The 144,179-nt window shown below is 37.9% G+C and overlaps 1 protein-coding gene across 1 annotated transcript; it reads left to right on the top strand.

The window, feature by feature from the left end:
• Positions 1-39,271: 39,271 nt before the first annotated feature.
• On the top strand, positions 39,272-143,024 carry Megf9 (multiple EGF like domains 9). Its single transcript, XM_052176653.1, has 6 exons — positions 39,272-40,015; positions 88,035-88,236; positions 113,511-113,650; positions 123,753-123,896; positions 136,423-136,692; positions 138,325-143,024. Exons 1-6 carry the CDS (start codon positions 39,421-39,423, stop codon positions 138,774-138,776), a joined length of 1,803 nt encoding a protein of 600 aa, XP_052032613.1. The 5' UTR covers positions 39,272-39,420; the 3' UTR covers positions 138,777-143,024.
• Positions 143,025-144,179: the final 1,155 nt, after the last annotated feature.

Genomic DNA, 144,179 nt, shown 5'->3' with positions numbered 1-144,179 from the left:
AGCTTGTCAGCAGGTGCTGGCAATGCAGAAGTGCTTGTGGTCATGGTGAAAAATGGACTCAGCAGCTTCAGCCCCACTTCAGGGAGGGCCCCATTCCAGAATATTGTTACCCCTGCAACTGCAGAAACTGCATCATCTACTCTGGGGCTGACAGGCCAGGGGCCTCCTGCCTCTGCTCTGGCCAGTTCAATCCATGAGACTTTAAGACATACTGTAATGGAAACAGTTTTGTCCAAGATGAATTCAGGTATGCTAAGGCCAAAGTTGTTACCTTGGACTGTGTCTTAGTTAGGGTATATATTGTTGTGATTAAATACCATAACTGAAAATCAAGCTTGGAAAGAATGGGTTCATTTGGCTTATACTTCCATAATGCTGTTTATCATCAAACTCAAACAGGCTAGAGACCTGGAAGTCATGGAGGAATGCTGCTTGCTGCCTCGTTCTATATGCCTTGCTCAGTCTGCTTCCATATAAAAGTCCAAGATGACAAGCCCAGGGATATCACCCACCCACAATGGACTGGGCCCTCCACACCATCTCTGTTTAAGAAAATGCCTTACGATCTGATCTTATGTGGGGCAATTTCTCAGATGACTTTAGCTTGTGTCAAGCTAACACAAGATTAGACAATACAGACTGGCTGGTGGGGGCCCAATCCCTCAGTCAAGGGACTTTAACATAAAGGGCTGAACTTCTGGCATTTCCTGAGCACTTAGCTGGGAAAAGGACAAAAGCTATCACTGTTTCCATGGGCAGTTGGTATGCATTTGCCATAGCCTGTGGCCATGGCTCTCTCTTTATATAGAGAGGGGACTCCTTACTTCAGTCAGAAAGGAAATAAAAAACAGAAAAGCTATGGCCTTACTAGAGGCCATACAGCTGCCAAGAAAAGCAGCCACTGTTAACTGCAAAAGGCATCTAAAGGAGAGCCCCAAGGGAACAGGGCAAGAGTCTTGGCTACCTGGAAGGCAGCCGTAGCATCAATCAGGCCTCTTGGTTAGCCTGCCTGAACCTGGATTGCTCAAGAGCCCAACCTATACACAAGAAAACAAGTAGGTAAAAGGGGAGCTGCCAACCAGAAGACAATGGATGGTAGTTCTTACCAGATAAGACATTTGTACTCACTGCCTTTATCAGAAGATGAATGATTGCTAAACTCCATCAGGCCACCTATCTGAGAGCAGCAAAAATGGATGAGTTACTCAAACCCAGATATTCCAGATATTCCAGATGGGCTAGATTTAGGGAACAGCTTGGTGTTTAAGGCCAAAGTTTCCCTAAATCTGGCAAAGGTCCTAAATATTTATTGGAAACTACTTTGCGCCTAGAGGTCACAAAGTTCAGGACAAGTGTAGCACTTGGAATAGGTTTGGTCCCACAGATTCAAGTGTTGGACTGCTTCCCCTCCTGGGAGTGACATTGAGAAGTATGTCGTTGTTGGAATAGGTGTGGCCTTATGGGAGGAAGTATGCCACTATGGGGGTGGCCTTTAACATTCCTAAGCTCAAGCTCTGCTCAGTGAAGAAGTAGTCTTCTCTTGGCTGCCTTCAGATTGAGAAGTAAACTCTCAACCCCTCCTCCAACATGTCTGCCTGCACATTGCCATGCTTCCTGTCATGAAAATAATGATCCAAAGCTCTGAAATTGTAAACCAGTTCCAATTAAATGTTGTCCTTTATAAAAATCGCCTTGGTCATTGTCTCTTCACAACAATGTCAACACTAAGACAACTGGTAACTTAAGTGTCTCGAGGCCAGAGATAATCAAGCCAAGTTCCCAAATTTTTCTCTCTTGAGGTCCAGGTACAACCCATATCAAGACATTCATAAGGCAAAATTTACTGATCACTCCCTCTTTACTCCCACCTTACAGGTCCTGCCACAGGCTGAGAGTACTTTCATCAGACAGTTCAAGAAGCTGTGCCTTCTCCAATGTCTGGGTCTTCCCACAAGTTCCAGCCTGGCAACTTTGTATGGGTAAAGAGGATCCCAATCTTAAACACATAACCATCATAAAAAGTCCCATGACTTATGGTACTCATCACCCCTACAGCAGTGAAAGTCACAATATTACCACATTGGACCCACCACACCCAGCTAATGAAGGCACGGGATATAACGACAGATGGAATGTCACCAGGTCCTCCAATGCCCTAATTATAAGGCTGCCTAATTATACAAGATGGATAACTATGGTTGTACTTTGTCATTCCATAAGGAAAGGCTCCAAACCTCTCATAAGCCAGGATTTTTGGTATGGGAATTAAGAAAGGCTAAAACTGAAGAGCTCATATCCAATCTATCCACTGAGTCCCAACCCATCTTCCAAGTAGATTTCTATAAATTTTTTTCATTCAGAGACTACTGGGGGATGGTTCACCCACTTCTGTAAAGAGCATGCCACTGGGGCAGTAGGTCCATTTGTTAAAAGAATTGGTTCCAATCTATCCAGTACTATGCTTCCCCAGTTGATTGGCCCTTGAGTTACACTAAGCTAGAAAATGCCACTTTTATTAATGAGGTTGTGAATTCAAGTTCTTCTGAGGACCTGCTGATCCCTTCACTGCCCTAGAAAGGAAACTATCATCACCTACCCGTGATCACAGGCAATGCAATCTCATATCCATAAAGGTTTGGGCCTAATAGGAAGCTGAAGATCATCACTGGGAAACCAGTAGAACCTGGGGAGTCAGGTTTTACCTAAATGGTCTAGATCATTTTTCTAGATGCAAAGGAAACCTGTATCTAGAGTCATCTGGCACATTGGCCCCAAATGATCCATCTTGGCACCTTTGGAATATGATCCCACTAAGGTAAGAAATCCAAAAACTCCAGTTTCTCCAAGAATTCCTTTGGTAATCTCAAAGGCAAATGTCCAAAAGCCCGCAGAAGCCAATCTCTCAGTAATTAGAATGATAGAAAGATAGTAGCCTAATATCAGTGCCTTAGCTATTCTTGTAGACATAGGTCAAGATTGCTGGCTGTTCCTGGACCTCAAACCACAATATTGTGAAGTAATTAAAACTAATGGACAATAAGTTGTACTTTTTTTTATTTTTTTTAATTCGATATAATTTATTTACATTTCAAATGATTTCCCCTTTTCTAGACCCCCCACTCCCCGAAAGTCCCGTAAGCCCCCTTCTCTTCCCCTGTCCTCCCACCCACCCCTTCCCACTTCCCCGTTCTGGTTTTGCTGAATACTGTTTCACTGAGTCTTTCCAGAACCAGGGGCCACTCCTCCTTTCTTCTTGTACCTCATTTGATGTGTGGATTATGTTTTGGGTATTCCAGTTTTCTAGGTTAATAACCACTTATTAGTGAGTGCATACCACGATTCACCTTTTGAGTCTGGGTTACCTCACTTAGTATGATGTTCTCTAGCTCCATCCATTTGCCTAAGAATTTCATTAATTCATTGTTTCTAATGGATGAATAGTACTCCATTGTGTAGATATACCACATTTTTTGCATCCACTCTTCTGTTGAGGGATACCTGGGTTCTTTCCAGCATCTGGCAATTATAAATAGGGCTGCTATGAACATAGTAGAGCATGTATCCTTATTACATGGTGGGGAATCCTCTGGGTATATGCCCAGGAGTGGTATAGCAGGATCTTCTGGAAGTGAGGCGCCCAGTTTTCAAAGGAACCGCCAGACTGATTTCCAGAGTGGTTGTACCAATTTGCAACCCCACCAGCAGTGGAGGAGTGTTCCTCTTTCTCCACACCCTCTCCAACACCTGCTGTCTCCTGAATTTTTAATCTTAGCCATTCTGACTGGTGTAAGATGAAATCTTAGGGTTGTTTTGATATGCATTTCCCTAATGACTAATGAAGTTGAGCATTTTTTAAGATGCTTCTCCGCCATCCGAAGTTCTTCAGGTGAGAATTCTTTGTTTAACTCTGTACCCCATTTATTAATAGGGTTGTTCGGTTTTCTGGAGTCTAACTTCTTGAGTTCGTTATATATATTGGATATTAGCCCTCTATCTGATGTAGAATTGGTGAAGATATTTTTTTTCCCAATTTGTTGGTTGCCGATTTGTCCTCTTGATGGTGTCCTTTGCCTTACAGAAACTTTGTAGTTTTATGAGGTCCCATTTGTCAATTCTTGCTCTTAGAGAATACGCTATTGGTGTTCTGTTCAGAAACTTTCTCCCTGTACCGATGTCCTCAAGGGTCTTCCCAAGTTTCTTTTCTATTAGCTTCAGAGTGTCTGGCTTTATGTGGAGGTCCTTGATCCATTTGGAGTTGAGCTTAGTACAAGGAGACAAGGATGGATCAATTCGCATTCTTCTGCATGCTGACCTCCAGTTGAACCAGCACCATTTGTTGAAAAGCCTATCTTTTTTCCATTGGATGTTTTCAGCCTCTTTGTCGAGGATCAAGTGGCCATAGGTGTGTGGGTTCATTTCTGGATCTTCAATCCTCTTCCATTGATCCTCCTGCCTGTCACTGTACCAATACCATGCAGTTTTTAACACTATTGCTCTGTAGTATTGCTTGAGGTCAGGGATACTGATTCCCCCAGATTTTCTTTTGTTGCTGAGAATAGTTTTAGCTATCCTGGGTTTTTTGTTGTTCCAGATGAATTTGATAATTGCTCTTTCTAACTCTGTGAAGAATTGAGTTGGGATTTTGATGGGTATTGCATTGAATCTGTATATTGCTTTTGGCAAAATGGCCATTTTAACTATATTGATTCTACCGATCCATGAGCATGGGAGGTTTTCTCATTTTTTGAGGTCTTCTTCCATTTCCTTCTTCAGAGTCTTAAAGTTCTTGTCATACAGATCTTTCACATGTTTGGTAAGAATCACCCCAAGATACTTTATACTGTTTGTGGCTATTGTGAAGGGGGTCATTTCCCTAATTTCTTTCTCAGCCTGCTTATCCTTTGAGTATAGGAAGGCCACTGATTTGCTTGAGTTGACTTTATAACCTGCCACTTTGCTGAAGTTGTTTATCAGCTGTAGGAGCTCTCTAGTGGAGTTTTTTGGGTCACTTAGGTAGACGATCATGTCGTCTGCAAATAATGATAGTTTGACTTCTTCCTTTCCAATTTGTATCCCTTTGACCTCCTTATGTTGTCGAATTGCCCGAGCTAGTACCTCAAGTACAATATTGAAAAGATAAGGAGAAAGGGGGCAGCCTTGTCTGGTCCCTGATTTCAGTGGGATTGCTTCAAGTTTCTCTCCATTTAGTTTGATGCTGGCTACCGGTTTGCTGTATATTGCTTTTACTATGTTTAGGTATGGGCCTTGAATTCCTGTTCTCTCCAAGACTTTAAGCATGAAAGGATGCTGAATTTTGTCAAATGCTTTTTCAGGATCCAATGAAATGACCATGTGGTTTTGTTCTTTGAGTTTGTTTATGTAGTGGATTGTATTGATGGATTTCCGTATATTGAACCAACCCTGCATTCCCGGGATAAAGCCTACTTGATCATGGTGGATGATCATTTTGATGTTTTCTTGGATTCGGTTGGCAAGAATTTTATTGAGTATTTTTGCATCTATGTTCATAAGGGAAATTGGTCTGAAGTTCTCTTTCTTTGTTGGATCTTTGTGTGGCTTTGGTATCAGCGTAATTGTGGCTTCATAGAAGGAATTGGGTAGTGTTCCTTCTGTTTCTATCTTGTGGAATAGTTTGAGGAGTATTGGTGTTAACTCTTCTTTGAAGGTCTGATAGAATTCTGCACTGAAACCATCTGGTCCTGTGCTTTTTTTGGTTGGAAGACTTTCTATGACTCCTATTTCTTTAGGCATTATGGGACTGTTTAGATGGTCTAGTTGGTCCTGATTTAATTTTGGTATTTGGTATCTGTCAAGGAAATTGTCCATTTCCTCTAGATTCTCCAGTTGTGTTGAGTACAGGCTCTTGTAGTAGGATCTGATGATTTTTTGGATTTCCTCAGTTTCTGTTGTTATATCTGCCTTTTCATTTCTAAGTTTGTTAATTTGGATACTTTCTCTGTGCCCTTTGGTCAGTCTGGCTAAGGGTTTATCTATCTTGTTGATTTTCTCAAAGAACCAGCTCCTGGTTTTGTTGATTTTTTGTATGGTTCTCTTTGTTTCTACTTGATTGATTTCGGCCCTGAGTTTGATGATTTCCTGCCTTCTACTCCTCCTGGGTGAAATAGCTTCTTTTTGTTCCAGGGCTTTAAGGTGTGTCATTAAGCTGGTAATGTATGCTCTCTCCATTTTCTTTTTGGAGGCACTCAGGGCTATAAGTTTTCCTCTTAGCACTGCTTTCATTGTGTCCCATAGATTTGGGTATGTTGTGTTTTCATTTTCATTGTGTTCTAAAAAGTCTTTAATTTCTTTCTTTATTTCTTCCTTGACCAAGTTATCATTGAGTAGAGTATTGTTCAGTTTCCACTTGTATGTGGGTTTTCTGTTTTTTCTGTTGCTATTGAAGACCACTTTTACTCCATAGTGATCAGATAGGAGGCATGGGATTAGTTCTATCTTCTTATATTTGTTGAGGTCTGTCTTGTGACCAATTATATGGTCGATATTGGAGAAAGTACCATGATGTGAGAAAAAGGTATATTCTTTTGTTTTAGGATAGAATGTTCTATATATATCTGTTAAATCTAATTGGTCCAAAGCTTCAATTAGTTTCATTGTGTCCCTGTTTAGTTTCTGTTTTCCTGATCGGTCCATTGAGGAAAGTGCAGTGTTGAAGTCACCCACAATTATTGTGTTAGGTGCAATGTGTGCTTTGAGTTTTAATAAAGTTTCTTTTATGAATGAGGGTGCCCTTGCATTTGGAGCATAGATGTTCAGGATTGAGAGTTCTTCTTGTTGTATTTTTCCTTTGACCAGCAAGAAGTGTCCCTCAGAGTGTCTTTTGATGACTTTGGGTTGAAAGTCAATTTTATCTGATATTAAAATGGCTACTCCAGTTTGTTTCCTGAGACCATTTGCTTGTAAAATTCTCTTCCAGCCTTTTACTCTAAGGTAGTGTTTGTCTTTGACCCTGAGGTGTGTTTCCTGTAAGCAGCAAAATGTAGGGTCCTGTTTACGTATCCAGTCAGTTAGTCTGTGTCTTTTTATTGGGTCATTAAGTCCATTGATGTTAAGAGATATTAAGGAATAGTGATTGTTACTTTCTATCATTTTTGAAATTATTTTTTAAATTTGATTGCTTAACTTCTTTTGGGTTTGATGAAAGGTTACTATCTTGCTTTTTCCAGGGTGAAGTTTCCCTCCTTGTATTGGTGTTGTCCTCCTATTATCCTTTGTAGGGCTGGGTTTGTGGATAGATATTGGGTAGACTTGGTTTTGTCATGAAATATCTTAGTTTCTCCATCTATGGTGATTGAGAGTTTTGCTGGATATAGTAGTTTTGGTTGGCATTTGTGTTCTCTTAGAGTCTGCATGAGATCTTCCCAGGACCTTCTAGCCTTCATAGTCTTAGGTGAAATGTCTGCTGTGATTCTGATAGGTCTTCCTTTATATGTTACTTGGCCTTTTTCTCTTACTGCCTTTAATATTCTTTCTTTGTTTAGAATATTTGGTGTTTTGATTATTATGTGACGGGAAGTATTTCTGTTCTGGTCCAGTCGGTTTGGAGTTCTGTAGGCTTCTTGTATATTCATGGGCATCTCTCTCTTTAGGTTAGGGTAGTTTTCTTCCATAATTTTATTGCAGATATTTGCTGGCCCTTTAAGTTGTAAATCTTCACTCTCATCTATGCCTATAATCCTTAGGTTTGGTCTTCTCATTGTGTCCTGGATTTCCTGGATATTTTGGGTTACAAGCTTTTTGCATTTTGCATTTTCTTTAACTGTTGAGTCCATGTTATCTTTGGCATCTGAGATTCTTTCTTCTATCTCTTGTATTCTGTTGTTGATATTTGCATCTCTGTCCCCTGATTTCTTCCCAAGGCTTTCTATCTCCAAAGTTGTCTCCCTTTGAGTTTTCTTAGTTGTTTCTACTTCTGATTTTAGATCCTGGATGGTTTTGCTTAGCTCCTTCACTTGCTTGTTTGTGCTTTCCTGTAATTCTTTAAGAGATTTTTGTATTTCCTCTTTCATGACCTCAGCCTGTTGACCAAAGATCTCCTGAATTTCTTTAAGTGTTTTTTGCGTTTCCTCCTTGTTGGCTTTTGTATTCACCTGGATTTCTTTCAATGATTTTTGTGTTTTCCTTGCTAGGGCTTCTAACTTTTGATCCATTTTCGCATGAATTTCTTTAAGTATGTCCTTCATGTGTTCCTGTACCAGCATCATGACCAGTGATTTTAAATCCAAATCTTGTTTTACTGGTGTGATGGGGTATCCAGGACATGCTGGTAGAAGAGAATTGGGTTCAGATGTTGCCGTATTGCCTTGATTTCTGTTAGTGACGTTTCTGCATTTGCCTTTTGCCATCTAGTTCTCACTGGTGTTACTTGGTCTTGTCAGTGCTGGACTCACCAGTGCAAGCTGCCCCTTCCCAGGTGGCCTCTGGTGCACAGCTTACCCCCTGCACTACCTGTAGACAGGGTGCTGCTGCCCAGGCTGTTCAGATCCTGAAGCAGGCACCCGAAGGCTCCCGCTGGGGCCCGCTGGATTCACTGGGGCACACCTACTTCTCCCAGCTGGCCGCCCGGAAGCCCCGCTAGCCTCTTGTAGGACCTGGAGTTGTGGTGCGGCCGCCCAGGCTGATCTGGATTCGGAAGCGGAGAGAGTTGAGCTGAGGGCTTCCACCTGAGGCCTTGCCCCAGATTGTGTCTGTGGACCAGATGGAGCCCGTGTGCACCCCCAGGGAGCGCCAACAGTGTATGCTGCTGTGACCTCTCCTGTGTTCTGCTCACTCTGCTGGGCAGCCGATCCCCCAACCGGGCTGGCGCACACAAGGTTAGCCTGGCCGCCCAGGCCCTGAGTCCAGGCAAAAGCCTGGGAGGTCAAGAGCAAAGTTCCCCTAGGGCTATGATTGTTAATTGGGTCCGCCAGGTGAACCAGATGGTGGCAGCCCACGCTCCCTGAAAGCACCAGGAGAGTCTGCTGTGCTAACAACCTCCTGGGCGGGTTGACTCACAGATGGCCCACCAAGCCGCCCAGTTCTCGGGGTCAGTCCTGTGCCTTTTGGGGCCTAGACCTCGCTTTGTTAGCCACAGGCTATGCCTGTTACGGCTCTGCCCGCCAGAGCTCTCTGTCGTCCTGCAGGCAAAATGGCGGCGCGCTCGCAGGCCCGAGCAAAAAACCTCCTGGCTGGGTTGGCACCCCGATGGCCCCCCGAACAGCCCAGGGCTTGGGTGCAGGCCAATGCCCGTCGGGCTCAGACCCCCGCGGTGTTGGCCTTGGATTATGTTTATGTACCTCAGTCTGTCTGATGTCTCTGGACTCCGAAACCAAGATGGAGATGAGCCTCTCCTGGCCGGAGGCCGAGTTCTGAAGTGGCTTGGCGCCGCACAACCACAGCTGCTTGCTGCCCGGCTGGTCAGGAAGGTCAGTGGTCGTGGGCGCAGGGCCTAACTGGACCCTGTGTCGCCTTGGCTCCACTGCTGATGGCCCTTCAGCTGGACCAGCCACCACCGCCGCCGCCACCCGCTGATCATAAGTTGTACTTTTAATCCTAACTTTTGTAAATGGGACCAACCTAAGCTCACACTGGGGGACCTTCAAAGGTAGAGTGCCTGTTTAATGTCACCAAGATACTACATAGATCAGTTATTGTCAACTTTCCTAATGTTGTGGTCTTTTTAATACAGTTCCTCACATTGTGGTGGCCCCTAATCATAACATTATTTTTGTTGCTACTTCATAACTGTAATTTTTACTGTTGTGAATCAGAATGTAAATATTTGATATTCAGGATATCTGATATGTGGGCCCCTGTAAAAGAGTCATTGGACTGAAAAGGGGTCACAACCCATAGACTGACAACCCCTGCCCTAATTAGATCCCCCTAAGCAGATTTCTGTAGCCATATACAACAGATTAATTCTAGGAGTGGAGGTTGATTTTAATTAAGTTAATCCCGAGTCCCAGCAACTACCTTGTTTGCTTGCACTAATGGCTTAACCAAGTGTGCATCTTCTGAATTGTTTATACCAGGGGAGGGCCCACTCCTTTATATTCTTATGCATTTTATACTGTAAGTGTTTGTCTATAAATGAGAAAAGGGCAAGGTTCACCTGAAAATACATTCTGGACTTCCCCCATGCAAAGCAAGCTGTCCCCATTCTTATGCCCTTACAGCAGGCACCAAGGGCTACACTGTAGGTGAAAGGTCAGTCCTGCTTATGACATTTAAAGTTTAATAACGTAACAATGTTCAAGTAGACATGAACCTGCACCATCTAGAAAATTCTCTTTCCTATATGGAAGCCCAGTTAGATTCCTTAGCTGACACTGTTCTTCAGAATCAAAGAGGACTGAGAGAAACTTGTTGCTTCTATGTTAATCAGTCAGGGGTAATTAGAGAATGTTTAGCCACAATCAGAAACAACCTTCAGAAATGTGAAATATCAAGAATCTAACAACTCAGAGATTCTTTGTTCTTTGGTCCCCCTGGTTAACTACTCACAGCGATGGTAGGGTGTAAGGCTAATGTCTAAATGCATTGTGTGAAGATCTGTCTCAGTCCTTCCTTGCCTGCCTAAGGCACCTTCGGATTGGTTAAAATAAAGCCTATGGACTATAACAAAAGGCAGAATAGAAACTAGGATGACAAGCAGAGAGAAAGAAATTCTGGGAAATAGAGATGTGGCAAGATTCACCACAAAGATGCAGAGGACATTGGACTTATAAAACTGAGATGAGATACCCAATCATATGGCAGAACTTAGATTAGTATAAATGGGATAATTGAGATAGAATCTAGTGGGGGAAAAGCCTAAGCTAAGGCAAAAGCATAAATAAATAGAAATAGAGTTGTTGCATCATTATTTGGGCCAAGAAATTTGGCATAGAAAAGTCTGAATGGTAACAGCTAGGCTATTAATTAATTTGCTCCTAGCTCTCACTGTAGGACCTTGCCTATACAACTATCTACTTAACTATGCAATATAGAGAATCAAGTAAAACTACTAATGATACAGAGAAAATAAAACCCCTGACCCCAGATGAGTCCATGATTTGACTCATGCCAAGGCAACCAATGGGGAATATAGTGAGCCCCAGACCTTAGTACAACTGATGCCATGATGGCCATTGGAAACCAGCACATAAGCAGCAACACCTGCAAAAGATAGAACAAATAACTAATCCATCAAAGCCCATTGTTTTGGGAAAGGCCCTAAATGTAATAACCTTGTTTTTTGGCTTCTGTAGTTTCCCATTACGGCTAAGTATTCTTGCTACCTGAGGTGTGTCAACCCAGGGTAATACCCCACAACACAGACATGCACATGTATTATAACACATCAACATACATATATACACACATAAATATACACATATAAAGCATGTATGTATTCAAACATAAATATACACATGCACGTATACATATACATCAAGAACACATGCATAAACATTCACATTTAAACACAAAAGTAAAAATGTGCATGAACACACATAAATGTACATACACATAACTATATACATATACTTATACAAATGCAGTTATAGACATACACACAGATAAATGTACACATGTGTACATGTGAATATATATATTCACACAAAAATACACACATAGTCACACATAAGCATATACATGTATGCTTACATAAATATACATGTGTATCTACATAAACATACACATGGACTCACACAAACATAAAGATGTACACAAAATGTAAACACCAATATGCATGCCTTAAATATAAACATGAAAAAACACAGGAATATACACATATATGCCCATTTAATATTCACATACAAACATACATGTATATACTCATCTACACATTCATAAATATACACATACATGCAAAGCTACATAAATGTGAACATATAAACATGCATATGCACATTCATGTAGCTATGCAGATTTATACACACAAAATATACACATGTAAAAAACATATGACATAGATAAATATACATATAAATATACAAAGTACAATTACAAACATATACACATTTGCAACACTAATATGCACACACATAAATATACACATGTACAAACAATACTTTTCACATATTAATATACATAAATACACTCATCTACACACACCTTAACATATATACTTACACACCTGAAGATACACATGTATATACTACTCTCTCTGCCTTTCCAGAATTCCTCTGATGGCCTCAAACTGACTCTGACAATCCATATTAATCTTCTGGCTCCTTCTCAATCTCTGGGTCATTCTGTCTTCACCTGTGTCTAGCTGTTCTTTCTTCAACCTGTCTCTGTAAAACTCTTCTGGTAAAACTTCCTCCTTTCTCCATTTTTTCTTTCTGTGCTCTCTTAAATAGCTTCCCTTTCCTCCCTCTTCTTTAGAGAGTTTGGCATATTCTATTGTAGGCTTAGATTTTCCAAAACCTACTTTGGAAAACCAAAACCTTAATTTTTATCAATATACAATAATTATGCAAAAACCTTACATTTCTATTAACATGCATTAAGTCAACAAAATCCTTAAATTTTATCAATATAATAATTAAACAAAACAGCTTTAAATTATCAATCCCTGATCATAACCATTAACAATATTCTACCCTAGATGATAACAAATCAAACTACCAAACTTATCCACCATAACTTAAGAGAGAGACCAGAACAACAGTCTTCTTATAATTACTTCCTGTTGAATGTGGCAAAGAATACCTGTTTGGGGATCAAGAAGAAAAATGGTTAGTCTGAAAAAAGCAGCTATACCATTTGTTGCCCATTCTTTGAGTTTATCCAGACTCTGTATTGTCTGTCCAGTCTCTGTACTGTCTGTCAAGTCTCTGTGTGATTGATCATTATGGCTAGCCCTTTTTTCTTAACTAGGGTTTTAATACTGTGGACAGACACCATGACTAAGGCAACTCTTTTAAGGACAACATTTACTTGAGGCTGGCTTACAGGTTCAGAGGTTCAGTCCAATATCATAAAGGCGGAATCAAGACAGCTACCAAACAGGCATGGTACAGGATGAGTTAAGTTCTACATCTTCATCTGAAGGCAGTTAGGAGAAGACTGGCTCCCATGTTGTTAGTAGGAGGGGCTCATTGCTTAGCCCTACAGTGACCCATTTTCTCCAAGAAGGTGACACATTCTAATAGGACAACCATGTTCAAACCACAACACCACATTCCACTCCCTGGCCCCATAGGCTTATTCAAATACATGAATCTATGGGGGCCATACCTAGCCATAGCATAATAAAATAATACATTTAGTCCAAAGTCCCCATGGTCTATAGCAATCTCAACAATGTTAAAAGCCCAAAATTCAAAGTCTCCTCAGAGATTCATCCAATTACTTAACTGTAATACTCAAAGCAAGACAGGAAACCATCTGGGCAAACTCCAAACTCTGCATCTCCATGTCAGATGTCAAAGCACTGTCTTCAGCTCTCCAACTCCTTTTTCATCTTTGCGGACTGCAACTTATTTCTCCTGGACTGGTTCCACTCCCTATTAACAGCTTTCCTCAACATATATCTCATGGCCCTGGCAGCTCAAATATTTTGGTATCTCCATGGCAACTTCAGCACTACAGCTTCTTGTTCCAATGTCTGGGATTCACACATGATCTTCTGGGCTCCTCCAAAAGGCTTGAGTAGCATCTTCAGCTCTGCACTCTGTAGCACTCTGGGCTCTGACTGAATCCACTCCACTGCTGCAGCTGTTCTTAGTGATCATCCTATAGTACTGGTATCTCCTATACACTGTGGTCCTCCACTACAACTAGACTTTACCAATAGCCTCTCATAGGCTCTCTTCATGGTACCAAGCATTAACCCTGCATGACCCATTCAGTCCTGGGACATCAACTGCGACTGAGGATGCACCGTCACCAATGGCCTACCCTGGCTTCTCACAGTGCCAACCTTCAGCTGTTCTCCATGACCCCTTTATATTGTCAAAAACCGTACCACTTGGGTCATTATTACACATGCTCAAGTCCAGCTGCAGCATGAGGAACACCCTTAGCCATCTCTTGAACATGGTTTCTCTATACTCACAGAAAACACTTCCCAGATTTCACTTCAGTGATGCTAGTCTCTTTTTAATCACCTCTAATTTCTTAGCTCTAGCTAACCAGCATCAATTGTTCCCATAATCCATTCTATATTTTCCTCTAAAGCCAGAGCCACATGGCCAAATCTGCCAAGTTCTGCTGCTTTCTGGAAATGGAACATGGCCCCTTGTTCTATTATATTATCACCAGCTTTCTGTTTCCTAATTTGTTCACTATCTATGTTTGGCAATCCTCAAACTTGCTCTATAGATTGACATTGAACTCAAAGATCTGTGTGGCTCTGTTTCCTCAGTGCTAGGATAAAAGTGTATACTACCCCTCCTGTATTTAAGCTTTCCTCTACTTGGAACGTGCTCTATACCAACCTATCTTTGAACTCGGAGATTTGTTTGCCTCTGTATCCTAGGATTAAAGGTATGTACTACCATGCTTGGACCAAAGCTTAGTTGGGTGGAATCTTGCCCCCAAAGCACAATTCCCTTAATCTGTTTATCTCTTTGAAAATTGGACTCAGCTCCATTTCACTTCCTGGTGCCCCTTTGTTACTTGAACCATACATTTGATATTTTTCTTTTCTCAGCTTGATCCCTTTCATTAACATACTCTTCATAAGATTGAACTTAAGTAACCACACAACAGAATATACCAGGCTGTTTTGAGATTTCCTTTTGCCAATGCAATTGATCTAAATGTTTTCACCTTAGTCTCAAGCAGACTCTTCAGACAATGGTAAAAGGCAACCATGTTCTTGACCAAAATATCACAAAGACAGACTCTAAGCCACATACAGGTTTTTCTCCATTGAAACCTCTTGGGTCAGCAAGCTTACACAGTTTAAATCACCCTCAGCAACATTGTCTTCCATATTCCTACTGGGATGGCCCATTAAGCACCCCTTAATGCACTCCATGGCTTCCAGAATACAAAGTTCAAAAACCCACATTCTTCCAAACAAAAACATGGTCAGCCCTATCACAGCAATACCCGAGTCCCTGGTTCCAACTTGGTTCCAACCAACTTGGTCTTAGTTAGGGTGTGACTGTTGTGAACAGACACCATGACCAAGGCAATTCTTATAAAGATATTGTTTCATTGGGGCTAACTTACAAATTCAGTCCATTATCATCAAGGCAGGAGCATGGCAATATCCAGGCAGACATTGTGCACGAGTCGTTGAGAGTTCTACATCTAAAGGCAGTTATGAGATGACTAGCACCCACATGGTTAGGAGGAGGGGCTCATTGCCCACCCGTACAGTGATATACTTCCTCCAAGAGGCTGTACCTACTCCAACAAGGCCACACCTCCTAAAAGTGTCACTACCTGGGCAAGCATATTCAAACCACCACACCACCACACCTTTTAAACCTTTTAAGTTGATTTAACATGCTTTTTTTTTTTTTTTTTTTTTTTTTTTTTTTTTTTTGAGAAATCAGTAATGGAGACACTCGGTGAGAGTGAAAACCTGGGCTAGTAGAGACATTCATGTCTCAGCTATACGAGGTTTTCCCTAGTTAGATCTAATCTTTGTAAGTTTTGTTAGTAACCATATGTTTTCATTCCCTATAGATAGATAAACACAACCACACCTCCATCTTAAAACTCTCACAAGTTTCCATTCTAATGTCAACACATCTCTATATTATATTGGTCAGCCTAGTGCTTCAGGTTTTGTTGTTGTTGTTGTTGTTGTTGTTTTTGGATAATCCCATGTCTCTAAGCAGCTGTTCCTTTTTCACCAACATTAAGAAAATTTAGAATTAACAAAGCATGATTTAGTCTGCCCCTAGGGAGTTTTACTCTTCCTTTTTGTTTAATAAACCTCATTTAAAGTTAGATTGGCTCTTTCTATAACTGCTTGTCCTGTGGTATACATTTAACATACTTTATACTGTAATATGCAAAGACTTGTTTCATCTTATTTGATCCATATGCAGGAGCATTAGCATCTTCATTTTGTTGGGTATACCCATAGTCGCCATTATTTCCATTAAGTGTGCGATTGCACAATCATCTTTTTAGGAATTTAAAGCAGTTGCCCATTGAAACCCTAAGTACATGGCAATGGTATTGTGCATATACTTTTGTTTTCCAAATTCTGTAAAATGTAAAACATCCAACTATCAGACTTTTTTTTGGTACTCCTACAATTCTTACCAGCAGTTAACAGCATTTAGTTGTATAGAGAACACATTAGATATTTTTTATTTCTTTGACTTATTGCCAAGTTGTAGAATTTTTTTTATACTTTTCCCATTAATATGATGTTTCTCATGAAATGTTGGTGCTTCTAACCTATTTCCTATTAGTAATTGGTCAATTTCATCATCTTCTCGAGATAATGGACCTGGCAAACCTGTGTAAAACTGAAATGTGCATATGAGTAATATATAATGGATAGTTTCTACTTCTGTTGCAATTTTATAAATAACAAACCTAATTCTGAGTTATCAGGTACAGATTTAGCACTCTTTGTATACAAAACAACTCTTTCTGAATATAAAGAACCAGTAATTATGTTAAGAGGTTCACAACAGTCTAATAACATCATAAAGGTTTCATATAATACCAATTTTTGAATTGAGGTATATGGACTTTTGATCACCTTGATTATTTTATCTGACATAACCTACCATTCCCACTCAATTAGACATCACTTTTAAGCTTTGGTGCTCCTTTCTAGAAACTAACTTTAACTTCATTGTTTGGGATTAAAGGTGTGTATGAATGGTGTGTCTGTGTTCCAGCCAGAGGTATTAAAGTTATGTGCCAAAGGCTGAGCCACACCACAACTAGAAACAGGTATTTTCAGTAAATAACACAATCTAGGGGTTTCCTATTACAACCAAATAGCCTACAACATCTCAGCTTTTTTTTTTTATTTACTAGAAAAGAGAGGGACCTAGTAAATCTGGTCAGCTTTGGGAACTTCTTTCTTAAGGAGCTTTCCTGTGGGAAGGAATATTTCAACCTCAAAGGAAGTTGATATGCCACTCCCCACCATTTCCTTCAACCCTTACAGTCTTTCTGTTCTCTCTTCCACAATAATCATTGAGCCTTGAAGAGGGTGACTACAGATGTCCATTTATGACTCAGAAATAGACCATCATGCCTCAATAACAATTATCTATTCTCAGGAGCTTCCTGGAAGATATGAGTTAAAGATGATAACAACAGTAATGTGTAGGTATAAAAACACTTGTTTAGAATGCAGTGTGCTAGGCAAATCACATCCATTTAGAAAACTCATAGAAGTTGTTTCCCAATTGAAACCTATAACCTACCCAGCCACAGGTTTTTGTCCTGGTTTTGTCCAAGCTTGAATCCCCACTTGTCCAGTAAGCCTAAAATCCAATTGGCAGGCTGTTTGTGTTACCAAAAATAGCCAAGCTACTATTGTGCAAGTAGGCTGTAGAGAGACTTTCTTATGTACTATGTGGAAGCATCACCTGTCAATAGAAAAGCCTATGGCCAATTAGCTGAGGCAGGATTAGAAGGTGGGACATTGGTGCACCCGCCAACCACTTTGGAAATCAGTCTGGTGGTTCCTCAGAAAACTGGACATGACACTTCCGGAGGACCCTGCTATACCTCTCCTGGGCATATACCCAAAGGATTCCCTGGCATGCAATAAAGACACATGCTCCATTATGTTCATGGCAGCCTTATTTATAATAGCCAGAAGCTGGAAAGAACCCAGATATCCCTCAATGGAGGAATGGATACAGAAAATGTGGTATATTTACACAATGGAATACTACTCAGCAATTAAAAACAATGAATTCATGAAATTTTTAGGCAAATGGTTGGATGTTGAAAATATCATTCTACGTGAGGTAACCTAATCACAAAAGAATACTCATGGAATGCAATCACTATAAGTGGATATTAATTAGTCCAGAAACTCTGAATACCCAAGGCACAATTAGCATAACAAATGACTCCCATGAAGAAGTAAGGAGAGGGTCCTGATCCTGGAAAGGATTGATCTAGCATTGGAAGGGAGTACCAGGACAGAGAAAAAGGAGAGAGGTGATTGGAAAATGGGTGTAGAGAAAAAGGTTTATGGGACATATGGGGAGGGGGGAACTGGGAAAGGGAAAATCATTTGGAATGTAAACAAAGTATATAGAATAAAAAGATATAATAAAAAAAGAAGGTGGGACATCTGGCAGAAAGATTGGATTTCTGGGATAGAGTCAATTATAAATAGATTATTCTCCCTGGACTCTGAGGAAGATGGATGTATGAACCTGAGGATAGGTAACTAACAATGTGGCAGGACATTAAGTAGAATAAATGGAATAGTTAAATTATGAGCTAGCAGGAATGAAACAACACTTTTGGCTTAGGCTTTTATTCATCCTTAATTCAGTCTCAGAGTAGTTAAAAAGCCTGTGGTTACAGTTGACACATCACCCTGAAAGTCAATGTTTTAGTGCATAGGTTCCATAGTCAAGCAAGAATTTTGGTGACAGTTCTCTACCAGCAGCTGACAGAGCACCATCCAGCACTATGAATGCCAGTAAGCTGGGTGAATATTTCCAGTGAAGTCCAAGTTTAATTTTTCAATATCCTGCACTCAAAGTGTCTCATTTCTCCAGCAATTGGGTCTTATAGTCAAATCCTGGGATATAACCACTAGCAGCCTTTATGAATTTGTGGGACTGTAAAGGGAGGTATCATGACCCTGGGATTTTCATCAATAATTTTGTGATGTCTAGGAGTGTCCCTTTCCAACCATATATAATATAATTTGGATTTTTTTCCTTTCTTTCCATTAAACCAGCCTCTTTCAGCAGGGTTATGTTGTAGATGGAAGTACCATTTCACCCAATTGTCTCTCCAATTGATCTCAAATTTACAAAATATTAGGAGGTTCTCATTAGCTTGTCTACATACAGAACCTTTTCCAGTGTCTATCATAGTCTCAACACTGGTTTAAAGTCCAAGATTCAAAGCTCAGTCTACAGCTTTCCTCAGCAGATATCCTATGATTCCAGTATTTGCAACATCTTGGGGTCTCAAATGAAATCCAGGCTTCATCTTTACAGTTTCCTAAAATGGCCTCTTTGGGCCCCTACATAAAGGCACCCATGACACATGCCCACCCTTGGTGGCTTTCCTTAGACACAGAAGAAGGTTCCACAATCTCTTTTTTGTATCCTTGACTCTAAAGTCAGAATCATGTGGTCAAAGTGGTACATGATGGGTCTGAACTTGGCCCCTTCATTCAGGTACATTTGTATCATCTTTCTGTTGATGGTGCTTTGCTTTTCTGATTAAACTTTTCTTTATTTAATTCATTTCCACAAATTAGAAGCTTAGATGAATGGGGCCTTACACTGAAATCACCACTTTCTTTATCCCATTGAGCATCAGGCTTTTCTTTAAACTTTGTATCCCCCTGAACACCGTACTTAGTTCCAATATAGTTCATGGTGCTCCTTCTCTCCTCAAACTGAGTGTTTTGTATTTTTCCTTGCTCAGCTTGCTCTTTTTCATTGTAGATATCCATACAAGTGGCCACTAATCACCATATGACACAATCAATATTAGGGTGTCTTGAAATCTCCTCTGCTAATGCCATTGATCCAAAATGCTTCAATTTTGCCTCAGACAGATTTTTAAGACAAAGCTAAAAAACCCACCCACTTTCTTTTCTAAAATATAACAAGAATGGTTTCTAGACAACTCAGTAATATTCTTCCTATCTGAAAACTTCTTGAGATTGACCCACTCAAATAACCCTCAGAATTGTCTTCCCATGTTCCTACTATTATGATCCATTAAACCCACTTAAAGTGTCTAACCATTTATGTAGTCCAAAGTCCCCAAATCTCTAAAGTTCCTCCAACAATCAGCATGGTCAGGCTTGACACAGCAATATACCACACCCTGGTACCTACTTCTGTCTTAGTAATGGTTCTATTGATGTGAAAAGACACTATGACCATGGCAACTCTTCTAAAAGAAAACATTTAACTGAGGGATGGCTTATAGTTTCAGAGGCCTAGTTTGTAACTTCAATGTTTTTCAAGGCCTACTTTTAATGATAGTTCTGAAATGCTTTAACCTCCTTTCTAGCCCACCACTCACCAGAGGGAGTTGAAAGGAAAGAGTGCAGGGAAAGTTGAGCTGTTAGAAATGGTTCTTTGGAGCAAATCTAATCTGTGTTGCAAAGAAATCAGTATTTCAGTTCAGAGGAGTTAGCAGTGGCAGTTTGAACCACTCTCAAACACTTCACAGATACACAGATACCTGTAGTATTGGGTTAGCAGCTGCCAGCGGTGGCACAACCTAGCAGAGACAGCTGGACCTCTGCCTTGGCAAGGCATGACTCAGGAGGTACCAGCAGAAATGCCAGGAGTTCTTGCTGTGTCTCTCTCTCACCAAAGTGAAGTTAAAATAATAAAATATAGTTAAATGGTTCTCTCACAGCAAAGATGTGAGACCAAGAAGCATTTAGCTATGTAAGCAAGCCAAGCTCAGTCTCCATTAATATCTGTCCAGTCCTTTTAATACTCTCTAAACATCACATGTCCTCCACGAGTCTTGTCTTACCACCACGTTTCTTGTCTCAGCATGTGAGTCAGACTTAGCAAAATTCCACGTGAGTCTGTCTCTGCTGATAATACTCTGCTAATCAGCTCATGTCTGAGGAAGCTGCAAAAAAAGCCTTAGTACTCCACCTGAATTTCTTTTGTGCATTTCTGTCTATGGAGTTCAGGTAAATGGAGCTCCGCTATGCAATGTAAGTCAGATCAATATATGAGTGTCTTTAGGAAAGAATCCTTCATCATGTTTCCTTTCACATGTTTGTTTTAGCAGAACATCCTGTCACCTGGCTTTTCTTCACTGAAACATTCCTTCATGAGTCTGCCTTAGCCTTTCACCTGTGTCTGCTTCGGTGCAATGTTCCTTCTTGTGTTTGCCCCAGGGAAACAAACATCCAACACAACTGACTTTCCAAAGAAACCTTAAGTTTACACTTCATAGTCCATTAACATCAAGGCAGGGAATAAGAAAGTGGGCATGGCAGTTGTGGTGCTGGAGAACAACTTGAAAGCTACTTTCTGAACTGCAGGCAGAGAGGGTAGACCTAACATTCGCTTTTGAAACTTCAGAGCCCACACTGGTGAAATACTTCCTCCAACAAGTCCATACCTCCTAATCTTAATCCTATCCAAGTTCTACTTCCTGGTTACTACCTGTTCAAATCCATGTGCCTATGAGGGTCATTCTTATTCAAACCACCACAGGTACCTTTTGGATTTAAAACCATTTAGGTATTTTTTTCATTTTGCAGAATAAGAGGATACTCAGTAGCTGCAAAGGACACTGGTCCTAGGACAGTCTGCATAGCATTGGTCTCAGAGCTTGTACCTATCACATCTCACTGCTGTACATATACAAGCCAACTTGTTCAATTGATTCTGTGTCACATCAAAAAGTAATTTTACTAATAGGCCTTTAATCTGTACAGTCATTGGGGTGGAACTAGTTATGGATTGTACCTGTTGCAGTGCTTTCTATGCCTCTCACAATTGCTGGTCTAGTGCTGTATACAAAGATTCTGCCTCTTTCCAAAATCCTACTGGAATGGGTTACTTAAGGCGTAGCCCTTAGCTATAGCAGGCCAAACTGGTGACTCCTATCAGGAAGAGACACTGGGGCAGTGGGACATACAGCTGTTTGGCTGGTCCTACAAGAATCTTAGCCTGCTCAAAATCCTTTTGAGCTTTCCTGCCCCAATTCCATATACGATTTATACAGAGGATAGACAACATAAGCAAGATGTGTTTTGAAGATCTGTCAATATCCTAAGAGTTCCCAGTGTTTGTAGCTTCCTTACATTTACAAGCATTGACTGTTGTGGGTTTTGTCAAGAGCACTGCCAAGTATCATACACATATTACCAGACCGTAATACCCAAGAATTTTTATCACTGTGACTGGCCCTTGTACTTTGTGCACACTGATCTCCCATCCTTGTTGTTTTAAATACATTTGTATGGTTCTCTAAAGGCTCTCTAAATCTGCAAAACACTCAGAGGCAAACTATAAGGTAACAACCCTGTGGAAAATCACCCTGCCCCTGGTCTGCCCTGAAGCTTAGAGGCTTTAATGGCCAAACAAAGTTTCAGAGCTAACAGCTAAGCAATCCTTTCCAGCTCCACTGTACTTTCCCAGTACCTCACTGCTCATGCTTCATTAGCTCATTGCGCATGCTCCAAAGACCCTATAAAACATCACATGTCCTCCCAGTCCTCTGTTTTCCCTCTTTCCATTCAGAGGCAGCCTCCATTTCATGGTTCTCCTCAGCAAGTCTCTTATGTGATGTTTGTTGCATAGTGTGACACTGTGGAATTTTTTGGCTCCTGATGGTTATGATGCCCTTCTGGTGTTCATTGGTTCCAAAACCTGGATAGGCTCTCTTGGTGTCTGTGCTTGTACCTGTGTCCACCCCGGCTGGAGCTGAGGCATACCAGAGCTGTTTCTCTCATCTCACATCCACATGCAATACACTTAAATTCCAGCTCATTGATTGCCTAGCATCCGGTCCACCAGTTGTACTTCACTAAGTTTCTTCTTTGGTGGGTGTGAATGATTCCTTGAGTCTAATTAAGTGACTGTTGAGTATAGTAACAACCTACAAAATGGTTTTGTCTCCTTCGGTTCTCTCTGAATTCAGGGAATTCCTTCTCTTCAGGCTGCTATGACCTTTTGTTCCACCCCTTTCTCATCCTTGAAAATGTTGACATCTATATTCTCTGATAATCGCTTAGGATGCCTCTTAGAAAACCTCCAGCTTTTCCACCTGGCACACAACATGAAACGTCTCAAACTTGTTCATTTTTGCAATAAAATTTGGCCTCAATACCCCTTAGATAACCAACCCAAATGGCATCATAGATCCCAATATTAGTTGGGAATTTTATAACTGAGCAGAGAATGTGGAAAGAGATTCCCTATCCTCGACCCTGCAACTTCCTCTTCTCTCTACTTCAAGCCCCTTCTCTGTATGGGACACCAAAAACTCCTCTGTAGCTAAACACCATGCCCTTCTTGTCACCCAGTTACATACAAAACATTACCAATTACATCACACAGGCTCAATGCCCATTCTTTCCCCAAAGTCTCAGAGAACTTAAGCCTCTTATTTCTGGCTTCTTAAGAAAAGGCCTTCTGTGTCCCCACTTCTTTCCCTCTTTCACACTCCCATACATGCAGTTAAAAAGACTGGCAGAAACTACCAGTTGACTCGGGATCTCTAACTATTGACTCTGTAGTGGTTCCTCTTTACCCTGTAGTACCTCACCCTATACTCTCTTTTCTACCATCCCCTCAGGGACCTCTCATTTCTCTATCCTCAAAGATGCCTTCTTTTCCATTCTTTTTGATACCCAGTTATGAAATATATTATCTTTACTTAGCTTGACTCAAGCACCAACTCAAGTTTCCACCTGACTCACCTGTACTAACCTACTCCAGGGGTTCCAGGATAATCCACATTTGGAGAGGCTTTGGCCTGTGATTTACTCTCATTGTCTGTTTCTGAATCTAAGCCTATACAATATGTAGATGATCTTCTGCTTTGTGGTCCATCTCCACAAATTAGTCAAGCTGACAACTCTACTAAGCTTTCTATATGGCCAAATATATATGTCTGACCTTAGAGGTCTCACCCTCTAAGTTACAGCTGTCTACCTTCAGGCCATTGCCCTAGATAAAAAATTCCTAATCCAGTCACTCACAGTTTCTACCACCAAGCATAAAATTCTATGCTTCCTAGGAATGGATGCTATCTTATACCCTTGGATCCCCTTTTTCACTCTCCCTGTTCACCCCTATATGAGGTGGCCCTTGGTGCCTCATACAAGCCCTCCTGTACTAATTGTCAAGCCTTTTCACAAGGATCAACAGGACCTCCCTGCCCAAACTCCTAGTCAAAAGGCTGAATGTCTTTCAACTACCTAAGGGACTTGGCTGCTTCAAACTATGCACCTAATCTGACTCAAGTTACTGATTTGACTCTCCTAAGGTGTGTATGAACCACATGTTTCTTCTGGCTTCTGCCGCCCACCCTATTTGATTCCGAATCCTAGAGTCCACAACTTCGGCTGCTTCTTCCCTCCACCTACTTGAAAAATTCAGCTCTCTTCTCTTACCCAGTAAGTGTTCTCTCCCTGGCTCCTCAAGCCTGCTATGTCCTCCAGGGTGCCCAAAAAATGGCCATCTCCTTTTTATGCCCTCTAGGGCCCTACGAAGTGGGCAACTCTCTAGTTACTAAGACACCTACTTCTTTCATTTTATTGGAACCCTCCCTGTTTCCTTGCCTCCTCCCCCAGGAACTGCTTGATAAGTCCCACAGCATCTTTAAGCCCTTTGTAACCTCTGTGACCTTGCTTCTCAATCTTTCAGATACCTCCTGGAAGTCTCGAAGCTTTGCTATGCCATCCTGGCCTTCTCTCTTGTCTCTCAGCTCCCACTTGGAACCTACAAAACTCCCTTTGGCACAATTCATTTTGTGACACCTTTTCTCTTCCTTCATGGACTTGAATTTTATTAAAACCTTACTCTATTATTACAAACAGTTTGACCTCAGTATAACCCAGTGATCAAAATTGGCATGCGCAATTTTCAAATTCTCTCATATGGTAACAACTTCTGCCACAGCACAAATGATCCAAAACTGTTTTATGTCTCAACTTTCTCTCTCCTCTTTTTGTTCCTATCTACACATGTCCAGGGTAGCTCTTACATATCGATAACATTCAAGAGACTCCTGCCCATCAATAGCCAATCTTAACAGGGTTTGGAAATTACTCTATAGTTGACTGTCAAAGACCAATCCAGTACCCTATAAGTCCCTTATCCAAGTCTTCTTCACCAGGGTTTACTCCCTGTGCATGTTTTTTCTGTAACAAAAAAACATAATATAAACAGTGGCCAGAAACTTACAGAGGACAAATGTGACACATAAAATCTATTTTTTATATATAGGAGGAAGCCTCTTGCTTCTCCATATAAGACCCATGAGACATCCATGATGGGAGGAGAGTGTCACCAGCAAACAATAACATGACCTATTCATCAGTTGCCTCATGGGAATGATCAAAATTCAAAGAGTGTACACCCCACTGTTTCAACTTCTAGGTATAGAAAAACAGCTGTGATTCAACGTTCATCAATGTTTCTTATCTCCCTAACACATTTCCACTTGGGTGACTGACTGATCCCAATTCTCTGTCCCATATCACTACTCCATCTCTTGTTTCAGACCTTAACCTCTGCATATCAGCTATTAAATAGCACTCCTTTCTGGCCACTTTAGAGAATGATGGTTGTGTGTTTCTCCCAAGTCATGGCCTTACCCAATGATCTAGTAGACCTTTTCAACTCACTGCTCATTAACTGCTCTGAACCAAATATCTTAGACTCCTTTTACTTTGCAGGGACATGAGGATACTAGACTTATGGTCACACTGGATTCTTTAGACTATAATAATACCCTAATCCTAAGCATTATTATCCAGCATGTATGCCAGAATGCTCACAATGACTCCACTCTTTGTGGTACTCAGATTTACTGCTGCCTACCCACAGGTGGTTTAGAACTTGTGCTCTGGTGTTCCTCTTTCTTAAGTTAGGAATGATATCCAGTGAAGAACTGTTACTTGTTCCTATCTTCATCCAAGACTTCAGGACCAAAAGACACACTGGATACTGTAAGTCTATAAAATCAACAAGTATAGTCTACTAAGAGTGTAGAAGGGTTTTATTTGCCTCTTTCTTGGAGACAAATGTTGTTTCTATGTCAAGCAATTGGGTATAGTAAAGGACAAGATCCTACAACACCAGACACATCTCCAAAAACATCTCGATGCTTCTGGCCAATGGATAGTTGATAGTCTAATACAGAATGGAATTTTGCCTTTTTAGCCTCCCTTTCGCCTTTTCTTAATGTTACTAATTGTTCCCTGTCTTATAAACTTCCTGCCTAGATTTGTTCAACAGCAAATTCAAAAGATTTCTAACCAGCACTTTAATCAGTTGTTATTACAGGATTATCAGCCCCAAGCTGTGGATTCAGAGCCCCACTCCAATGACTTAGCAGGAAGCAGTCAAAGGATAATGTCACCCTCTTTCCTGATCCCTGATTATCAATAGGAAAAAAAGCAGGGTAAGGAATTCATTAACTTTATGCCAGCTATACTTTTTCCAGAGGATGGGAAGGACAAGGCAACATCCAGAAGCATCATCCCATCGTTTCTCTGCCTTTTGGCTAAGATCAAGTGCAGAAGCACCATCCTTTACCAAATAGGTGTCACAAAGGTAATCTTGCTGAAACACTCTGAAAGTTGTCTGTTCTAAGCAAGTGTTAGATAATCCCAGAGGTTTACAACTAAGAAGATACTAAAGACAAATATAAGCCTGAGTGAATACAGCATGGAAAGGTTCCATCCAGTTGTATCAGTTGCTTCCTCTACAGATCAAAGTTGGGTACAAAGCCTGGATAGGAGGTGCCAACTTAAGTAGCTTCCTGTTCTGTTTTCATATCCTGGGGCTCTTCCATGGAGCTTCACCACATTTCTCTATACCTGAAAAATTAAGTGCACCTAACTTAATCTGTTCAGTCTTACTCAGAGCAAAATGTGAATATGGTCTCGCTTTCACCTGCTTGCTCCCTAGGTCAGAGAAACACTGAATTGGCACTGCCCCTGAAGCTGTTGCCCTGCCATTCACCATAGATGGGTATCAGAGGTACTCCTGGCTGGGAAATCCATCTCCACACCTAGCATAAGCTTTTGCTCGAGAGAAATGTACCCTTCTTAGTCACAGGCATAATCACCCACCTGTGGAACAGGCTTGATTGTCTTCACCTAAATTGTTCTATCATTAATGTCCTCTGTGAACTGAGGCTCAGGATTTAAAGAAGTAGTTCTCTACCTGTGGATTGAGACTCCACATGATCGCATATCAGATAGCCTGTATATCACATATATACATTATGATTCATAGCAATAGCCACGTTATAGTTATGAAGTAGCAACAAAATAACTTTATGGTCAGGGTTACCACAACATGAGGAACTATATTAAAGGGCTGCAACATTAGGAGGGCTGAGAACTACTGCTTTAAAACTGTCTAGATCCTCAGCATACAATTTGGCTTTCTATCAATTCTTTCCTTAGGAAAGACATAAATTCTGCCACACTTGTCTTCAAGTAACCCAGACACACATCTTCTGATGTTTTACCTTTTTTGCATTTTCTCTATCTTGTTCTATTACTATATGAACACTCTACATGCAGGTCTAAATCACTGATAACTGTCAAAGTTTTTCTTACTTTATAAAGATCCTGCCCCAACCTTTTTTTTTTTTTTAACTTCTCTGTGAACACAGTTCTATCCAGTCCAGAGAACAAGGGTTCAAACACAATTTTCCTTCTTCCTAGTTCCCCTCAATAGCACCTTTCACTCTGCTATGGTCCTCCAGCCTCTGGTATTTATGGGTACTTCAGAAGGCAATAACCAAATGTTTCCTAGTGGCTCATACCTTCTTTGGTTGTGCTGCATTTGCCTTAAGGGTGGATGTATGGTTAAGCTCATTACAGTTTTTCTGCCTCCACAACAGTCAGACTGATCCCATCTGTGCCATTTCCCACAACCTCAGAAGCCAGGTTGAGACATGCTCTTTCATTGCTTGTTTAAGTCTTCCCTAATTTCAGCAGTTGAAGCACTGAGTATTTCCTAATATCCTTGTTATTTGCATTAGCCCATGATTAGCGCCACATCTGCATGCTGGATTACAGGTTTTCCCTCTTTTGACACCAAAGTTTGGACTTGAGAGGTATCTTTTATTTCTTTTACCATCTCTCTTTCATCTTCTTGTTTATATAATTTAGTTGCCAAACCAGAGAGGTTAGCACAGAGGGTGCTATCCACATCTTCCTTTATTGCTGCAATTTCTCCTTTACTTGAACAAGTTCCTGCTTTACACAAACAAGTTCCTGCCTGGCCTCCATCTAAGTTTCACTACATACAACAGTGGTCAGCCAAACTCTACCACTGCTTACCAGCACTCCTGCCTCTTGTGCACTAAACTCAAAGACAGAAAAATATATTCTAAACCTTGAACTGCTCTCAGAGCATCTCTGTATTCATGTGATGGGGCTCACTCATAAAGCAGGCATGCCACCCTATATTATACAGATGAATACTGCCATGCTGACATTCCTTCAATAGATACTGCTTAGCCTCATAGCTCAGCATTAGTGGTGTTTCTCATTACCCACAGCAAGAACTATCCAATTGCTGCCATAACACAAAGGCACATTAACATACACAATACAGAGAAGGATAATTATATCTGAATTTCCACCACAGACGTTCCCGCCTCAGGCTTCTCAGCCTCAGGAACATATGAAGGGATTCTAACAAACATGGCTCTGGCAGGCCTTCCCTCTTCCCTCATTTCCTTGACTTGCTATAAACTGTTAGATTACATCCCTAAAGCTAGCCACCAAGGTCTATTACCTTACTTGGCCATTTCCTTCTCCTAAGGTTAATTACCAAGATCCAACTATTAAATTATTGAATTCCAGAAATCAAAAGCCCCCTTTGGGTCACCTAATTAACATGCCCAATTAAAATTAAACACCTTATCCTAACACAGGGTTTCCCCTTTCATGTTTGTAGACCGCCATTTTGCCTATGGGCCATGTCTGTCTTCTCTCTATCCAGAGGCAGTCCTTTGACCTCCTTCTGGACAAATGCGTCTTCCCCTTCTCCCTTGTTCCCTTTGCCTTCTCCCTCATCTTTTATCTCCTGTTTTTGTCTTCTATTCCATGTGCTTCGTCCCCTGGGACAAATAAATCTCCTTTGTGATGAGAACTTTGTCTTGGGGCATCCTGAGTCTATACCTTTCCCTTTCAACACTCCTTGCTACCAAAACCCAGGATAGTGCAATCACTCTGCCTCAACCCATCTTTGGTTCTGTCAGGTTCCTATTTGAGCACCAACTATTTGTTATCTGACAAAACTTTTCCTAGGGAGACACAATACAAATGTCCACTCACTGCAGCCAGGTATCTCATGACAGACCAAAGCACAGATAGTACCACAGTGCAACTTGGAGAACCATGAATTTAATTGGGGGTAAATACAGAAACACAGGTGAGGGCTTACTTACATGAGTAAACGTGACACAAAGGCAGCTGTATCACCAAATCCCATCTGAGTGTGGACTCCTGAAGCACATTGCATGGTCTATAAGAAGCTTAACAGGTTGAAGAGTGCTTTTCAGGTTGAAGAAACACCTCCAGGTGCTTTAGTTGGTCTAAACCTCGTTCCAGGCAGCTCAGCTGGCTTCTGGTTCTTTAGGGCAACTCTGCCTGATCTCAGAGTCTTCTGTGCAGCTTTTCTCCTCTGAGAGTACTCCTCACAGTTCAGTTTCCTTTCATCTTAGAGGGACTCTCTACTTTTACTGTTTACTAAGGCAGGGAGGGACCTACAGAATCCGGCTAGTCACTTTCAGGGACTTTCTGAAGCTCTTTTGAGTTGTTTACCTTCCTGCTTGAGGAGCTGCCCTGAAGGATGGAATATTTCAGTCATGGAGAAAGCTGTTATATAATATGTACACACACACACAAAAAATACTTGTCCACACACACAAAATGAACACATGTAAAATGTATAAATATATACATATGTACACACATATATTCAAATATGCACATGTACAAACATTAACACAATCATATACATACATAATAATATGTGGGTACACACAGATTACATGTGTATATGTGTATTGTTATGTTTGCATACATGTGTATTTATGTGCATGTCCATGTGCATATGTATATATTTATTTTATGTACATATGTATGTTTATGTGTGCATATTGTCTATTTATATGTGTACATGTGTATACCTTTATGTGTACAAGGGTATATTTATGGTTTTGTGTGGACATGTGAATATTTTTGTATGTTTAGAAATTTGTATGCTCATGTTAGTATGTTTACATGGGTATATTAGTACATGTATACACATTAACATTTATATGTGTTTACATGGTGCATATATATTTGTGTGTATATTTGGATATTTATGTGTATATACATTTGTAAATTCATGTGTGTATATGCAGACATTTATATGTGTGCACATGTGTATATTTATGAGTATGTTTATGTGTATGTTTATGTGTTTGTATGAATGTTTATGTGTCTGTGTATATTTGTATATTTATGTATGTGTACATGTGTATTTTATGTCTGTATAAATGTGTATAATTATAGTTGTACACATGCATATATTATTTGTGTACATATGTATATTTATGCATGTGTATATGTACATATTAATGGTTTTGTACATATTTATTTTGTGTATAGATTTGGATGTATTTGGTTTTATATGTACATATTCATGTTTTATGTGTGTTCACGTGTATATTTATATGTGTATATATTATATGTATGTGTATACATAGGTATGTTTATATGTATATGCATGTTTATATGTGTACATATGTATGTTTATAAGGGTATATACTTATGTGTACATACAGGTATATGTTTATGTGTGTACATGTGCTTATTTACATGTGTACATGTACATATTCATGTATGTGAACATGTATATATTTATGTGTATACATGTTTATGTGTGTATATGTGTTTATATTTATTTGTATGTATAAATAAATATATATTATGCCTCCCTCTGATTTCAGAAAGAATATTCAGACCTAAGGCGTGAATATTCAAAGGGTAAAGGGTATCTCTTCATAATCCTGTGTTATTCCATTGTAATATTGACTATCATCTCTATACATCTGTGTTCTTTTCCCATTTATATGTTCATCACTGGCCCCTCATGCTTTGCTCCAAGTGCCATGAGTGAAAAGTCTCATTCTGCTTGTTTTGTAAGGAGTCATTATGTCAGTGCTTATACATTTTGATGAGCATGTGAATGAATGAATGAATGAATGAATGAACTCTCCTCTACCAAACATTTGATACACATTTTACAGGTTACATACATACCTAAGAGAGATTGAGTTATGCCTTTAGCACCATAGGCTGGAAGTGGTGTAGCTGGGCTCACAGAATTGTGGACTTTCCTCACTAGAATATTTCATCTTGAAATGATTCTGGGCAGCAAATACAGCTTGGCTGAATAATAGACTAAGTCCCCAGTGGGAAATTGTATGACAGAGATGCCAGTGTTCCTACCTCTTAAAGAGGTAGCCCTGCCAGCATGTGGCTAAGGATTACATCCAATTCCAAATTCCAGACTGTACTTGGGGCATTGCACACAACCAGTAAATACCCAGTGATCATCAGAACAGTGCTGTGATTGTTTGGGCAAGGAAAGGATACCCAGAAGCTTGAGAGAAGGCCTGATATTTTAGGACTTTCTTCAGAGGTTGTTCTAATTTGGGACTGATGGAATGACAAAACCCTTTCTACTTCCCTTACACAATGTGGCCGGACATGGAAGGTTTTGTCATTTCTCAGGCCCCTACTGCTACCCACAAGCAGTCCTCATTTTTTTCACTATTTAAAATACTGCCTTCCCCATTGGTAATAACCTGGAAGCCAGAAGCCATCTCTGTGATTCAAGAATGACAATTTCTATAGAGAAAACTTAGTGATGTGGTGAGAATCCTGAGAGAAGTCAGAAGCTGGAAGGCCCGTAGACATCCAGCCAGACTTAAGTGCTCTTACTGGTACACAGCTGCCTCCCATGTAAGGAGTGATTTGAGTTTGATGGTGACTTGGGAGTTGGGAGATTAGAATCTGATCCTGATTCAGCTGCTATTTTGCAGTGTGAGAACCTATCAAGACCCTTTATTTCTGTTAGTCTTGGTTTAATCATTCACTCAGGACACGTTTGGAGGGGCTAGGGCCTAACACATCATTCTAACTGTGTAGGTTCTGTTAAGCTACTTCATTACCAAGCAAAAACATATAAAAGCATATAAAGCATATAAAAGCATATAAAGTATAACATATAACAAAACATAAAAGCAAAAATATATATACATATAAAAGCAAAAATATATATGCATATAAAAGCAAAAACATATAAAAGCATATAAAGTATATAAAAGCATATAAAGCACTGAACCAAACCTTCCTAAAATGACATTTAATAGTGATCTGTCCTGTTTTGACATTTTTTTCCTTTTGTAGACCATTCAGAGAATTATTTCTTTCTTTAAAATTGTGTTTGCCCATCACTCAGAAGCCAGCACAATAGTAATACAGTTATCATAAAATAGTCAGTCAGAGGACATTATAGTCTTAAAGAACTGCATACACTCAAAGGCACCTCAAATATTGAGAGGAGTCAGGTGCCCACTGTGCCAAATACTCCTTGGTCCTGGTGCTGCCCTCTGGCAAGTCCAGGCTGTGGTGAAGAGACTCATCAGAAGGCACGGAGTGGAAGGAATAGGATTTTGCTGCTAGTCTAGAAATTCTGGCAGTGGAGTCTCAAGGACATTGTTCTTCACATAAAGAAAGACAGTTGAGGAAAAGCAGATGCGTAGCAATGCCTTTTGAATGGTCATGACTAGGAAGGTTTTGACTCAGTGCTTTATAAAATTGTTTTTCCTTGGTGATGCTTATTCTACCAAGAGAGAAAGAAATCAGGACAGTGTGCCTAAATACCTTAACTGAACCTACACAGCTGGAATGACCAGGGCTGAATCTAGGACTCTTTATTACAAAATTGTCTGTTCTAACAACAGCAGCTATAAAAAATAGTAATAACCAAAGTGGAGGGAATCAGTAAGAAGTGATAAAAACCTCTTTGGACCTGAGGTCCAAAGTCCTCCAATTTATTACCTTGGTCACCTTGGGCAAACTATTTGACTACTTTGAGTGACAGTATACTTTCTAATGACAAGAGAACAATCAATCTGTACTTCACAGTATAATGTTAAAGAACTGTGTATAGCAAGTGCTTCCTGTTGGTGCCTAACATGTAATAAACACTCAGTAAAAATCACTGTTGGTGATTTTTTATTTCTACTGGTACTACTTCCATCTTCCTTCCAGGATTGTTACAAAACTGACAGGAAGAACAGACTAGGAAAGTTCTTCTTGCTGTGTGCCTGTCAGTAATCTCGTTTGTTACAATTATAGAAGTCTAAGGGAACAGATTTATTCCAGAAGCTCAGACCCCATTCCTCCTCAAAATGGTTCAAATTCTTTGCTCTGCTGCCAACAGTGATGACGAGCAAGAGTCTGATTCAGTGCCCACTGTGAATGACGTCCTTCAACATCTCAAAGAACTGTGGAGCAAATGCTTTTTCTGAGCTTATTTTAACTTCAGAAGGACTTTGAAGCTGGGTTTTAACATTTAACATCATTATTTAGAGATGGTGCTTTTTAATGAATATAGGTTTATGACATAGGATATGATGGAAGGCACAACCTTAGAAGCAAGCTAATTCTGTTGTTGGTTGCTGATTCTGAGAACAGTGGTTATGCATTGAAAAATATGGGAAAATCCAGAAATATGTGGAGAAAAATTTAGAACATCCATAATGCAATCAATCAAAATCAAAGAATGCTTATAGTTCAGTGTATTTTGACTTGGCCCATTATTCTGTATTGTCCTTGTACATGTAATGCATAATTTTGATCATATAAGTTTATAATCTATGTTTTCCATAATTTTTTACTACCACAATATGACTTCACCTCTTGTACTGTTTTAAATTCTGTTTTTATCTTTATGACTTTGAACATTCTCTCTCTCTCTCTCTCTCTCTCTCTCTCTCTCTCTCTCTCTCTCTCTTTCTCTCTCTCTCATGGGTGTTTCTCCAAAACCAGAGGAAGATGTTTAATCCCTTGGAGCTGAAGTGAAGAGCATCAAGTGCCCTTAATTAATGAGCCATCTCTGCAGCCCATAGATGCTTTTTGTAGATGCTTCATATTCCAACAAAGAAACATAAAGGGCAACATATTTAATCAGTCCCTTTCAATTATTTTTTTCTGATTTTTAATTAATCTTTTCCCGTCTGAGGCAGGATCTTTAAGCTGGCCTTAACATTTGTCTCTACCTCCACTATCTTGGGATCATAAGCATCTGCCAACAGGCCCAGCATTCCATTTTTGTACGTCAGTACATATTATCTAATTATTTGTTTTCTTTGAGTAGAATCTTAGAAATGGGAAATAAGAGTGCAAGAGAATGAACAAGTTTGAGACTTCCTAGAAGGCTTCAACTTATCAGTGTCTACAGTCCTAAGAACTGTTGAGTGACACTCTCTAATCAGTACCAAGGATAACTGGTTTTTAGAACTTGTTGATTCCATGCAAATCAGAAGGTTTAGAAGGAAAGCAACCCAGCATCTTGATTTGCAGTGCTGACAGCATGCAACACTTCATGCTTTTTAGTCACTGTGTTTCCTTTCCTGAGAGTAGTCTGCTAGTGTTCTTTGCTGGACAGATTTGTTTAATGGTGACTCTGCTAACCCTGCAGCAACAAATGCCAAACCCTGCATTCAGCTACATCTGGTAGGAGACCAGGTTCCTGCAACACTCATAAGAGTCTGTGTCAGCTCTGATGTTTCAGTAAAACAAGAAAGGACAAAGCGTCTGTGCTTTATTACAATATGGAAGAAGCTGTATGGATGAGTCTCTGCTGTCAGATTTTTATGCTCTGTGACTCTCAATACCTCTTTTCTTAAATGCTGCTCTAGCAGGAGGGATAAATGTGTCTGACCTTTCTTTAGTATTTGCTTTTGGCCTACTGCTATGTGCAACACCAGTGGTCACATTGACAGACTGGACTACAGAGAGGAGAATTGGCTTTGAAGTCAGGCAGATATTGGGCATGTCTTAAACCTTTAGAAGCTTTCTTTCCTCTTCTTCTTTTTCAGCATAGGTGATAGTTCTAACCCTAAGGAATGACTGTGTTCCTGTTTTTTGTGGTGTTGAAGATCAAACCCAAAGTCCCATGCATGCAAGCAGTCACTCTATCCAGCTTCCAGAGTGTAAAACAGTAAAAAGTGCTTGTCCCATCACAAGACTCTTATCTCCTGGATACCTAAGCTGATTCTGTGGATTTCATGCTGAACTGGTGCCTAGCACAAGGTGGAATCAGACTAAACCTTCTAGAGTATTTGTAGTTACTGTTCAAGCAGGCCTTCTCGGAATCTTTATAGCCATTACTCCCATAGTGGAATGGCATCTCTCTTCTGGGGCAACAGGAAAGGAACTGGACATCATTCTGATACATAACACGAGGGCTATCACTTGTCTTCTCTTTTGAACATGATATGAGCATTTTCCCTTTATAGTTTGATGCCAGTCTGAAGGCAGCCACTCTCACTTGTTAAGGGACCTTAGGCAAGCTGCTTAACTTTTCTTTGTCCTAGCTTTTTTTGTCTGTAAAATACAGATAATAAAATGCTGCACAGTGAATGCTGTGCCTCTCTATAACTTGTGTGTTGAAATCCTAACAGTATCCCTATATGGTATTTGGAGGCCTTTAGAAGGCAATAGGTCAGCAGGGCAAAGCCCTTGTGAATGGGATCAGTGTCCTTATAAAAAACACCCCAGACAGCTGCTTTGTCCTTTCAATCACAAGAAGACAGTGAAAGGATGGAATCTGTGAACTTGGAAGAAGTCTCTTCCCAGACACTCCACAAGCTAGTGTCTTGATCTTGGATTTCTTAGCTACCAAAACTGTGAGAAATATATCAGCATTGTTTGTAAGTCTCATAGTTTTTATTATAGTAGTCCAAACAGTCTAGGGCATATACTTGGGAGTGGGGGCTTCTAAGAGTTGAATGAAGTAATTCATGGGGCTCTCTTAGTACAGTGCCTGGAACTTGCAAACTCTATTATCTATTATTGATATCTGCTACACTTCCATGATAGTCATCCTGATAGTGATGCTATATAATTAAATTGAACAGATGTATTCCTATCTATGATACTAGATATTTATGGTTATTTTTCTATTTTTAAATGTAAACTTACAAATAAAGTCATGCTGGTCATGACATAATTCCAGTATTCAGGAAGCTAAGTTAGGGGACTATCATGAACTCTAGGCTACACTGGACTACATAGGGAGTTCTAACCCAATGCAAATTGTAGAGTAAAGCACTATTTCAGAAAACACAATAAAACAAGCCATCTTGTAGTTTGTGGTGTAGAGATAAAAGTAAAGCAGTGAATTTAAAACTTTGGGTTGGTTAGATAGCTCACAAGATAAAGGTAATCACTACCATTCCTGGCAATCTGAGTTTAATATATGAAACCCAAGTAGTAGAAGGAGAGAACAGACTTTCCCCAAATCCTCTGACTTCTACATGTGAGCCAAGCATGCCTGTGTTCATGTATGTACACATACAACCACAAACAAGATAAAAAAAAATTCTTAGAAGTAATAAAAAGAATCAATGTTGAAGTAATAATAGTGCATTTAAGTTATCTTACAGGCCTTGACTGGTGGTTATTTCTGGGATCTTAGCACTTGGAAGGCCAGCTGAGGCCAGCTACAAAGGGAGACTGTCTCAAAAATATTATCTTTTAAAAAATTCAACATTTCCCAGATATACTTTTGGCCAATTGTCCCACCTGAGAAGTCGTGCATGAAATGTCCTTGTCCAAGGCCCAGCAACCCTGAATCACTTTGCAAGGTCTTCTAGGCCTTTGCTCTGTGATCCTCCTGGTTTAAAAAAAAAAAAAAAAAAAGCCAAATCAGCTTTTCCCCTCTAGCAGTGAAGAATCTCTGATACAGCACAGCTCAGGGCCAACCCAGCAGTTTTCAGATACCATTTGGAAATATCCAGTAGAGCAAATGTCAAGCCATGTCACCTGATCTGGAGTTTTTGGGACAGAGGTTTCTGCTAACAAAACTCAAGAGTTTGCAATAGCAACTGAAACATTAAGGGACAATAGAGTATAATTGGTGTGTCAAAAGGCTCTGTTTAAAAAAGCAAAACAAAACACAGTCCTGCTTGATATGTTTAAAGACTTAATGGCCTCATTTTAAAGACAAGGAAAACTGAGGTTCAGAGAGGGTAAAGTTTTCCTTCAAGGAAACTTGATCCAAGTCTGTGGCTCTAAAGACACAAGCGTTCCCAGTGAGCACAACTGGATCTCTTTCAGATTAATCAGCATGTATCAGTGCTCGCTGCTAGGCTCTGGAACACAGAGCTGGATGAAATAGACAGGCAGGGAGGGGTATTAATCACAAATTCTAGTCCTAAGGTTGATGAGTGCCCAGGAGAAATAATTAAGTCATGTGGGTGGTTCACTTTATTTGTAGTACTTATGTCTAAAAGCTATCATTAATCCTTTTAGGAAAAGGCAGGGGTTGATACATCAGGGCTGTAAACAAAGGCCGGTAGGGAACTAGGGAGGGAAGAACTCCCACTCAGAAAGCCAGGTCCTAGAGGATGTGGCATTTTGGTTGGGGTTGAGGAACCAAAAGAATACAGGGGAGGAGCATGACATGCCCACTCCCTTCTTAAAGACAAGTAAAAACAGGACCTTGGTCAGTTCTTGTTAAATATTTGTCTTCAAAACAGTTACAGGGCCCTCTCTCATTTAGCCCCCTGTTTCTTACATAGGTAGGGCTATAAAGGCACACCCAGAAACAACCTCACATTGAAAAACAGAAAATTCACAGAAAATGCACACCGGCATGCATGCATTACTATCTTAAGCATATCACATGAAAATGCAAGTTCCTATATTTGCAGTCTCACACGATCTTCACAGAGAGACTTACTAATGTGTTTATGCTTTCATACTCAAGCTTCAACATATCCTCTCCCCACCCACTACTCACTCAGGCAAATAAATGCATGCTTTTGTTAACACACAGAAGTTCACACACAAATCTCATCCTGCCTGTCTGGTTAGAGGAGAATGACTAATGGGAAATCATGCACAAAGGCAAGCATCCTAGGAGAGGCCACGACTGGGTTTTACAGTGAGGCTGGTGGGACGGAATTAAACCATCAGATGACAAAACTTGTCCTGCCAGGCTGCACCTAAAAGTTGCTCAGCTGAGGCTACAACGTTGGGCAGCACTGGATCCCGGGTGATGGTGCAAGTTTGCCTGCCAGATTTCCAACTTTCTCCAGAGTTTTATGTCATCCAGGGTTAAGCCCTGTTATCAGCCCAACCCCAAGGCAGGCAACAGGCAGGAATCTCTGGGGACTCAGAGGCAGGCGGTGCGGGCTGTTTTCCAACCTTGGGCTTGTCCTGACATAGTGCAACCCTAAGCGTTTAGCATTAATGACGGTTTACAACGGTGGGCCAAGCATTGGGTTAAGCCCTTCAAGTAATGATTTCATTTTCACAACTCTGTGAGGGGGATGGGGTGTGCCCTCTCATCTCACCATTTAAGTGGTTAAGAAAACTGCTCGAGCCACAAAACCACTCGGCAAGAGAGACAAGGAGCTGAAATTCAACCTGGCCCTATTCTATTTTTTCCGAAGTTCTGGGCATAAAGTGTCTCCTCTACACCCTCTTGTGCTCAAGATGGGGCTCCAGGCCGTCCCATCCGGCTTAGTGCAGGACCAGGCCATCAGCAGGTGCTTAGTGGGGGCACAGAAGTTGGCTTGCTGAAGCTGTCAGCAAGAGCTTCAGTTTCCCCATCTCTGAAATGGGGATGGCAGCGCTAACCCCGCAAGGCCGTTGTCAGCTGTCTTCAGCAACAGTAGAGGAGCTCCAACTATATCATAGTTGCCACCACTCTCGCCCATCGCAGGGTTGTAACCCAGCCCCCGCCTGAGTCCGGGTGCGGTGTCCCCATTGTTCAGAAGGGCGGAGACGACGCTGCCCACAGAGGACTCCCCGCCCCGGGTCCTGCTCGCAGCCCAGTGGAACAGATGACTTGGCCTGGAGTCTGCGGCGCGGGCCGCGTCCTTTGTCTGCTCGGCGGTGTTGGGTGCCCAAGGCCCGCGCCCCGCTCTGTGGGTAGACAAAGCCGGAGTCGCAGCGAACCGAGCCGGCTCCAACACCACTCGCGCCTCCCGACATCCCGCCCTCTTCCCTTTGAGTCCTCTGATTGGTCTGCGCCATTACAAAGAGGCCGGGAAGCGGGCGGGTCACGTGGGCAGACGCGGCTTTCGATTGGTCAGGCTTCACTGCCTATCGAGGAGGGCGGGCAGTACGCGCTCCGCCCAGTCGCTCCCTCGGTGTCGAGGCCCGCCCGCGGGGCCGGCCGCCTGTCAGAGGGAGGTGGCGATGGTGCTCTTGGTGGCGGCAGCGGCGGCAGGGCTTTCCTTGGTCGGACGGCAGGAAAGAGAAGATGACTGACCGATCGACTGGATGAATGAATGAATGGCGGAGCCGAGCGCGCCATGAGGAACCTGCCGAGCCTGGGCGGCCTCGCCCTGTTGTGCTGCGCGGCCGCCGCAGCCGCTTCAACAGCCTCGGCAGGGAATGTCACCGGGGGCGGCGGGGCGGAGGGGCAGGTGGTCCCGTCGCCCAGCCCGGGGCTTCCGGACCAAGCCAGCAGCCCCTTCACTAAGGCCGCGGCTCCCACGGCGCAGGCCCCGCGGACCGGCCCCCCGCGCACCACAGTCCGCAGAACCGGGACTGCAACGCCGTCAGCCGGCTCCCCGGAGATCATCCCTCCCCGCACCAGCGCACAGCCTGCTACCACCACCCCCTTCCCGGTTCTGGACCTCTCGTCCGCCACCCCTTCGGAGGACGGACACACTCCCACCACCGAGTCACCACCCTCCACACCCGTGCCCACCACCCTTGTGAGCACAGCTGGCCAGCCTCTGACCACCTCTGTAATCACCACTGCTCAGGCTGCCAGCACTCCGGGGACCCCGACTGCCGAATCCCCGGACAGAAGCAGCAACAGCAGCAGAGTCCCGCCCACCGCACCTGTCACCGAAACCCCTGCTCCTCCTCCCCCAGGTGAGTCTCGGCGCTTCCTAGTCCTCTGGACCTTCCCCAGGCACTGCCTATTTACACACCAGCTGCGTCACCCTGACCACTTATTGCCCAAGAGCTTCCCGAGGGAGGATACAAGCTCCAGCTGAAGTAGACCCCCAATCCCACCAAATCTGGAAAGTCTTTTGTCCCCCAACCTAGTGCAGTGCTCCATCCAGAGGGAGCTGCTGCTATGTGGAAAGCCTAGGGTCTCTTCCTAAAGCAGGGGTTTCTGGCCTTTGTTAGAGTCCCAGAATGCACACAAACTTTGTATTGGATCCGCCCAGAAGGCCACCTCCACCTGGGATGTCTGGGGAGAAAGTTTGAAAGCTAGAATGGTTCTTTATCAATGCCCAGGTAAAAACCTTTAAGGGATTCCCCTAAGGCTCTAGGTTCCTTGTTTCTTTTTATTGATGTAGTTAATAGATGTTGGTGTGTGCTTCTCTGTGTGTGTTTCTGTGTGTGTGTTTCAGTGTGTGTGTTTCTGTATGTGTGTGTGTTGGAAAAGATAGAGTGTAGTTTGCTTACAAACAGGCCACTTCAGGCCTGAAATTATAAATAAAAAATGGCATTGTAGTCGGTGTTTTCTGTGCAAATAAGTAGCTTTTATAGGTCAATTGGGACAGGTGTGTATCTAGGTTGAGCATGTTTATAAATTAGGTTAAATCCTTTCCTTGCACCACTTCATTCTGTATCAATTCCAAGGTCAGTGTTTGGGCAAATGCCATTTGAGCAGGGATGCCCATTTTTGCCCTTTTAAAAACTAGGATGTTCCTTACTGCCGTTGCTGACATGCTGATTTCTGTCTGAGCTCACAATAGGGAATGCATCTCTTCTGCTGGTGAAAGCATTCAGGCAAAGTTAAGATACAATTGCTGTTCCTCCACCGTTTTGCATCTTAAATAGGCCAGGGACTCAACCAAAAAGGCCTACCTCTTTAAGACATTCAGCAAGTTTCTGAGACCTTTTGCATTGCATTGGGGTGGAGATTTGCCCACAGCACTTACTTGTCTAGCTTGATCTGATTGTTGACCTAATTCTTAGGCTCAGTGGTTTACTGTGGAGTCAGGTATGGGCTTTGGACTATAATTGAGTTGGTAGAGGATTTTCCCAGATGGTTAAGTCTTGAATCGTATGTTGGAGCTTGGCAAAGGAATAAGTAGGAATGCAGATTATTCAGCCCCAAAAGCCACATTTGGATCCCTTTTAGCGTCAAAGAATGTACTAACTAGCTATGTTTTTTTTCACCTTTGGTGCTTTTTTAGCTTTTATAAAGAGAGATTGACATATTACTAAAAGTTAGACTAGTACCTAAGTGTAGACACTAGAGTCCATTTTTAGGTTTGCATTCCTACTTATTGCCCCCCTTTGTCAACGTAAATATGGACAGGTCCTTGTGATTTCATTTTCTTCAACCTCAAGATGAAGGTTATCATAGTCTTTCTAGGTTTGCTGTGCAAATTATGTAAAATGGACTGAATGCTTCCTCAGTATATCAGTAGTATACACAAAGACAAGAGGATCAGGAGTTCAAAGCCAGCCTTGGCTACTTACTACATTTAAAGCAACCTGTACTATAGGGCAAGTCTCTATCAAGAAAGAAAGAAAAACAGGAGAGAGAGGTTAGGAGAGGAAAGAAAAAATTCACTAAGTCAATGCATATCTAACTAGTGCTTAGAATAGTTCCTGTGCTTAATAAGCACCACCTGTATGTTGTGTTTTATTTATAGCCAGCTCTGTTTTCTGATTAGAAAAATATCAAGAAGCTAAGTGAGGATGTGTGACTTCTATACCTTGTTTTAGTAAACAAAAAGGATGACTTAGAATGTCTGGAGTTTTAAGCACATAATATTTAACTAGCAATTGCTTCCTCTTGTTAGTATCTGATAAATAAACATACAATTAATGTCATTTCACTTTTGACATTTTAAGAACATGAAGATAATTCTTATTGCCAAAAGAGATAATCAGAAGCCTAAAAGAAAAGGACAACAATAAGTCCTCCACTGTACTCTAGTTCTGGTTCCTAGAGGATCTAGAGGTTACTTAAAGTGGTTTGTTCTTTCTGGGCATATATCAACAAAATTGTATTTTAAAATAATTTTTAGGGCTCATAGGTAGAGACTTGTTTAATGTGAATAATCACCATCAAAACAACTAATTAGTAATTTATAAAATTTAAACAGAAATATATATATATATATATATCATCTTGATGTATTTGCTTAACTGTGTAATATCAAACTTAATTTTTTTCATGTCAGTACCTTGGATCTACTATATTCCTTCCAATAATATTTTTCATTGTAAATATGTACACAGAAAGTGGACTTGTTTAGCCAGTTTCTTATTAAGTCATTAACCAGTTCCTACTTTATACATACAGAGATTGCTTTGAGAAGCATAGAGAAGAATATATTCTTATTAAATCCATCATTTATTTATTATATTCTCTGATAGTTTGATACCAAAATCAGTACTTAGCATTCAAATCAATTTTAAGTGAAACCAAGTTGAGTTTAGTGAATATTTATCACTTGAACTGTTTTTTATAGTTTCTGTAAGCTAACATCTGTCTAGCTGTCTTCCTGTAGCAAATTTCAGAATATCAAATTTAGGTCATTCACCTTTGTTTAAATAGTGTGTAATTTTATAGTCTTCTGTGAATTCATTCACATAATTGTCTGTGTTTAGTTCTCAGTAGCTTGACTGAATTCGTGGCCTACTGGTATGCAATTTTAACCTTAGAGTGATATATTCAAGTGGGACTTTTTAATTATAGCATGGGCTCCAATCTACTTTAGATAGTAAGCATAGCTCTTCAAAAGAGGAAAAGTTCTATATGAATTGGAAAGAGCTGATTTGGCTTGCAAAGCTGGATTTCCTGCCATTGGGAAAGATGGTTGTAGGATTTTGTTTCCATATTTTTATGAGAACTGGTTACCGTTTAATACACCATTTGATTGGGAAGGTCTTCTAAAGCTCTGTATGACTCAGTAAAAAGTCCTTCCTAGTGATTTAGCTAAAAGCTCTTACCTACCAGTCAGTTGGGATCCCATTGTTTACACAGGGACACTGCTCTGCAAACTGAAACTAGTTACTCAGCAAGCAGACACTTTGCTCTCACAAACCTGCTACAACACTATACTGATTGGTTGGATGAAGGGTGGATGGAAATGCTTACTAGAGAGTAATAATCAGCAATAAGGCCCCCGGGGCCATGGCAAATGTTTTCTTGTCTGTTTTACATGGACTAATAGGATCTTAGAAGCCATGAAAGCCCAGCATGGCTCTACATTTTAAGAAATACTTCTATAGGCTTAGGTGAAACATCTCTGCCTTAGCTAACATTTCACAAGATGGAAGCATGTGCAAGTCTGTTTTCTCAGATTTCGGGGCGGGGGGCGGGGAGGAGGAGTAGTTGTACTCTGAGTACAAAAAAAAAAAAAAAACTTCAGCTTCTTCAGTTCGTCTTTATTTAACATAGTTTCATATTTTTTCACTGTCCTGGTCACCTCTATTCTGAACCTTTTCAGTCTTGTCTAACTTCTCTAAAACACAGAACAGAACTGAACCCAGTAGTCTAGATATACTCCAGCATAGCTCATAGCAGAGAGAGTGGTTACCTTGTTCTTTCTGGGTCAATACTGATTTTGTATTTAGTCCCCTAAGCACAGCATTTTTTTTTTCAGCCAAATTGTGTGGTTGACTCATTTAATACATCAAGTTATCTGACTATTTTAATTTATGTATTTAAAAGATATATGTTAGATAAATCTTCTTTTATCTGGTCTTAGAAATGTTTGTGAATTTTTCTAAAATATCTGAAAATTTTGCCATGCTCTTAAGATTGATTATGTTAAATTCAGATGTGCTTTAGAACTCCAATTGTACTCCACCCAGGTTGTTCGCATGACTTTCAGGGTGTTCCTACAAATCAAGTCTAAGGACAAGTCAGGGCAGATTATTCTTGCCTCACTGGAAAGGAGAAATTCATAGATGTTAAACAATTTGGAAGGGAAGGGATAATAGCTTGCACTAGTTCTTAAGGGTCTCTTTTAACTTCTAAGTTCTGTGATGATTAAATGTACATGATTCAGCGCACATTTATACCTTATAAGGAATCTTAATTATTTACTTATGATCCAGACAGCAAGAAGAGACTTTCTTTAAGCAAGCCCCAGAATCCAGTTTGAAATCTGATGTATGAATGCAATATTATAGATGGATTCTATTTGATTTGCCTTATTTGCTTGGTTTTGTTTAAGATAGGGTCTAGCTGTATAGTTCAGGCTGACCTAGAACTTGCTGTGTGGCTCAGGATGACCTCTAACTTGTCATCCTCTTGCTGCCACCCCCTGGGTGGTTGGAGGTGCTACCATGCCTAACACTTTAGCGTTCATTTGAAAAGAACATTCTAGAAATGCAAGATCCTCCTGGCTGGACTACAAGATGGTTTCTTTAGCTCAACAGTCTGTACTGTTAAAGCCAGAGTCCTATTTCATGTAGTTATTTGTGACTAACATTTATTTTATGGAAATAAAAATCATATAGGCTCCAAGGAGAAAACTTTTATAAAAAAGCCTTTTATAAAAAAAAATCTATGTGTATAGATATATTGGAGAGCTTTTCAGATTTTAGGAAGTTAACCAATATATCCCAGTGAAGCTGGGAGAATATCTAGTAATCAGACTTATGAAGACATTCATATTAGTATGCTCAATATCAACAATTCAGTGGGATAAGAATCATGAGTAACCTTGCCTTTGATTAAGTCAGGCTTTATTGTCATGCATATTCAAGGTAGGGCTTGCAGGACTGGCAGCCTGTTTCTTTACCTGTCTTGGAATACATACAAGTACTTCCTTCCCTGCCTTGGATAAGGTTTCACTATGTTACCTAGGCTGGCCTTATATTCATGGGCTTAAGCCATCCTTCTGTTTCAGTCTAAGTAACTGGAAATACAGGAGCTCACCATTATGTCTGGATTCTTAATATTCTTCTTTAATATTTGTTGGTCCCAAGCCTAGCGTCAGCTGGTCAATACTTACAAAACACACCTGAGCCCAAGCTTTGCTTGTGAGACTTTGACAAAGGAAGGATGAAGCAAAGACCTGGCTCAACCTTGCTTTAGAAAGGACGACAGATGAATCCTATGGTCAATATTCTTTTATGCCTAGGAAGGGAACCAGGTGGTCCAAGGCAGGCTCTTATGTCTTGAGAGAGGGTCTCTAGGCCACTGATATTAAAAGCTGGGAGCTTCTCTGTGAACACTGTTTAAAAGCTTTATGGGTTACCGCTTATCAGAGCAGCAGTTTGAGTGTCCATTATCATCCCTGTCTATTCTCTAGATCAGTTGTAGCTTGGTTCTAACACTGAGTGCCCTCCTTACCCCTCTGCATCCCAATAAATGGAGTATGTTAGAGGAAAAACATGGGTATTTGTGATAAGACAGGTGGACACGGAGAACACCCTGCACAACCTTTTTATCTGAAGACAATATAAGAGTCCAGTGTTTTCTGTGTCTCTCCTGCCTTAGAGACAGGAGAGTAAACATTAACACCATGGAAAGATTACCAGTAGTGGGGAACCTCACCATGCTCTTGTTAGAAGGGGTCAACCTAAGCCTAGTAAAGCTTAAACCTCCTTTGGGATCTGTTCTAAATCTTGGTATCTTGGTAGTTTCTGCTACTAAGAGGAGCAGGAAGAATATTTAATTTTAGATCTTCTACTATTTAGCATTAGGTTTGAGGGTTGTGGACCACTATAATACTAATTGCAAACATGTACTTCTAGCAGAAAATGTCTTACATGCATTATGTTATTTTGTCCTTAGAACAGTGAATTACTGTTATATAGTATGATCTTCATTTTTTTTCTGGTACTGGACATTAAATCCAGGCCCTTGCATATGATAAATACTATTCCTCCTCTGAGCTGTAACTTCCACCCTGTTTTCTAAATAAGGAAACTGAGACCCAGTGCTTTTTGGTATGTACTGTATTGTGTGCTGTTCATCAATCTTTAACTTTTTGTTTTATAATGGTTTATGGCTGTGATATTAAACTATAGCTCATCCTTTAGATTAGGGTTTATCTTGCTTTAACGGATGTATTTGTATGAATTATCTTTAGGGTCAATCATAAGGACTTCTTAAGACTCGATGGCCTTAGTGCCTACTGTTGTGTAGAAATACCTTAGTATGATTAGTTTCTGGAATAGAACAAACTCTATAACATTAGTTTAGAGTCTTTTGAATAATGTCTCCAGGAAGCCTTCTGGCTAGCTGAAAATTAACAAATTGAAATAATCTGACTAGCTCTTTTTATCTTGATTTAACTAAAGACTCATAAAATTAAAGTGCATTGCTTTTCATCTGAGCATTCTAAACATGTGCACATTATCCTTCCAGACGTCCTGGCACCCTTATAAAAAGAGTGGACAGAAGTATTACAGTGCTGTTTTTACTGATGGGAAAATTATGGGAAAAGAGATTACTGCTTGAGGGTACTTCATAGAGCAGAAACAAATAGAGATAGAGGATCTTGTTTAGCAGAAAAAACATTAGATGATATTTTAAATTACATATACCTTTATTTTATGCTTTTTACCTTCATCTTGATTTTTTGTTTGTTTTCTTTAGATATAAAAATCTTTATTGTTAATTTCAGCATTATATTACATGTATTTCTACATGTACATATCTACATTTAGGTCTTTTTAAAGTATAAATTTTAGTTTACCATTTCTTTAGTAGAAACATCTATACCAAGTGCACTTGGAACTTTGAAAAGAGATTTTGTTTAATTGTGATAAAATAAAGATTATGCAAGGATTCGTACGTGCTTAAATAACAGTAAATGTTTGCTTAAAAGTAGTAACCTATCATGTCTTTTTGCTTAAATATATCCCATAAATTTATGTCAAAATAATCTTTGTAGTGATGCTACTCTTCCACAGGCATTGTCAGAGAACTCTTCTACTTTCTGTCTTTATTTGCTCCTGTTTCCAGTGTAAACTCCTTTACGTGTTCCTCTTATTCTGTCTCGTTCTTGGGCCCTACCCTTCTTTCCCTGTTATTTAAGAAGCCAAATTACCCTCTCGAGTGAACAATTTACCACTTTGTCCTCCTTCAATGCATCCTCAAAGCCTGATTCTTCTAAGAGATCTTTCTAGGTGAACAAAAAGTCCTTGAAGATGTCTTGGTATCAGGGTGCATGGAGGTAAACCCTTTTTATGCAGAATAAAACCTCTCTTTTTTCTGTAACTGCCTTTTTCCATATATAAATACTTTTTAAGCAACAAAATATAAAGCATTTTAAAGAGAAATTTCCTTTTTCTTTTATGAATAATATTGGTTATTTTTGATACACTGCTTTGGTATATGAGACTTAATTGTGTTAAGAAACAAATGTTTTGATCTTCCAAATGACAGAACTTTCCTTGTAGAAATACAATTAAAGTTAATAGTAAACAGAATGCTTCTAATAATTAACAAGTATGGGTTTCAAAGTGCTCTTAGAATCTAGAGCTTTTCATGTACTTTGAGGTTAATTTCTATGTATTATATGAGTTTAAAAAAGGCTTAGTTTCTGTTCTCTATTGATTCTGTTATTGGTAAGTGGTAAGTTTCACATTTGATCATTTTTATTTCTAGCTGTTGTCCTTGGGGTTTATTTGCTGAGTTTAATCATTTGGCTGGTTTTACTGCTCATATTTAAATAGCAGAAAGATGGTGATAAGAGATTAGGATTTTCTACATTTCTTTCCTAGACACTAGCTGGTGCTCAATGTAATAAAAAGAACCTATTCATAATTAAAAATAAATGGTATGGGAAATAACAAGTTAAGCTATGGAATTTTATTGTGAAACTCAAATAAATTTATCTTCTTTATCTTAATTTTTTCATTTAAAAGTAGGAATAGTAACCTTAATCTACCTCTTCGGTTGTGTTGCCCCAAATGAATCTGCTGGAAGAAAAAGAGACTTCATTTCAGCTTTCCTGTCCAGTCTGACATTTAATGCTGGGCAACAAATGTAACTGAGTTCTTATATGGATAGTTTCTTGTCAGGCTTTTAAAATGTACATCATTTGTTCTTAAACAATAAAGGAGCTAAATGTCAGCATCCCCATCTTATAGATGGCAAATACTGGGACTCAGAGATCTTAAGTGGAAAGGAGACCGGTAAGATGACTCAGAAGGCAAAGGTGACCCTCACCATGCAATAACTTGGGTTCATTCCCTTGAGCCCACATGGCACAGGAAGAGGACTGGCTCTCATAAGGTGAACTCTGACTCCTCATGTATATGTAAGTGCACTCTGATGTGTAAGCAAGCTTACACATCACATCTACCTCTCCAGTAATAAATATAGTAAGAGAGAAGGAGAAAATAGACTCCCACTGTTCTCTGATCTCCCCCACACTTGCTGAAGTACATATACACAAAATAAATAAATGTAATTTTTAAAGAAGTAATTTACATTTATATTGCCATTGAATAGCCCTAAATAGATTTTCATTATTTAGTAACCAAATGAAGAAAATGTGGTTGGTAATTTGAGTAGGCATGCAGTATATTCTTGAAGAATATAATGTAATCATGACCCTCTCTCTTAAAATGAACCTTCCTCTAGTTTTTCCATTTTGTTCCTATTAATAAAGCATGTGGAACTCCAAGAATTTATATATTACACGACTTTGTCCTTTCTATGTTTCTTAGCTAAAATAAAAACCAAAATAGACAAATGAGAATCTGATAATTTTGGCGGGGGGGATGAATAGCTAAGTTAGAAAGTTGAGTTCTTGTATATAAGATATGGGCTCTGGGAACCGGGAAAGGGGAAATCATTTTGAATGTAAACAATATATATACATATATATATATATATACATATATATAAGCTTTAGGGGCATCTTACTAATCTCAAAATTTGAACAAATAATTTCATTTATAAAATGAAATGAAAACTTTGACTTATAAACTGTTATTTGGGTACTTGCACTTCCTCAAGTTTTTTTTTTTTTTTTCGTTTACTGTGTCCAATTTTGAATTTATAGTCATACTATAAAATGAAAACAATGGGCAAAAGTTGTGATAAGCATGCTAAATCTCTATGTATATGAGATTAAGTCAGATAATATGACACAGAATCATGTAATTGGCTTAGCAAGTTTGGTCAGCCTCTGAGATACTTGCTCAGTTTCGTGGAGATGCCATTCTGTAGTAAGCATCTGTAGAAGATGCTGTCTAAGACAGGAAACCTCCTGAGACCTGACAAAACTACAAAATTTAGGCAGGCAGAGATGATAGATTAAATGTATTTTTTCTTTATGAAAGATTAACTGCGGTCTTTGATAAAAGCCGAAAATAGGATATTGGGTCTTTTCTCCATTTTATCTAGTCTAGAAGATTTTAAACAAGCACTTTAAAGTTAATTTTAATTAATGTACCTGAAGAGATTCTATTCTTATCTTTCACCTTCTATAAAAATCTATTGAAAATGGACCAAAGACCTTAACTAAAAACCTGAAACTGCAGCTTTTAGAAGAAAACATAGGGGATACCCTTTGAGATATTGGGGTAGACAGAACATTTTAATAGAACACTAATATCATAGAAACTAACTTCAAATATCAATAGACAGGGCTTTCATGAAAATTAAAAGTTTCCTCACAGCAAAGGAAACAGCAGAGCAAACAACCCACAGAATGGAAAAAATTTTTTTACCAGCTGCACATCAGAGAAGGGGCAAAAATCCAGAATTTACAAAGAATTGCTGAAATTAAATACTAAGGAAATATAACTGCCAATCAACAAATAGGAAAATGAAAATATGTACTTTCCAAAAAACGAAACACAAATGGTTAATAACTGTTTTTAAAAATGCTCAGTATTCCTGGTCATTAGGAAAATTTAATTAAACTATTTTGAAATACCACCTCAACCTTGTCAAGATAGATATCATAAATAAATATGACAGCAAATATTGGACAGGATGTGGGGAGAAAAAAATTTATTCACCGGTGGTGAAAACTAATACAACCATTGTGAAAATAAGTTTGAAGATTTCTCAAAAACATTAGATATAGAACTACCACATGATTCCACTACTTAATTCCTGGGCATATACCCAGAGAATTCCACATCCTACCACAGAGATATTTGCACCCTCATGTTTATTGCTACTTTATTCACTGCAGTAGTCAGCCTAGTTGTCAATCAACAAATGACTGTAAAAATAAAATTCCATATATGTGTGTGTGTGTGTGTGTGTGTGTGTGTATGGACACCTATTGAGCTGAAAAGAAAAGTGAAATCACAGATTAGCAGGAAAATGAATGCACTTAGAATCTATGGTTTTAAGTGAGGTCACAATGTCTCAGAAAGAAAAGTAAGACATGTTCTTCCTCATCTCCAGAATCTAGTCAATATTAGATGTAAATTTCTAAACAGTGTGCATGTGGATACAGTAAAACATGTAGAAAAGAAGACAAAAATGGCTAAATATTAGGGCATGGGGAAAGATTGAATGCAGGTAATGGACACAAATTATAAAAGAGGATATAAAGCTAATTGTTTTTCTAGTTCCAATTTTATCATGTATTTTTTATTTTTGATAGATAAATGCAGAAAAATATATCTGGTAGTAAGACTATAAAATTCAACGTGAAGCTCCAGAGCTTCCATTCCCAGTACTGTTCTAACTGTACAGAAGTTCATTGAGTTATACAGTTTTAAGGTCTGGTTAATTTGGGTGTATGCTTTTTTATTTGCATTTTCAAAATAAATAAAATTTTAAATAAGAAAAATGTAAACTTATTTAAATAGACACTGTTTAAACTGAACAATATTTGAATTCATGGCATTTTTCACTGTATTTTACCAATAAAAATCTGATTTTTTCTCCCTTAACAATACAGTGCACACTAGAAGTTTAGTTTCAATCTCTGCCCATATGTTTTGCAATTAGATCAGATGGGGTTGCTTTTATACTGGTAATAGAACAGCTGTTCTATAGATGGATGCCTTGCCAGGGAGACAGCTAAGCTCCAAGGAAAGGAGAAATTTATTCATTTGGAAGAAGGAATGTGTTCTGCCTAGTCAAAGAGAAAGTGATAAGCAGCAGGAATGTTTTCAACTTACAAGAGGAATGTTAAATAAATTTTAGTTAGCCAATGTTATGCCCTTGAGATAACTGATTTTGAAAGCTTGTTTCAGTATTACGTTGTTCTTAACAACTACCATATTTCCAACTACCATATTTTCATGGTTTATTTTAAATCTGTTGCTTTTACTTCATGAATGTGGGCAAAGGAGTGAGCAGTGAGCAGAACATGATAGTCCTGAGTTCCTTCTAATTTTAATGCTCATTAAAGATATGCATTTGTGTATGTATGAATGTATGTATGTATGTATGTAAGTATATGTATACACACATGTAAGTATAGTCTCAGAAAGTTTTGGATGTTGGCCACTGAAGGAAATTGGGTGAACTGAATAGCTTTATAGATTTTTTTCAGTCTTGCCAGTCATTTATGGAAATGTAGTCTAGGTGTAGGAAAGGTTACTGGGAATAATGGGGGCAATAGGAGTAGTCATCATTCCAACATGCTGTTTTTGTCTCATTTTCCTATTGAGGCTTAGTTAAAAGAAGATATCAGGCCTTTTCTGCTGTACATTTCTCATTTGGCTTTATGTTCCTTACAGTCTTAGTTCTAAGCATACAGCATTAATAGTACAAACCCACCACCCACTAACAATGTGTGGGATAATGAATAGCTAGACATTATACCAAATACACAAAGCAATTTGGCTGTTGGGTATTATTATACTGAATTGTTGGTGGATTGCCTGAAAACCTATCTCGTTTAACTGGTTTTAATTTCTGTGTTAGTTTGCTGCTTCAACTTGTCTACAACTACAGGACTAAGAGATTCAGCTAATCAGTGGGATGGCAGTGAGAACTAAATTCCAGCCCTTCTTTCATGGATTTTATGTGTTATTGAACCTATTTTCTAATGGTTTTATATCAGGTTCTCTATCTATAAAATGAAATATATTTTCCAGTCTCCCAAGGTTTTTGAGAAGTAATATATAACTTAATTTGGGTTTCTCTCAAAGGAAAAGGCTTTATAGTTTAAGCTCTTTTCTAGTGATTTTTTTTCAGATTATGTGTTTTGAATTTGTTCATAATATGTGAATAAGATAGCCTTTTATAAACAAACAAAAAATCATACACAGATATATATGTGACTTTATACATGCTATATTTTATAATATTTTATTTACTTGTATAATAAATTATGCTGTTTGGGACACTTTAGCACCATTTTTGTTGATTACCTTGATGAAATACAGCATAATAAATCAGGCTTTATAAATCATTAATATTATTTTAATTGATTTTTGTCTGGTTGCTCATTTCAATTTTGGGAGAGGGCCTCATTATCTAGCCTGAAATTTCACTGTAGAATGGCCTTGAGCTTAGGATCTTACTGCTCCAGCCTCTTATGTTCTGGGATTATAGGGATGTGCCCCTAGACTGTGCTTTTTTGAATGGATCCTACTTCACCATTTTTATGTTGAAATGTACAAGTATATGTTTTAGAATATGAAAGCAATTGCAAAGTTAAAAAGTGAACTCAGATATAATAAAAGTGACATTTTAGTGGTAACTGCAGATTTTTTTATATCAACATTATTTTCCTCCCCTTCCTTGCCACTGATATAATTCTGTATGTATCTAATACATAAAAATAATTCTTTAATAAATGTGAATATTTTAAAATGAGATGGCTTCCAATTGAAGTTGTAAGTAGAGCCTTTAGTGTTATTATGTTAATTTATTTTATCAAACACTGAGAGCTTGATATGTTCAAATTACCATATTAGGTATCTCCTAATACTTAGAGGGGAAAATTAACGTTTTTATCACCAACTTTAATATTTTATTTCTATGCATATCACTCCATTTTTCACAGCAGTAAATGAGATCACTTATTTGTTAAGAGAACCAAAATGCAAGTTGAATTTAGCACTCTGTAGTCTAACATGACAGATCCACATTACCACATTTAAATGAGTTATCTGATCTCCATAAAGAGTACAGATGTACTTTACATAGTGACCTAAGATGATTTGCTTGGTGTTCTCTGGCAGAGCCAGATCAGTAACTTGCTCTTGTGTGTCTCTCAAATATATACATGCTTTTTCCTGGGTTCAAGGGGCCCCTAAAAACCTAAAGCGTTCTGGTACCAAGACTGGCATGTACTATTTTCAGTCCTGTGCTAAGAAACCAGGGTGCCCATGTGCCCAGCTTGTGCTTAAGCGCTATGGGGAGGACATGGTTTAAAAGTAGTCCCAGCCTTTCAAAACTGACATACCATGATCTGTACTTTCTGAATTTTGACTGGTGAAACCTATAGTGAATCATAATGCTATTGAGAAAGAATTTAATCATTTATTGCGTGTGGTAGTGTTAAATAATTACCACTTAAATTAATAGACACACATACTAAACACTCAAAATTAGCTGTCATTATTATTTATATTGCTTTATTGCCTATCAATAATGTTAGGGTAACATCAGATTAAACTTTTCTAATACATGTTTTTAATATGCAGGGTAGAACCAGTGCTGTTGCAAAGTCTATGCCCTGTCCTTTAGAGAGATCCAGTTCTAGTGAGAATCATCACCAGACATGGCAGCACTGGGCTACCTGAAAGCTGTTTGGAAAGTCAAATGTAAGCACTCAGTAGTAAGGGGCAGGAAGATCAGGATGCCAAAACCAGTGAGAGAGAGAAAAAGAGGGGGGCGAGCATTAACAGCAATAAATGCAAACTTTCAGGAATTTCTGGAATAGCAATTGGCAGTTTTTTAAATGTATGTGCCTCTGAGATCTTTTGTTAATACCAAGCTGTAGTCACAAATGGGCTAGCAAAATGAGAGTCTGTGTTCAATTCTGTATTGGTAGCACACTGTTCTTTCCTAGAGGATACCAAAGAGACTCTGCATATACAAGTTATACAAGCTACCTGACCTTCAGCATTCCCCCTGTAATATGAGTATAATAATGCTTTCTTAATATCCCTATCATTTAAACCCAGCTCTTCCTGACTTCAAAGGCTATATGCACTTTTCCTCTGACTAAATTGTGTTGTGTTGCCAAAGCAGATGGAAGTAGCAGAAAATGGAATAAAGCATCAAGTGGGTGCAGAACTCATTTTGGCTTCTGATTTTCTCACCTTTTCTAGCCTCCTCCAGCAACCTCATATTTTTCCTTTCTCAACACTTGGATCCAGTTGTACATAATAATCTATGTTTGCTTTCAGTAGCTCTTACAAAACTCAAAATTAGATCAAAGAATCTTTCTCAAAGGCAGATATGGGTAGAGTAGGAGTAAAGAGAGGAGGTTGTGGTAAGAATAAGATGAGGACAAACAGGTGGATGAGCATGGAAAATGTAGAATAGAACCAAGGAATGACTGAGCTTTCCCTTCAGTACCAGATGGTTGGGGCTCACAGATGACCACATAGTGCTTCTTAGAATTTGACAAGTGAAACCACACACTGAAACGGAAGTGTTGATTGTTCTTAACTGATAATAGGACCTTTTATAATTAACTAAATATGAACTCTAAGATTGTGATGCTGATGATAATAATACTGTACAAAAGTCACAAAAGGCCAGGTGTGCAAATGTGAGTCACTTCTGCCAGTCACTTCAGGTTGCATCCTGTCCCCATCTTTCAACTTCTTAGTGAAAAGTTAGTTTCTCTCAATCAAAGGAAGAGTTGTTTTCAGTTGTAGACCCAGCTCAGTCTGATCCACTCAAAAGACATTGACATATGATGTATCAAATTTCGGTGGGTTTGTTTGTTAAAAAGAATGAACAAATAGCTTCAGTGTGTGGGGACACATAAACAATGAAAATCCTAATCATGTCAGTCTCATAATTAATAATTTAATATTTAGACTGTAATATAATAGTCCTGTTAAGCACAGTAAGTAACCCCATCCCATGAAGCCCAAGTTGTTTAATATGACTTAAAAGTCTTCATTCTCTGGCTAAGGTCAAAAACTCAGGAGACAGCAGGTGTTGGCGAGGATGCGGAGAAAGAGGAACACTCCTCCACTGCTGGTGGGGCTGTAAGATGGTACAACTACTGTGGAAATCAGTCTGGAGGTTCCTTAGAAAACTGGACATGAGACTTCCAGAGGACCCTGCTATACCTCTCCTGGGCATATACCCAAATGATTCCCCGGCATGCAATAAAGACACATGCTCCATTATGTTCATAGCAGCCTTATTTATAATAGCCAGAAGCTGGAAAGAACCCAGATGCCCCTCAAAGGAGGAATGGATACAGAAAATGTGGTATATTTACACAATGGAATACTACTCAGCAATTAGAAACAATGAATTCACAAAATTTTTAGGCAAATGGTTTGATCTGGAAAATATCATCCTAAGTGAGGTAACCCAATCACAAAAGAATACACATGGAATGCAATCTCTGATAAGTGGATATTAATTAGCCCAGAAGCCCTGAATACCCAAGGCACAAATTGCATAACAAATGACTCCCATGAGGAAGTATGGAGAGGGTCCTGATCCTGGAAACAATTGATCTAGCATTGGAGGGGAATAAAAGGACAGAGAAAAAGGAGGGAGGTGATTGGAGAATAGATGGAGAGAAGAAGGTTTATGGGACATATGGGGAGGGGGGATCCGGGAAAGGGGAAATCATTTGGAATGTAAACAAAGAATATAGAAAATTAAAATATTAAAAAGAAAAAAAAGTCTTCATTCTCTTTGTCCTCATTTCCTTCATCCTTCCACATGTGCTTTAGACTCCAGTAGAATCTGACTGCCATACTTTCCACCATATACATACTTACTGTGATCATTAGGAGTAGTCAAGGAAGCTATAATCTGCAAAGGTCTTTTCCTATGTCAGACACTAAGCTTTAGATTAGTTGTGTGAACTTATTTAATACACAGAAAGTGTAATAAGAAATATGCATTATCATCCTTGCTCTGTTATGCTGGAATTGAAGTTTTAAGACTTTAGAGAGCATGAACAAAATTTCATAGCTATTAAAATGTAGAACCTTGATTAACATTTAGCTCTTTCTAGCCTCAAAGCCTGTTTTCTTAATCATTAGACTAACTAGACTATTTTATTTTGTTTATGCCATTCTTCTGCCTGGAGTGTCTTTCTCTTCAGTTTAAATAGGAGTCTTAATTGTAAGTATCAGAAATTAACACACTGATTTAATCAGAAATTGAGTTTATTGCAAGGGTTTTGAGGGAATAAGAAAATTACCAGGGGAACCCAATGTAGACCATAAAGCTGGCAGTGATGCTGGATGATGCCACCAAATGGGCTGCTGACATTGCTGCCGAGCATTGGATAGAGCTTGATGAGAACACTGGTACCTGGGTGCTGAACATGCCTTTTGTCATACTACATTATCTCCTCAGCCACCTTATGCAGAGGACTTCATGCTTGGTCCTTGGACCCTTAGTTTCTAATTTAAAGACAAGGGAGGTACATCTGATTTTTTGTCTTCAGTCACTATGCATGTCCTGATTGCAGGGAAGGCCAGGAATTAAAGCTAAAAGTATGCATAAATCCTCTATGTAGAAAAGGATTCTGAAAGACTGAGAAATTTTACTAGCAGTCTGTTGAAAAGAATGCCAGATGTCAGACACCTCTTTCAGCTACCTAACAAACTGATTTGTCTTTGGATAACAGCACTCATTCTGTCTTTTACTGCTATTGCACATTATATGTTCTAACATTACTGAATGTATGTTATGATTACTTGCTTTTAAGGGATTCTTGTTTTAAGTGTCAGTTGTCTCTGTACTGGCTCTCTGTCTTCTTATTTAAACACCCGTGCTTTATTGATGTTTGCACTTTGACATCATCTCATCTTTAGTATGACAGGTTCCTTTGCACTGAAGTGGACTTACTGCCTACCACTTCTTTTTTTTTAATATTTTTATTTTCTATATTCTTTGTTTACATTCCAAATGATTTCCCCTTTCCCGGATCCCCCCTCCCCATATGTCCCATAAACCTTCTTCTCTCCATCTATTCTCCAATCACCTCCCTCCTTTTTCTCTGTCCTTTTATTCCCCTCCAATGCTAGATCAATTGTTTCCAGGATCAGGACCCTCTCCATACTTCCTCATGGGAGTCATTTGTTATGCAATTTGTGCCTTGGGTATTCAGGGCTTCTGGGCTAATTAATATCCACTTATCAGAGATTGCATTCCATGTGTATTCTTTTGTGATTGGATTACCTCACTTAGGATGATATTTTCCAGATCAAACCATTTGCCTAAAAATTTTGTGAATTCATTGTCTCTAATTGCTGAGTAGTATTCCATTGTGTAAATATACCACATTTTCTGTATCCATTCCTCCTTTGAGGGGCATCTGGGTTCTTTCCAGCTTCTGGCTATTATAAATAAGGCTGCTATGAACATAATGGAGCATGTGTCTTTATTGCTTGCTGGGGAATCCTTTGGGTATATGCCCAGGAGAGGTATAGCAGAAAGTAAGTTCTACAAAAGCAGGTCTCCTCTCAAACGCAGGCTCCTAGATTAGGTCCTAGTGTTTGATAGTTCCTCAGTAACTGTTGGATAGAAGAAATCTCCTGAAATAAATTATTTACCTTTGGGAATGAAACAGTAATCAGAGAGACCTTTGAATAAGTGGCCAGTTCAGAGCATTGTGTCATAGTTTCCAATTACACTCCAAACAATAAGTGAATGGAAACAGTCTTAGTTATCTTTGGTCACCTCTTCCTCATCCAGAAGCATAACCAGAAGAAGGTAATGGGGAACTTCCCCAGATCTGTTACTATGATCGGTAGCCACAAAAATGGCCTGAGGATACTTTATGAATCCATTTTCTCCTTCTCCATTAAAACCAGCCACATCTGTGATTATCTTTTCTGGGAAGAAAAGCTGTTAGGCAAACTGTCTTGGATGTATGTGTTTTTTTAAAAAAAATAACCCATTAGAAAATTAAAAATAGTTGGAGATACATACACACACACATACAACCTAGAAGAATGTGTGTGTGTGTGTATATATATATATATATATATATATATATACAAACAGTAAAATTAAAATCTCTGTTTGAAGAAAGGAAGTTTAATAATCCTGAAATTAATTTGCATAATAGTAGTGGGATAGTAGAAATACAGTCTAAAATTTTTAGTTGTTGCTGTTTTATCATAAATAAAAGTATAACGTAGACTAAAAGAGAGCTTTTCAAGTTAATAGTATTGTCAAAGGCAACTACTGTCTTTGGATCAAAGCTGTCCAGTTGTAATTTTGCCTGGGATACCTATAGTATCCTCACCTATATAGTGGTCATAATGGGAATTATTATATGGATTAAATAATAAGTTATACAGCACTTATGAAACCCAGTTTTTAGTAAGTCTTTTAAGAGCTCATCAGAAAGCCAACATTTGGATTTGCTTTACTTCTTTTAATTTATAATCTGTGTAACAGTATGCATTTATAAAAACATATAATTAAAGTCAGTGGTCACTGTTTTCCAAGACTAAAGTCACAAATGTCAGGATGTAATTAACTCGTTTCCTTTTATTTAACCAATTTTTGATGTTATCCTCCTTATTTTTTATTAACTGTACAAATGTTTAGATTTTTTTCTTTCTTTCTGTATATCCATGCTGAGCTAAAGGTTGTTCGCATGATTAAACTCCACATTACATTCCTATTTATTGTCACTGACAATTGAACCCAGGGTTTTCAATATGCTCGGTATTCTACCATTCAGCCACATGTCCAGTGCTGTATTTATTTTTATTTATATAATAAGTAAAAGTGTACACTTTCGTGAGTAAGTTCACATTTGCCTTACTCTTAGTTATTATTGGCAGTTCTTTTGTTCATTCTTCAGGTCTGTTAGTTTTCCACTGGCATTGAATGCCTGTTAACCTGGTTGCTGGAGGACAAATAAGATAGGATTTATGTCCTTGAAACAGGGGAGGATAACGAAAATTAGATCACAGGCTAGTATGGACAGAGAAGTTAGAGGAGTAAAGAAGGAACTCGCCACTCAGAAATTTAGAAGGTCTAGGAGGAAGATGCAGAAAGCTTTCTGAGGGAAATTTTTATGAGCTGAGTATTGAAAATAACTAGAAACTGTCCAGGTGCTAGAGAAGGTGTAGCTAGGGAAAGTGCATGGACAAAGTCGAGGTAAGAGCACATGGATGGGGGGTTGGGAAGTCCCGAGTGGCTGAGACATTGTCAGGGTCATACAGGGAATGGTGATCCCTGCATTTGGAATGGGTCAGCAGTGTCCCATCATGAACTTCTACCCAGGTCATATTCAGATACTTTTTCTGAAAGCAGTGACAAGTTGCAGTGTAAGCCAGAAAGTGATATGGTAAGGTTTTTGCTTTGTAAAGATTGTGGGAAATGCATTGTTCATCCAAAAGTGTGCCATTACCCAGCAAACATAATTAGAGGTCACTGGCTATTTCTTTTCTTCTTTTCTGGCTCTAATTTATATTAAAAAGCTTATACTATAACATAAAAATAGAGGGAGCATGAATTAGTTGTCTAGCTTCTCTTGTTAAGAAAACATTTCAGACATATTTGGCTTGTTGGTATAATGTTCAGCCTTAGATGATTCAAGTAAATTAAATAAAACCAATAAAATTAGCAATTGTTACTGGACCTTGCAAAGGGCCTGGTGTTTATCTGGCCAAGTGTTAACATCTCCTATGTGCCAGGCATTTGTGTTAGGGGCTGTGGAGAAGATGGTAGATTATTTAGGCATTTGTACCTTGGTAGAAGAATAAGCTTGGACACTAATTTGAATATTCTAGGTACTTACATATTATATTCTTTTATATACATTTCACTTTCTAGCCTTACTGCAAACTTATAGAATCTGGTAAGGGAACCAAGGAAAAATAATGAGCTTTCTCAGATTCATGTGATATTTAATTATGAGTAGTAAATAAACACAATTCAATATTTGATCTTTTTTTTTTATTTACCTCTATCATATTTCATTACTTTCCCTGACAAGGAAGTATTTTTGTACTTTTGGCCTGAAGTGTTTCTCCTCTCATTTCCAGTGCCAACCAAACTAATATTATGAGAAAATGTTAGCAAAGCCCTTAAACAGTAAGAGCTCAGAGAGAGACCCTAAAAGACCTTAGTTGTTAGAATCACCATTGGAATAGCAACTTATCTATGTTTCAAACACTTAGGAAACATGATAAAATCCATTTAAACTGTTTTATTTTATTCAGATTAATGTTGATAAAGGGCCTTTTTGGTAAAGTTTCAGATACTGAAACTCTGGTTTCTTGTTCAGGTTCTGAGAAACCTTGCCATCACAAATATACATCCAATAAAGTATGGCATGAGAGTAGCTTACATATTTCTTTGTTGTGGCAAACTTGGGGCATATGCCAAATTAACATAATAGGATCATGACTTCTTTCGTGTCTATTGTCTACCTGGGCAACCATTTTCTGGGCCACCTGGACAAAGCATTGTCTCATAGATACCTCCATCTGATTACCTTATTCCGAAATTATTTTGAAATAAATGCCAGTCATTCTATGATCTCTGAATATTTCAGAATGTATTTTTGAAAGAATTAGTTTTTCCATTCTAAATTATATTTAAGTAAAACCTAACAATTTTCTTATTATAATTTAATGGAGATTCAGGAAATCACTTTCTTTTTTGACTACAGAAATTTTTTTTTTGTTTGCCTGCTGTTAGATAAATTTAGAGACTTGATTTTGAACATAGGAAAATGCACAAAATAGTGACCCTTCTTGTACCCATCTGGACTGCCGTTACCCCATGTTGGGCACTGCCTTATCAATACTTCCACCTATTTACCTTGCTAAAGCAGAAGCTAAAGCTGGGCTGCTCTATTAACTTGTTTTTGTAATGTAAATTATGGCTTTGTGTCATTGTCTCCCTTGCACTGTTAACTATCTAGTAGACCCAACTGAAGATAAGAGGTAGCAAGGAACCCTGGGACTGTATTGATAGTGTCAGGTTCAGATCGTAATACACTTTCTGATTGCAAGGACTGTGTTTCAGAGATGATTTATCAATATGAGACTGTTACATAGTTATTGAAGCCTGTTATTTGAACAATGCTTATCTGTAAATATATATTAAATGTGAGAAAAACTATTTGTATTCCTTTTTTGAGCTATTATTTAATGTGCATAAATGTTTTGCCTGCATGTGTGCCTCCTCCTGTAGAGGTCAGAAGAAGGTATTATATCCCCATGAACTGGAATTATAGAAGGTTGTGAGTAGCAGTGTGGATGCTGAGAATCAAACCAAGTCCAGTATTCTTAACCATGGAGCCATCTTTCCAGTCCCTTATATTTCTTTTCAAATGTTTATTACACAAATAATTTTTACAATTATGTATTTTTTAACTTTAATTATCTAATTTCTTATGTTCTTCTTCCACTGTCTTACCCTAACTTGAGTAACTTTAGAGCTAATAAAGAAGAAATTTTGTTCTACAACAGAGGACCATTCAAAAAGAACTCAAGCAAATAGTCTATTGGTAGAAGAATTTCTCATTACAAAATGTTCTTTTTAAAGTCCGGGATATTGGTTGCTCAGTCACAGGAGTCTGAACTGCCATTCATTAGCACCCTGGGTGTCTGAGCAGACCTGGAGAGGAATGTACTGTTCATTTTGAATGAGAGAAAAGGATAGAGAAGCTGCCTCAAACATTGCATCATCCAAGCCAAATATTCTATTTGTTTGATACAAGCCATTGATTGATCTTAGAGTATAACTTCAGATACAAATAAGTTTCATTCTGAGTGGGGTAAGCAAAATTGTTTTATGTGTGCTAGGTCTGGTGTTGTCAGAAAATATGCACTTTACCTACTTTTTTATTTCTGTTGAATTTTCAAGGCCTTGGACCTCATAATTACACCCCAACATTTTGCATACTGTCTACCTAATAAGAATGTAGTTCTGATAGAGAACGGCTTTGATATTAGGTCAGTTATATATCTAGAATGTTTATTCCCCAGAGCTTTCCAACTGAGGGAGCCCAGCATGAACTCCTACTTTGGAAAATATCTGAGTGGGCAGGCCTGTTTGCCACATTACCCTCATTGTCTGTCTTTGTTTATTCAGCTGAAAAGCAGTACTTGCCTCTACATAGCCAGGCACAATCTCCAGGTTTCAGAAGCTATTAAAGTAGGTAGGAAAATTGTTTGGGGAAGAGAAATATGAAAATTGTTATTGGACATTGACATACTGTACAGGTGAAGGTATTTTCTTTTGTGAAAAGTGTAATGATTTTTGTGAGTTATGCAACCTAAATCTAAAAATATTCTTGTGGGCTGTTATATTAGGGTTTTTGCACTTATATACCTTCTTACCTTCTGGATTAGAGGCACTGATAGCTTACTGACACAATTTATTAATTTTTACTGCCATAAAAAGGACTCTAGGTTTTTAAGACATGAGCTGCCTTCAGGTGCAGGTGATGATGAATTTCCTGTGGTCAGATTAGCAGGAACATGTTTTTAGCCATTTTCTTTGGTTGTTTGTGTCTTAAGTGAATTATTTTAGCAGGCTGCTAAAATGTGTTTGCCTTCATTCTTCCCCAGACATTTTCAACATTGTCTCCAGAGTTATAATTTTATAATGCATATCTGTGATTCTTATGTAAAATTCTCCCATGGCTACTCAACCCTCATATGTCACCACTTCTGCTTTTTCTTCTTGCCCTAGTTACAATGAACTGTTTTAAAATCTTTAGGGTACTCTTTCCTCGTCCCCAAATCATATACAGGCCGTCTCCTTGCCTTAACCATACCCTCTCATTCTTTGTTCCCAAGTTAGATGTTTCTCCTTCAGAAAGCATCCTTTAACACCATGTGAATATCTCCATATGGGACTTAACAGAATATATTGCTTGTTTTTCTTTTGGTGGTTGGAGATCAGGGACCATGTCTGCCTTCTTTGTTATATCTACAAAGGATTCTGTCTAAGCTCCACCAGCTCCCTTGCATAGCTGATTACCAAAATCTCAGCACCAGTGTTGTGGCTGTCTTGTGATTCCAGAAAGACCACACCTGGCCAAACAGTTCCACGTGAGGTTTATTGAAAGGACAGGGCACAGTGGAGGCAGAAAGAGAAAGGGGGGGGGGGGGAAGAGAGGGAGAGATCAGAGAGCCTTTCTTTATATATGGATGGTGACATGGTCACAGGTAAAGGTGGAAGGTGAGCCAAGTGAATTCTGGGACTATGGTGGCTGTTGCCTTGGCAACAGGTGGGCAGGTTGCATCTATGTGATATCACGGATTTCAGAGGTCTTGATAACAACATTATAGGCTCTATTTCTGGCACAATGTAGCTTGGCTAAATGATTAAATTAATAAACTTATGGTTTGCTGAGAATCTTTCGTTGGTAAATATAGAGAACATTTTAGCTCTCTGTTCTTGTGTTCTTGAACTTTTCCTCCTATGTTCTATTAATATTCATTTCTTCACTCAATGATTGTCAGTTTGGCAGAATCTGGAATTATCTATAAAAAAATAAGATTCCAGGCACACCTGTGATGGATTATCTTGAATAGGTTAGTCTCTGACCTAGCTTATAAGAAATTATCTTGATTAGGTTAATTGAGATGGAAAAACTCACCCACTGTGGGTGGCACCATTCCATAAATTGGATCCTATCCTAAATAAAAAGGACAGTGGCCTGAGCTTGTCATTCTCCATTTGCTGACTGCAGAACCAACATTATCATCCATGTCAAGTGCCTGCTGCTATTTATTCCCTCCTTAGTGTACTGTCGTACACTTGAACTGTGAGCCACAGTAAAGCCTTCCTTCCCTAAGTTGCTGTTTTCAGGGTATTTTATCATAACAACAAGAAAAGAAACCGAGACACCCATTTACTCAACAAAACTTTTTAAACCTCCATCCCTTCTCAGGAAAACTATGACTGTGTAATACTGGACTCCTGCACCAGGAGGAAGCCCCTCCTCGGCCCCTTTTCCTGCACTGCTTTTCTACTTAGCATTCGACAGTTTTTTACCTACTAGATGATACTTCCTTCCTGGAGCATGGCATGTTATTGCACTGTTTTGTTTAATTTCTACATTTTGTAAAGATAAGACAACTGAGGCTCAGGGTTAAATGTTAGAAACATTGTGTGAATTTTAGATTGCCTAGCTTCAAAATTGGTCTGGAAAATAAGCATACTTCTCTTGGCTTCAGCTTCACTTAAGAATAGGGAAAAGAGCACGTGTTAGAGGTGAGCAGATACTCAAGTGGCAGCATTGAGACTCCTTCAAATCCTTGTTTGGCTAAGATGTGTATATAGGCATACTATATAATGTTAGTTTTCCACTAAAACCCTTGGAATTTGCTAAAGTACAATTCAATAGTATTATATTATCCCAAACCTAAAACTTTGTGCCCCTTCTAAATCCCAATGTTTTTCCCTAAATCCTGGTAATTCAATGGTTTGTTTTTATGAACTTAGCTACTGCAGATAATCTCCTTACGTGCTATTATACAATACTGTCTTTCTGTGGCTTAATTTTATTTGGTGACTGAAAGTTTCACTTATGTTAAAGCATGCCACAGTCTTTCATTTTTAAAATATACTGTTGGATCTGTGTTTGTGTGTGCGCGTGAGGAGAGCATGCCTGCCATGTTTTAAAAGTCCATTTACTTCTCAATGAGCAGTTGGATTCTTAAGCTTTGAAAGTGAAACATCCTCCACAGTCACATGTGTTTGACGACTTGATATCGTCTTGGGAACTTTTAAGAGACGGAGCCTACTGGGTCACTGTAGTGGAAGTGTTGAAGGAGATACCGAATGCCTCTTCTGGCCCACACTCTTGGCTTCCTGATCTACTGAGATATTGAGAGACAGCCTAGTTTCATGTGCCATAGATTGAGCTAATTGTTGCCATGCCTTCCTGTCAGGTTAGGCTATATTTACTGAGCCCAGCTCAAAAATAAATCCCCACTTCCTCAAGATGCTTCTGTCAAGTAGTCTATTACAGTGACAAGGGAAGGAATCTTCTTTCTAGAACCCTGTTCAATGCTTTAGGACATAGATACTCAGAAATGTTGGGTCATATGGAAGGTCTATTTTTAATTTCTTGAGAACTGTCATACTGTGATGACTAATTTTGATTGTTAACTTGTTGAAATTTAGAATCACTATGGAATCACAATTCTGAGTGTGTCTTATGAGGGTGATTCCAGAAAGGTTTAACTGAGAAGGAAAGACCCATTCTAAATGGTAGTTGGCTGGGGTACCTGACTGAAGGCAATATAAGCAGTACTATTCACAACTGTTTTCTTCCTGTTGCAAGGGTAGTAGTATTGACCAGTTGCTTCAATTTCCTTGCCATAATACATTGCAACCCCTCAAAATAGCAGATCGAAATAAATACTTCTTCCTTTGCTTTGTCAGGTATTTGACCATGGAAATAGAGAAGCATAACTAATATACAGAACATATTCTTCCTCCTCCCTCTTACTCTCTGTGGTGCTGGTAATGAAATCCAGGGCCTTGAGCATGTTGGACAAGCCTTTTATTACTGAGCTATATTCTCCCTGCCCCAACCTCTTTTGGAGGGAGTCTCCCTATATAGACCAGGTTGGCCTTATACTTGTGATCTTTATATTTCTGGCTCCTAAATTCTAGAATTACAGGACAGTGCCACCACACCCAGCCTGACATACTATTTTCTATGGTGTTGCACTGTTTCATAGTCCTACTGAGAGTATTGATACAATAGAAAATGAGAGTAATGAAAGCAGAAATGAAGGAAGAATAGACAGTTTTGTTAGTATGAAGGGAAATATCACTTAGCCAATACTTCTTTTAGATTTTTCAGCTAATACTGCTTTTGTTCAGGGCTATCACTTCAGGCAGAGAACCATTTTGAGTTATGGTTATCCATCATTGTTCACTGAGAATTTCTAAAATTATTATCTTTGATAGTACCTTAGGAATTATTAAGAGAAGCTTGAAAGTTGTGTTTTGCTTTTTTCTCTGATTGAGTTTATATTAGAATGATGGTAACATGAAGCCTTTTAAAGAGTTTAATCATAAAGTGTCTTTATGATTCCAAATTCTTACTTTTGAATTGCAGTACATAATCTATGTTTTAGATGCTAAAATTTAACACTGTGACTTCTTACATCTTAGCTTCCTCTTCAAGATTCTCTCTCTCTCTCTCTCTCTCTGTCTCTCTCTCTCTCTCTCTCTGTCTCTCTCTCTCTCTCTCTCTCTCTCTCTCTGTGTGTGTGTGTGTGTATGTGTGTATGTTGCTGAGGAAGTGGTTGAATACCATCAAATATATGCAGGATGAAGAGCAAGTAATACACTAAGAAAAGATTTTTTTTAATATGAAGTATTACCCAAATGCTTAGTCATGATGAGAAAATAAAGAACTTTGCAGCTTGCACAGTAGAACAGTGTTACAGTGATCATACTGAGTGTTTGATAATACTGGAGGGCGGCAGCAGAGTGGGAAGAATTTGTCAACTAGTTTGGGGAATTAAGAGGATTAGATAGAGAACACAAAGTAAGGATAGCCCTCTTCCAGTTCCAAAGAGAAGAAAAAGTAGATACACTTAAATGTCCTTTGCAATGCTCAGATGTTGTCTTACCTTAAGGTCACATCAATTATACTCGCAGCCTCTTTGATGACTATAGAGGTATGCTTTCCACTTTGCAGTATTTATTCATTCAGAAAGCAAGCAAATAGACTTAATTATATTGTATAACACAAAAGAGAAACTTTACTACTCTGCCAAATTCATATTTCAAAAATTGATTTTTGATGCTGGTTCAACCTGAATTGTCCTTTAGACAGATAAAGTAATTTATTAATAAATATATTGTCTCTAGTCTCTTTTATCCAGCCCTTTCTTTGCAGTGCTCCTGAAGTTAATCTAATCCCATCTGGACTCTGGGCCTTGGGAAAATTAATTTCTCTGTGTCTTTATTTCATTGTTTTATAAATAACAATGAAATAACAATAAAATCTAAGATAAAGATTGTACCTATGTCTTAATTTCCTAGTAAATTAACAATAATTTTAGTGGAGGTAGAATACATAATACAATGTATAGTGTGTAACAGGAAATAAATGAAACAGTTAATAATAGTAGAGATAGCTACTGTTGTTTTTGTTTAAATTATTTGTGTTTGCTTCTAAAGTAGAATTCTGGCTACCTGTTTCAGTTTTATGTTAACTTGACACAAGTTAAAAGTCTTCTGGTATGAGAGGGACTCAACTGAGAATATGTCTCAATTAAGATTGGGCTGTAGACAACCCTGTAACATTTTCTTAATTAGTGATGGTTGGGGAAGGGCCCAGCCTGTTATGAGTGCTTCCATTCCTGGGCTATATAAACAAGCAGGCGGGGTGAGCCAGGAGGAGCACGAGGAGCATGTCAGTAAACAGCACAATTCCCTGGCATCTACACCAGCTCCTGCCTTCAGATTCCCGGCTTATTGAGTTCCTGTCTTGATTCCCGTCCATGATGGACTATGATGCTTTAAGAGTAATCCAAATAAATTCTTTCCTCCCCAACTTGCTTTTGGTCATGTTTCATCACAGCAATAGAAAACCAAACTAGGACATGACTTTATTATACTGATCAAGAATTTTGAATTTTCCTTTGCTTATGATAAACCTTTCAGGTATTTTCAATTAAGTATATCATAATAGTGTATAATCCCAAGTACAACAATCAGACCTGATGAACCGCAGGACTGTTCTCTGGCTGGTGGTGCTGGGATCTTCAGTGGTGAATAATTCTGTGATCAAATGCAAACTTATCCTAGATTCAGGGACCCAGATAACTCTGTGCTTCCTTACTTTTTGCTGCAACCATGGTAAGCAAATTTTCTCTTTGCTCAACTATTTCCCACTATAACTCCTGGGGTCTCCTTGTATGATCTAATTCGGGTATCAAATACATACCATTTAGTAAAATGCTTAAAAATTGGTTGCATGTGAGTGCTAAGCTATATTATATAGTCTTCTTTAGGTTATATCACCAGCTGCTTTAGGATGGCAACTTTCAATTGACCTGTCCTTTGTTTTCTTTCCACTCCTCTGAATGACTTTTCTAGGAATTACAGTGAGTAAATGGTTTCAGGCTTTAAGTTGCACGGCTGGCTTCTGTAAAGAAAGAAACTGAGGCAGATTTAGTCTAATGACAGAAGCAATAAGTAGTCCTTGAAATTGACATTCTTTTTTTAATCACATTTTTTCTGTTATGTTAATAAGATTAAGACATTAATGAAATTATTTAGAGTATTTTAAGTGTATTTAGATATCTCTGATGATCTTTTTAGTCTACAATTCTTGCTGTTTGTAGTTGTAACTAAGGATGCTGCTTTTCAGAAAGATTCCTTGTAATAAAAATGTAAGGTGGAGAAAAAACTACTACTGTAGATTTTCTTTTGCCTTGTATCTTTTAGTTGTCAAGGCACTCCTCAATTAAGTATCAAATATCTTAACTTACAAGTAGGCATGAAACTCAAGATTACAGAGCACTAAACAGTGGTTTCAGGTTTGACCCCAAGTCCCTTGACCTCATAGACTGATTTCTTTCCAGTGTTGTCTGGGCCAGCATTACTGTTTAAACCCGATTTCTGTGTTTACTTTTCACAATCACTTCCAACTCATTAAACTCAGGACTACTGTGATCATGCTGTCAAAGAAAAGACCCATACACATTTAAAAATGGTTACTAAGATGGAATAGTGACCCTGCAGATAGTAAGATAGAATATAGAGTAACCTTTCAGGCCTCAGGCAGTAAGTACTAGGTTAATCCTTTTAGTGAATTTTTAATTTGACAATGGCATATAAAATTAATTAGAATAAAATAAATTCTTATTAAATGGAAGAGTTTTCACATAGGCTTTTAAAAATGTGTACAGATAGAGAAATTGTAGAAAAAAAGTGTCTAGTTTCAGTTAACAGGTTGTGGGTTTAGTCCAGCTAATTAAATGAGGTTGTATTTAAAAAAATAAAGCAATGACAAGTAGTAAAACAAGAATGTTTATCTTTGGCTTTCTATACAATATATTAAGGCTCATAAGCCAGAAGCAAATGCAAGATTCTCTGTGTCACCAGTTGGGAATTAATTTTGTTTCTTGAGCAACTGTTTCCTCCCACCCACCATTTGGTAGTCATTCAACTTGATGTCACTTGCTTACATAGGGAAAGTCAATGAAAGAGATATATTGAACAGTATTAGGTAAATGGTCCATCTCTTATCTGAAGTGATAAGGTTGTATGGTGAAGTGAAAAGACAAGGAACATCAGAGTAAAGCACCTGTAAATGTGCCTGCTGCTTCAGCCACTTACTACAACTGCGGACTCTGGCAATCACTGCACTTCGTTAAGTTCCAGTTTTCCTGTTAATAAACTTGGAGTCAACAAAAATGCTCAACAAAGTTTGGAGCATTGTTGTTAATAGTGAATGAGAATTTTTCTCACTCTAATTAATAATGGTAAGGCTAACTATGCTAGAATGATTTTTATTGCTATGAGAAATCCCCAGAAGAAGTAAAATAAAAGGAAGGATTTTCTTGGATCATAGTTTCAGAGAACTGAGTCCATGATCAATGGGCTGTTGTTTGATGGGGGTGGCGAGGTGGGGGGCTGTGCTAAGATAAAATATGGTCATATCAGGCAAAGGAGACAAAGAGGCCTGGGACAAGACACAGTGCCAAGATTCCCCCATTTAGGCCCCAACTCTGCAATATTCTATGCTCTGTCAATAATACCATTGAGTGATTCATCAGTGGATAAATCTATTGATTATGTCATCACTCTAAACACATAATTATGTGAATGGATCTATCTGCTAACAATCAAACTTTCAACACCTGCACCTTGTGGAGTATACTTTATATCCATATCTAAGAGATTATACTAGTAGTTATATGAAGTAGTTTGTTGACAAGGTACTGGTCCATGAAAGTTAGAATATATTGTTATCCAGATAGGTATGACCTCAGTGAATGACCTTACTTAAAAATAGAAATCTTGTAGAGATTCAAGGAGCAAACTCAACTTGAATAAGCCCATCAGAATGTTTCTGTGTATCTCAGAACATAGGTGTAAGTAATTACTAGTTAGTAGTGCTTGATAGACGATATCATGGGAAAGATCAGTCTTTACCACTGCTGATAATGATTAAGTAGTTTAGTAGTAATCTTCACAAGATTTATATGAAACATATAATTTTTAGTCATAAAATTTTACTAGGTGATAAAAAATTATTAATAAATTAATTGAAAAGTGAACCAGTACTTATAATTGGGAAATTTGAATATTACAAGAGCTACTTATTCTTGGTTTATTAATTTTTAGGATAATTTAAATTGTTAGAAAAATCACTATAGAATTTTTTTGGAAGGAATGTGGAAACAGTTTAGAAATACAAATGATTATGAAAAATTAAAGGCAAATGTGAAGAACAAATTAGTAGAATGTTATAAAGCTATAGCTAAAAAACCATTCATGCTTGAATATAAATAGTTCAACCTAATAAGTTAAAAATTGATTTTGATATATATTTATATATGTACACACACATATATACATATACATATACATATACATATGCATACATACATACACACACTCTCTTAGTCAGGGTTTCTATTCCTGCACAAACATCATGACCAAGAAGCAAGTTGGGGAGGAAAGGGTTTATTGAGCTTACACTTCCACATTGCAGTTCATTACTAAATGAAGTCAGGACTGGAACTTAAGCAGGTCAGGAAGCAGGAGCTGATGCAGAGGCCATGGAGGGATTTTTCTTACTGGCTTGCTTCCCCTGGCTTGCTCAGCCTGCTCTCTTATAGAACCTAAGAGCACCAGACCAAAGGTGGTACCACCCACAAGGAGCCCTCCCCACTTGATCACTAATTGAGAAAATGCCCCCACAACTGGATCTCATGGAGGCACTTCCCCAACTGAAGCTTCTTTCTCTGTGATAACTCCAGCCTGTGTCAAGTTGATACACAAAACTAGCCAGTACAGTTGACCCCTTGTCAACTTGACACACAAACACATCAATAGTAAACCTCAAGCCTTACTTTCTTATTCATCCCCAAGATCTAAATTACTTTAAAAGTCCCACAGTCTTTACATATTAAAAGTTTAATCACCTTAAAATGTCCAATATCTTTAAAATTCAAGGTCTTTTAAAAATTCAGTCTTTTAACTGTGAGCTCCACTAAAATACTTTCTTCCTTCCAGAGGAAAACATATCAGGGCACAGTCACATCCAAAAGCAAAACTCAAACTCCAATGGTTCAATGTCTGGGATCCAACTCACAATCTTCGGGGTTCCTCCAAGGGCGTGGGTCACTTCTCCAGCTCTGCCCTTTGTAGCACACAGCTTGTCTTCTAGGCTCCAGTTGCCTGTAGTCCACTGCTGCTGCTGTTCTTAGTGGTCATTGCATGGTACTGGCATCTCCAAAACGCTGCTGTCTTCCACTGTAATTAGGCTTCACCAGTAGCCTCTTATAGGCTCTCTTCTGGGTGACAAGCCTCTGCTCCTATGCATGACCCCTTCAAGACCTGGGACATCAATTGCAACTGAGGCTGCACCTTCACCAATGGCCTTCCGTGGTCTATCACTGTGCCAGGAGCTTCAGCTGCTCTTCATGACTCCTTCATGCCTTCAAAACCAGTACCATCTGGGTGACTCTTACACAGTACCAAGTCCAGCCACAGCACAAAATATAACTGTGGCTATCTCTGGAACACATTCCCTGTGCTCTCAGAAAATATTTCCAAGAAGATTTCATCTCAGTGATGGTGGTCTCTTATATATATATATATATATATATATATATATATATATATATATATATATATATATATATTCGATATATTTTTTTATTTACATTTCAAATGATTTCCCCTTTTCTGGACCCCCACTCCCCGAAAGTCTCGTAAGCCCCCTTCTCTTCCCCTGTCCTCCCACCCACCCCTTCCCACTTCCCCGTTCTGGTTTTGCCGAATACTGCTTCACTGAGTCTTTCCAGAACAAGGGGCCACTCCTCCTTTCTTCTTGTACCTCATTTGATGTGTGGATTATGTTTTGGGTATTCCAGTTTTCTAGGTTAACACCCACTTATTAGTGAGTGCATACCATGATTCATCTTTTGAGTCTGGGTTACCTCACTTAGTATGATGTTCTCCAGCTCCATCCATTTGCCTAAGAATTTCATGAATTCATTGTTTCTAATTGCTGAATAGTACTCCATTGTGTAGATATACCACATTTTTTGCATCCACTCTTCTGTTGAGGGATATCTGGGTTCTTTCCAGCTTCTGGATATTATAAATAGGGCTGCTATGAACATAGTGGAACATGTATCCTTATTACATGCTGGGGAATCTTCTGGGTATATGCCCAGGAGTGGTATAGCAGGATCTTCTGGAAGTGAGGTGCCCAGTTTTCGGAGGAACCGCCAGACTGATTTCCAGAGTAGTTGTACTAATTTTCAACCCCACCAGCAGTGGGGAAGTGTTCCTCTTTCTCCACATCCTTGACAACACCTGCTGTCTCCTGAATTTTTAATCTTAGCCATTCTGACTGGTGTAAGGTGAAATCTCAGGGTTGTTTTGATTTGCATTTCCCTAATGACTAATGAAGTTGAGCATTTTTTTAAGATGCTTCTCTGCCATCCTAAGTTCTTCAGGTGAAAATTCTTTGTTTAACTCTGTACTCCATTTTTTAATGGGGTTATTTGGTTTTCTGGAGTCTAACTTCTTGAGTTCTTTGTATATATTGGATATTAGCCCTCTATCTGATGTAGGGTTGGTAAAGATCTTTTCCCAATTTGTTGGTTGCCGATTTGCCCTTTTGATGGTGTCCTTTGCCTTATAGAAACTTTGTAATTTTATGAGGTCCCATTTGTCAATTCTTGATCTTAGAGCATAAGCTATTGGTGTTCTGTTCAGGAACTTTCCCCCTGTACCGATGTCCTCAAGAGGTCCCCAGTTTCTTTTCTATTACCTTCAGAGTGTCTGGCTTTATGTGGAGGTCCTTGATCCATTTGGAGTTGAGCTTAGTACAAGGAGACAAGGATAGATCAATTCCCATTCTTCTGCATGCTGGTCTCTTCTTAATCATTGCTAATTTCTTAGCTCCAGCTAACCAGCATCAATAGTCCCAGTAACACAAAGGTTTGCTTTAGTGGTTCTGGTATCTTGTTATTACTCACAGCTGATTCTTCAGCCCCAGCTAACCAAAACCTTGTTTGTCAGTTCCTCTGGTGCCATTCACCTTGTTTACTCAAATGGAGGGGTATGTGTTTTGCCCTCATGGGAATGGGGATAAAGGGTGGTGTGGAATATCACATCATCTTGTGTCTGACCAACCCCATCACCCTCAAATGCCAAGACAGCAATGCCTATGCTCAGTAAAGGAAGCTGAGATTGTCTGCTTTATTGTATCTGAGTAACCACTTATACAGTGGAAGCCTGTTGACTGTGATGGCTAGCATATCACCTTGGATTAGATCGTGAGCACTCATACTACCAGGGTCTCTATGAGGAAGAAGCACATCAATAAAATATCTGCTTTTTTATGTGGGTTTGGATGATTGAATGCAGATCATGCCAGGCCACTTTCTCCATTTAAATATTTTTTTTAAGATTGTAGAGTTCTTTGTATATCTGTGCAATAAATACGATTTGCAAATATCTTCTCCTAATCTGTGGCTTGTAATTTCAGCTGTGAGCAGTCTCTGAAACAGTTCATTTTGTTTTATTTTAGTAAAATCTAATTTAATTTGTTTGCCCTTCTTTTGAGTATTATATTTCTGTTGTTACATTTAAAAGTTCTTCTTATAATATAATGAATTGTCTAACCCAATCAAATTTTTCTGTTTTCTTTTAAAATGTTTTTGTTTTCATACTATATATTTAGGATAATGGTCCTTTTGATAAAACTTTTGTTTTATGTATGTTTGTTGTAAGTATGAAGTTAGATCAAGTTTTAGTCTTCTTCCTGTGGAAACTTGTAATGGTGTTAACTGTCAGGTTGAAAAACTCTAGGATCATCTGAAAGATGGGTCCCTGAGCATGCTTGTGGGAGATTTTTCTCACTGAGTTATTTGAAACCAGAAGACCCACATTGAATGTAGGCAGTACCATTCATGGGCTAAAATAAATAGAAAAAACAGAGCTGAACAACAAATATGCATTCATTGCTCTCTTCAAACTGTTTATACAATGTGAATAGGTGCTTCAAGCTCCTGCCACTGTGCCTTCCCAGCAGTGATAGACTATAACCTAGGAGAGAACTGTGATGTAAAATAAACCCCTATCTCCCTTAGGATGCTTTTATCAGATTGTTTTATTACAGGAACTAGAAAGGAAACTAAGATCAACTGCAACTCTTTAAATTTATTTATTTTAATAAGAAAACAATGTTTTTACATATTGTTGTCTTTTCTTTTTGTCAAAAACTTGGTTATCTGTGAAGGACTATAAGGGACTTTGGGAGGGATTGAGTGTGGCACACTACAAGTGTGGAGGTCAGAGGACAATTTGTGGAGTCAGTTAGAAATCAAGTTGGCAGGCTTTGCCTCGCCAGCCCCTAATATCTGTTCTGAACTGATAACACAGGACCCTGATTGCTGCTGTGTTACAAGAAGTCTTAAAACCACCTGTAATGAGTTCTACACTTTTCTTCTTTGCTCTTTCCTTTTTCATACTCATTTTATTTTAAAACCTAATTTTGAATATTTTTCCAAAAAATTACTCTGGGATTTTTATTAAGCTTCATTGACTCTGTAGATGTAATTATGATGATGTTTTCTCCAATGATTTAAGTCTTCATTTCTTTCTTTCACAGGTTTGTAGCTTTAAGCCAAAAGGCTATGAACATCATATTAAATGTATACCTAGTTAAATGTATACATAGTATTAAATGTATACATAGTAGGTGTTATTCTTAAGAATATCTTAAAATGAATTCTAATTGTTTATAACATGAGGGAATAAAATTGTTTTTAATAATATTTTTTAGGATTTCTATTTAGGTATCTATTTATCTGTGTGAGGATATGTCTCTGTGGGTTCTGTGAAGACCATAAAAGGACTGTGGCTTCCTTGGAGCTAGAGTTATAGGCAGTTGTGAGACATGCAATGTGGGTGCTAGGACCCATGTTTAGGGCTACTAGAAGATCAGCGGGCTCTCTTAACTCATGAGTCACTTCTCCAGTCTACCTGATTTTGAATCATTGGTGGCGCTGTATTGTATACTGATGTCTTTGTGAGTAGTAGTAGTGTTTGTTTCCCAGGCTGGCCCTGCATTTGTGGACTCAGGTGATTCTCCAGAGTAGCTGAGATAATATGCACATGATACTATGTCCATCTTAGGATCATTGATATAAAAAGTTTGGTTTCTTGTATTGAATTATCTCTCAATATTATGGATAATCCCCAACTTGATGCTTTTTGACTTTATGATGGTGTGAAAGCAGTATGCATCCATAGAAACTGTGTTTTAGATTTTTAATGTTGACCTTTTCCTGGTTGAACAATATGTGGTTTGGTTTTCTTATGATGTTAGGCAGTGACAGTGAATGGTAAGCAGTGGTCACTCTCCAGTAGCCTCCACACTTTCTAAGCTGGAGTTTGTGAGGTTGAATATATGTTGACATAATTTTTAAGTTTAGGTATAAACTCATTGTCAATTTAGGAGCATGCATACTTTGTACTATGCTTTCTCTGGTTTTGAATTATTGAAGTTATAAGTTGTTATTTCCTGTACCTTAAAATAATATTTGAAAGAAACTTTTATTTTTACATAAAAATTTAAAAATTTCCTTACTGAGTACCCTCCTTTTGTTTATTTTATAAAATAAACAAATATTTTATACTGTTAAAATTATTGAGAGCAAGAATTAATACAAATAACAATAATATTAACCCAAATTTACCAATAATATGTATATTATTTGAATTTTACAGTGTTCCCATCAGGTTCCTTATTTGGTCACAGTTCTAACACAGGATCTCACATTGTATTATGTGTTACTTCTTAGACACCCCAATAAGGTATAGTTCTATCTGAGATCGTCTTTATCTTTTATGACCTAGATACTTTCAAATAATACTGATCACTAATTTTATCTAGTATTTGAGTTTGAGTTTATGTGTATGCATGTAAATACACAAGCTGTGTGTGTGTGTGTGTGTGTGTTAGACCAGAGGTTCATATTAAGCGTCTTCCTCAGTCTTTTTGGACGCAGCCTATGTAGCTATACTAGTTGTCAAAGTAACTGTCACTTGCTAATTTTATTTCCATTCTTATTTTCAATCATTACCCTAGCTAAATAAAAAAGTTTCTATTGTTTTTATTTTCATACTGGAGATTGAACCTAGACTCATACATGCTAGCTAGGTAAGTGCTCCTGTTCTTGTGCTATATCTATAGGCCCTGCAATTTTTTTCTTTTAAATTGAAAAAGGTTATTTCTAAGTTGGCTTTATAGATAATTTGAAGCCATGGACAAAGATTATTGGTATTATTCTTTAAGCCTGGGTACATTCTGTGTTATGGCCACCTCTTCTGAGTATATTCAGCTTTAGCATCTATTTCCTTGAGTGGAGGCAGAAAGCTATGCATGTTTCTCCCTGGTCCTTGAGAGCCACTTACTGTACCTATTGAGTTTACTTATAAAGCCCCCAATCTAGCTTCCCCTTCTACATTTTCTAGTCTTGTAAGACAAACTGCACCAGCCTTGCTTTTGCCAGAAGAGCTCCTTCCCTCCCTCCATCTCTTTTTCTCTCTGTCCCTCCCTCTCTCATATGTATGTGGGCATCTATGTCATGGTATGTATTGGGGGAAACAGTTCAGAGGACAACTTTTGTGATCAATTCTTTCCTTCCAACTTCATGTGGCTTCTGGGTATCAAGCTCAGGTCACCATGTTGCTTGCTAGTCAGTGTATAAGGTGCCTTTTGAGAAAATAAAAATGAAAACAAACCTAGAAAGTGTAATTAAGACACATCTTTTATTATACTCCCTCCCCACCCATTTTTTGAGACTGGATCTCACTATTTAGGACTGGCTGTCTTGGAACTCATTATATAGATCAGGGTGGTCTCAAACTCATAGATTCTATTACCTTTGCCTCTAGAATGCTGAAATTGAAGGCATAGGCCACCTCCACTGGTGGGAACCTGGGAGCTTGGCTCAATGCCCCCAGCTGAGCTGTTTGCACAGGTTTCTTGAGAGCAAAACATCCTGTGGCTTAGCTTGATTCCTGCCTTCCCGCCCAGTGTGGCATGGACTTCCCAGGTGCCTGACCTGTGGCTATAATTGTTTTTTCCTGTTCCCTTCCCTGGCCTCTAGTATATATAATGCTGGTCTCTCAGTAAAGCATTGGCATTCTCTTTACAGAATGACCCGTGTTTGTGTTTTTGTTAATCCCCCAGGCCTACGCCTGATACTTGGTACTGTGGCAGCGCAGGCACTGTCACTCCACCACCCCCTTTTTATCTTTTTAGTACTAGGTCCTGTCATGTAGTCCTGAATGAACTAAAAACTTGTTAAATTTCTGCCTTGATCTCCATAGTCCTGGAATTTCAGGACATACTGAACTTGCTAAGAAAGCAGTGAATTAATGAATTCATAGAGTCTAGTTAGGTATTTATAACCAGAAAAAAAGTATGTTCTTTTAAATATAATTGCTGTATGTGGTACTGGGAATGGAACCTATATATTGAAGATAAGTGTTCTACTACTAAATCACATCTTCATACCTGAAGCCATTTTAATGTGGCTGGCTTTGCTGAAAGCATCTTATTTAGGCCACTGGATGTCAGCTATCTATTATTATATGACCACAAATCACCACAAACCCCAGAGTCTTCAAACTCCAGGGTTAGTTCTGTTTCTGGAGGAGTTTGCTGGTTTCTTTTGGGCTTATTTGTTATTTTAGTTTACTTTTCTGTTGCTGTGATAGAACACTGACCACAATGAACTTGAGGAAGGGAGAGTTTATTTTATTTTACAGCTCCCAGGTCACAATCCATCATTGAGGGAAGTCAGGACCAGAGCTCAAGTGGGAATCTGAAGGCAGACTGAATCAGGGACCACAGAGGGAGTGTAGCTTGCAGGTTTGCTTATGTGTTGCTTCAGTGACTTGCTCAGCTGCTTTTCTTATATAGTCCCACTCCACTAGAGATGATTCTGCCCACACTGGGCTAAGCCTTTCTACATCAATCAGGACAGTCTGGTGGAGACATTTTCTCAGTTGAGATTCTCTTTTTTCCTGATGATTAATTTGTGTGAATGTAAAAACAAACAAAGAACAGCATAGCCATGTTGTTGCATTGTTGCATTTAGTAGAAATAGAGAGTCTAAGACAGCCTTATTCATGGCTGGTACCCCACTGGGGAAGGGTGGATAGCCAGATTTTTAATCTGTCAAATTTCCTCAAGTTTTGTAAAATTAGATTTATTCATTTTACTTTATATGTGAGTCTTTTGCTTTAGTGTATTTATATGCACTATGTGTGTGATTGGTGCTTGCAGAGGTCAAAAGTGGACATCAGATCTCTGGAAACTGAGGTTAGGAATGGTTGTGAACTACCTTGTGGATGCTGAGAATTGAACCTGACTCCTTTGCCAGAGTAACATGTGCTCTTAACTTTTGCTCTATCTCTCTACCCCCTGTTTATAGAATTTCTAATTGGATGTTGTTTAGCTCAGGTATCTTAGCTAATTTAAACTGTCCTAAATAAATGAAGCAGAAGACATATGATGCTGTGAGACCAGGTTTGGAACTGTCATCTCACTTATGCTACATTTATAAGGCCAGATGGGGGGTCAGATAGACTCTGTCATTTGATGAACAGCATGGCAGTGCAGACAAGGTGTGAAAACAGGAAGAATTCGCTGGGAATCATTATTATAAAGATCTACAATGATAGGAACACAAGGAAAGGATAGGAATTGATATAGTAAGTTCTCAATAAATAAAGAATTCTTGGAAAGTGCAGGTGTAAAAATGTAGGTTAGTGATGGTGCATGTACTTAACACGTGAGTTTCTGGGCTCAATACCCACACCTACACCCTGCAAAAAGAAGAGATAACAAAAGGTTAAAGAGGTATATGGCTGAGGGAGGCTCATGTTTTTCATCAATATTTTTTGAGAGAGCATTTTCAGAAATTCAGAAAAGATTATAGAACATTAAAGAAAACATGGTGAAGAAAGAGATCCAACTCTGTATTTTAATTTGACAAATTTGATTTGGATCGTTGTTATATGGGCCAGGAGATTAAAGAAAATATGTTTTAGGTTCTTAGAGTACATATTTAAAGGTAGAATTTGTAAAAAGTGAAAGATTGAAAAGGTGTAATTGGAGGCAGCGAGGAGAGGGCAGAATCCTGGAAGCTGGTAGAGGGTGTGATAAAGAGCACAGTTGAGGAAGCAGCTAGTTCATCTTGAAGGAGCAACATGGGCAGTCTGAAATTGCAAAGAAAGGTAAGTAGAAAATCAGAGCAAGAGAAGTAGTCTGTGTCCATGACACTGGAAATAAAATTATTTGCAGTTCATAACAGTAGTTTTAGACTTCCTAGAATTTCTATGTAAGTCATTTCCTCAATTATAAAGCAAGATTTTATAATTCAAAGGCAGTACATGTAACCAGAGACAAAGATATGACCTTTTATTTAGTTATTTTGTAATGATGCATGATGATGCTCAAGGCATACACATAAACACAAATGCAGGGGTGGGGGAAGAGGAGAAGGGGAGCCAGAGAGGGAGGGAGAATGTAAGACTTATCAAAGGCAACGGAACTAACCAATTAGCCCTAAAGTATGACTTTAAATGGTATGACTTTGTCTAGTAACACTTGTTAATTTCTCTGGTCCTGAATAGTTGTATGATTTATCTGGAAGGGGGTGGGGATATAAGATTTCTCACTCACAATCCCAGTGTCTCAAGATTGCAGTGGATAACAAGGGAACCATTTGTGTTATTTCTAAGATTTTGTCTTATACATGTAGCAGATGCTCAATGACTGGTTATATCATTTTCATTATTGGTAGTAAAAGCTATCTGTTACCTTTTTAGAACTTGTCATCTTGTCCCATTAGTTAGATGAATTGTCCTTGAACTCTGGAATTCTGGCAATGAGCCAAAGGAAAGACACACTAATAACATAACCTTAGCTATGAAACACAAAAATTCTACAAAGAGTTCACTCCTTTATTCACAGATGTCTACAATAAGATAAATGGTTTACTATAAAAATTTGTGGTTGGGAAGTTTTGTGGCTACATCTTTATTTTTAAAAGGAAATTTTGGAGCATTCCTTTACAAGTGGTGGGTTTTAAACTTTTACATTTCCGTGATGTCTGTTTTAACTCAAGAAACTCATCAGCCTTAACAGTGTTTGCCAGATTTTCAAATATTTATGACCCTATCCTAGCATAACATAAACATGAAATGTAATTTGAGTATCAGTACTATGTTAAAGTTAGGCACTTTATTAAAGAAAAATCTGGTGATTGTTACTTTAGAATGAAGACTTTACAAGATTTATTTTTTTCTAAATATACAAAATTGAAACATAGTCCTAATAAAAAGTACAGTTTGAAGCGCAGGATACTTTCAAGAAATCAGGGCTGTGGTCAAAATATAAGCATTCAGGTTTCCATAGTTAAAAGAAAATGACCATCTTACTAAAAGCTGTCTACAGATTTAATGCAATTCCCATCAAAATTCCAACATAATTCTTTACAGACCTTGAAAGAGCAATTCTCACTTTCAAATGGAAAAGTAAAAAAACTCAGGATAGTTAACACAATCCAGTACAATACAAGAACTTCTGAATATATCACTATCCCTGATCTCAAGGTTTTCCTTAAAATAAAATAAAAACAAAAATAAAAACAAAACAAACAAAAAAAAAAACCCCTGAAAACAGACATGTTGAACAGTGGAATGGAATTGAAGACCCACACACTTATGGACACTTAATTTTTGACAAAGAAGCCAAAACCAAACAATGGAAAAAGAAGGCATCTTCAAGAAATGGTGCTGGTCTAACTGGATAGCTACATGTAGAAGAATGCAAGTAGATCCATATTTATCACCCTGCACAAAACTCAAATCCAAGTGGATCAAAGACCTCAACAGAAAACCAGGTACACTAAATCTCATAGAAGAGAAAGTGGGGAATAGCTTTGAACTCATAGGTACAGGAGTCAAGTTCCTGAACAGAATACCAATGACTCTGGAACTAAGATCAGCAATTAATAAATGGGACTTCATAAAACTGAAAAGCTTCTGTAAGGCAAAGGACACCACTACCAATACGACAAAAGGGCAGACTACAAAAAGGGAAAAGATCTTTACCAACCCTACATCCAACATAGGACTAATATCCAAAATATAAAAAGAAGTTAAGAAATTAGACACCAATAAACCAAGTAACCCAGTTAAAAATGGGGTACAGATATAAACAGATTTCTCAACAGTGTGATCTTTAATGACCAAGAAGCACTTAAAGAAATGTTCAATACCCTTAGTCAACAGGGAAATACAATCAAAACAGCTATAAGATTCTTATACCTGTCAGAATGACTAAGATCAAAAACTCAAAAGACCATTAGCTTATGGTGGCAAGGATATGGAGCAAGGGAGTATTCCTCCATTGCAGGTGGGAGTGCAAACTTGTACTATGGAAATCAATTTGGAAGATTATCAGAACTACCGGAATAGTTTTATCTCAAGACATATGCCACATATTTATATGAAGTGGCTATACCACTCCTAGGCCTATATCTAAACTATGTTCCACTATACTACAAGGATAGTGTTCATAGCATCTCTATTCGTAATAGCCAGAAACTGGAAGTAACCTAGATATCCCTCACCTGAAGAATGGATAAAGAAAATTTGGTACATTACACAGTGGAATACTACTCAGCTATTAAAAACAAGAATGTCATGAAAATTTCAGGCAAATAGATAGAACTAGAAAAGATAGTCCTGAGTGAGATTAGACAGACCCAGAAAAACCCACATGATATGTACTCACTTATAAATGGATATTAGCGATAAAAAACAGGATAACCACGGTACAGTCCACATACCCAAAGAAGCTAAGTAACAAGGGTGATAAGGGATGGTGCTTGAATCTCATTCAGAAGCAGAAATAAAATAGACATCAGAGGTGGATGGAGGGAGAGAACTAGATGGGACAGGGGATAGAAAGGGGAAATGGGCTTTCAATGTATGGGGAGATTTTAATAACCAAAATATTTGTGTTCCAAATAATCAGAAGATGTGAGGAACCCTGACTGATTTCCTGAAGTTTACCAGGTTGTGAGCACAGGTGGAGCTCTTGGATGTTGACTGACCTGGAATGCCCATGCCAGAGGAAGGCAGAAGACCACTCTGGCCTTTCTAGGGAAACCCTGATGCTTACCATGCTTCCATACCTCTCTTGTTGTGTAAGTGGGTGCGAGAGATTTGCTATTTGTAGGGGACTACTTTCCTAGGCTCTGCCTCGTGCCTCCCTCTGACTTCCTGTACAACAGGAGATCCAGCAAGCTCATCTATCGATGGCCCTGAGGCACTGCTTGGAAAGAAGCATGGTGGCTTCATTGAATTTGTGCTTTGCCCACTTCAACCCCACCTGTCTGTGAGACCCCATGATTGCCACAGGATGTTGTGGTAAGGGGTGATACAAGAATGAGAGATTTTCCCCATGATGCACTGAGGAGGGGAGGAGGGAGGGAGCCATGCTGCTAATATAGTCTGGCATTTCCCCTCCTGGAATAAAACAGGTCATCTGAAGGGTAGAGTAGTCTTTGCTTAGGTTGCTTGTAAGATAAATCTGGAACATGGTTGTCCCATTTAACAATATTTGAGCAAAATCTACTCTAAATAGCTGTTTTTATCTTTTGTCAAAAAAAAATTGTTTTGGTTTTGTTAGAGAGAGAGAGAGAGAGAGAGAGAGAGAGAGAGAGAGAGAGAGAGAGAGAGAGAGAGAGAGAAAGAGAGAGAGAGAGAGAGCTGGGGAAAGAGAATGGAAGTTGGTTTTGGGGAGTGCAACTCTTAAAGAAGCCAGGGGCCTGTGTCAGGGAGGCTCCTGGGAGTCTATGGAAGTGACCCTACCTGAGTCTCCTAACTGTGGGGGATAGGGATATAGAGCCTAGAGTGGCCATCTCTTGTGGCCAGTAGAAGGAGGACACCAACAAACCTTTGACCAAAAATTTGTCCTGCCTACAAGATGTACACAGATAAAGATGAAAAAGAGATTGAGGGATGGCCACCTAATAACTGGCCCAACTTGAGACTCATCCCATGGAAGAGAACCAACACCTGACACTATTAATGACACTCTACTGTGCTTGCAGACAGGAGCCTAGCATAACTGTTTTCTGAGAGGCTTCATTCAGGCACTGATGTAAACAGATGCAGAGACCCATAGCCAAACATTGGGTGTTCCTTGGGAGTCTTGTGGAAGAGTCAAGGGAAAAATAAAGGAGCCTGGGTCCATGGGGTCTTGTAGAGACTGAAGCACCACCAAAGAGCAGGCATCAGCTGGACCTAGGTCCCCTACACATATGTAGCAGATGTGCAGCTTAGTCTCCATGTGGATCCCCTCAGGATTGGCGGGGAGGCTGGGTCTCACTTTCCTACCTGCCCTTGGATCCCTTTCAGCTGCTTTGTCTGGCCTCAGTGGGAAAGGATGTGCCTAGTCCTGCTGGGACTTGATATTCCAGACTGGTTGATACCTATGGGGGCCTAGCCTTCTCTGAGAAGTGGGGAGAGGGCTCTGAGGTGGGACTTGGAGGAGAGGAGGGAGGTTGTGATTAGAATATAAAGTGAATACATAATGAAAAAGAAAAAGAATTGCTTGATGTACAGGTGTGGAATGTAATATCCTTTGATTTTTGTCAGTCCCCGTCCCTCCATCCTCAGTGTAAGAAGCCATTATTTTAGGCTTCTTGGAAAATGGTGACATTGTATGGTGGACACACTGAATATACCCTGAGTTATTATACTTAAATTAATTTTTCTAGTCTTTGTATGAACTGAGTTGAACTTTAAAAAAATCTCAAAAGCAAATAAATGTATCCTGTGGATGTTCATCTTTCACCTCTCTACATAACAGACATTCTAATCCAAAACTTAAGTTTTTGTTAGCTCAGGTATATTTCTTAGTATCTATGTTTGAATGGAGTGCTTACTTTATGACTATCGTTTTATTATTATCAACTGAACATTTCCTTTTCTCAGAAATTTACATAGTAAATAGACCAAGGACAGTGTTTCATTTCTTCAAATCTTTGATTTACAGCTTTTCTAGTTCTTTTTATTCTATAGAGTGCTAACACACTGTTCTACAAAGCTGCTTGAACCTTTGAACATCACTGGTAATCCTAAGATTTATAACATTCAGAAAGGACTTTGAAAGAAAGCATATGGAGAGAGCACACATTTACTAGGTCCCTCTAAGTTGCCTAGGTTGGCCTCAGATTCATGATCCTCCTGTCTCAGCATGTAGAACAGCTTGGGTTACAGGTATGTGGTACCAGTCCTAGCCAAGCAAAGAAATAGATGATAAAAGTTGGATGGAGAGAAAAATGCAAGTATGTAGAGGGCACCCAAAAGTCAGTTATATATTCATGAGGATAATTCCTCCCAGAATAAGTGTTTGCATATAAAGAAGAGGTATGGGATCTGCAAGACATCCCCTTCCCCTGAAAAGCCAAGGAAGTTTCATCTTTTGATATTTGGTAAAGAGACACTGGAAGAAATATGCTGTTGGATGTAGTTTCAGTGATACTTTCATATAAAAATCTTTCCATAAATTCAAGTTCTCAGGAACTACTGCCGTTCTCTGAGGTTTTATACTCTTATTTTCAAACACGTACAGCAGTTTGACCCCAGATTTTAGGGTTTTAATTTTTTCAGTGTTCAAATCACTATATTACAATGCTCTTTAGAAACTAGACAACAAAATGATTACCTAGTATAGTAGTCTGTCTGTGAGCATTTGCATTACGCTTTCTAGTTATGTCTCTATAGAGTTTTCCCCTAAAACTTGAAGGCCTTGGAAGATAATCTGCTGCTCACTCGATAAATAGTATTCCATATTAAGTTCTCAGAAACTGGATGGGCTTTTAGCATTTCATACTATCCATGATTAGCTTCTGTAACTTTATTTCCATAGTGTCTGCCCTGGTGACTTACCATTAATTGTGTTTTTAATGTATTGTTTTGTACTGCTCTGGTGTCTGTGATTCTACCTCATTAATAGTCAGTACTTCCCCTCTTGCCTGGGCACCCAAAAGTTCTTCATATTATGTGTATCAACTGAAATTGTGTTTTTTTTTTCATTTCATAAAATTTTCCACTAAGGTGATTGCACTATTTCTGTTTTGACTCCTATCTAGTTCCACATGAATGTCTAGAATTGTGAAAGGTCTGAGAATTTCCTTACAAGCTACCAAACTACCTTGATATAATATACTATATGCTCACAGTGTTTTATATTTATTATAGTTGTTCATATCTCATTTAGCATTGGCCCTTTTATTGGATGACTGTTACTGAGATATAACCCAAAAACCTGAGCTATAGTTTAAAAGATACATATACCTTCTCACATTTGCTCTAGCTTCCTTTTCTTCATTATTTTGGAAAGATTATCATGATATCACATCTTTGCTTTTACCTATCATTGGATTGGTCTTTTTTGCTCAAATATTTCATTCACTCTGTTACTATTAGGATGACCTAATACCACAATACCAAGGTTGTCTGATCAAATCTAGGATGTATCATTTCTTATACCTGAAAATTGTGTCTTAAATAATTCTATTTGCATCACTATATCATAGGCATATATATATGAGTATTCCATGTAACCCACTATATATAGTATACTGTAATTTTGTTATACCAATTTTGTTTTCTAGATATTGTTCATAAATGGTCTTACCCATAGAGCATATCAAAGCTGTGGCCTATGAATTTACCATCTGAAGTACATTTGTGCTGTTTTGTGCGGTATTACCATTCTTACATTCACTATTATAGTACTTTGGACCCCATTCTGGGACTATGACACAAATGCTATCATTCCACATTGTTTACAGATGGAAAAAAGGAGAGCAAAGGAAAGTATCTTGCCTGAGGCCATAAAGTTAGTAAGTTCTTAGGCAGGGTGTTAAATGTTAGCTGACTTCTACAGTCTCTGCTTTAGTGACTTTACTCTTGTATGAGAGTTATAGGGAAGAGGTTATATTTTCTTTCACAGTGTTGAAGTAAACTTCAGCTTTTTCTTGAGTTTTGGTCTAGCAGATGTCTTGCCATGATAGGTTTGCAAACCACTGAATATAGCTTCATTATATACAAAAAGATTACCCAGATAACAAAGTGTGTGTGTGTGTGTGTGTGTGTGTGTGTGTGTGTGTGTGTGTGTGTGTGTGCGCGCGTGCGTGCTTACATCTAGGTAGGAAAATGTTCCACTGAGTTACAACCCCCAAGCCAAAAGTAAGAATCCCAAATTTTAGGTAGAGCTGATTCCTTTCCTTAATCTTGGAATTAAAAAATGTTTGAACTCTACATTAGGTTTTATAGTTCCCTACCCATGTTTGAAATATAAAAAAGAAAACCAATTATCCACTAGTATATTCATTACATCTACAGACTGAAAGGAAATAGAATAAATGAGCTGATATCAAAGCTTAGAAACTGAGAATATATGTGAGGTTGGCCAAATGTGGATTTTGTGTGGCATCCTTCATTTTCACTTGTGCAAATATACTATTTTTAATTTGTACTTCGTTCTGTGAAGTACAAAATTAAATACCTTTATAACTTTCTATGTGAGACTCTGGATTTGCTGCTATCTGGTAATGTTTTTTTTGAAATAATCAAGAGCAGTAGTAAGATTACTTTCCCAAATTAAATTTTTATGACTAAGACACTTTATTTAGTGGCTTAATTATTAACAAATATAATTTGAGTTTTTATCCAGTTTATCCCTATTTGGAGATGGAAGAAACTGATCTATAGAATATACACAACATTTTTCTCCTATAGTTCATTTAAAGGGCATCTTTTGTACAAGCTTGTAAAGTCCTCTGTTAATACTGTATTAAACTCTGTCAAAAATACTTTCCCTTCTCTAACAAAACTAGCAAAACCCTCCTAAATGAGTATTTGCATTCAAAGGCTAAGACTGGAGGCTTCTAAATCATTTCTATCCAAAGAACTGTTTGAAATCTACTTAAGAAAACATTTAGGTTCAAAATAACTTAATTTATAAAGGAGAATTGAACTGTGATTGGTTTCTGTTAAGAGTGAACTGGTACTTCCTTCTCTGGCTTATTGTTCACTTTCATCCCCTTATAGCTTAATTCTCCATATCTTCTTTGATGGAACAGTGAACTTCTGATTCCAGCTGTGACACGGTTTTGTATGACCTTGTATAACTTACTGGATTTAGTCACCTGAGCCTTAAGCCTTTCCTGCTCATGGAAGGGTTATTTATTATTTAACATGTTGTCATTTCCACCATGTCCCCCAAGCACCACGCAGATAAGCCTTCTCTTAGAGGCCTTTAGTTCAGGACCATGCTTGAGTATACTGCAAACACACACACACACAGACACTGGCTTAGAATAAGCAAGTACACAGTGAAGAGAACTGCAGAGGAAATTGAGAATGTCAGCTTTAAAATTATGAACTATACATGTATTATGAACTCTGCTGTATATATTTCCTAATTTAAATAAACTGCATTGTCTAAGAAGCCAAAACTAGAGTTATTTTTTTTCTAGACCTAACAATTTATCACAAATGTTTTTAAACAAAAACTCAAGTTTGATGATGGCTTTCTTTTGTTTTCAGAGCATATGTGTAACTGTTCAGAGGTTGGAAGTTTGGATGTAAAGAACTGCAACCAGACCACAGGCCAGTGCTATTGTCAAGTGGGATATCAGGGCCTTCACTGTGACACTTGCAAAGAGGGCTTTTACCTGAATCACACTGTTGGTCTCTGTCTGCCATGTCACTGCAGTCCCCATGGAGCCCTTAGCATCCTCTGTAACAGGTAAGCAGCAGAGTGTGGATGTGAGTGCTATTGTGTTTTCTTAAGGAGAAACTGTGCTGGGAAACTTGAGGGAGTTGGAAGAAGAGAACAGAAGGCAGGTATGACTAAGACTTCATATATATCAAAGAATAAAATAAAAGGCTACCCTGTGGAGAATCAGTTATTTAATTAAAAGAAAGAACCACTATGATAGAGATTTATACAATGTTTTGTATACTTTAATGCTGTCACTTTGTATATTTTTTTGCTTTTTGATAGTTTCTCTATGTTTCCTGAAATAAATATTGACGAAGGATTCTGTTTGTTTTAAGGGGTTCCCTTTCAGGCATTTGTAGTAGAATATCTTTATTGTATCTATTAACATATGACTGGATATTAAGGAAGCTATTCGTGGTTTACTTTATTATCAGAAGTCTCAATTTTCCTATACTCTTTATTATTTTTTTTATTTTGCTTTCTTTTTGAAAACTCTCCATTGTGTGTGGTGAATGGGGAGGCCTGCCAGGGCCCTCATGGAATACTGCAAACAACTTACAGGATCAGATCTCTGCCTCTACCATACAGGTCCTAGGCACTGAGCTTAAGTAGGTTTTAGGCTTTGGGGAAAGTACCTGTACCTTCTGTACGGAACCTATTTTCTTAAATTTTTTATTAGTTATTTTATGTATTTACATTTCAAATGTTACCCCCTTTTCCCATTTCCCCTCCAGAACTCCCCTTTCCCCTACCCCTACCCCCTCCTCTATAAGGATGCTCTCCCTCCTACCCACCCACTCCCACCTCCCCTTCCTGACATTCCTCTACACTGGAGTATCAAGCCTTCACAGGACCAAGGGCTTCTCCTCCTATTGATGCCAGATAAGGCCATTCTCTGCTCCATTTGTAGCTTGAGCCATGGGTCCCTCCATGTATACTCTTTGGTTGCTGGTTTAGCCCCCAGGAGCTCTTGGCATGACTCGGAGGGTGGAGGTGAGGGAGTCTGGTTGGTTGATATTGTTGTTCTTCCTATAGGGTTTTAAACCCCTTCATCTCCGTCAGTCCTTTCTCTAACTCATCCATTGGGGACCCTGTACTCACATTCCAGTAGCATTAGCTGTCTCCTTTTTTTTTTTTTTTTAAATGAGTGGAAAGTAGACTTTATTTGGAGGGAAAGAGAGAAAGAGAGATCAAATTAAATTATCTTCTATTTGAAAGTAAATTAATCTCCAGGTACCATACCACAATATGAAAGTAGTTATTGTTTGATTTTATATAAGGGAATGCCTAGCATTTTATGGACCTCAAGCCAAAAAGCTGAAGAGACAGCCTTACATAGTGACAAGGGCAAGATATTTAGGGTTAATGTAACCTGAATATGGACCCAAGATCTGGTGCTGCTTCTGAACTGCACTGTGCTTTTGGCAAATACTCTCATTTCAGTGACTCAGTTTCTTCTCAAGGTTGCTATAAAAGCTAACTGGGTTGTTATATAGGTTATAAATGTTATATATGTTACAAATGTGTGTGGCACACACAAATCAAGAAAGGAAGACTTGCCTTTATTTCAAAGGCATATTGTTGAATTAAATGAGACATTTTAAAAAAATATTTTACTTTTAAAATATTTTATTTTTTTGAAAATTTTGTGCATGCATGCAATATATTTTTATTATATTTGTCTCCCACTTTTTGTGATGGAATATTTAAAAGGAACTAGTATAGCTCCTTGATTAAAAATATGCTTTAGGCTAAGTGGGTGGTAGTAACACATGCTTTTAATCCCAGCACTTGGGAGACAGAGGCAGGCAGATCTACAGATTTGAGGCCAGCTTGCTTTACATAGTGAATTTGAGGACAGCCAGGGTGATACAGAGAAACCCTGACTCAAAAAAACAAAAAACAAAACAAACTGGTAAAGTGCTTTAGATTTTACCAATAGACATTTTATATGCTTTATAAATCATATTGCGTTTTTGTACAATATTACATAATGTACTTGTATTAAAATATAGAAAAGAATTTGACTGAGAAATTTATAATTTGAAATGAAACAATGATGAATTTTATGATTTTTAGTAACTTCAAAGTTTGTCTTAATCTTCCTAGTAACTCTTTATATGTAGATTAGTAGGTCACAAAAACATTAAGTGGCAGAAAAAGAATTCCAAATTAGGCTTTCCAAGTCCAAGTCCTGGATTTAACACCATGCCATATGTCACCTATAATGAGAAGATTAATAGTCTTTTTTGATATTGAGACTATAGTACCTTGTGTGTGTGTGTGTGTGTGTGTGTGTGTGTGTGTGTGTGTGTGTGTGTGTGTGAAAGGGTTTCACTATGTAGCCCTGGCTGGCTTAGAACTCTTAAAACAGCCTGTCCTCAAACTCATGGAGTTATATCTGCCTTTGCTGTCTCTATATCTGTCAATTATGCCTCTGCCTCTCAAGTTCTGGGATTAAAATTGTGTGCCACTATCCCTGGCCCCATATAGTACTTCCTTACCATGCCCCAAATGCATTGTCATACAACAACTTATATTCACTTACTTTTATTGTGGTACTGGTAACTGAACTCAGGATCTTGTGCATGGTAGACAGGTACTCTATCACAGAGCTACATCCTCAGCCCAACACACCTACCATTTTAAGTGACAGAGTGCTTTGAAGTAGACAATAACATCACTATTCTTATTACATTGCAGGTTTGAACATTTATGTGGGTAGTAATTGGTAAGACAGAAACTTACTGCTAAAATATCTTCATTCTAGAGCTAAAGTATATATTCCTATCTACTGTGATGATACATCTTTTCTCATAAAATCAAGTTCTGAACCAATAGAGTGAGCATTGTGTTTTTTAGATCTGATGTTTAACTAATACACTCAGAGTACTTGTATTGTTAAACAATTTCTTCCAGTTGTCTTCTGATAATCAGACACTGACCCTAGTGAGATTATTCATACTAAATAAGAGCTAATCCCAGTGTATTGTTAATAGGTTTAGGAGTTAAGGATCAGCTCTGTGAATAGGTGTCTTATGTGATGTTTAATTGCTTTCTCATTGCATTAGTACCTTGGAGTAAAAGAAAAATGATTTTTCTTTCTTATCAGGAAATGTATAATCTGTGTAAGACTAAAGGCATAGACTAGTAGACAATATCACAAACAAGTATCTAAATATATGCCCGGTTTGTAAGCAGAACATTTTAGCTACCAAAGGCACTGATATGTGTCTTTTGGGGTATGATTTAAGGAAGTAGAAAAATAAGACCTTATGCAGGGAGGAAGACCCAGAATTCTAGAGAATTTTCTAAAATAATGCAAGAAGATGAGAGATCTCTTCCCTTAATTCCAGCTAAAATATTTTGTCTTGATCTCTGTGTTCTCATTAAAAATTAATAGAAATAAGAGTTTTGTCCTGGCTCACACATTGAAGGTCTATGGAACAAACAACTGACTTTAAAAATTCATTTTCCCATTCTCTCAGTCCATATGTTTTAGTGGAAGTCTCTCCAGGGAGGGTAGATTTTGGCTCTAGGTGCCAGATGTGGGTTGAGCAATGTTTTTATATGCATACACAAAGTTCTCTATGTACTGATAGAAGGTCACATTCTTGTGTCAGTATTAGTTTTCTAGTCTGTTTAACTGGAAAAAGGTGGTCTGCACCATCTGAACTTTTTTTGTTTTTGCTTTTGGGTCACATTCCTAGTGTTTTCCTGATTCAGATTTTGATCTTTCATTACTTAAAGACCCAATGGTTTATCCAAAGAAAAGCCTTCTAGTCATTTCCTGATTGTCATCATATATATTTCTTAAGATATTGTCATATCTAAGTTTAATGCTTTAATAAAAAGTATCAAAATATTCATTAAAAATTAGAATACATGATTCTGTATTTTTATATAAACTTAGTGAGGTAATGTCCATGATAATCTAATATTCCTCTCCTGAAAATCCATTTTTGGTGCTATATATTATATTTTATAATATATGTTACTTTGCTTTTTCAGTTATTGGAAGATGTTCTAGATCAGAAGGCAGATTATAATTAAGTCATCAATGAAGGCCAAAATTAACTTTAAATAGAAAATTAAGACTTTTCCAAAATCTTTGCCTATATAGGGCACTAAAAATCATTTTTTGTATAGTATTTAGAAACAGCAACTGGTATAAAATTGTGCTTTGTGAATGCAGTTTTTGAAGATTTAAAAAGAAAGCTATTTAATTGCTAGAAACAATGTGGGAAGCTTTGCCATTTCAACCACTGATTTTTCTTTTTTATTAGATATATTCTTTATTTACATTTCAAATATTTCCCCTTTCCTGTTCTCCCCACACACACACCAAAAATCCCCTACCATCCCCTTTTCCCCTGCTCAGCAACCTACCCATTCCCATTTTCCTGTCCTGGAGAAGTCTTCTACATTGGGGCATTTAGCCTTCTCAGGACCAAGGGCCTCTCCTCCCTTTGATGTCAAATCAGGCCATCCTCTGCTGCATATGCATCTGGAGCCATGGGTCCCACCGTAAGAGTACTCTTTGGTTGGTGAATTTAGTTCCTGGGAGCTCTGAGGGTACTGGGTGGTTCAAATTGTTGTTCCTCTTATGGTGCTACAAACCCCTTCAGCTCCTTCTGTCCTTCCTCTAGCTCCTCCATTGGGGACTCTGTGCTCAGTTCAATGGTTGGCTGAGAGCATCTACCTCTATATTTGTCAAGCACTGACAGAGCCTCCAGGTGACATCTATATCAGGCTCTTGTCAGCAAGCACTTGTCGGCATCTACAATAGTGTCTGGGTTTTGTAAGTTTATATGGGGTGGATCCATAGGAGGGCAGTCTCTGGATGGCCTTTCCCACAGTCTCTGCTCCATATTTTGTCTCTGTATCTCCTCCTGTGGGTATTTCATTCCCCCTTCTAAGAAGGACCAGAGTATCTATACTTTGTTCTTCCTTCTTCTTGAGCTTCATTTGGTCTGTGAATTGTATCTTGGGTATTTCAAGCTTCTGGGCTAATATCATCTTATCAGTGAGTGCATACCATGTATGTTCTTTTGTGATTGGCTTACCTGACTCAGGATGATATTTTCAAGTTCCATCCATTTGCTTAAGAATTTCATGAATTCATTGTTTTTATTAGCTGAGTAGTATTCCATTGTGTAAATGTACCACATTTTCTGTATGCATTCCTCTGTTGAGGGACATCTGGGTTCTTTCCAGCTTCTGGCTATTATAAATAAGGCTTCTATGAACATAGTGGAGCATGTGTCCTTGTCACATGCTGGGGAATCCTCTGGGTATATGCTCAGGAGTGGTATAGTAGAGTCCTCTGGTAGTATTATGCCCAATTTTCTGTGGAACTGCCAAATTGATTTTCAGAGTGTCAACCACTCATTTTGATGTCATTCAGACATTGCATTTGCTACCCATGTCAAAAGATATTATCCCTGTTCTCAAGAAACTCACAGGTTAGAAGAATACCTGTGAAAGTCAAATGTTAGCGCTTGTAAAGTGTACATGTTATTTCAGGAAGGTCTTAGGAGGGAATTGACATTTGAAAGAAAATTTGAAAAGTGAATAGAAATTTGTATGAAAAGAAAGGTTCACTGTTTCTAGAAGGCAAAGATTAGTAATGGCAGTGAGGAAGGATTAAAAGAAAACAGGATTGCCGATTTGTCCTCTTGATGGTGTCCTTTGCCTTACAGAAACTTTGTAATTTTATGAGGTCCCATTTGTCAATTCTTGCTCTTAGAGCATACGCTATTGGTGTTCTGTTCAGAAACTTTCTCCCTGTACCGATGTCCTCAAGGGTCTTCCCCACTTTCTTTTCTATTAGCTTCAGAGTGTCTGGCTTTATGTGGAGGTCCTTGATCCATTTGGATTTGAGCTTAGTACAAGGAGACAAGGATGGATCAATTCGCATTCTTCTGCATGCTGGCCTCCAGTTGAACCAGCACCATTTGTTGAAAAGGCTATCTTTTTTCCATTGGATGTTTTCAGCCTCTTTGTCGAGGATCAAGTGGCCATAGGTGTGTGGGTTCATTTCTGGATCTTCAATCCTGTTCCATTGATCCTCCTGCCTGTCACTGTACCAATACCATGCAGTTTTTAACACTATTGCTCTGTAGTATTGCTTGAGGTCAGGGATACTGATTCCCCCAGATTTCCTTTTGTTGCTGAGAATAGTTTTAGCTATCCTGGGTTTTTTGTTGTTCCAGATGAATTTGATAATTGCTCTTTCTAACTCTGTGAAGAGTTGAGTTGGGATTTTGATGGGTATTGCATTGAATCTGTATAGTGCTTTAGGCAAAATGGCCATTTTAACTATATTGATTCTACCGATCCATGAGCATGGGAGGTTTTCCCATTTTTTGAGGTCTTCTTCCATTTCCTTCTTCAGAGTCTTGAAGTTCTTGTCATACAGATCTTTCACAGGTTTGGTAAGAGTCACCCCAAGATACTTTATACTGTTTGTGGCTATTGTGAAGGGGGTCATTTCCCTAATTTCTTTCTCAGCCTGCAAATCGGCAACCAACAAATTGGGAAAAGATCTTCACCAATCCTACATCAGGTAGAGGGCTAATATCCAATATATATAAAGAACTCAAGAAGTTAGACTCCAGAAAACCAAACAACCCTATTAAAAAAATGGGGTACAGAGTTAAACAAAGAATTCTCACCTGAAGAACTTCGGATGGCGGAGAAGCATCTTAAAAAATGCTCAACTTCATTAGTCATTAGGGAAATGCAAATCAAAACAACCCTAAGATTTCATCTTACACCAGTCAGAATGGCTAAGATTAAAAATTCAGGAGACAGCAGGTGTTGGAGAGGGTGTGGAGAAAGAGGAACACTCCTCCACTACTGGTGGGGTTGCAAATTGGTACAACCACTCTGGAAATCAGTCTGGCGGTTCCTCCGAAAACTGGGCACCTTACTTCCAGAAGATCCTGCTATACCACTCCTGGGCATATACCCAGAAGACTCCCCACCATGTAATAAGGATACATGTTCTACTATGTTCATAGCAGCCCTATTTGTAATTGCCAGATGCTGGAAAGAACCCAGGTATCCCTCAACAGAAGAGTGGATGCAAAAAATGTGGTATATCTACACAATGGAGTACTATTCAGCCATTAGAAACAATGAATTCATGAAATTCTTAGGCAAATGGATGGAGCTAGAGAATATCATACTAAGTGAGGTAACCCAGACTCAAAAGGTGAATCATGGTATGCACTCACTAATAAGTGGATATTAACCTAGAAAACTGGAATACCCAAAACATAATCCACACATCAAATGAGGTACAAGAAGAAAGGAGGAGTGGCCCCTGGTTCTGGAAAGACTCAGTGAAACAGTATTCAGCAAAACCAGAACGGGGAAGTGGGAAGGGGTGGGTGGGAGGACAGGGGAAGAGAAGGGGGTTTGCGGGACTTTCGGGGAGTGGGGGGGGCTAGAAAAGGGGAAATCATTTGAAATGTAAATAAATTATATCGAATAATAAAAAAAAAGAAAAAAAGAAAAAAAAAGTGACTTGATTTGAATTTAAAAAAAAAAAGAAAAGAAAACAGGAAATAGGATTCTTGTCTATTTATTTTGTGTTGTATCTTAAAAGTTTGGCCATAGTAGAAATTAGTACACATTTGGTGAGTGAGCAAAATAGATGAATGAAGTATAAACAGTCAGACTGTAAGGGCCTACTGTGCTACCAAATTCTGTTAGTATGCTTGACTAGGAGGTGATATCAGAAAATCATCTCTCTGGTGACCAGAAAGAGTGTGATCAGGCAAAGAGACCAGTATGAAAACTGTTTAACAATTTAATCAAGAGAAGATAAGGCCATATCTAACATACAGTAAAGGGAACCAGGTTAAGGGTTAAATGCTTGATTAAATATATGAAGTAAATGGGACAGAGATGACAACTGGGTGCCTTTCTGGCTTGACCATAGAAATGGAAGAAAAGAAATACTCCATTAGCTAGATTAAAAAAATAGTGGCAAAAGTTAGGTTGGAGGAAAGTAGTGATACTGTTCTTTTTAATCATATAGATATTGAAATGACTGGTAGAGCTGTCTTGTTGATACATTCTGATATGTTCTCCAACAAGCTCAAGAAATATTCTGTCATTTTTTAAAAGAAGGTTTATTTTAAATTATATATGTATGCATGTGACTGTGTTCATGTGAGTACAAGTGCTGGTGGAAATCAGAAAAGGGTACTGGATCCTCTAGAGTTGGACTAACAGAGCCACATAACCTAATATGGGTACTTAGAACTGAATTTGGGTCCTCTGTAAATAGCTATGTACCTAAAATACTACATTTTATGCTGTTTTATAGAAAAATAGGACATCACTTAATAATGTTATTATATATACCAATTATTAATCTTGCAAGTAACCAGCCTCAAGTTTAAAGGGTTTTTTTAATCCTTCAATATACCTTTCCTTGGAAGTTGAATTTTTTAAAGATAATCATAATGATCAAAAGTAAGTATGTAACTCAGCCTGTATCTCCTAATCATGGTTTATTTTTTTCCAATAAGGATTTTATACATTGCTAGATAGTTTATAGCTTAGAAGGTAGATTAAGGTCATTATACCAAATAGCTTATGGAAAGAGAAGTTGGAATAAACTGTGACTCTTTTTACCATGGATCTTTTTTTTTATTGATATATTTTTTATTTACATTTCAAATGATTTCCCCTTTTCTGGGCCCCCACTCCCCGCAAGTCCCATAAGCACTCTTCCCTCCCCCTGTTCCTCCATCTACCCCTTCCTGCTTCCCTGTTCTGGAATTCCCCTATACTCTTGCACTGAGTCTTTCCAGAACCAGGGGCCACTCCTCCATTCTTTTTGGACATCATTTAATTTGTGGATTATGTCTTGGGTATTCAAAGTTTCTAGGCTAATATCCACTTATCAGTGAGTGCATACCATGATTGATCTTTTGAGACTGGGTTACCTCACTTAGTATGATGTTCTCCTACTCCATACATTTGTCTAAGAATTTCATGAATTCATTGTTTCTAATGGCTGAATAGTACTCCATTGTGTATATATACCACATTTTTTGTATCCATTCCTCCATTGAGGGACACCTGGGTTCTTTCCAGCTTCTTGCTATTATAAATAGGGCTGCTATGAACATAGTTGAGCATGTGTCCTTATTGCATGCTGAAGAATTCTCTGGGTATACGCCCAGGAGAGGTATAACAGGGTCCTCAGGAAGTGTCATGCCCAGTTTTCTGAGGAACCGCCAGACTGATTTCCAAAGTTGTTGCACCATCTTGCAATCCCACCAGCAGTGGAGGAGTGTTCCTCTTTCTCCACATCCTCGCCAACACCTGCTGTCTCCTGAGTTTTTGACCTTAGCCATTCTGACTGGTGTGAGGTGAAATCTCAGGGTTGTTTTGATTTGCATTTCCCTAATGATTAATGATGTTGAACATTTTTTAAGGTGTTTCTCAGCCCTCCAAAGTTCTTCATGTGAAAATTCTTTGTTTAGCTCCGTACCCCACTTTTTAATGGGGTTATTTGATTCTCTGGGTTCTACCTTCTTGAGTTCTTTGTATATATTAGAAATTAGCCCTCTGTCGGATTTAGGGTTGGTGAAGATCCTTTCCCAATCTGTTGGTTGACGTTTTGTCCTTTTGACAGTGTCCTTTGCCTTACAGAAACTTTGTAATTTTATGAGGGAGGTCTCATTTGTCAATTCTTGATCTTAGAGCATAAGCTATTGGTGTTCTATTCAGGAACTTTTCCCCTGTGCCCATGTCCTCAAGGGTCTTCCCCAGTTTCTTTTCTATTAGTTTCAGTGTGTCAGGATTTTTTTTAATATTTTTATTTTCTATATTCTTTGTTTACATTCCAAATGATTTCTCCTTTCCCGGATCCCCCCTCCCCATATGTCCCATAAACCTTCTCTCTATCCCTTCTCCAATCACCTCCCTCCTTTTTCTCTGTCCTTATATTCCCCTCCAATGCTAGATCAATCCTTTCCAGGATCAGTACCCTCTCCATACTTCTTCATGGGAGTCATTTGTTATGTGATTTGTGCCTTGGGTATTCAGGGCTTCTGGGCTAATTAATATCCACTTATCAGAGATTGCATTCCAGGTGTATTCTTTTTAAACTGTGACTCTTTAAGTGGTCAGAGATGGTCTTATTCAAAAATAGGCACTGAGAATACTGAGATTTTATGGGAATAAAGCATATCTAAAGTCATCTAGAAAGTGTTATCTGTTTTGTATTTAAAGATTCCATTTCATATCAGGCACAGTTTGCCCTCCTAGTCATCTAATTATTAACTAGATAGCAACTGTAGGCAAATGAATGGAAAAAAACACTCTTTCCAGCTACTCCTGACCTTTGTGACAACGAGTCACAGTGAGTTGATATTGTTGTTGGACAAAAATGATATTGTTCCTAAATCTTATCATAGACTCCTCTTGTTTAGCTTTAAGACACTTTAGGACAGTTTTTGAAAGTAGTATTTTAATGTATTTTATTGGTAATGTTAAATAATCACTTATTTTGCTTCTAATAGTCTGCTCCATCTATGTGCTAATGGTAAAATCACATTCCACAAAGTATGAAAATAAACTAAAATGAGAAGCTGGGAGAGATCAGTATTATAGCTGAAACCAGTGAAAACCAGAACTGAATTCAGCAAGGTAGTAGCATTTGGTCTGTTTTAAAGAAAAGAACAGATTTAGATATACAGGACAAAGTAGAAAAAGCCTTTTTAGAAGAGGAAAAAGGATTAATAACTCAGAAATGCACTCAATATAGATGTGAAGTAAAAAGGGAGCAGGGCTAAGAGATGAATCTGGGAAGTACTCCTGGGGCCAAGTCATAGAGAGCATTAAAAACCACATAAATTAAAATGTACTCACTACATACCTTTTTAAAGACTTATCATTTTAATTATATGTATGTATCTGTGTCATTTGGGCACTGAAGTGCAGTGTTCATAGAAGCCAGAAAAAGAGATTAGAATCCCTAGGGTTGAAGTTACAGGTGTTTGTGAGCTGGCCTTCATTGATGCCGGGAACTGAACATGAGTCCCCAGAAGAACAGTAAGTGCTTGTAACTGCTGAGCCTGCTCACCAGCTCCTCAGCAAGCTATCCTCAACAGCAGAGTAAGATCATCATATTGTAGCAATATCCGGTGTGGGTATGTATGATAGTGAGTTGTTAAAGGCAGAGTGAGAGTTAATAAATGGGCACTGAGAATACTGTGATCAAAAGGAGAAAATAGGAAAAATAAAGTATGAAGTGCTCTAATAGCCCTGTTTCTGTGCATAATCCCTAGGAATTAATGTTTTGTGTTAATTCAAACAAATTTAAGGGTAGTTCATGTTCCTAAACTGAATTTATAGAAATGTGTATCAGTTTCAGTCTCCTTCTCAGATCTATACTCTCTGTGTGTGCTTTTTATTCTGCTGTTGCAAGCTGCAAGGGTTTAATACCTACACTCCATGGGATTTTAATCTCCCCAAGTCTTGCTTTTTAGTATCACACAAAGCCTCCATACCTATGTTCATTTTGTGTTGCTGGGTATAAATCCAAGGGCCCTTCACCTTTCAAGAGTTTTAAGAGCTGTTATTCATTGTAAAGAGGCCCTTGGTGTACAAAACTAATAGATGAGGGGAAGTCAAAAGCTTGTGTAATTGACAGTTTTCATAAAGTTTCAATAAAATCATATTTCTCCTTAATTACTCTAACCCTCATATGGCAGTAGCAGTAAGTGCAGTGAATTCCTTTTGAGGTCACTCATTATTCAACAACTCTGGGATCAGTTCTCTTGTGACAGTAAGTATAAAGGGAATGATTCTATCAATTCACTGATGCTGATTTTTTCTGATATGTGGAATTATTTGTGACAGCCTGGTCCCTAAACATCTGGATGCCTTATGTGTAGTCACTGCTTTGATGGTACCATCTGTCCATATGCTTAGAAGTAGCAGTGATTTTCCTGTTGTTGTTGTTGTTGTTGCTGCTGTTGTTAGTTTGTTTTGAGGGGTAATTAATTTAATTCCTCATTGCCAAGTTCTTATAAGGATGCTCTAAACTTGACTTCCTAAGTTACAAATCTTAACTCAGCTTCCTTAGTTTATACATTATGCAGTATCCCTTTGTTGCATGGCAGAGTCAATAACGTTTTTTAGAATCTTCGATAGCAAACCTGAAGTCCTCTTCCAACCCTAAGGGTGAGGAACCTTTCATTGGCATTCAAGCTGCAAAGGGTTTTGTTAGACCCATCTCTCCTAATAATGGAACAAGCTCAGTCCACATTCACATCGCTGAGGGAAACCTGATTTAAACAATTCAGTTTAGGCAGATCAGCCTCAAGGTTATTTTCAAGTTCTCTTTAAATGGCAAAGCAACCATAACTTTCTCTTGCTTAAGAAGAAAGAAAATAAAAAACAAATTTCTAGGTAAGTATCTTTTACTTAAATTTAAGAAAATTTAAGTGAAGTCTGTAGTTTACAGCAGTGATATTAGTCAGGATGCTCTAGAGGAACAGAACTTACAGAATATATACATTTAAAAGGGATTTATTAGAGTAGTTTACTGACTATGGTCCTGCCAATCCAGCAATGGCCATATACTGATGGAAGTTCCAATAATCCAGTAGTTTTTCAGTCCTTGAGGCCAGATATCTCAGCTGGTCTTAAGTATTCACTATAATCCTGAGGAAGTAGTGTGCTGACTAGTTTTAATCAACTTGGCTCAAGCTAGAGTCACTGGAAAAGTGGGAAACTCAACTGAGAAAATACATCTATAATATCAGGCTGTAGGTAAGCTTATAGGGCATTTTCTTAATTAGTGTTTGATGGGGGAGGCCGTGTCCATTGTGGGTGGGACCACTCCTGGGCAGGTAGTTCTGGGTTCTTTAAGAAAACAGGATGAAATCATGTGGAAAAAACCAGTAAGCAGCACCCCTTCATGGCTTCTGCATTAGCTCCTGCTCTATTTTAGTTCCTATCCTGACTTTCTTCGATGATAAATAGTGATATGGAAGTATAAGCCAAACAAACCCTTTCTTCCCCAAGTTTCTTTGGTTATGGTGTTATATCATAGCAGTAATAACCTTAACTAAGACTCTAAAGCCAGTGAAGGAATGGACTTGCTATCAAAAGCAAGGGTAAGCAGGCAAAAAGAGAGAAAGCTTCCTTCTTCTATGTCCTTTATATAGGCTGCCAGCAGGTGTGGCTCAAATTAAAGGTATATCATCTCACCTAACAAGATCCAGATAAAAGTGGATCTTCCTACTTTGAATGATTTATTTAAGAAAAAAATCCCTCATAGATATACCCAGCTGCTTGGGTTTTTAGTTAATTCTAGAGGTACACAGGTTGACAAACAAGAATATCTATTACAGCAATATATATTAACTTCTCAGTTTTTATAAATGTTCTGTCCTTATATAAAAAGTTAAACATTAGGTGAAGTTGGATGAAAGCCACATGAGAACTCTCTATACTTTAAAGACTCTTCCTTAAATCTCATATTTTATGATTAAAAGTCAATAAAACCATTATTGGGAGTGGCCAAATAGGTAATATGGATAGTGTTGCTGTCTTGCCATTAGACTTGGTCCTAGTAATACTTTGTAGGTTAAGGAGAATTGGGAACACTTGCATGCAAATCATGCAACACATGAACACTTTGCATGAACACTTTGGTGCATGAACACTTGCAGGTTAGAGATTTAGGTACTTGATGTTGTGATAAGAATTACAGTTAAGCTGACAGCCTGATTTAATGTCCTTCCTTGATATTTTGAAAAAAGACTTTCTGAAACTATGCTAATAGACTTAGTTTCAAACAGAAGGACTTTTGTTGCTACAGAGAAGGCTTTGTCTTCCCCTGTGTCTGAAAGCAGCATGACTTTTTCCATCTCTGAATTTTTTTTCCCATCATACATAGAAAAAAATGTGTCCTACCAGGCAGAAATCTTGGCTGCAGAGTTTTTTGTTCTACCAGAATTTTATTTCCACTCCAAATGCCTAAATTTGCCAACCCAGAAGTATTTGGATATGATGTTTCTTCAGATTTCCTAAAAGAAAAGCTTAAGTCCCTCAGCAGTATTATTGTGGTCTTCTACATGTATAGTTGGGTCAAAAAATTATAAGTTGCTTAGTAGTTCTCTGATATGATACAATGCACTTTGACAATTACTTACTTTGTTACATTTTTACTCATATAGAAAAACAAAAGTTATAAATTGCATGTATATATTGTTCTATTCACATTGAACATATATGTTTCTCTTCAATATTTATCATTTCTTTATGGTAAAAATTTCAAAATCCTTTTTTAGAGCATATACTTGATAACTGTCGTCACCTTACAGTGCACTGGACCACCAGAAATTCTTACTTCTAGTTCCCACCCACACACACATCTGTCTTCCTCATCTTCTTGGCCTTCTACTCTTTCAGAATTCTAGAAAATTACCATTCTATTTTCAACTTCAGTGAGATCAACTTTTATTGTTTGTTTTCAATTTTTTATTTTATTTTATTTTATTTACATTGCAAATGATTTCCCCTTTCCTGGAATAAAAGATGAGAAAGGGGGAAATTAACTTTTATTCTACATATGAATGAGATCATGTAGTTTTGTCTTTCTGTGAGTGGCTTATTTCCTTTAACATAGTAATCTTGTATATTGCCACAAATGACCAAATTGCATACTTTTCTATAGCTGAATAGGGTTCTATTATGCATACTTTTTGTCTGTTGTATGGCTGCATTTCCTGACTCTTGTGAATGGCGCCACAATAAACACGATAGTGCAGATGCCTCTTCAGCATGTCAATTTCATTCCCTTTAGTGATGAACCCTGTAGTGGGATTGCTGGGTTGTATAGTTGCTTTATAAGAAATATTTTGAGGAACTTCTGCACTCTTTTTTTCATAGCTGGATTAGGATATACTGCCATCAGTAATGCAGTGCTTCACTTTTCCATTGAGTTGTTAAAGCTTCCATTTATCACAGTAAATTCAGTAGGTTTTGTAAGAATGTTAATTTATCTCCAAAGTAGTTTACAGTTAATAGAATACTCCTAATTTAAAGCAACTCTAAGAAATAGGTATGATTATACAACAAATTGCAGATAAGAGATAACAATTGAATGGTTATATAAACCCAAACTTGGACGTTTATTAACTACTACAATGAAAAGAATCAATCTGATGGCTTCTAACATTGCATGTTCTTTTACTACTTTAAACTTTTATGAAGTTTAGCTAGCAATGGTGGCAAACAAGTTGCTGATACAGAAAGAGACCACAAGTTTTAGGGTAGCCTGGGATAAATAGCATGCCCCAGTCTCAAGGAAGAACAGCAAAAATGTAAGTAACAAAAACCTAAAACAGAAAACAAGCAACAAAACCTTAAAGATGTTCGTGACACTTAATGCAGGCTTAGCATATGTCTCTGTTATCAAGATCAAGAGTTCTCAATGAAGAGGAATACATAAGAGATGTGTTGATTAGTAAATATACTTTTCAGTAGGGATGTTTCATAATGTTGAATAGATTCTCAAAGATACAACAAGGGTTAAATTTTATTATAATTACTACACAGAGAAGGCATACACATAATTTCCATGTTGTCAAAAACTATAGTGAAAAGATAGTTTCTGATGTCAGTGACAAGTCCCTTTCTCCTATGTCTCATTATCAACACATACTATGACCATTTTATTCATTTTCATTTTTTAGCATTGAAGTAATTTTTAAACAAATCACAAAACAAATAGGATATGCAACAAAACAGATACTATAACTATTTGACAGAAAAATATATTACTTTCCTTTCCTGACCTATTTGTTAAAAGAATCAGCATAATCCAGAAAAGGCATCAGGAGGTACAAGGAGATTAATGTTAGTGAATGTGGTTAAACCTCTGTGTTTGATACTTCACATGTACATATTTTCTGAATTCGGACAACTCAAATAATTCTCTTGGAAACTAAGTTATTTAGCAACACGGACTAAATAATAAATAGCAGAATTTATGTTTGAGCTGAGGGGAAAAAAACACAAGGATTTACACAGTTTAGACAACTGCTTTTAAAGTTTATAAATGAAATAGTTGAACTCAGTTCTCTTTGGCCTTGAGGCTCTTTCTACTGTACACTGAAATAGAGCAGGGCAAGATTATATATGGCAGTGTGGGTATATCATGTAAGTGCTTGGTTGGGTGTGGGTGAGCATGATTCATTGGTGTAGGAGTTGGCCATTGGAGAGATAAATTTAGAAATCACTTTTGGACCACAATGAAAATGAGTATTTCAAAGATGGCAACATGAAGTAGTGAGGGTATATATTGAGAATCACTTGAAAGGAAAAGACTAGAAGTACATATAATTCTTTTCATGAAAGAATTTAAAGGACATCATGAGTTAGTGTAGAAATTACATGAATTTTTCAAATAGTGCCACCCCAAGTAAGCAAGCACTCAAATATGTAAGTCTGTAGGGACCATTCTCATTGAACCTCCACACAGTTCTCCAGAGGACTTGAACTTAGGTCCCAATGCCAAAGATTGAGCTGCATATAATCCCAGCCCCAGGGGATCCCACACCATCCTCTGACTTTTGTAGATACCCATGTACATGTGCATGTAAACACACTAATTAAAAATAAAAATCTTTAATTTGTTAGGTTTATTCATTTTACATATATGAATATTTTGCTTGTGTATATGTATGTGCACCATATGTGTGTCTAGTATCCATAGAGTTCAGAAGAGGGTGTTGCATCTCCTGGAACTGGAGCAAAAGCATGTTTGTGAATCAGTGGATGCTGGAAAGTTAACCCAGCTCCTCTGCAAGAGCAGCAAAAGTACTTCGTGGTGACTGCAGAACCATCTCTCCAGCCTCATGAAAAAAACTTTCAAATACAGTTTATAATATTTATATTATATTATAGTTGATAATATAACATATATTATATAGTATATTATAGTTTGCAGTATAGTTTACAGTATTTACAAATATAGACTGGTGAGATAATGAGAATCTGAATTAAAGTATTCTAATTCCAGAGTTTTTGTTATTTTTATGTTTATTTTTCTTTGATACATAAATATAAAAATTGTACATTAATATAACACATGCAGTACATTAGTGCATGTTCACTTTGATTTTTTGTTTAAATCTGGTTAAATATATCTGTCTCCTCAAATATTTATCCATTTCTTTATGGTAAATTTTTAAAATCCTTTCAGTTTTTTTAACTAATTTTTTTATGTTGTATGGGTGTTTTTCTGGTAGATTGGTACGTATGTATGTAGGTAGGTAGGTAGATAGATAGATAGATAGATAGATAGATAGATAGATAGATAGATAGATAGATAGATAGATGGATAGATATGCACCACTTGCATTCAGTGTTCTCAAGGCCAGAAGTGGGAGCATATGATCCCCTGGGACTGGAGTTATAGGAGGTTTCTGTGCTGAGAATAGAACTTGGATTCCCTAGAAGAGCAGCTAGTTCTTATAACTGCTGAGCCATCTCACCAGCCTCGTTAGTTATTTTTAAAATGTATGAAGCATTTTTGTGTTAGTATTTATGTTCTTAATTTTGCTAAACCGTTCTTCAAAATATTAAAATGAAAATTCTGAACAATTTAACTATTAAAAGTAGTGTCTTCTGTTTAGGAAAGATCTTATAAAAAGGTAAAGGCAAACTACATACTGGGAAAGGACAATTATGTATTTGAACATGACAGGACTGCTTTCCAGAAACATTTCAAGAGTTTCTAGAAATAAATGTGAAAAATACTTTGGAGACCCTTTACAGAATAGCAAAGTCACATGACCTACAATTATGAAGGCAAACTTCATCCCTTTAGTAATCACAAGAATTCCAAGTGTTGGTAAAACTCAGAGCACCTTCCTCCATTGCAAAACATTCACTGCCTGGTGAAGCTGGTTGCCTAGGAATTTAGTCCTTGGTACGCTCCTTAGGGAAAATTATATTCAGGAGCACCATAGATATATAAGAGGTTCACAGAATGCAGTTAGAAGGCTGAAAACAAGCCAAGCATGGTAGCACACATGTTTCATTCTATCACTTGGGAGGCAGAGGCAGAGGGATCTCTGAATTCAGGGCCAGCCTGGTTTGCATAGTAAGTTCAAGGTCAATTGCTGCTACATAATGAGACCCTGTCTCAAAAAAATAAAGAAATCACTGTCCAAATAATGCAGTAACTGAATGGACTGGGAATTCTTAGAGGCCTGTTTCATCTGTTGAGGAAAAAAAGGGAAGGGAATGAGAAATAATTTTCCCATCTGAATTAAGCCAAGCTTCTGTGTTACAGTTCTGGAAATATGGTACTTTTATATGTTTTGCTTCTAATTTGCTTCTGACTTTTCAAATAAGGTGTAAAATTTGATAATGGTAAGATTAGTTATCAAAAATATTTTTGTACTTAGGCAATACTCTTTATTATTAGGAATTTCTGCCTGAATTTGACTTTTCTCTAATGTATTGTGTACTGTGTGTCCTCAAAAAATACAAGGAATGTTTGGCATAATAGCCCAGTGTTTTCAACAATAAAGCTATCCTTTTTTGCCTCAAGAAAAAGGAGCTTTGCTCATTATATAATGGCCTTTTCCACGACTAGAAAGATAGGGAACAGACAGTCTTTAGCTAAAATGTCCAATTTTTGAGTATTTTTTGGTAATAAGAAAGGAAGCAGTGTTTTTCATCACCTTTACAGATCTATAGCTCAAACATGAAATGAAGAATTGTCACTAAGTTTTCGTTTTATATTCCTATGTAAAACCTTTTCTGGTGTCTAAACTTCCTTGCTACCTATTAAACATTATTTAATCATTTGAAAGAGCTTATAATCAACAGGGTGTTTTCCTTCAGATTCTATTTTAATTAGCCATCTCGGTGTCTTGCCAAACTAAATTGTTCTCCCAAGTTAAAGCAAGAAAAAAAAAAAAAAGAAAATTGATAGACTTAATGGAATTTTTCTGTTTCTTGTTCTCTACGTCTAAGTGCCAACATGTAACCTATCTGAGAAAGAAAAAATGAGTAATGCTCTTTAGTGACCAAAAACATGTATTTATTTTGTGCATGTGTATATACAGACACCTATGTTTAAGGCTGCCCATGAAGGTCAAGAGGGCACTGAATCCCCTGAAACTGTCATTGTAGGTGTTTGTAAAATGCCTGATATAGGTGCTGGAAAACAAACTCTGTTCCCCTACAAGAACAGCAAGTGTTCTTAACCACTGAAAGGTCCCTCTAGATCCTGCTGACCAAAAATACATCAATTACTATATATTTAGTTAAAGTTATTGACAATATAGCTAAATGTGTACATGAAGAGGCAATTTAAATCCTGCAAATCTTAAGAATTATATAGATAAATGTTTTAATGACAAAAGTGTGCCGAGATATTTGACATTTAAAAAAGTTAAATCATTAGCTAGTTGATACAAATAGAGTCTAGATGGTGTTGATACTGCATAACGTATGACTTTCCAGAGTTTTCCCTTCTCACTTGTAAAGTTTTCTTTCCAGAAACTGTAGCATGTGTTCATTTGTTCTATGCCTACCTACCTGTTACTCCAAACTAGTGAAAAATGTTAAGTGGTTACTCTTTAATTTCATGCCAGTTCTTTTTTTTTTACTGTATATTTTCTTTATTTAAGTTTCATGCCAGTTTTTAAAAGAAGATCTTAAAAATAGAATCTAAAAAGTAAATAACTCTGAGTCTTCCCTGTATTTTAATACTGTGCCTTCCACCCTATTCTAGTGAGTCCTGGGGGAAAGTGGAATCTAATAATATCATGGCTATTGTCACAGTTGCTATCGTGTTTGAGTTGAAGTTTGTGCTTAGGCTGTGTTTATAATTTATATTTTTTTACAGTAACCCTACAAAAGTTGTAGTTATCTTCACTACAAAAGAGTAACTAGGCTATTGGGAGAGTACATGCTTTGTGCTAAGAACTCCCCAGCACAGCTGGGTGAGAACCAAGGAGTGGCTCCTTGGGCTGTTTTTCCATAAACTCTGAGACCTTCTTTCTTGTCTTCCACTCCTCCCAGTTAATCAATCTGATTATAAAATAATGGAAATTTTGAATGTTCTCTATCCACACATCTGAAGCAGAGCAGAACCTTTAAAAAAGATTGAATAATACTTTTTGCATAGATATGTGTCATATCTTGAGATGACAGACTTTTGAGGATTTTTTAAATGAGTAATTATCATGTTGGAAGACAACATTTGCTTTAAAGAAATGCACTTTTTTGGTTGAAGATTACACCCAGGGCCTTGCACATGTTCGCATGCTCTCCAGACTGAGCTATAACACCAGCTCTAAGAAATAACTTTCTGTGACAATTTTACTGACGTTGTTTTTGGAATAGATCATTCATGTACAATGTGGATTCTGATTATTAAACCTTTCCAAAGAAATGTTTTTAAGTATTAAAGCTGCACAATATTTATTGTACCAATGATTGGGTAAACTGTGTCAACATTGGCACTATAAGAAAATCTCAAAACCCATTTGGATAGTTTAAGAAATGTGGAGTATGTGCATAGCTTTCCAACATATAGAAAGCTTATTCTCTGTAGAGTGTTCAAAGATTGCTAGAAATTCAAGTCCCTGGGAAGTGACACTAGAGGAACAAATTCTACTTTAAATGTCTTGCTAGAGTATCTTACAGAGTTCTGATTTCTATACTTACTGCAGTACTGCACTCTTCCTCTACAGAGGTGAAACTGAATCTTTAGTTATTTCCTTTCAAATCTGTGGATAAGCACAGTCTTTTTGCAGCCTCCTCCCTCACATTTCTGTCATTGACCTTTACTTCAGAAAGCAGCAGCCTGTAACAGGGAGCCCATGAAAGAGAGTGTTGTGCAGCTTTATCCTATAAAAGAAGACACACAGGCAAAGCTTTATGTTTGCTGAGTGATTTAATTCTTATACATGCTGAAATTGGCTGCGGACCATGAGTAACATGATGAAAAAGCACTTTTAGTGCAGTACCACAATCAAACTTCCCACTCTACTCCATTGGGTCTTTTTGTTTTTTGTTTGTTTGTTTTGTTTTGTTTTGAGTGAAAAAGGAGTACTTCCTTTCCTGTTATTTAAAGAGTATCTACCCAGGACAAGTGAATTGTGGGTCTAGATTCAAGTGCTGGCCTCATCAGGATTCCTGAAATTACTCTGCTTGATTTTAAAATAAGTAACTAAGGGTTTTAATCTCCAGGGAAAAAGATGCCAGCTGACATTAGTGTTTTGAGTGCCCAGAACAGAATTCTAAAGGGAAAACATCGCCAGCAGCAACTCAGAAAACATGGCGATATCATAGCTACAGGGTGTTTGTGATTCAGTGTCCCATGGTAGACTAGGCTGATCCTCAGAAGTTATTCTTGATCCATTTGAATACTAAGTAATGACATACAGGAGCGAAGAGCAAGCATGGTTTCATGGATGACTGAAATGCTTGAAACTTGACTAATAAAGTACAGTTAGAAATCTGCAGTAAGAGTGATTTTCTTTGTACTCTTTTCATATGGAGAAGAATTATGACCCCTTCTTACTGAATCACAATATCTTGCTTTGTTTCAGACATGATGAATGTTCACCTTCTTTGCCAGATCATGTAGTGGCTTTGGGGTATTCTTATGTAAGACTAGGTATCTATCAGAGCATCATTTTTGTTTTGCAAAGTTACTTAGGAGGCATGCTTTATAATGTCTATTGAATTTTTTAAAAGAGTAGTGCTCACCCTCTATGGACAGTACAAAATTTAAACTCTAATGTAATTTGAATATCTTGCATACTTGATGATGTAGTCTCTGAGAACTTTGTACTTTGTTACCCTGTGACAACTATCAGATTATCAGATTGTTCACCTTCTCTTGGGGAACATTTGACTTTTATTGGCAGTGAAAAGAAGACGTTATTTATTTTAGATCAGATAGAAAAAAATCAATTGTCAGAACCTGTAGGAGTGGTTATGAGAAATAAACCTAACTCACTAACTGCAGACAATAACTCTGCTTTCCCAATAGCAAATTAAAGATTGTGACTTCCACTAGAAGAGTTATCTAGAGGATTAATGAGAATATTATTTATTAACATAGTTAATAAATTACTTCAACCCAGAGATTTATTGTTTATTATCATTATTATCAGTATTATTATTATTATTATTATCATTATTGCTATGCTGTTCCTGCTTCTAGAGTATCCCCATTTCAAGCCCATTTTTCTGTAAATACACTTATTTGCCAGGAAAGTACATGGCTGAATAGACTAGGTATCTTTGAATAGAAATGCAGTTCAATACATGATTTTTATTTAAGATACAATATTTGAGTTGTGGTACATATATAATATTAATACAAGACTGGCTTTCTTTCTTTTATAGATTAGATTTATTTGAGCAAAGCTGTAATAACTTTCCATGTAAAACTGAGTGGATTTATTTTTTTTACTTTTCTACTCCTTTTTGACAATTCTTCAGATAACCAAGAGGAAAAGAAGAGGAAAGCTGTCTCAGCGACTCTTCCTGTTGTTGTGATAAAATACCCAGGCAAAAGCAGCTTATGGTTAAAAGGATTTATTTTGGCTTATAGCTCCAGGTTACAACCCATCACAGCAGGGATGATATGATACCAGACCCCTGGTTACTGCATTGCTAGCCAGGATGCAGAGAGTCACTTTTCAGATGGATCTTTTCACCTCAAATAACCCATTCTAGATAATCTCTCATGGGAGTGCCTCAAATTTTGCCTTCTAGATGATTCCAAACCCTATCAAGTTGACACTCAGCATTAACCATCACAGAAACAAACTTCAACTCTGAAATATTTTCGTAGAGGTAGAACATAAAATGTATTGGTTATACTAGTGGTATAGTAAATTGAGAAGTGTAGCTCAGCTAATAAAACAAAAATCAAAAACCAAAAAAAAACTTGGATTTGTAAACTACAAGTATAGTAGATTTTCAAACTGCAACTAGAATATACATGGTTAGAAGTTCTATTACTTCTGCAAAATTCAACTCAGGAGCCCAATAATCTTCAAATTTAGAACTTTTATTTTCATTATAGTAATAGACAGTGGGGATTATGGGGGGGTGCATTAAGTGATATGTTAAGAGTCATTTAAGTATTAATAGTTTTAGCTTGGCCTCCTGACATAAATCAGTTCCTTTAGGGAGTCACTATTAGCAACTAAATATGTAAGAAAACTATTTTTAAATGCAGCTTTCAGTTTAATCTTTTCCAATCTGGTGTGATTGCTGCCAAGATTTTATAAAGTCTAAACTTCTGAGCTCTACAACGAACATGTAAAGAAACATTTAAAACATGTAAAGAAAGGCATTTTCCTCTGAGTGTTGTAGCGCATACCTGTGCATACTTATAGCAGTCAGAAGACTGAAAAAGAGTTAAGGGCCAGCCTAGACTGAATGACATACTGAGTGCCTATCTTTACAAAAAGCAAAACAAACAAAGACAGTATCGCTATTGAGGACAAGAGTGCGCAAAGAGAAAATTAGGGTTTCCCCCTGAATACTCTGGCAATTGGTATTTTTTATCTTTTCCTCTTTTCTGTGCCTAATACCAAAATTTAGTCTGTATATTTATTGAAAATTCATGGGGTTGTTAATATTAAGTATGTTCAACCAGCCAAGCATTTACTTTCTTTACATTTTTGAGGTTGCCATGTTGTAATCCCTGAATTAAGAACCCACTTATCAAGGTGTACCACATTAAAACAGTCTGTTCCAAAACACAGTCTCTGCTCTTGTGCTATGCCTTGGCAATAGGAAACCACATGATAGGCCTTTGTTCAGACTTTCATAATTGAATGGGGGAAGAAGCTTTACGTGTTGAAAGGTTATAGAATAAATTACACTTGGGATTGCATTGTGTAGGTAGATCTCTGAGTTTGAAGGCCAGCATGGTCGACAAAGTAAGCTTCAGGACAGCCAGGGCTACATAGAGAGAGCCTGTCTCAAAACAAAACAAAAATTACATTTGGGATTAAAATATAAATGTGGGAAACCTGGACCAGCTAGAGAAAAAATGTTTTATTTGAAGAAGCCTTGAAAGCAGGAAAATTTTAGAGGTAAAGAGGAATGAGGACTATTCTAGGAAAGTGCACAGAAGAAATAACTCTACCAAGAGTTACTTGAGGAAAATTTGACATAAATAGATGACATATTAGACATAAATGAATGATTGTAAGAGCATGGAGCAGACAAAATGAATTGAGAATTATCCAGAGGAACGAGTGTGAGTGCGAGTGTATTAAATGCTGTGAGAGGTGTGCCTGATTTGGCCATTTTGAAATGGCTGTGCTTCGTGCCATGTGTTTTCGTCACTGTGATGACTTCTGTTGCATTGACTAGAGTAGAGTAGGCTGTGGTTTTATTCAGAATAGGGTGTTGGATCTCCTAGAATTGGAATTATGGGTTGTGAACCACAATGCTGTTACTGGAAATTGAACTTGGTGAATTCTAGGCCAGGACTACACCAGAGCAGTGGTTCTCAACCTTTCTAATGCTGGGACCCCACCCATAAAATCATCTGCATTGCTGTTCTGAACTGTAATTTTGCTACCATTATGAATCATAATATAAATATCTGACATGTGGCACCCTGGAAGTGTTGTTTGACCCACAAAGTGGTCGTGACCCACAGCTTGAGAAACACTGACATGTAATCCCTAGCTCAAAACAAAAAAAAAAAACAAAAAAAAAACAAAAATTAAACAGTGTTAAAAGAAAATAAAACAAAAGTTTTATATTTTAATGATTGAGGAGTTGTTATTATTGTTATAATGGCCATTTAAGAAAAGAATATAAATAGAAATTGATAGGATACTAAATTTTTAAGTCTTTATTTACTTTTACTTGTAGAGTAGTTAGCAGCCTAAAACCTTTGTAGAAATTAATGCAAGAGTTAGAGAGATGGTTTTGGTACTTAAGAGTGCTTGTTTCTCTTACAGAGGACTAGAGCTCAGTTCCTAGTTCCTCAGTCTGGCAGCTCACAGTTACCTTTAACTTTAGCGCCAGGGTATCTAGTACCCTCTTCTGGCTTCTGTCAGTACCCACAAATATGTTCATAGACACACACACGGATACATAAAATAAAAATGACAGCCTCAGAATTTAGTATGAAAGTAGAATCTAATAGAAAATTTTGGCTGTGTTAAGGTAATTTATGGAGCATTAAACTACAGTTTTCAAAACCACTTACTTTTATTCACTGTCTTTGCTTTTATTTTCAGTTCTGGGAATTGCCAATGCAAAATGGGTGTCACCGGCTCCTTGTGTGACCAATGCCAATATGGACATTATGGCTTTGGTAAGACAGGCTGCTTGCCTTGTCAGTGCAACAACCGGTCTGATAGTTGTGATGTTCTCACAGGTATGTAGTTTTTGTAATAACATCATGAAATTATTCTTTATTCCTTCAATCTTTTTGTTGTTGTTGTTGTTGTTTTGTTTTGTTTTGTTTTTTCGAGACAGGGTTTCTCTGTGTAGCCCTAGCTGTCCTGGAACTCTCTCCATAGACCAGGCTGGCCTAGAACTGAGAAATCTACCTGCCTCTGCCTCCCAGTGCTGGGATTAAAGGGGGTGCACCACCACTGCCTGGTTTATTCCTTCAATCTTGAAGTCTCAATGTATTGATTCTTTTCAAATAGTTTATAAGGCCTTGAACCTTTAAGTAGATATAATAAGGCATATGGCAAGTCAAACTTTTATAACAACTTAAAATATTTCAGGGATTTCAAAAATCATATAGATTGAAGATTGGAGAACAATACAAAGTGTTGACTTTGACGTCACAGTGACAGACTTTGCAAAATACATTAGAGCTCTTCCAAGCAAGCCATGATCACTTGGGAATTCCTGTATGAAAGAACTGAGACTCAATATAACTTAGGAAGAGTAAGGCAGACTCGATTGTAGAGTGAAATTTTCTGTGGGGTTGCTTATACAACTAGAGTCAAGGGTGGTAGCTACGTTGGCCAATCCTCACAATTTGAATCAGCAAATAGAGAGTTGTGTGGTTTAAAGGTCAAAGGTGAGTTTCATTAAACCTAGAATGAAGTTAATTCATCTCAAGCTAACATCAAAGATGTCAAGCAAGTTCCTGGTGCTAGTGGAGAAGTTCTAATCATAAAGTTCCATTGCCATACCACTCTTTTTCTTTTAATCTGCACTGTGCAGGAAAGCTATAGAAGGCAAGGGTTTAGGATTGCTTAGGCATAGTCATAAAAGTCATGGCCCAAGATGTCTCCAATTAAATTAGGCTGCATCTATATACCACATGATTTCTTTCTGGTAGAGATTTGCTGATTCTGAGCACAGGCTAAGGAGTTGGCCAAAGGAAAGGATTTGTACTTGAAGGAGAACTTTTGACAGTTTTCTGGAGTCTGAGTGATAGGCAGAAACTAGAGGAGTCCAAAACACAAGGCCAGGTTTCCCAACTCCGACTAAGATGTCTGGGCCAGAAAATGTTTTATGCTGAGGAGACAAAAGCCTTCTAAAGAGAAGAGGGCTTGTTATAACATACAGCCAGTTCTTTCTTAATACATTGTCAAACTCTACAGATGCATGGAGGGGGTCTGAATGGTCGAACCCCCAATGTCAAGACAAAGGTCTGCCAAGTTCTTAATCCCAAAGGTCATGCCAAGAAATAATGACGAACTAGTGTTGAGCTGGCAGATAAGAAAACTGAGTCTGTCTGCAACCCAACATCATGCCTAATGGAATCAAGTCCATCATTTCTCGTATTTGCCTATTAGAGAAAGGAGGACCCTCTTCAATTCTAGTTCAGTTATTTGTTTTGTTTTTCAAAACAGGGTTTCTATGTGTAATAGTCCTGGATGTCTTGGAACTAACTGTAGACTAGGCTGATCTGAAACACACAGAGATCTGACTGCCACTGCTGGAACTAAAGATGTATAGCAACACACCTGGCTAATTCTCTTATATATCAGATATGATATACAATAAAAAAGAGACTAAAAAATGGGGAAATGTGGCTAGTAATAAAATATAAACAATAGAAACAGAACTTCAGTAATACTGTTATTAGAATTAAGATTGAAATTTCAAAATAACTAAAACTACTATATTGAGGAATTAGAGGAAAAATAAGACAAAATGATTAAATAGATAAAATTTCACTAGGGAATAGTACTACAATGCATGTGCACATGCTCAGTTAGACAAGTGCCTACTATGCAAGCAAAGGGACCTGAGTGTAAATCCCATGTTAAAATGCTGGGCATAGTTTTATACATATGGGTGCTGTGTCTCGTGTATGCCTGTGCACTAATGTCTAAGAGGGCATCTGATCCCCTGTAACTGAGTTACAAACTGTTGTGAGCCATTGTGGGTGCTGAAAGGTGAATGAGGGTCCACTAGAAGAGCAGACTGTATTCTTAAACACAGAGCCTTGTATCTCTCTAGCCCCAGTGGCATGCAGTTGTAGTCTGAGAGCTCAGGAAACAGAGACAGGAGGATTCCTCAGACTAGCTGATCATCCAGTCTAGCTTAATTGCTAAAATCCAGGCCATTGAGACTCTCCTCTCAAAGGAAGTGGACAGCATTCTTGAGGATAACACTTGAGATTATCTTCTGACTTACACACATACATATGTACTTTCATGAATATAAAGCTACAAAGTCATACACATGCATTTGAAAAAAAAAAACAATCTATGGGCTGGTCAGATAGCTCAGTGGTTAAGAGCACTGACTGTTCTACCAGAGGTTCCCAATTCAGTTCCCAGCAACCATATGGTGGCTCATGACCATCTATAAAGGGATTTGATGTCCTTTTCCGACATACAGGTATACATGCAAATAGAATGCTCATGCATTAAAAAAGACTACATAGATAAATAAAAATTTTAAAATAGAAGGAACCTAAAACTAAAAATTATGGTATTTGAAGAAAATAACTTGTATGAGCTAAGAGAAGTCTTTACCCAGTGAAGGCAAGATAAGAACCAAATAGAATACAATAAAAAATGGTCTAAACTGAAGCATTTTTATAACAAGGTAGTGAAAAAAAGGCAGGAGAGATGAGTAGGGTACAGCTAGAGTCTAATGTAAGTGCAAGGGAGCTCAGGGATTTCTGGCCATGAATTTTCTAAATATTAACAAACAAACAAACAAACATTCAACCTACATGTCAGAAAGCTCAGGAAATCCATATAATAACAGAAAAAGCTTACACATCTAAGCAAACTCAGTCGGATTGTCTCAGATTAAACACAAGTGCCTTTGACCTTCAAATTCCATAAATGTAAGACTGGAGGAACTTCCTGGGAAATCGACATGGAAAAATACAGGACATATGATTTTGATAAGTGCCTGAGTTTTTATGAGAACAAAACATCAGAATAAATCTAAACTCAATGAATTCCCAGAAGACTCTATACTAGAACCTTATTCTTTTTGTCCAGTGAAGTGTGTATACGGAAATCTGTTTAGACAACATTGTGTCATCTGTCTGTAGCTACTTGCCTAATGCTCTTTTTCTTTAGTGTTGTTTGTGTCCCAAAGTTACTATACATGTTCTTTCCCCTGACAAGAATGGCCTTTCCAACCCACCTGCATTTACACCACAGGCCCCTTTGCCTTATTAAGTCATAGATTTCTTTCACATCATCAACAAAAGATGACTTCATCAGCATTTCCTGTTCCTCCTCACTAAATGCAAAGCCCTCACTACACACTGTCACAGGCACCTTCAAGTTTTCAGAGCACGCGGCACAACTGGTATACATGTGCTTACTTGTGGCCACTCCTCTCATGTGTACACTCTTTCAGGGCAGGGCCATAATCTGCTTAGTCCTGGCTATTTATTTAGTCTCTACCACAGGTATTGGCACATAGTGAGCACCCTCTTAACCTTTGTTGGATAAATGAACAAACTAATGGTAAACTGGGAAAAAGAATGGTGAGGTTCAACATTGGGTAACAAGAACAACATTTTATTGGGTCAAATCATCAGTTATTCCCTGGGTGGTTTAAAGTGCCAGAAAGCCATTTACATGACTTCTTCATAGCAGGTGGCAATCATCGCACTGACCTGCACGTGCTCTGGAGATAAAGTAAAATAAATCCATTGAGCAATTTTGACTTCCAAACTACCTAAATAGCTTATGATATGAAAAGTATAAATCCCGTGTGAAGGAGTGAGCACCTTACTGAAAACAGCCAGTTCATACACAATTTTTAATCACAGATTTCAAGACTGCTGTGATTCTGTCGCCCTCTGGTGGCCACTTTGTATGTATGCATTGTTGTTCTTCCCAGTATGTCTGAAATTTCTGTTTTAGATAGATGCAGAGTTTCAAAGTTCTCGTTTTGTAGTAAAATATATTGGAGAAAATATCACAGAGAAAAAATTGACAGTAAGTATAAAAAGCCTCTTTAAAAATATTTAAGCCAGAAATTCTATTTTCAGGATTCTTCTGAGAAAATAATTCTAAATTCAAAAATACTTTATGTTAAAAAAAATGCTCACCAGAATGATAGTTGTGATCATAAAAAATACTTAGACACCATAATTTATAACAATACTGTTACATAGATATGTATGTAATACTATTACATAGTAATACTGTTACATATGTAATATATGTAATACTGTTACATAGATAATACATGGATAGAACCCCAGAAAGTCAAATTTTGACTGTATCTTGTGGGAGTTATTTAATGTGTTTCTGTATCCATAAACTTGGGTTAACCACCTAGTAGTTTACTGCAAAATTAAATACATTTGTGCTTCTCTACAAATCATCAGAAGCAGTCTGGAAGTAATAGCTATTAGAATGATTTCATTACAGTGTTTTCATGAATGGCATATGTGAATATTTGGGCTTTAAAACAAGTACCATATAATTAGACTGTTTCAGTAACAATACCCAAATATCTATAAGTAAGGTAAGACTTCGAGGAAGATATCCCAAATGCTAATGAGATTGTAGGGGCACTTTTCTTGTCCTTTTACTTGTTTTCCATATTTTCTTTATTGAACACATATTATTAAATGAAAGTGTAAGAGAGTCAGTTATTTTTTAACTGCAAACTTTGTCTGCAGATAGCAGACTTATTTTTAAGAATGCAAGGTGCTTTTGTGTCCTGGTTGTATCCCATGATCTGAGCCTGACTCTGACTGCCTCTACTGCTCAGTAGCTGCTTTCCTTCAGGATGCCACACTCTCCTGGCTTTCTTCTGGTGTGGCTGCATTTCCTTTTCTGTCAGCTGTGCTCCATCCCCCTAGGTCAGCTCTTTACTGTGCCTCCTCAGAGCTCAGAGAGCTTGGCTCATTTGTCCCTCCACTTGGACTTTCCCTTTGAATGATCTCCCCCAGGCCCCAGATTTAGTCGAAATGCCACTGACATGTATGTATGTATTATGTATGTATGTATGTATGTATGTATGTAAGGTCTGCATTTCTCCCTTGATCTCCATGCTCATTCAACCAGCTCCTTCATTTATTTGAATGCTTTAACATTAAAATTGTAACATCGAAAACTCTATTATTTCCCATTAATACCCTGAACCAACCACTGATAAACTTGGGTTAACCACTTTGCCCAAGCCTTTATCACCTCTCTGAACTAGTTGGCCATTTCTTACCTGATCATTCTACCTCTGTCTATTGTCTCCTCCCTAGGTTTCTATCCCACCACAATCCAGTCTCGATGGAAGAATTTTTTTAAATTATAAAAATTATGACATTCCCTTGCTAAAACCCCTCCTACTATTATTCCTTAAGCAGAATTAAGATGTATTTCTATGGCCTTAAACAAAAATAATCAAAGATAAAATTAAAATAGATTTTGTTTTAAAACCAATTCTACAGTTATCTGTGATATTTTAAGCAAACTTTTTAAAAGCGACTTTTCTTGTTATAGAATTCATAGCTATAGAGTCACCAGAATATAAGAAGATTTAGAAAGAAAGCAATCTCAAAGTGTTTTTATCACTGTATGAGTACATCCTATTTTGTTATATATGTGAAAAATACCTTCAACACTGTCATATGTGTAAAATGTTACATGATTTTAGACAGGCATGATAGAACCTGCCTGTTAGCCCAGAATTCAGAGACAGAGGCAAAAGTACAAGGTATTCAAAGCTAGATTCTACCTAATAGTAAGTAAATTCAACACCAGCTTAAGCTATGAAACATCATTTATAACTAAATATATTTTATATGATTTTAAAGATAGCTACATAAAAATTCAGTTGAAATCTAAGTTGAGTGTCCAAATAACATAAAAGTATCTTTCAGTAAGTCATCAAATATGGAAGAATTGCCTGTAATCCTTTAAGAATTGAGAGCATACATTGTTATCGACATTTTCATTGTTTTGGCTTTCAAATCTTACTCTAGTTGCCGTGTCATTTTATCTTAAAACCCTATCCTTTCTGCCACACTCAATTTTGAAAATATTACATGAGTAAGAGAAATATATCCAGAAAGACTTCATGAATGTTAACATCAACTGTTTTTAGCTTGTTGTAAAATTTCAACACACTCCTGGGTTTTGTGTCCTTCCTTATATAGCAGTAGTTGTAAGTCTCATTGTAGATGTGGTGCTGCTGTGCCTCTCTCAAGACTCTTGTTGTCATAGAGCGCCAAAGGAGTGCTGTCCTAAAACACAGCTCTGCTGCCTTCCCATTTTTACTAGTCACTTTTTAATGTTTCACTTTTCATTGATCTAGTTTTTTCTTTCTATTGCTGTGATGAACTCCATGACCAAAAGCAACTTGGAGAAGAAATGATTTATTTCATCTTTTGTTTCTCAGGTCACACTTGTATCAGTGAAGGAAGTCAGAGCAGGAAGTCCAGGCAGAGCTGAGGGCAGGAACTGAAGCAGAGGCCATGGAGGAACCCTGCTTACTAGTGTGTTCCTTATGGCTTACTCAGCCTGCTTTCTTTTTTGTTTGTTTGTTTTCCTTTTTATTAATTTAATGTTTTGTTTGTTTTGCTCTTTTATTAATTTATTCTCTCATATATTACATTTCAACCACAGTTTCCCTCCCTCCTCTCCTCCCAGTCGCTCTCCATTACTCCTCCCTCCCCATCCACTCCTCCACTTTCCTTCAGAAAAGTCAACCTGCTTTCTTATGCAACTCAAGATCACTTCCGAGGATTGGTACCTGCCCAGTGGGATGGACTCTCCCTCCTCGATCATTAATAAAGAAAATGTCATATAGCTGGGCAGTGGTGGCGCACGCCTTTAATCCCAGCACTTTGGAAGCAGAGGCAGGCAGATTTCTGAGTTTGAGGCCAGCCTGGTGTGCAGAGTGAGTTCCAGGACAGCCAGGGCTATACAGAGAAACCCTGTCTCAAAAAACCAAAAAAAAAAAAAAAAAAAAAAGAAAGGAGAAAGGAAGGAAGGAAGGAAGGAAGGAAGGAAGAAAGAAAGAAAGAAAGAAAGAAAGAAAGAAAGAAAGAAAGAAAGAAAGAAAGAAAGAAAGAAAGAAAGAAAGAAAGAAAGAAAGAAAGAAAGAGTCATATAAACTTGCCGAAAGTCTTTGATTGGTTACATTTTAGTTCTTTGATAAAAACACCATAAGCAAGGCAATTTATAGAACAAAATGTTTAATTGGCCTTATGGTTTCAGGGAGTTGGAGTCCATCATGCTTTGGGGTGATATATTAGCAAACAGCAAGCATGCTGTCTGAAGCAGCACGTGAGAGCTGTATGTCAGTCCATCCCTCAAGCTGTAGGCAGAGAGGGCACACAGAGAACAATAGGAGTCTTAAAACCTGAAGGCCCACCCCAAGTGATACACATCCTCCAATAAGGCCATTCCTCCTACTCCTTCTCAAGCAGTTCCACCAGCTAGAGGCCAAGTACTCAAGCATAGGGACCTATGGAGTCTATTTTCAATGGAAATTCAAACCACCACACAGCCAATATGATAGAGGCATTTTCTCAACTGAGGTTTCTCTCTTCTCAAATGACCGCCTTGTATCAATTGACAAAAACTAATGATCATACTCATGTATCTACCTCTAAATATTTCGCCACCATTTTGCTTCATATTTATCCATATATGTATAAATACTGTATTTGTCAGGGTTCTCAAGAGGAAAAGAACTGATAGAATGTGTGTGTGTGTGTGTGTGTGTGTGTGTGTGTATGAATGAATGAGTTGAGTATGCATATTTGAATATATACATATATATGGAATTTATTATAGTGGTTTACAGACTATAGTCCAGTTAGTCCAACAATGGCTGTCAACCAAGGCAAAGTCCAAGCATGTAGTAGTTGTAGTCCACAAGGCTGGATGTGTTAGCTAGCTTTCAGAAAAGGACCTGCCAGCAAGAGCAAGGGCAAGCAAGCAAAGAGAAAAAAGTTCTTTCTTCCATGTTCTTCATATATGTTGCTACCAGAATATATAGTCCAGATTAGAGGCGGATCTTCCCACTTCAAATCATTTAATTAAGAAAATCTCTCACAAGTGTACCTAGTCACTTGAGGTTTAGTTAATTCCAGATGTACTTAAGTTGAAAAACAAAAATAGCCATTACAACACATATTTGAAGTGGAAAATTTCAAAAGAAATTGAGCGCTTGTTTTCTCAGACATATTTTTCCCCTGTCCACAGAGACAATAATCCATAAAATTCCTTGACTGTCTCTGTCCATATTTAAAGTTTTTACCATGTATGTATTTTTGGTTTAATGTATATGTATTTTTGTATAAGCTTAGTCTTGCTTTTTTATATACTTTATTTTATGTGAATGACTGTTTTGTCTGTGCACTATATGTATGCAGTGCCCTTGGAGGCCAGAAGAGGGTGCCAGATCTCCTGGGTCTGGAGAAAGATGATTGTGAGCTGCCATGTGATGATGGGAATTGAAATGGGGGCCTCTGAAACAATATGCAGTGCTCTTAACCACTGAGCCATCTCTCCAACCCCTGTTGTGACTTTCTGAAATTCTACGAAGTTAATTTTCTCTATATGTGCCATTCTTCACTTTGCTTTTCAACCAATGCTATCTTTAAGATGCATGTTTGTATGTATAAGTAGTTTATTATAGTTCATAGTAGTATACAAACTATAAAAGTACCACAATTTATATACTCTTCTATTAATATATATTATCTTATTTTTTCTTTGCACAAAGTTAGTCTGTTTTTAGTACATAGCCAATCAACCAATGAGTGCATATTGTAACTATAATCACATACCCAACTTTTCTCTCATAGAACATTGAATTCATAAACATAGCTAATTCAGAAATAAATCAGGAGGGGCTGGAAAGATGACTCAGCAATTAAAAGCATTTGCTCTTCTTGCAGAGTCCTTACATTGGGTTCCCAACACCTGTTTTGGGCAGCTCACAAGCACCTGGAACTCCAGTTCATAGAGTTCCGATGATTCTGCTGCTGGTTTCCAAGGGCACGTGCACATACATGTTGCAGAGAAACACACATAGGCACATACACACAAGTAATAAATCTTTTTTTAAATATAGATCTACTTATTTTATCCATTTATGTGTATGAGTGTTTTGTCTCCATGTATGCCTGTGTGCCCAAAGAGGTCAGAAGAGGGTGTAAAGTCCCCTTGGACCGCAGTGACAGTTATGAGGTGGCACACAGGTGCTGGGAATCCCAGATTGGCTGTGAGAGCAACAAAGGCTTTTAACAGCTGAGCTATATCTCCATCTCTAAATCTTCCCTCCCCTCCCCTCCCCTCCCCTCCCCTTCTCTTTCCTTCCCTCCCCTCCCCTCCTTTCCCCTCCCCTCCCCCTCCTTCCTCTCCTCTTCCCTCCCCTCCCTTCCCCTTCCTTCCCCTCTCTTCCCCTCCCCTCCCCTTCCTTCCTCTCCTCTTCCCTCCCCTCCCCTCCCCTTCCTTCCCCTCCCTTCCCCTCTCCTCCCTTTCCTTCCTCTCCTCTTCCCTCCCCTCCCCTCCCCTCCCCTCCCCTTCTCTCCCCTCCCTTCCCCTCCCCTCCCCTTCCTTCCTCTCCTCTTCTCTCCCCTCCCCTTCCCTCCCCTCCCCTCCCCTTCCCTCCCTTCCCTTCCCTCCCTTCCCTTCCCTCCCCTCCCCTCCCCTCCCTCCCCCTCCTTTCCCCTTCCCTCCCCTTTCCTCCCCTCCCCTTCCCTCCCCTCCCCTTCCCTCCCCCTCCTTTCCCCTTCCCTCCCCTCCCCTCCCCTTTCCTCCCCTCCCCTTCCTTCCCCTCCCCTTCCCTCCCCTCTCCTCCCCTTCCTTCCCCTCTCCCCTCCCTTCCCCTCCCCTTCCCTCCCCTCTCCTCCCCTTCCTTCCCCTCTCCCCTCCCTTTCTCTCCCCTTCCCTCTCCTTCCCTCCGCTTTTCTCCTCTCCCCTTCCTTTTCCTTCCTTTCTTTCAAGAAATAACACAGAATAAAGACTAATCTGTGCTCCTGCTACTTTTTCTGTATAATCTGTGGTCTTCCTGATGCAGGCAGGATTTCTGAAAGTTCCTTAAGTTTGAACCAATAATTCTTCTAGGTGCTTGCTTAAACTGCCAGGAAAACAGTGAAGGGGAACACTGTGAAGAGTGTAAAGAAGGATTTTATCAGAGTCCTGATGCTGCAAAACAATGCCGCCGCTGCCCGTGTTCAGCAGTGACTTCTACAGGCAACTGCACCATAGGTAAGATCTTTCTCTAGGTCTTTACTTCCTTCTCTGAAGTAAATTGTATGGATGAATTAGGTTCTAGAGGATATACGTGAAGGTGAGTTATAAAAAAATCACAACACTTTACTTTCTATGAATTTATAATCAAATTCTAATTCATATATGAATGAGAATTCAGATGTCTTAGCCAACACTGAGCATGTATATGGATTCTGTCATGTAGCAGATTTTCAAAGTTCATGCATCTTGAAACAGGTATCAGTAATGCATACTTTTTGTTGTAAATTGTATAGAAGCCACATTTTATTTATTCTTTCCTGAATTGGTGGACATTTAAAAGTTATGTGCTATAAGTAATGCAGCTTCGAACTTTTCTGTTCGTGTTTTTGTATATATAAATGTTGCCAATACACCCTCAAGTCAGTAGTTGTTGGATGTTTTCCCCACTGCTGCAGATTGAGCTCAGGAACTTATTTGTGTGTGCTAGTGAAGCACTCTGCCTCTGAACTGCATTCCCCAGTGTTTGTGTGCACAGGGGTTTTCATTTCTCTGGGGCATATCATTAGGAGTGGAATTTGCTATGTCATATATCAGTTCTGTTTAACTCTATGAGGAAATATCAAATGATTTTCCAAAATAAGAACACAATTTTATGTTATCATTTTATGGGGGTGGAATATGTATATTGTGTTTGAGTTTGTTTGGACACAGTATGTTGTGTATTAAAAGCAGAGATAAATATCATGTGTCTTCAGCCTCCCTCCACCCTATATGTTTAAGATGTTTTTGTTTTTAATTGTGAGTATACATGTGTGTCTGTGGAATATCGTATACATGTGAGTGAAGTGCCGGTGGAGACCAGAGGAGCCTACAGTCCTCTGGGTCAAGATGTCTCCCTGTCCCCTGACATTATTATTTTTAGGAAGTATAAATGAAGATTATAAATTGTCGACAGACTCAAAAACACTTATTAGCTATCCTTTTTATACCTAAAGCCATCCTAATAGATGTGAAATGGCATTCATTGAATCATGGTTTTAATTTATCTGTCTCTGATGGCTAATTATATATATAGTTATTGACCAGTTTAGTATTTCTTTTAATAAAATACTTTTTGGTATTTTTTTTGTTCATCTTAAAATTTTATCTTTTTATTGTTGTGTTTATAGAGTAATAAATACAAATCACTGATCAGATATTTGATTTATAAGAAATGAGGAAAGTTATTGCCTAATAAACAGAAGATCCTAGGTTTGATCTCTATTTAAATATTATGAAATATTTAAATAAGATTTTTAAAATAATTTATAAATATTCCCATGACCCAATTTTTCACTTGATTCATCTACTTTTTAACACAAATGATTTCTGTTTGTTTGCTTGCTTAATTTCAGAAGCATCCAGTTTAGTTTTTTTCATTGTTTATATTAGCTTGAGACTGTAGTCAAGATTTTAGGACTGTAGTCAGTAGTTTGAAGGCTTAGTTGGGACTATGGAATCTGCTTTCAATATGGCTAACTCATATGGCTCTCTAGGGGCAAAAAGATTCTGTGAGTCATTGTATGGACTTCTTCATTAAGCTACTTTATATCCTTGCAACATGGTATCTGCAATCTGCTACAAGTGAATGATCCAAAAAATGGGGAAAATGCAATGTATATTTTATCATCTAGTCTCTAAAGTAATAGAGGTGTTTGCAATACCTCATTAACTTACGCCTATTCTATCAGGTATGAACATGTGATTACCAGGAGCTGAGAGTATTTGGCAGCATCTGGGAAGTCAGTTGTTATGCCTAGTAATAGGAACTGATATGTTTCTCTTTTCATAGGAAGTTATTAAAAACAACCTTTCATTTACTCCACAAATAATAATTAAGCACTTAGTACATGCTTTTTGCTGTGATCAACAACGAATACAAAAGTCTAAATACAAAGATATGAGTTCTAAATTAGTATTTAGTGTTATAGAAAGGAAAACACACAAACTGTCAAAAGTAGTACAAAAACTTATGGGTATGAACTTACAGAACATGAAGAAGGTTGTATCATTATCCCTGGGACTAGATGTTTTTCTCTTATTTTTCCTAGAGAAGATGATACTTTCACATAGCATACATTGTTATTTATCACAGTATAAGTATGTATATATTAAATAGCATAAATTAGAATTATTATTTTGAGTCAGGAATTAAAAATTGAATATTAAGATCTAAATTTGCATCTGCAATAAAAGAATTCTAGAGAATATAAGAATTCTATGTATTGGCATGCTGTTAGTGACAATTTAAGAGTGTTATATGATTTGTCAATCAGTTTGACTACTCAAACTGCTCAAGTTCTTGGCTCATCTCGAGTAATATTTCTTTTAAACATAGGGCTTTGCTTAAAGTGCTGCTTTATAATTCTTTAGTTGAGTGATTCACTGGGTTCTCTTTCATATGATAAATTTAGAATATAGAAATTCTCCATGGAAAGAAAATTCCTGTGAAAAGTAATGTGTTTGAAAACCTTTGCTTTTATATGCCTTTCCTATACACTATACACTGTATTATAATAGAGGTAATGTCTGTATTTCTAATCATTTAATCTCTATTCTCAGTGTATTATTTATGCCAATAGTACACATTGGGTGAGTTGAAAAGGAGATAACTATCTCAGGAGATTACTACTCAGAGAGTAATTAGGTATGTAAAACTGGATTGGGAGACCTTTAGAGAGACTTATATTTCTTACTGGGAGCGAAAAATACTTACTAAAAGCCTTTATGCAACAGCTTACCATTCAAATGGAGCCTTGAAAAATAAAGACTGGGACACTAGAGATGTATCCATGTAGGTAGATCACAGCCAGAGACTGAATTGGGACATAGGCAGGCCAATTAGGCATGCATGTGCCCATAGGAGTAGAGAGTACTCAGCCTTTTCAGGTTGATACTACAGAGACCACTGTAGGCAGTGTGTTAACTAAATTGCTTTGTGTTCCTGTCATATTGCTTGTGCACACCCGCCCAAGAGCTATCTGGATATGCAAATGAAAGACACACTCATATGCCAGTTAAATTTAAATATATCTTCACTAGCTCAAAGGCTGAGAAGTTCTAATCCTCCCTGAGGCTAGCACATATTTCCCTCCAGTATTCCTGGTTTAACACCCTCTAATTCTGTATTTTATCTTTGTTGCCCTAGCTCCTTCTGGGCTGTCCTCTAGTCTTTGCTGCCCAAGACGCTTCTGGGTAGCTCTTCTGGGGGCCACATTCCTTTTCCTCTACACTTTGCTTTTTTTTTTTTTTTTTTTTTTTGGTAGCTGTAAGTCTGATCCATCTCTCCCCAAATCCTGGTGATTTTTCTTCTTTTCTCGCTCCTAGTCCTTAGCTCGCACAAATCTAAAGGTCTTGTATTCATCTACCTGTCGAACTATTGACTGCTGGTTATTTATTTACTTATTTTATTAATTATTGTATTTGTTTACATTTCAAAGGATATCTATGTTCCAAGTTCCCCCTGCACAAACCACCCCTCCTCTCCTCCTTCTCCCCCTCCCCTTTGCCTCTATGAGGGTGCTCCCCGACCCACTCATCCATACCTGCATTAATCCCAAGCATCCCCATTGATGGGACGGTATCAAGCTTTCACAGGAAAAAGGGGCTCCCCTTCCATTGACGTCAGATAAGGCCATCCTCTGCTACATATGTATCTGGAGCCATGGTTCCCTCCATATATACTCTTTGGTTGGTGGTTTAGTCCCTTTGAGTTCTGGGTGATCCATTTATTTGATATTGTTCTTCCTATGAGGTTGTGATCCCCTTCAGCTCATTCAGTCCTTCCCCTTGCTCTTCCATTGGGATACCTGGGCTCAGTCCAATTGTTGGCTGTGAGTATCTGAATCTGTATTGGTCATGTGCTGGCAGGAACCATACCAGGCTTCTGTCCGCAAGTGCTTCTCGGCATCAGCAATAGTGTCTGGATTTGGTGTCTGCATGTGAAATGGATTCATTTTTTGCCCCTGTCTTTCCTTTGGACGGGAACATTTCTGGGTTAAAAATTTGGAGATGGGTGGGTAGGCCCATCCCTCAACTGGGATCCATGTCTATCTACTGGAGGTGGTCTCTACAGGTTGTAGCTCTCCTTTGTTTGGTATTTTGGCTAAAGTCATCCCCGTTGGTCCTGGGAGCCTCTCACTTCCCTGGCATCTGGGACTTTCTAGTGGCTACCCCCAGTTCCCCATCCTACACTGCTACATATTTCTATTCAATTTCCTGACCCTCTGTATTTCTCTTCTATTCCGTCCAAAAATACCTGATCCTGCTTCCCCGTTTTTCCCTCCCCCCTCCTCTCTCCCTCCTATTTTCCTCCCTCTACCGCCTATTATTATTTTGTTTCCCCTTCTATGTAGGATTGAAGCATCCACACTTTGGTTTTCCTCCTTTTTAAGCTCCATATGGTTTGTAGGTTGTATCATGGGTATTCTGAGCTTTTGGGCTAATTATCCACTTAACAGTGAGTACATGTCATGTGTGTTTTTTTGTGACTGGGTTACCTCACTCAGGATGATATTTCTAATTCCATCCATTTGCCTGCAAATTTCATGAAGTCATTGTTTTTAATAGCTGAGTAGTATTCCATTGTATAAATGTATCGCATTTTCTGTATCCATTCTTCTGTTGAAGTACATCTGGATTGTTTCCAGCTTCTGGCTATTATAAAAGAGGCTGCTATACAGCCCTATTTGTAATTGCCAGATGCTGGAAAGAACCCAGGTATCCCTCAACAGAAGAGTGGATGCAAAAAATGTGGTATATCTACACAATGGAGTACTATTCAGCCATTAGAAACAATGAATTCATGAAATTCTTAGGCAAATGGATGGAGCTAGAGAATATCATACTAAGTGAGGTAACTCAGACTCAAAAGGTGAATCATGGTATGCACTCACTAATAAGTGGATATTAACCTAGAAAACTGGAATACCCAAAACATAATCCACACATCAAATGAGATACAAGAAGAAAGGAGGAGTGGCCCCTGGTTCTGGAAAGACTCAGTGAAACAGTATTCAGCAAAACCAGAACCGGGAAGTGGGAAGGGGTAGGTGGGAGGACAGGGGAAGAGAAGGGGGTTTGCGGGACTTGCGGGGAATGGGGGGGCTAGAAAAGGGGAAATCATTTGAAATGTAAATAAATTATATCGAATAAAAAAAAAAGAGGCTGCTATAAACATAGTGGAGCATGTGCCCTTATTATATGTTGACGCATCTATTGGGTTTATGCCCAGGAGTGGTATAGCTGGATCTTCAGGTAGGACTATTTCCAATTTCCCGAGGAACCACCAGATTGATTTCCAAGGTGATTTTACTGTTGTCTATTGATCAATCAAAAACTAATTGGGGACAAGGACCTTTAGCATTTGTTCACAAAGATTTTTGATTTCGGGTGCCGGCTTAATTCAAAACATTAGAATCAATCCCTAACATTTCACCTTTTCTGTATAAATTAGAAAATAAACAGGCACCTTTCTTAGACATAAATTGAGCATAACCATTACAATTATACAAATTATAAAGTATGACATACAATTAACATCTAGTCCATCCTATTTGTCAATTAGATGAAGTACTAGATGACCTATCCCAACTGAAGAGCTTATAATTCTATATCTGAATTATGTTTTGATTTTAGCCTGTATCACCATCTGAAAACTATCTTTTTTAACTTTATATCTTTTCTCTTAGTGCTAAGCAACTTGAGTTTGATTATGAGACTATAACTAGTCTTCAACCCCATTAGAAATTCAAGAACAGATTAAATATTACCTGAATATTTACAAAACACAAAAGCGTAGCTTCCAAAACTTAAATTGTAGAGACAGCTGACTACCTGGACAGTCTTTTATTCCTAAAAACATCTGAGCATCTGTCTTTAGTATTTTGGCTCAGAGCCGGCTGACAAACCTTGAAATGGATCAGGGATTTGAAGGACTCGCTTACCCTGTATTGGCAGAGCTTAGCAGTGAACTAATTACAGATCTGTTCATTCTCTTTAGACAGTATTTTGTCTGTAGGTGAATAGGGCATTTTTTGTCTAGTGGCTACCTTGTCATTATTGGAACAACTCTATATGGAAGTTTTGATGCTCAATCTCTTCTTTGGAAAGAAGTTGGGAAGGTGCCAGGAGCAGACATGTCTCACTGTTAAATGATCCTTAATAATGTAATAACATTAAATGTCATATTCTATAGATTTTTGATGTTTTTGGAGGCTATCTATGTAAAGTATATCTGAACTGTTAAACCTTAACCACTCAGCCATTTCTATTTGAGTAAATTGAAAACAAATGGTTATAATTAAATCAAAATCTAACATATCCATGAGTTTACTATCTAGCCCTTTAAGTTGGGTTACTTAATCATCCTAAACAGTTTGTAATAGCAGCTATTAGAAGGACTGGGGAAAAGCCTTGTATTCTTAAATGAGTTTCATAGGGTCAATGTCTATCTAAAAGTAACAATATTAATTTCAAATTTTGTATCAGTACAAAGATTTTTATCAATTAAAACCTTGATTCTATATCAATACATAATACATTCTGTACCAATGTAAGAAATTATAACTTTAGTTTTGTATCAATGTAAGATTATGGCTACATAATGTTTTAAGAATAAATTTAGTAATCCATCCCATCTATTTCCTCCCTGTTCAAAATTATGACCATTTCTAAATTATCTTTTACAAAGACAACTTATCTATAATTTATAAAATAACCATACCCAGACAGCCAAACCCAAGGGATCGGGATGATTGCTCTCTGTGGCTTCTTTCTGCTGAATAGTGGTAACAAGAAATTCTTTAAAGGGGTGGGGAGGAGTAGAAAAATTAGAAAAATTGGTTAGAATTAAGAAAGCTAGCTCTCGAGTCTGTTATCCAGTCTGTATACACTTAGAAGACTTAGGGCTTGGCTGAGGTTTTTCACTGGATCTGTCTGAGAGGTTGGATGAAATGAGATCATCTGGAATCAAGTACCTATTCCTTACACTGTTCTAGAAGCAAGTCTCTGGACAGCATCAGGAAGCAGTGATTTAGAACAGCAAGTAAGGTTGAATTTTGTCAAAGCTATACATTCTGTAATATATGAATCTCATAACCACAGTTTTAGTACCATTAAGGTATTTATGTAGATTGTGTAAGGCATACAAATATGGATGAATTTTATTTTGTTTTCTTTTGTTTTTGAACAGATGAAAGACAACTATCCCTTTAATAGTTAATATGATTAATAACCAATTGTAATAAATTTTCATTCGTGTCATATGAAGGAGGGCATGAAGAATCTTAAGGATTCTATAACCAACAAGATTTATCATCTAATAAAGCTGAAGTTTTGGCTAGAGACATTTTTATGTCTAAGCCAGATATTGTGCTGTTCTTGTGATAAAGAATCAGCAAATCAAGTTACCTGTCTTGTTTGATTTTCTCAAAGTTTTCTTTATTTCTTTTTTTTTCTTTTTCTTTTTTTTTTTTTTGTCAATATCTTCAGGGGAGTCTACCCCTGTCATATATGATTCATATTACTCTAGAAGGGGTCCAAACTCTTTCTTCTTTCCTGTCAACACAAATAAAGAGCCTTTCTCCCAAAATAGTATATCCTTGGTCCAGTAACTGGAAATCATCAAAGGTGTAGCTTGACCTCTCTCCCAGAGAGATTTTAATGTAATTACTGAACTCATAACCACATGTGTTTTAATAATTAAAATGATTCAAAGCAATTAAAGCAAGCTAAACAAATATTATTTGTTGAGATGGTATGTCTTCACTGTCCCCTGTCCTATTCTATATGAGACCAAGACCTAAGTTATTTATAAGTCTCTGTAAACTTAATCCTCCCTTCTATGGAAATTAATGTCTCTGTGGGTTCATAAGGTAGTATGTCCCTTTCTTTTTACATAATTATCAAGACCTAAGTTTTTATTGTCTATGATAGGTTAGGCTCCCTATCCCCTGCTTTTCAGTCTAGATTTTAAAGATAAAAAGACTCAATTATTTATTCATGTGTATATTCTTACTGTAGAAGCCTATTTCCAGGCTCCATTTTTGTTATGCCAGGCAAAATAAATCCCAGAAATCCCATGTACACCATGTTCAAAAATCCCAAGTATTTGCCCTGGAAAGACTCTTAAATTTCTTTAAAGCATTTTTTTTTCATTTAATCTTCCTAAATTCTCCCTTCTTGCCTTTATTTTCTACATTTGAGATCAAAGACTTGGATTTCTTAATTTGATGTATATTTAAGAACATTTAAACAATTAACATTATATTTTCTTTTATCCTTAAAATAATTAAATCAAACTTTATTTATCCCAATCCATTGATTATTTGTTTGTAGGAAGTAGGCTGTGTCTATCATCTGACTCTCTATCTCAGAGCAGTCATCTTGTCTCTTTGTTTAGCAGGCGCTCCCAGCATTTTAGCTAAGGCTCTCTGAGGAGGTTAGAATCCTTTTTAAATGGTCCAGGGTAAATCCCAGCAGGAGGCTATATTCCTTTGTTCTAGTTTCATGGCTTGTGTGGGAACCACATGACTCTGCTCCTCTTGCTGAGAAACCACTTCTCCCCTCCTCCTAAACTTACCTCTTATGGTGCATGTGTATTCCATTCAGGAATCTAAATTATTTTTAATAGTGAGCTTTCACCTACCATGTTGCATCCATCTGGATGTTGAGGATTGGTTCTAATCTTTGAATTAATCCAGCCCCCAAAATCTGCATGTGCAAATACTAAAGGTCCTTGTTCCCAATTGGTTTTTGACCAATCAATAAAGAGCGAATGGCCAATGACTGAGCAGGTAGACTGAGGATGGACTTGGGGATTTGCATGGTCTCAGATCTGTAAGAGAGGAGAAAGATCACCATGTCTCAGAGGGAGATGAATCAGATTTAGAGCAGCAGAAGAAAATGCATTCAAAATGTAGGTGGAAAGGGAAAGTGGCCCTATGAGAGGGGCTGCCCAGAAGGTAATAGGGCAGCAAAGATGAAACATAGATTTAGAACATGTTGAGCTAGGAGCACTTGAGGGAAATGTAGGCTAGCCCAGTGAAGGATTAAAACTGCCCAGCCTTTGCCCTAGTCAAGACATATTTAAAATTAACTGTGTGTGTGTGTGTGTTTCATTTGTGAATCTAGATAATGCTTGGTGAATGCATGCAACCCATCAGGAACACAAAGCAGTTTAGCTAAACTGTCACTACAGATCATTGGGTCTAATGCTCAAGCAACCTACAAATAAATTTAGTATAGTGCATAAGTCTATAATATAATGGGTACACTAAGAAGGTCTCTTAGTTAGGATTTCTATTGCTATGATAAAACACCATTACCAAAAGCAACTTGGAGAGGAAGGCTATATTTCATTGTAAACTTTCAGGTAACAGTCCATCTGTGAGCAAAGTTGAGCCAGAACTCAAATAGGTCAGGAACCTGGATGCAAGAACTGAAGCAGAAGCTGTAGAAGAGTGCTGCTTACTGGCTTGCTTCTGGTGTCTTAATCAACCTGCTTTTTTTTTTTTTTTTTTTTTTTTTTTTTTTATAGTATCTAAGACTTTAAAGTGTGCTAATACCCATAGTGATCTGGGCCCTCCAAAACCAATCATCAATAAAGAAAATGGCCCTTAGTCTTACCCATAGGCCAATCTATGGGGACATTTTCTTAGTTGAAGTTCCATTTTCCCAAATGACTCTAGCTTGTGACAAGTTGATGTAAAATTAGCAAGCAGAGAGGGGAACATTTTACACTAGTAAGGGAGTATCAGTAATAGTTTCAGAAAGAGATGGTCTTGTGATGAGAACCAATGAGAGGAAGTACATTTCAAGTCAGGAAATCATTATCCTAGCCAGCAGTAGTGAGGAAGAGTCAGAAGGATCAAAAGTTCAAGGCTAGCCTGGACTACACAGTGTGACACTCTGTAAAAACAAACAAACAAACAAACAAACAAACAAACAAGAACAAAAGCATAACAGGAATGATAAAAATTACTGATCTGAGCAAAGACTTTCTTAGGTGTGGTAGAAACGAAGTACAAGGGAGGAGGAAAAAAACAGGAGGCAGATTTTGAATATCATGAGGTCCACAGAGTATAAATATTAGACAGATGAAATACTCTCACAAGCTTCGATTTCAACCCTTCAATCTATTCTATCTACATGTTTTTGAAATTAGTTTGATACCTACAAAAATGAAAACATGGCACCATAGTGAGTTATAAGCTTCTTAAAAAAATATAAATGTTTTGTTGAGTATTTTTCTTATATACCATCTGTGCAAGCATTCTGAATTCATTCTATTGTCATTGTTTTTATGCAAATAAATTAAAGAATTTCTGGTTTAATGTCCTTGTGTTTGAAATATAGACAATCAAATCAAGGTTCTGGGTTTATTAGCTTAACTTGATGCCACATGGCCAACCAAGACTATAAATGCTAAAATAAATTTGTTTATCACTCATACCACTCTGTGGCTTATACTTAAAACACTTGACTTGTGTACTTTAGATGACACATTATGAACTGTTTCTCACAAGAAACTCTTAACAACATAGACAAATGATTCACTTTTTATCCAAAGTCTGAGGAGGAGTCCTTTCTGTAGCATTCATGCCAACTGTAAATTATTCTTTCTGTAATGAAATACTGCATTTAGAGAACATTATTATTCTGTTAGTAAATTTGTAGATTCTAAGAAATTAAATTATAATTTTCTATTAAAAATTGTTTATCAAATCTAATTGAGAAGCCCAAACTAAAATCATATAGAGACTTGAAAAAGAGCAGATAAGTATGAACCAATATTTTCCCACTATGCAAGATGAAATTATGTAAGTAGCAAACATTTATTGAACAGATACTGTTTGTCAGATACTGCAAAAATACCAGAGGTAAAGGTGGAACACAAGTACCTTGTAGTTTGGTTGGTAAAATAAACAACTAATCCAATTATTACATCTTAATTGTTAACTGTTATGGGTGAAGATAGAATAACTCTAACCTAAACAGACAATCGAATACAAACTTTTGTGCTTCTGAGACTTGTTATCTGAATTGCCACAGTTTGCATCTGTAAGGTACAAACAATATATATGAAATGCTATAGAGAAAAAAGCAAGCATTTTTGGGGAGTGTCCCAAGCCATCTGACAAGCTTGAAACAAAGTAGATGATGAAATGTGATGAGATATAAGAAGACATAAAAAAAAGTAGCCAGTGCTTAGAATATTTTCAGTAGAAAATTCTAATAAATATTCACTTAGTTCCAAAGCCATTAGAATTGTAGCAACTTCTCAAGGGAAGCAGTATGTATATTCAGATTTACTTTGAAGATCATAGAGACTGTAGGAATATACTGCAGTAAAGAAGCTTTAGGAAGTATTGAGAGAATTAGAAGTAAGAAATGATGATAGCCTTACTTAACCAGGAGAACACTGGAATTGAGACATGTCAGTAGATTAAGAATATTTTAATATATCACTGAATTGAACTCATAACTGCCCAAAAGCAGGTAGAAGATGGAGGACTGAGAATGCCTTCCTAACGTTGGTAAAAAGCAAGTGGATGTATGTTTGTAGCATTCACTAAAATACAGGAAACTTGTTTTGAGGACAGTCATCCATGTTAAATTTGACATGTCTGTAGACACAGATATACAGACAATTTATATATCATATACAGTTTGTAATTTAAGACAGAGATGGACTGGAGACACAACGTTTTCCTTTGCTAATTGTACAAGTGAATGAACTCACCCATGAAAAATACATAGAATGAAAGGGGAAAGAAACCAAACATAGTACTCTAAGAATAACAGTCTCATGTGTAACTCAGTGGCAGAGGGTACTTGCCCTCCATGGAAGACGCCCCAGATTAATACCCAGCACCACACAAAAGGAAAATATGCCTAGGAGTATCAACATTTAGGGAAGTGAGAGATGGAGAAGGTTTTTCCTTAAACCATATTCTATTATGTAATCTTTTAGGCCTCAAAGGAAAGAAAATTTTAAAAAATTACAAACAAACATACAAACAAAAACTTCATAAGGATCTGTGAGGTGAATCAGTGGGTAAAGATACAAGTTAGTAAAACTGACAACCTTCGAGTTTGATCCCAAGAAACTACATGATGGATGGAAAGGACACCAGCAAGATGACCTCTGACATAGAAACACAGTGTTGCCCATGTGGATCAGCACATGTACAGTATACACACTCACACTCTATGTAAGTGACAATATACTGCAGTTATTGAAACATCTGGTGAAAGCATATTTTTTTTACCCTTTACTTCAGTGAGCTTTTATGGATAGGTCCATCATTCCTTCAATAAACTGCATACGCAGTTCATAAACTATATAGACTAATGGTTCTGTATATCTCTTGAGAGAAGATACCAGGGAGGATTTTAAAAACTTTTGGAGAGCAAATCATTTTCTACTTATTAATGTAGCTTCAGACTTTACTAAATTATTTTAATGTTCTTCTTATTTCTATTTCTGTTGTTCTATTAGAATCTGGAGAGTTGGAGCCTACATGTGACCAGTGTAAAGATGGTTACACAGGCCAGAACTGCAATAAATGTGAAAATGGCTATTACAATTCTGACAGCATCTGCACACGGTGCGAATGTCATGGCCATGTGGACCCAATTAAAACTCCAAAGATTTGCAAGCCCGAGAGTGGTGAATGCATCAACTGCCTTCATAACACCACTGGGTTCTGGTGTGAGAAATGCCTAGAAGGTTATGTTCGAGACCTTCAGAGAAACTGCATCAAGCAAGGTAAAACTCCAGCTAAGATTACACATTGAGTATCTGAGGCTAGCATTGAATGTTTCAAGACAGTTGCCATTAGCTTTGTAAACCTTCCAGTACTACCAGAGAAGTTTCTGGAAATAAATTTTGATAGGTATTTGCCTAAAGAGGTTTCTTTCCCTTCTTACTGTCTCCTGATCCTCGAGCATCAATTTCAGAAATGTGAAGACCAAGACCAAGTTGTTGTGACAATGAGACCAAGTGTGCTCATATTTTTCTTCTTCTGTCTGTCTGTTAGAATTGAAAGGTCCTGAAAGCTCTTTTCCTTTGCTTCTTGACACATCATTTCAGTGATCATCAAAGACCTTTTCAGGGATGGACCTATACTCCAGTCTATTTCGAAGTTCCATCTGGGAAACTGCAGTTCTTTCTAGCCTCTTCACACTTTTGAGCTGACATGGCTCCATGTGTGAAAGATGAAATCTTATTAATAATCACTTTGAATTTTAAAATACAAAGTTTATGATGGAATGTTTCTTGTAGGAATGTTCAGTGATAATTTAGAAAAGGTTAAGTTATTAATTCAGGAGGAGCTAGGGATATTCAGGGATTACTATTCCACAGAGATTAAATCCTGCTCTTTACAAACTAATCCTTAATATTCCAATGTACACTGATTACTGAACTGATGTACAATTGGCCTCTAATCATGACATCTTTCTGCCATATTTTGGTCTGCTATAGTTATAAGATTTAACAAAATCACTAGCTAAAAATGCTATCACTTAGCATTCTACCATGTATCCAAACAAAAGTGCCAAGAAGATACGATTGGGATGAGGTTTTTTAGCCATGAAGGAATACAAGCTTTGCCTCTTTTTAGGTTAATTGATATAGTAGACTGCAGTGATGAATAGTAATACCTATTTTTATTATAATTTTATTGAGTACTCATAATGTTCACCAATGTATAGTTTCCCAAGAACTCTGTGAAGTAGACATTATTATTTAACAGATTAAGAATCTATAATTCTAAGAGATTGACTTACTTATAGTCCAAACCTAGCCCAAAACCTAGTCCAAACCTTCCGCTGAGCTATGCTGTCATAAGAGGTCTAAAATGTAATTCCTTGATTATGAAATAATTCAACAATATACAAAGCAAGAACTCTCTACACATGGAAGCAACCTCCTTTCTCTTTTGGCTGACATCAGGTCTGAGCATTAAATTCTATTTTCTGGAATGGAATTTTATACTTCCTTTAAGGAGAATCTTACTTTCAGGTGCTGGGTATATTTTAGTCAGATAATTGTTATTTTAAACCATGTGATTTAGAAGTTGGTAGTAACATATTTACAGCCTTTGCAGAAATGTCCATGATTATACATGTATAAGAAAGGTGGAAAAGTTCCATGTTAGAATTTTTCCTAAGTTTCAGTGTAGGTGTTATCCTGGATGTAAGATATAATAAATGAGCTTTCCAGACTCCATTTCTTATCATTATGTTTATTTAAAATTATTTTTAACTTGCATTCCTCTAAGCAGAGTACCATGTCAACATTCCATATCAACTTTCACTCTCATGTGTATTTCTTTTATTGTTTCTCAAAACTAGATAATTTTGTCTTTTACATTTCATTCTCTGTTTTTATTTTCAGAAGTTATTGTTCCAACTACTGAAGGTTCTACCATTTTGGTTTCCAATGCCTCTTTGACCACTTCAGTGCCCACCCCTGTTATAAATAGTACTTTTGCCCCCACAACCCTGCAGACTATCTTTTCAGTAAGCTCTTCTGAAAACAGCACCTCAGCTCTTGCTGATGTATCATGGACCCAATTTAACATCATCATTTTGACAGTCATCATCATTGTGGTAGTGCTGCTAATGGGATTTGTAGGAGCTGTGTACATGTACCGAGAGTACCAAAATCGGAAACTCAATGCTCCCTTTTGGACCATCGAGCTGAAAGAAGACAATATCAGCTTCAGCAGCTACCATGACAGCATCCCCAATGCAGATGTGTCGGGATTGTTAGAGGATGATGCCAATGAAGTGGCTCCCAATGGGCAGCTGACCCTGACAACACCCATTCATAACTACAAAGCCTGAGAAGCTGAGTTGTCCTCCTGGATTTTCAAAACACAGTGCTCACTATAACAGCACCTGACCTCTGGCTGCACAGAGCCTGGGTAGAGTTTGCTGAGAAAGGTATTGTGCAAATTTTCAGGTACAAACTGTAGTGCGCTTAGCCGTCAGTTGCTCTTAATTCCCCATGAAGATCTGAAGCACTCATCATCATTGAGGACTTGAAGTAAAGTATATTTTTGTAGCAAACCACATGTGTGTATGGAAAGGCTGAATCCCACAGAGCAGCCTAAGTCTACCTGGCCTCTCAAAGGACTATTTGGAAAGTGTTCGCCTCACCAGGTATGATAGAATATTGATGTGGAGGGGAAAGACTGATGGAAGAATTCATCTCCATTTTGGAAACATATTTTATAAAAGAGAGGCAGGGATTATGTTCATTTTACTGTACTAAGAGATATAACTGAGGAAGAGATGCTATCTAGGATATACCACAGTAAAAAAAAAAATCTTGGTTGTATGTAGACTAAGGGTAGAAAGATCCCAAGAAGTTCTGTAGAAGGGCTTGACTTTCCTTTCAATAGTCTCCTTCAAAAATAGAGTTAAAGCACAGGATAAGCCTCCATGGTGAGGACAGGCACAGCATCCAGAGAGCAGAAAGTGATAGTTCACCTTGGAGAGGTTCCTGTGTCTAAAGAAACAAGGATGTACATAATTAATGTAGCATTATCTGGTCAATATTGTACTTGTATCTATTTGTAAAAAAATCATGTCCTATTTTATCATCTAGACTTTATCTGTATAGCAAGTTAATGGTGTTGTAAAAAGAAGATATGGGAAATTGGTTAAAATACTGTAAAATAGGTGACAAAATTGCTAGAGCTGGGACTCTGGTGAACATCAGTCATTTTAGTCCCTATTTGGACACTGTTGAAATTTATAAGAGGTCAAATGTTTCTAATCATTCCTCTCTCAACCTGGAGTCATATGCTCTTTGACTTACCATAGATTCAAGCAATAGATTTTGAAGTCTGCAATTGTGAAACTGGAACACAGGGAGCATTCTCCAGACACATCTAATTAGCCACTCTGTTTTACAATGCTTAGTGTAAACATCCTCAGGAAAAGACTTCTTTCCTGAATGTAAAAGACAGTCTTCCAAAGGATAGTAATTTTAAATTAAAAAGAAAAGCCATCACGTCACTTCGGGTCCCTTGTTTTTATGCCCATGAAATATTTATATGCCTCCCATATCTGCCAAAATAAAGGCCTCTGACATTTGAGCATAACCTGTCACCCATGCATCATGAGGAATGTTTGGCTTCTTCAGTGCTAGAGTTCATCCATCTTCATATCTGGGCAGAGGATAACTATGGGTGTGTATTTAGTCCTTGCTTCTTGATGCCATTTTCTCTCTGACGTTAAGTACTTCTGCTTTCATTTGTTATACATCCACAGGTTGTAGATTGAGAGCCAAGAAAGGTGACTCACACTATGAAGTGGGGGAGGGGGGGACAGAGTAGACCTAGAAAACTCAGACTCCTTTGCTTACTTCCTCAGAAAAATACAGACTTTGGTCAGCCTCTGTAGGAGACCCCACCTTTTTCTCAGGGTTTAGAAATGACTGTATACTAGAGGATCCATAGGTAACCTGGCTGTGCTCTCCATATTTGGCTGTTTTTTTAAAGGTAGACATTACATCTCATTGTACTAAAATAATTTACAAGTAGCTGATTGCCTCACATATGAGTCTATTAATTTAATCCTTAGAATTACAAAATACATTAATATTTTATTGCCCTTTGTCATTTACAAAACACCATTGCATGTTTGTTCTTTGATCCTCATGGTAGCCTCCATAGGAAGTAGTCTTGTACTCATTTCATAGATGAAGTAACTGAGGCACAGAGAGTCTAAATTGTTCAGCAATATACAATACAAATGATTATTATTCCTGGAATCAGTTCTTACACCTACTTCATTGTCATTTTGGTATGTGATAACATACAGATCTACTAGCTATGGGACCTAGAAGGCTGGAATGAGAATTCCCATTTGTGGATGCTTCCAATAGAGCCCTTGTATGCTCTCAAGTATACTCCCCCACCATGTGTCAGAGAGAAGGGGATGTATGTAACTCACAGGCACAATTCAGGGCCACATAGCTACTAAGGATTTTGTGGAAAGAACACAGGTGGATTTTTACCTAAAGAAAGGATTATTGATGAGAAGGCAAAGCTGCCTGTTCATTAAAATAAGTGAATTCACGAATTGGGGAGGGGAGCCGAGAGACTTTCTCTAGTAGTTGCAGCACAGGTATGTATTGACTGTACATCACAGAGTTCCAAAGCACTGAGTACAGTGACTGCCTCTCTGATACCCCATCTCCTGCCAAAAATGATGGTAAGGAGATAAAAACCAAACATTTGTTAAACAGATGTTCACCCAGTAAATAATTGTTTGTTTGAGTCTAAGAGCCAAAGTAAATAGTCAAGATTCCAGCTAAATAGAGATTCCATGGTACAGATCTTAAAAGATAACACAGAGACTAAACCATAAATTTATCAAGTACCTTTTAATTGCTCCTAAATGATGTTTTAACAATGAAGCAAAAGTATAGCCTTAAAATGTGTTTTCAATAACATCATTTAGTGACCCCATCACTCTGCTTATACAAATTATTTTGCTGTAAAGATCAACCATGAGGTGATCTCCCCTTGAAACTAGAGTAGGAAACCAGAATAAACATAGCTCGGAGTTTCATTCCTCTAGAGGCATCACCACCCAGTGGCACCAGTCCTCTGCAAAGCCTAATGCTGGAGCAGTTTTTTGTCTAAGAATAGAGAAAATGTTGCTTTTAAAACATACTGCTACATACATGAATCTTAATGAGAAATGAGTGTCAGTGCTAAGCAGGAACTGATGCATGCACCTTCCTTAGCTCCCCTTAGTAAGCCCTGAATGTTTCTGATTGGTGGATGTTGTAGTCCGTGTCAGACACATCTTTGACCTCCCTTCTCACCACCATCCCCTACATTTCCTCCAAGGACTCTCTCATTTACCGTCTCTCCAATTATAGAGAAAGCAAAATTATAATAAAAATCTCTTATTTATATGAACATGGTGTGGCCCCAGTACATTATTTTTCCCAGGGATACTTAGATTTTAAAGGAGGGCAACAGGGCAGACATGGGATGGGAAGATAGGTGTTTATTGTGGTTTTGATTTGGTTTTTAGTTGGTTTTGTTTCATTTTTTGAACAAGACTATCTACATCCCAAAATTATATCACTTTTCCCTAGTCCCAATACTTCCAGAATCATTAATCATCAAAGCAATACTCACTGATCTACAAGTTAATTTGGGTTATCTGATCATCAAGATGTTGTGTTTTAGAATAAGAGAGTCAGGTAGAGCTTTATTATTCATCATTCATCTTGGTCCTCTGCTTTTTTATGTTTATAAACATAAAATTCTGATGATTCTCTCTGGCTTCTAAGAGTTCGAAGTGGTTTGTGGGTAGGAGTTAGGTTTCTGCATTAATTAAGAAAAGCTCTCTGACCAAATATTCAATATTTAGGCTTAAGTTAAAGGAATCCAGTGCAATCATTAGGGCAACAGAAGCTGTGACTGCATTCATACCCAAACAAACAAACAAGCAAACAAACAAACAAATGAATACCTTTAGTCTGTTGGTACTTTTGACAGCAAAGGTTTAGGAGTTGAAAGGGGTTTGGTCTCTGTGTTGTAAGGCTGGAGGAAGTGACAGGAGGTTAATTTGTCTTTTGCTTTCACTCTGAGCAAATGGCTAAGCAGGAAGAGCATGGTGATTAATCTGAAGAAGTCAAATAATATCAAATGGCTAAAGATTGTGGATCATTAAAACATTTATGGTTTGAATGATACTTTTTTCAAAGGCATTGAGGATCTTCCTCGTTACTTATGCATACACAGAAACTTTAGCAGCCCTGGAGTGAGCCCAGGGCTTCAGATTCAAGCTTGCCCAAAGCTCAATGACTTCTAGTCCACTTTTACCGCTAGGCACAAGCATTGTCTACTCTTAAATGTCAGCCCAATCAATTAGGGTACGGTTCTAAAAGTTAAACTTGTACTTATGTCACTAAAATCCTAACCCAAAATTTAAAAACATGTCTCATATGTGTGCTGTACTAGGCTTCATGATGCATTTCTAAATTTGTGTATGATTTGAATATATGAAAGAATTTATACAAGAGTGTTATTTAAAATTATTAATAAATGTATATAATTTGTACCAATTGTAGATTCGTTTCATTTTTTTATGTAGTGAAAGATTTTAGAAGTCTACAGGTAAGTGCTAAAGATTATTTGTTAGTTCATGCCATGGAGGTCTTTACATCCTTTCTGTACTGACCAGTGTTTTGTTTAAGTTCATCAAAGGAGTGTCTACTACTTTGGAAGAAGATACCACATGGGACAATGCATTCTCGTACAGAAAATTCACACCAGAGATTAAAATATATGTGAACATTTATTATTGGGCTGGGGATATGGCTTAGGTGTATAGGTCACTTGCATGTTAAACCAAAGGCCCCAAGTTCCATCCTCAGCACTTATAACAAGCAAACAATGGCATATATTTTTCTTCACAGCATTTTCTGTCTTCAGTGCCACTCTCTGAGATTTCTATCATACTTGTGCACCATTCACTGAGATTTCTATCAAAATGTGTTGAGGCTGATTCCCTTTGGATTTCTGACTTATACATGGGAAGACTTTCTGAACTCTGGAAATGAAGTACATTCTATGTTTATTAGGTAACCTGTAAAAGAGTGCATCTTTCTATTATTTTAAGGTTCCGTTAAAGAAGTTTTCTTTTTGCTGTTAAACTGTTTAATGAGATGCCATCTGGTTATCCCATTAAACATCTAAGGGGTGTTTTGAAAACATGCAGCAAGAAGTCTCTTTGCACTGAGAACGTTAAAACCTTAAGTCATTTTATTCTACCTCAGCTGCTCATGATAGATCACATCTATGATCTTAGCACTTGAGAGGTGAAAGCAGGAGAATCAGGAGTTTAAGGTCATCCCTGACTACATAGTGAACTCTAGGCCAGCTTGGGCTACATGAGACTCTATCTTAAAAAGAAAATTATATTTCAGTTGATTAAACTGAAATTTAAAATATGCTTTATAAACAAACCTAGTAGTAGTTAGCATCATATGTCTGTATGATATATATTTGGTATGTTAAGGGAACAAAATTATGCCAGGAAGCTAAACAAATTAAGTTTTCAAGAGAAAAATATATACAAACAATACACTAGGAGAAATAGCACTAAAAGTATAAAGTATTTTTATACTTCAGATGAAAGTCTATAAAGACATCTCTATTGAATTATCACAACTGATTGTATTAATTTTCTGCAGGGAAATATGACATGTTTCAA

The sequence above is a fragment of the Apodemus sylvaticus genome, chromosome 3 (genome assembly GCF_947179515.1).
Source record: "Apodemus sylvaticus chromosome 3, mApoSyl1.1, whole genome shotgun sequence".
NCBI classification, from domain to species: Eukaryota; Metazoa; Chordata; class Mammalia; order Rodentia; family Muridae; genus Apodemus; species Apodemus sylvaticus.
This window is presented reverse-complemented; position numbering and strand designations above follow the sequence as displayed.

Excerpts from the sequence above, each read along its gene's own strand:
- Megf9 (XM_052176653.1), top strand. The coding sequence starts at position 39,421 with ATGAATGGCGGAGCCGAGCGCGCCATGAGGAACCTGCCGAGCCTGGGC. Across the intron at positions 113,651-123,752 it reads TAGTTGTGATGTTCTCACAG|GTGCTTGCTTAAACTGCCAG; the intron begins GTATGTAGTTTT and ends TAATTCTTCTAG. Across the intron at positions 136,693-138,324 it reads GAGAAACTGCATCAAGCAAG|AAGTTATTGTTCCAACTACT; the intron begins GTAAAACTCCAG and ends TTTTATTTTCAG.